Consider the following 121,896-nt stretch of genomic DNA (forward strand, 5'->3'; position numbering starts at 1 on the left):
CACAAATAGTTGGATTCCTAGTAAAGATTCTGCCCAGCTGAAAGTTGGCTTTGAAAATAATGCGACCAGGGTGGGTGGAGCCAAGATGGCCAAATAGGAGCAGCTCCGGTCTACAGCTCCCAGCCTGAGCGATACAGAAAATGGGTGATTTCTGCATTTCTGTTTGAGGTACCGATTTCATCTCACTAGGGAGTGCCAAACAGTGGGTGCAGGACAGTCGGTGAAGCGCACTGTGCATGAGCCGAAGCAGGGCAAGGCATTGCCTCACTCAGGAAGTGCAAGGGGTCAGGGAGTTCCCTTTCCTAGTCAAAGAAAGGGGTAACAGATGGCACCTGGAAAATCGGGTCAGTCCCACCCTAATACTGCGCTTTTCCAACGGGCCTGGAAAACGGCACACCAGGAGATTGTGTCCCGCACCTGGCTCAGAGGGTCCTATGCCCACGGAGTCTCACTGATTGATAGCACAGCACTCTGAGATCAAACTGCAAGGCCACAGCGAGGCTGGGGGAGGGGCGCCCGCCATTGCCAAGGCTTGCTTAGGTAAACAAAGCAGCCAGGAAGCACAAACTGGGTGGAGTCCACCACAGCTCAAGGAGGCCTGCCTGCCTCTGTAGGCTCCACCTCTGGGGGCAGGGCACAGACAAACAAAAATTCAGCAGGAATCTCTGCAGACTTAAATGTCCCTGTCTGACCAACAGCTTTGAAGAGAGTAGTGGTTCTCCCAGCACGCAGCTGGAGATCTGAGAATGGACAGACTGCCTCCTAAAGTGGGTCCCTCACCCCCAAGCAGCCTAACTGGGAGGCACCCCCCAGTAGAGACAGACCGACACCTCACTTGGCCAGGTACTCCTCTGAGACAAAACTTCCACAGGAACTATCAGACAGCTGAATTTGTGGTCTCACAAAAATCTGCTGTTCTGCAGCCACCACTGCTGACACCCAGCCAAACAGGGTCTGGAGTGGACCTCTAGTAAACCCCAACAGACATGCAGCTGAGGGTCCTGTCTGGTAGAAGGAAAACTAACAAACAGAAAGGACATCCACACCAAAAACCCATCTGTACATCACCATCATCAAAGACCAAAAGTAGATAAAACCACAAAGATGGGGAAAAAACAGAGCAGAAAAACTGGAAACTCTAAAAAGCAGAGCACCTCTCCTCCTCCAAAGGAATGCAGTTCCTCACCAGCAATGGAACAAAGCTGGATGGAGGATGACTTTGACGAGTTGAGAGAAGAAGGCTTCAGATGATCAAACTACTCCGAGCTACCGGAGGAAATTCAAAACAATAGCAAAGAAGTTAAAAACTTTGAAAAATAATTAGATGAATGGATAACTAGAATAACCAATGGAGAGAAGGGCTTAAAGGAGCTGATGGAGCTGAAAGCCAACTATCGAGAACTACGCGAAGATTGCAGAAGCCTCGGCAGCCGATGCGATCAACTGGAAGAAAGGGTATCAGTGATGGAAGATGAAATGAATGAAATGAAGCAAGAAGGGAAGTTTAGAGAAAAAAGAATAAAAAGAAATGAACAAAGCCTCCAAGAAATTTGGTACTATGTGAAAAGACCAAACCTACGTCTGAATGGTGTACCTGAAAATGACGGGGAGAATGGAACCAAGTTGGAAAACACTCTGCAAGATATTATCCAAGAGAACTTCCCCAATCTAGCAAGGCAGGCCAACATTCAGATTCAGGAAATACAGAGAACGCCACAAAGATACTCCTCGAGAAGAGCAACTCCAAGACACATAATTGTCAGATTCACCAAAGTTGAAATCAAGGAAAAAATGTTAAGGGCAGCCAGAGAGAAAGGTCGGGTCACCCACAAAGGGAAGCCCATCAGACTAACAGCTGATCTCTTGGCAGAAACTCTACAAGCCAGAAGAGAGTGGGGGCAAATATTCAACATTCTTAAAGAAAAGAATTTTCAACCCAGAATTTCATATCCAGCCAAACTAAGCTTCATAAGTGAAGGAGAAATAAAATACTTTACAGACAAGCAAATGCTGAGTGATTTTGTCACCACCAGGCCTGCCCTAAAAGAGCTCCTGAAGGAAGCACTAAACATGGAAAGGAACAACCAGTACCAGCCACTGCAAAAACATGCCAAATTGTAAGACCATCGAAGCTAGGAAGAAACTGCATCAACTAATGAGCAGAATAACCAACTAACATCATAATGACAGGATCAGATTCACACATAACAATATTAACTTTAAATGTAAATGGGCTAAATGCTCCAATTAAAAGACACAGACTGGAAAACTGGATAAGGAGTCAGGACCCATCAGTGTGCTGTATTCAGGAAACCCATCTTACATGCAGAGACACACATAGACTCAAAATAAAGGGATGGAGGAAGATCTATCAAGCAAATGGAAAACCAAAAAAGGCAGGGGTTGCAATCCTAGTCTCTGATAAAATAGACTTTAAACCAACAAAGATCAAAAGAGACAAAGAAGGCCATTACATAATGGTAAAGGGATCAATTCAACAAGAAGAGCTAACTATCCTAAATATATATGCACCCAACACAGGAGCACCCAGATTCATAAAGCAAGTCCTGAGTGACCTACAAAGGGACTTAAACTCCCACACAATAATAATGGGAGATTTTAACACCCCACTGTCAGCATTAGACAGATCAATGAGACAGAAAGTTAATAAGGATATCCAGGAATTGAACTCAGCTCTGCACAAAGTGGACCTAATAGACATCTACAGAACTCTCCACCCCAAATCAACAGAATATACATTTTTTTCAGCACCACACCACACTTATTCCAAAATTGACCACATACTTGGAAGTAAAGCTCTCCTCAGCAAATGTAAAAGAACAGAAATTATAACAAACTGTCTCTCAGACCACAGTGTAATCAAACTAGAACTCAGGATTAAGAAACTCACTCAAAACCACTCAACTACATGGAAACTGAACAACCTGCTCCTGAATGACTATTGGGTACATAATGAAATGAAGGCAGAAATAAAGATGTTCTTTGAAACCAACGAGAACAAAGACACAACATACCAGAATCTCTGGGACACATTCAAAGCAGTGTGTAGAGGGAAATTTATAGCACTAAATGCCCACAAGGGAAAGCAGGAAAGATCCAAAATTGACACCCTAACATCACAATTAAAAGAACTAGAAAAGCAAGAGCAAACACATTCAAAAGCTAGCAGAAGGCTAGAAATAACTAAAATCAGAGCAGAACTGAAGGAAATAGAGACACAAAAAACCCTTCAAAAAATTAATGAATCCAGGAGCTGGTTTTTTGAAAAGATCAACAAAATTGATAGACTGTTAGCAAGATTAATAAAGAAGAAAAGAGAGAAGAATCAAATAGATGCAATGAAAAAGGGGATATCACCACCGATCCCACAGAAATACAATCTACCATCAGAGAATACTACAAACACCTCTATGCAAATAAACTAGAAAATCTAGAAGAAATGGACAAATTCCTCGACAAATACACCCTCCCAAGACTAAACCAGGAAGAAGTTGAATCTCTGAATAGACCAATAACAGGTTCGGAAATTGTGGCAATAATCAATAGCTTACCAACCAAAAAGAGTCCAGGACCTGATTAATTCACAGCCAAATTCTACCAGAGGTACAAGGAGGAACTGGTACCATTCCTTCTGAAACTATTCCAATCAATAGAAAAAGCGGGAATCCTCCCTAACACATTCTATGAAGCCAGCATCGTCCTGATACCAAAGCCTGGCAGAAACATAACCAAAAAAGAGAATTTCAGACCAATATGCTTGATGAACATTGATGCAAAAATCCTCAATAAAATACTGGCAATCCAAATCCAGCAGCACATCAAAAAGCTTATCCACCATGATCAAGTGGGCTTCATCCCTGGGATGCAAGGCTGGTTCAACATACGCAAATCAATAAATGTAATCCAGCATATAAACAGAACCAAAGACAAAAACCACATGATTATCTCAATAGATGCAGAAAAGGCCTTTGACAAAATTCAACAACCCTTCATGCTAAAAACTCTCAATAAATTAGGTATTGATGGGACGTATCTCAAAATAATAAGAGCTATCTATGACAAACCCACAGCCAATATCATACTGAATGGGCAAAAACTGGAAGCATTCCCTTTGAAAACTGGCACAAAACAGGGATGCCCTCTCTCACCACTCCTATTCAACATAGTGCTGGAAGTTCTGGCCAGAGCAATCAGGCAGGAGAAGGAAATAAAGGGTATTCAATTAGGAAAAGAGGGAGTCAAAATTTCCCTGTTTGCAGATGACATGATTGTATATCTAGAAAACCCCATTATCTCAGCCCAAAATCTCCTTAAGCTGATTAGCAACTTCAGCAAAGTCTCAGGATACAAAATCAATGTACAAAAATCACAAGCATTCTTGTACACCAGTCGCAGACAAACAGAGAGCCAAATCATGAGTGAACTCCCATTCACAATTGCTTCAAAGAGAATAAAATACCTAGGAATCCAACTACAAGGCATGTGAAGGACCTCTTCAAGGAGAACTACAAACCACTGCTCAATGAAATCAGAGAGGATACAAACAAATGGAAGAATATTCCATGCTCATGGGTTGGAAGAATCAATATCATGAAAATGGCCATACTGCCCAAGGTCATTTATAGATTCAATGCCATCCCCATCAAGCTACCAATGACTTTCTTCACAGAATTGGTAAAAACTACTTTAAAGTTCATATGGAACCAAAAAAGAGCCCGCATCGCCAAGTCAATCCTAAGCCAAAAGAACGAAGCTGGAGGCATCACGCTACCTGACTTCAAACTATACTACAAGGCTACAGTAACCAAAACAGCATGGTACTGGTACCACAACAGAGACATAGATCAATGGAACAGAACTGAGTCCTCAGAAATGATGCCGCCTATCTACAACTATCTGATCCTTGACAAACCTGACAAAAACAAGAAATGGGGAAAGGATTCCCTATTTAATAAATGGTGCTGGGAAAACTGTCTAGACATATGTAGAAAGCTGAAACTGGATCCCTTCCTTACACCTTATACAAAAATTAATTCAAGATGGATTAAAGACTTAAATGTTAGACCTATAACCATTAAAATCCCACAAGAAAACCTAGGCAATACCATTCAGGACATAGGCGTGGGCAAGGACTTCATGTCTAAAACACCAAAAGCAATGGCAACAAAAGCCAAAATTGACAAATGGGATCTAATTAAACTAAAGAGCTTCTGCACAGCAAAAGAAACTACCATCAGAGTGAACAGGCAACCTACAAAATGGGAGGAAATTTTCACAACCTACTCATCTGACAAAGGGCTAATATCCAGAATCTACAATGAACTCAAACAAATTTACAAGAAACAAGCAAACAACCCCATCAAAAAGTGGGCGAAGGACATGAACAGACATTTCTCAAAAGAAGACATTTATGCAGCCAAAAAACACATGAGGAAATGCTCATCATCACTGGCCATCAGAGAAATGCAAATCAAAACCACAGTGAGATACCATCTCACACCAGTTAGAATGGCCATCATTAAAAAGTCAGGAAACAACAGGTGCTGGAGAGGATGTGGAGAAATAGGAACACTTTTACACTGTTGGTGGGACTGTAAACTAGTTCAACCATTGTGGAAGTCAGTGTGGCGATTCCTCAGGGATCTCAAACTAAAAATACCATTTGACCCAGCCATCCCATTACTAGGTATATACCCAAAGGACTATAAATCATGCTGCTATAAAGACACATGCACATGTATGTTTATTGCAGCACTATTCACAATAGCAAAGACTTAGAACCAACCCAAATGTCCAACAATGATTGACTGGATTAAGAAAATGTGGCACATACACACCATGGAATATTATGCAGCCATAAAAAATGATGAGTTCATGTCCTTTGTAGGGACATGGATGAAACTGGAAAACATCATTCTCAGTAAACTATCACAAGGACAAAAATCCAAACACTGCATGTTCTCACTCATAGGTGGGAATTGAACAATGAGAACTCATGGGCACAAGAAGGGGAACATCACACTCCGGGGACTGTTGTGGGGTGGGGGGAGGGGGGAGGGACAGCATTAGGAGATATACCTAATGCTAAATGACGAGTTAATGGGTGCAGCACACCAACATGGCACATGGATACATATGTAACAAACCTGCACATTGTGCACATGTACCCTAATACCTAAAGTATAATAATAAAAATAAAATAAAATAAAATAAATAGCTCAGACTCTCACAATTCAAGCACTATTTTTTTTTGGCAAATTATTTTCTCCAATTAATATACACCTCAAACATTTTTAAATGTTTTTTATATATAGGTGAATATTTATTTTGACATAAAGTAGAACTTATATTTGCAACTTACATTCATTTTTGCAATGAATAAGTGACCTAGATTTCTTTTTTAACTTGTACGAATTCAATCTTGACTCACATTTACCTTTACCTGAAGGATCTTATTTCACTATCTTGATTGTAAGTTGAGAAATTGAGACAAGAAATTTTTATGAAGTTTCATAACATGATTAAAAATTGTTTCAAGAACACTGTTTTTCGTGTGAATTATGTAAAAGATAATGTTCCCTTTTACAGAGATGGGTGGCATGACTACCTCTTAGTATAGCAATAAATGTAGGTTTACCCATAAAATATTAAACATTTGCATCCAGCTTTCCAGAATCAAGATACTTTATTACCTCAAAATTTTAGGTAGGTAATATGGTAGATAGTGTTGAAGAACTGTTTGTTCATTTTCTTCAATATGGCCCAACTGAATTAATAAAGTGACACTTTATTTGGAAGGTAAGCTGAATTCAGATATGATTATTCTTGTTTCTTTCATATTATAATTTTATGTATTCCAATGGGAAATCAAGCTTTGTTTGAATGAGTAAAAGTGAACTGAGGATTAAAAAAATAAAAATAAAAATAATGCGACCAGAAACTTTGGGAGAACAGAACTTTAAGTGGCTCAGATAGCCTTCTTAGAGTTTGGATTACCATTGATTGTTCTCCCAAAGTGATAAGAAGTTTCTAGAGGAACAGTGTGGAGATCAAAATGGCCTATGATCACCAGAATGCTATGTATCCAGCCCCTATGCCCCTTGTGCTGTGCTTGCCTATGTGGGTTATAAGGACCCAAGTCCTAGAGAGTCAGGAATCACCCTTCCCTTTAAAATCTTCCTTCTTTGACAAAGCCCCCTTCCTGCATGACTGCAGGAAATCCAGTTCTTTCCCAAAGTATTCCAGAGGATACGAAAGGTAGCTTACATTTTCAACCAACGTGGTGCCTCTCTGGTCTGCTTGTTTCCTATGGACCACCTCTGGTCCTAAGCCTCTTGTCTCCATAGCTACAAACCTTTTGGGTACCACAAACCATACTCCTCCTTTTATTCCCCAAGAACAGCTAATAACAAAGCTTGAAGATAACAAAAGGGGAGTATAAGACAACAACTTAAAGCTGGGAACTTAGACAGCAGCTTCTTTCTGCTCCTGGTGTCACCCAAGGCTCCCTTCTGGCTTTTCCCCTGCCGCCTCTGCCCTCCTGCCCCTGTGGTGGAGTCCATTCCCTTTTTTCAGTTGGCATCTCTGGCTGACATGTTCTCCACCCCTAGGCAGCAAAACCAGATTCCTTTATGGCTCTAAAATCTCTACAGAGGTGTTTGTTTCCTGAAGTCATCCTTTCTATCATTAAGCAAAATAACTGGATTGTGCACAGCCCCTGCTGGCTCATGTGTCACTAGTACTGGGCCTCCCTACCATTAAGGAACACAGCACTTGCAAGTTCTCTGATTCTCCATGTGACATGCCCAAGTGAATCAATACCACCACTGCCCCAATCACCCATCCATTCTCAAAAAGTGAAAAATAAGCACGCAAACAAGTGACTAATGTTTAACTAATCTCAGAAACATTTGCATTCTGAGTACTTTCCCTTAGAATCTTCTCCTCTCCACTCCATCAGGAGTGGGCATGTGCTTTATTATATCAACAAGACTAAGAAGCCACACCCGAGTGGTCCCACTCAAAGAAGAGGTTTCTGTTGCTACCTTAAAATGCAGAAACCACTACAGATTAAAAGAGAAACACACACACTTTAAGAAACTCTCCCCTCCTCGCCTTCAAAGTGTGGGGTATGCATTCCAGATCTCTCAGCCTGATGGAAAGCTTGGAAGTGGAAGGGACCAATGTCCAGCAAGTGGCCTTTGCCCCAGGTCCATTGTGCCTTGTGTCTTCCCAGTCGACTCAGGACTCCTCACACACCGCCCCCAGACTACTGCTTATGGGCTCAGGCAAAGGTGGGAGTAGCCAGGGTTTGGCACTTGGGAGACACTCAAAAATATTTTTTGGACAAACAAGTGAATACTGTCAGGCCTCTGGGCCCAAGCTAAGCCATCATATCCCCTGTGACCTGCACATACACATCCAGATGGCTGGTTTCTGCCTTAACTGATGACATTCCACCACAAAAGAAGTGAAAATGGCCTGTTCCTGCCTTAACTGATGACATTGTCTTGTGAAATTCCTTCTCCTGGCTCATCCTGGCTCAAAAGCTCCCCCACTGAGTACCTTGTGACCCCCGCTCTGCCCAGCAGAGAACAACCCCCCTTTGACTGTAATTTTCCTTTACCTACCCAAATCCTATAAAATGGCCCCACCCCTATCTCCCTTCGCTGACTCTTTTCGGACTCAGCCCACCTGCACCCAGGTGATTAAAAGCTTTATTGCTTACACAAAGCCTGTTTGGTGGTCTCTTCACACAGACGCGCATGAAATTTGGTGCGGTGACTCAGATCAGCGGGAGGGGACCTCCCTTGGGAGATCAATCCCCTGTCCTCCTGTTCTTTGCTCCATGAGAAAGACCCACCTACGACCTCAGGTCCTCAGACCGACCAGCCCAAGGAACATTTCACCAATTTTAAATCGGGTAAGCGGCCTCTTCTTACTCTCTTCTCCAACCTCTCTCACTGTCCCTCAACCACTTTCTCCTTTCCACTCTTCAATCTCTCCCTTCTCTTAATTTCACTTCCTTTCATTTTCTGGTAGAGACAAAGGAGACATGTTTTATCCGTGGACCCAAAACTCCGGTGCCAGTCACGGACTAGGGAAGGCAGCCTTCCCTTGGTGTTTAATCATTGCAGGGACACCTCTCTGATTATTCACCCAGGTTTCAGAGGTGTCAGACCATGCAGGGACGCCTGCCTTGGTCATTCACCCTTAGCGGCAAGTCCCACTTTTCTGGGGAAGGGGCAAGTACTCTAACCCCTTCTCTCCATGTCTCTACCCCTTCCCCGCCTTTCTGGGGAGCAAGAAATCCCCAACCCCTTCTCCTTCACCCTGAGCGGTAAGTTCCGCTTTTCTAGAGGAGGTGCAATTATGCCAACCTTGTATCTCTGCACCCCAATCTCTTATTTCCGTGCCCCAACCTCTTATATCTCTGTGCCCCAATCCTGTATTTCTGCACCCTGACCTCTTATCTCTGCGCCCCAATCCCTTATTTCCACACCCTGACCTCTTATCTCTGTGCCCCATCCCTTATTTCCATGCCCCGACCTCTTATCTCTGCGCCCCAACCCCTTATTTCCATGCCCCAACCCCTTTCCTGCTTTCCTGGAAGAACCCCTGAACCCCTTCCCTCTGTGTCTCTACTCTCTCTTTTCTCTAGGCTTGCTTCCTTCACTATGGGCAACATTCCACCCTCCATTCGTCTTTCTCCCTTAGCCTGTGTCCTCAAAAACTTAAAACCTCTTCAACACTCAGGTCTCTTAGACCTAAAATCTAAGCATCTTATTTTCTTCTGCAATGCCACTTGACCCCAATACAAACTCGACAGTAGTTCCAAATAGCCAGAAAATGGCACTTTCAATTTTTCCATCCTAAAAGATCGAAATAATTGTCGTCATAAAATGGGCAAATGGTCTGAGGTGCCTGACATCCAGGCATTCTTTTACACATAGGCCCCTCTCTAGTCTCTGTTCCCAATGCGATTCATCCCAAATCTTCCTTCTTTCCCTCCCACCATCCCCTCAGTCCCAACTCCAAGCGTCGCTGAGTCTTTCTAATCTTCCTTTTCTACAGACTCATCTGACCTCTCCCCTCCTCCGCAGGCTGCCCTTTGCCAGGCCGAGCTAGGTCCCAATTCTTCCTCAGCCTCCACTCCTCCACCCTATAATCCTTTTATCACCTCCCCTCCTCACACCTGGTCCGGCTTACCGTTTCGCTCCGTGACTAGCCCTCCCCCACCTGCCCAGCAATTTCCTCTTAAAAAGGTGGCTGGAGCTAAAGGCATAGTCAAGGTTAATGCTCCTTTTTCTTTATCCCAAATCAGATAGCATTTAGACTGTTTTTCATCAAATATAAAAATCCAGCCCAGCTCATGACTCCTTTGGCAGCAACCCTGAGACACTTTACAGCCCTAGGCCCTAAAAGGTCAAAAGGCCGTCTTATTCTCAAAATACATTTTATTACCCAATCTGCTCCCGACATTAAATAAAACTCCAAAAATTAAATTCTGGCCCTCAAACCCCACAACAGGATTTAATTAACCTTGCCTTCAAAGTGTACAATAATAGAAAAAAGTTGCAATTCCTTGCCTCCACTGTGAGACAAACCCCAGCCACATCTCCAGCACAAAAGAACTTCCAAATGCCTGAACTGCAGTGACCAGGCGTTCCTCCAGAACCTCCTCCCCCAGGAGCTTGCTACAAGTGCCAGAAATCTGGCCACCAGGCCAAGGAATGCCTGCAGCCCAGGATTCCTAAGCCACATCCCATCTATGCAGGACCCCACTAGAAATTGGACTGTCCAACTCACCTGGCAGCCACTCCCAGAGCCCCTGGAACTCTGGCCCAAGGCTGACTGCTTCCCAGATCTTCTTGGCTTAGCGGCTGAAGACTGACGCTGCCCGATCACCTCGGAAGCCCCGTAGACCATCACGGACGCCGAGCTTCACGTAACTCTCACAGTGGAAAGTAAGTCCGTCCCCTTCTTAATCAATACGGAGGCTACCCACTCCGCATTACCTTCTTTTCAAAGGCCTGTTTCCCTTGCCTCCATAACTGTTGGTATTGACAGCCAGGCTTCTAAACCTCTTAAAACTCCCCAACTCTAGTGGCCACTTAGACAATACCCTTTTAAGCACTCCTTTTAGTTATCCCCACCTGCCCAGTTCCCTTACTAGGCTGAGACACTTTAAATTATCTGCTTCCCTGACTATTCCTGGATTACAGCTATATCTCATTGCTGCCCTTCTTCCCAATCCAAAGCCTCCTTTGCATCCTCCTCTTGTATTCCCCCACCTTAACCCACAAGTATAAGATACCTCTACTCCCTCCTTGGTGACCGATCTTGCATCCCTTACCATCTCATTAAAACCTAATCACCCTTACCCCACTCAATGCCAATATCCCATCCCGCAGCGTGCTTTGAAAGGGTTAAAGCCTGTTATCACTCACCTGCTACAGCATGGCCTTTTAAAGCCTATAAACTCTCCTTACAATTCCCCCATTTTACCGGTCCTAAAACCAGGCAAGCCTTACAAGTTAGTTCAGGATCTATGCCTTAACCAAATTGTTTTGCCTATCCACCCCGTGGTGCCAAACCCATATACTCTCCTGTCCTCAATACCTCCCTCCACAATCCATTATTCTGTTTTGGATCTCAAACATGCTTTCTTTACTATTCCTTTGCACCCGTCATCCCAGCCTCTCTTCGCTTTCACTTGGACTAACCCTGACACCCATTAGGCTCAGCAAATTACCTGGGCTGTACTGCCGCAAGGCTTCACAGACAGCCCCCATTACTTCAGTCAAGCCCAAATTTCATCCTCATCTGTTACCTATCTCGGCATAATTCTCATAAAAACACACGTGCTTTCCCTGCTGATCATGTCCGATTAATCTCCCAAACCGCAATCCCTTACAAAACAACAACTCCTTTCCTTCCTAGGCATGGTTAGTGCAGTCAGAATTCTTACACAAGAGCCAGGACCACACCCTGTAGCCTTTCTGTGCAAACAACTTGACCTGTTTTAGCCTAGCCATCATGTCTCCGTGCAGTGGCTGCTGCCACCCTAATACTTTTAGAGGCCCTCAAAATCACAAACTATGCTCAACTTACTCTCTACATTTCTCATAACTTCCTCATACCTGATGCATATACTTTCTGCTCCCTGGCTCCTTCAGCTGTACTCACTCTTTGTTAAGTCCCACAATTACCATTGTTCCTGGCCCGGACTTCAATCCGGCCTCCCACATTATTCCTGATACCACACCTGAACCCCATGACTGTATCTCTCTGATCCACCTGACACTCACCCCATTTCCCCATATTTCCTTCTTTCCTGTTCCTCACCCTGATCACGCTTGATTTATTGATGGTGGTTCCACCAGGCCTAATCGCCACACACCAGCAAAGGCAGGGTATGCTATAGTAAAAGCCACTAGCCTGCCTCTTAGAACCTCTCACTTCCTTTCCATTGTGGAAATCTATCCTCAAGGAAATAACTTCTCAGTGTTCTATCTGCTATTCTACTACTCCTCAGGGATTATTCAGGCCCCCTCCCTTCCCTACACATCAAGCTTGAAGATTTGCCCCCACCCAGGACTGGCAAATTAGCTTTACTCAACATGCCCCGAGTCAGATAACTAAAATACCTTAGTCTAGGTAGACACTTTCACTGGATAGGTACAGGCCTTTCCTACAGGGTCTGAGAAGGCCACTGCAGTCATTTCTTCCCTTCTGTCAGACATAATTCCTCAGTTTAGCCTTCCCACCTCTATAGAGTCTGATAACAGACCAGCCTTCATTACTCAAATCAGCCAGGCAGTTTTTCAGGTTCTTAGTATTCAGTGAAACCTTTATATCCCTTACGGTCCTCTGTCTTCAGGAAAAGTAGAACGGACTAAAGGTCTTTTAAAAACACACCTCACCAAACTCAGCCACCAACTTTAAAAGGACTGGACAATACTTTTACCATTTTCCCTTCTCAGAAGTCAGACCTGTCCTCAGAATGCTACAAGGTACAGCCCATTTGAGCTCCTGTATAGATGCTCCTTTTTATTAGGCACCAGTCTCATTCCAGACACCAGACCAACTTAGACTATGCCCCCAAAAAACTTGTCATCCCTACTATCTTCTCTCTAGTCATACTCCTATTCACCATTCTCAACTACTCATACATGCCCTGCTCTTGTTTACACTGCCGGTTTACACTGTTTCTCCAAGCCATCGCAGCTGATATCTCCTGGTGCTATCCCCAAACTGCCACTCTTAACTCTTGAAGTAAATAAATAGTCTTTGCTGGCAGGACTGTGCTGAATCTCCTTAGGCACTCTCTAATCGGATGTCCTGAGTCGTCCCACTTCTTAGACTTTTTATACCTGTTTTTCTCCTCTTATTCCATTTAGTTTTTCAATTCATACAAAACTGTATCCAGGCCATCACCAATAATTCTAAATGACAAATGTTCCTTCTAACAACCCCACAAAATCTTCCTTCAGCTTAATCTCTCCCACTCTAGGTTCCCACGCCGCCCCTAGTCCTGCTCGAAGCAGCCCTGAGAAACATCACCCATTATCTCTCCATACCCCCTAAAATTTGCTCTGTCCCAACACTTTACCACTATTTCATTTTATTTTTCTTATTAATATAAGAAGACAGGAATGTCAGGCCTCTGAGCCCAAGCTAAGCCATCATATCCCCTGTGACCTGCACAGACACATCCAGATCACAGGTTCCTGCCTTAACTGATGACATTCCACCACAAAAGAAGTGAAAATGGCCTGTTCCTGCGTTAACTGATGACATTGTCTTGTGAAATTCCTTCTCCTGGCTCATCCTGGCTCAAAAGCTCCCCCACTGAGTACCTTGTGACCCCCACTCTGCCCAGCAGAGAACAACCCCCCTTTGACTGTAATTTTCCTTTACCTACCCAAATCCTATAAAACAGCTGCACTCTCTTTTCAGACTCAGCCCGCCTGCACCCAGGTGATTAAAAGCTTTATTGCTCACACAAAGCCTGTTTGGTGGTCTCTTCACACGGACGTGCATGAAAAACATGAGCCCTGAAACTTTCTAGAGAGTCTCTGTCCCATTGGGTTCAAGCCAGTAAAAAGCCAGAGAAGTGTCTTTCTGTCCCAAACATAAGCAAGAGATGGATGAGTCCTTTGTGCAGAAGTTACTAAACACTCCTTGGTGTGGAGGAGTTTTTTGTTAATCAAACAACATCCAGTTTGTTTGATGAAAGATGAATATGGTCGATGAGTTCAAAGTCATCTTCAGATTAAAGCATTCACAAAAACATGGCGGGTTAGTTTGCAGCTAAAAGGAATAAATACACTTTATAAAATATGAGTTTCTGGTACTCAGGTTCTGCTTCAAAGGAAGACTCAACCTAGACCATATAATGAATAGAGACTGAAGGAAGAGGTATTGGGAACTCAACTGATTCTCAGGCAGGGGAGTGTGAGAGGAAATGGGGAAGAGGAACTAGGGATATCAGCTTCATCCTGGTCATGATTCACAGAAATGAGTGCAGAGGGAAGACAAAGTCAGATGCCCAGACTGCAGTGATGGGGAACAGGAGGCCATTGAGTTTAGATTGCTAAGAAAAGGATGGAGGGTAAAAAAATTGAAGAGTTTTGATGAGAGTCTATTTTCTCCAAATAGGAGAAAAGCTTGTGGAGATCCCAACGGACCTTATCTGAAACAGAAACACTTTGAGGGTTCCATCTTGCTCTTTTCCACATTCTTCATATTTTCTAGGTATTTCTGGAGGCATAAGAGCATACTTCTCTAGCTTTTTTGGGTGGCTTCAGCTCCCAGCTGTCACTACAATCCCCAGCCATAATTTCAGAACTTCCATCCTGTCAACTGTCTTCAAAACAGAAAAATAACTCCTTTCTCTCCCTCACTCACACAGTAGAGTTCAATTGATGAAACTTATCAAATTATTTTAAATATTCATCTGAAAACAGTGAGACTAGAAACTTCACACTTTAGGGTAATTATGAGGTAGAAAAGCAAGATAAATTGTCTTATCGATGATACTTTTGATAGAAGATTTTTAAACAATAAGGAATAAAGTTGATGTACAATTTTTAAGAGAAAATATTTCTTGGGATATGTGTTTCTAGATTAAGGTACAGTGGGCCCTGAATAACGAATCTCAGTTTTTCTTAAGGTCCTTGTCCCCTGAGCTACACTGTGGGTCGAAAGGGCAGGATTATCATAAATAGAAAGAAGCTAGAGGCATTTTAGTTCAACAAAAAGAACATCTGGAAAAAGACATTTTCGTTATTGGAAATATTCAAGCAGAGGTTTCTGGGATGTTTCTGATGGCACTCAAGCATCAGAAACCAAGGTCAGCCTAAGAAACAAGCAAGGTCCCATCCTACAAAGAGTGAAATTAGATCCGTATATGAAATGCCTAGCACAGTGCCTGGCGCATAAGAGATACACACTAGATACCAGATCCTTCCCATCCTGAGAGTCTGTGGGTCTATGCCTGTATATATTGGATGTATTTCTGGAAGGGTAATTGGATACATTGTAGATTCTTCCAGAAGTTCACATTTTTCTTAATCAGAGCCATTGAGAGAAGGCAAGGGAAGGAAGCATGTTCTTTTTGCTTGTGTCAGTAGCTCTTCCTCTAGCTGGAGTTTTCATCACCTTCAGGCAGTTATTGGTTTGGGCTTTATGCTATCCACTACAGCTGAAATAACTGCTCCAGCAGCCTTCGCTCCTTCCATGAGGGCGTGCTCTACCTGCAAAGCACATCAGTTCACAGGAAAATCAGTACCAATCCTAGGCTAGCACCCTCCCCTACCTCCACCCCGCCATACCCATTCAGCAACCAGCCTGCCTGGAGTCTATTCCCAAGAGAAGAAGCAGTCTGTGCTATCTTATATTTTCAAAACTCCTAGAGCGACAAGAGACGAAGAAAAGCCAGGATTGTTGGAGACAGACGACCCCTTCCTCCCTCTGTGCCATTTGGCCCAGGGTCTGCTCCCAGCGTGGGGCTCAGAGGCAAAGGATCTCACAGCGCCACAGCCACTGAGGCCCTCATTCTGCAAACAGGGGATCCAAGAGCCAGGGAGTGGAACTCACTTGGACAGAGCCATACAGTGAATTCGTGTCCAAACTTAGCTCTTGGGTTCTTGGGCCTCATGACTTCTGGGCCCAAGCTTCTTCAGAGGACTTCTTGTAATGCCCTCAGTCCTTGGGGTCCTCATGTACAAATTCTCATGGGACGGGAGGTTTCTCACACCAGGGCCCACCAAGCCCCTGACACTAGAGCAAAGCCTCACAAGAATGGAGTGCAGGCTGGAGAGGATGCAGAGCAGAGAGGAGGAAGGTGCAGAAAGTAAAGGGCACAGCAGGGAGGCTGCCAATGCTCACTGAGGATGGGCTGGCAACAGCAGAGACCAACATGGGAATGTGAGCCCAATCTGCTTAGACAACAGAAGAAACATAGAAAGAAAATAGAACAATTATATTCTTTTAATCCTTAATTTTTTTTCATCTCTTTAAAGGGGGATAATAGGCCAGGTGTGGTGGCTCACGCCTGTAATCCCAGACCTTTGGAGGCTGAGGAGGGTGGATCATGAGGTCAAGAAATTGGGACCATCCTGGCCAACATGGTGAAACCCCATCTCTACTAAAAATACAAAAATTAGCTTGACATGGTGGTGTGTGCCTGTAGTCCCAGCTACTCGGGAGGCTGAGGCAGGAGAACCACTTGAACCTGGGAGGCAGAGAGGTTGCAGTGAGCCGAGATCACGCCATCACACTCCAATCTGGGTGACAGAGCGAGACTCTGCCTCAAAAAAAAAGGGGGGATGGTGATAATAAATACTTTCTCTGCTCATCTCATGGAGTTTTAGTAAGGATCACCTATTAACATGAACAGCCCAAGTTTTTACATATATTTAGGATTCAAAGTTCTTTCACATGCACTGAACTACATGAATTTATTTCTTCTCTATATGGGAGGAAGTGACAGAGCCAAATGCAGTATAGGCCAGGGAGGTAATGTGAGTGAGGCAGGTGGGTGACATACCTACCCCTTATCCCCTGCAAAGCCACAGCATGTCCCTACAGAGTGTCAGCAAGTAGGAATGCCAGCCCAGTGGCCCAATCAATTGTCTGTTAAAAAAAAAAAGCTGAAGGCCAGGCTCAGTGGCTCACGCCTATAATCTAGCATTTTGGGAGGCCAAGGTGGGTGGATCACCTGAGGTCAGGCATTCAAGACCAGCCTGGCCAACATGGCAAAACCCCGTTTCTACTAAAAATACAAAAATTAGCCAGACGTGGTGGCGCACACCTAGTAATCCCAGCTACTTGGGAGACTGAGGCAGAAGAATCGCTTGAACCCAGGAGGCAGAGGTTGCAGTGAGCCAAGATTGCGCTACTGCACTCCAGCTTGGGTGAGAGAGCAAAACTCTGTCTCAAAAAAGAGAGAGAGAGAGAGAAAGAGAGAAAAGCTGAGAACCTACATCTTTTTATATAAAATTTTATATAAAATTTCTATATTTTTAAATATTGGCAAGTAATTCAAACAAAAATTATGTGTGTGAGTGTGTGTGTGTGTATCCAAGATGTGGCCCGCAAGGTACTAGTTTGCAATTTTAGCAATAGAGTATCTGCTTCTGCTTATCCCTGCTTTGTTAAGGAAGAAATGGTCTTTGGCCAGGCACGGTGGCTCACACCTGTAATCCCAGCACTTTGGGAGGCCGAAGTGGAGGATCACTTGAGCCCAGGAGTTCAAGACCAGCCTGGGCAACATAGCAAAACCACCACTCTACAAAAAAAATTAAAATTAGCTGGGTGTGGTGATGCACACCTGAAGTCCCAGCTATTCAGAAGGCTAAGGCAGGAGGACTGCCTGAGCCCAGGAGGTTGTGGCTGCAATGAGCCATGATTACATCATTACACTCCAGCCTAGGTGACAGAGTGAGATCCTGTCTCCAAAGAAAGAGAGGGAAAAAAGAAAAGAAAGAAAAGCTTTCAGAAATATAGTAATTTGACCAAGGATACCCCTTTAGTTAATAGTTGAGCTGGGGCTCCAACCGCTGGTCTTACTATTAGCCCAGTTCCTTTTCTACTCCTCCCTGGGTTAATAAAGGTGAAAATACCTCCTGAACCATAAAGTCCTGCAGAAATAGAAGGCCCTACTAGTATAACGAATAACATAATGAAAGCACTGATTACCATTCTGATCACTAATGAAATGACAAACCCCAAGAAAGCTCTGGAAGAAGCCATCATCAGAGCAAATGGAGTCACACCTGCTGGCTCCGGGGTACGCCATATCTGAGGCCATTGACAAAGTGCTCACAGTTCCCTTCAATCAGGCTGTACTGCACGATCTTGTTGACCATCTTTTTTGTACGCTGGATGATCTTGTCCACCGGCAGGGGCAGGTACGTCCCATCTAGCTTGTTATTGACCTTCCAGGAGCAGCCATGCAGCACATCCTCCAGACGACTGTATTTCACCACGGCCCGATTGCTAAAGATGGAAGTAATGCTGCCCACCTCAAACTCGTCACCTGGAGACCAAACACAAACAAAGGCTGGGAAATGCAAGGAGTAGCAGAGCAGAGCACAGTCTAAGGCTATGAGTAAGCTGCTTCCCCTGGAGTCTCATTGGCACCATCAGTAGAAGGGTGGCAGAAGAGGGGGAGTTGGAGTCAAAGAACCGCAGAGAATCAACTTTCCTGAGAAGCCCTTTGCCCTGCGCCTCACTCCCTGCTCTCAACCCACACAGGAGTCTCTTTCTCATTAAACTCTTGGAGCACCTTCCCATGTGGTCCCAGACTGTGTTGCACTGACCTGCCCAAGTCCTAGGATTTGAGTCTCATTTCCTGAGAAGACTTCAGTAATCTTCACAAACATGTAAAGAGCACTCTCTATGTAAGTGTCAGCTCCTGGGTAAAGGGCTATCACATACATGATTATGGTGGTTCCATGTCACGCCTCCCTCTGGGGCTGCCACAGGGGCACAGGGGAAGCAGCCAAGCAGGGCTCTGAATGGCACCTGCTCCTGCCAGCTTCCACCTACAGCCACTTGACTGTTACCTCTACTCAAATACAGGGATTCTCATTAAGTGTATGTTTGAAAACAGAGTTCCACAACTTTGAAAAAAGAAATGTTTGAAAGCTGCTACATTATCATATTCAGCCCTGAGATGAGGCAGAGACTCAAAGAGGGTCAGGAACCTGCCCAAAGCCTGGTGGGTAGTCATTTAAAGTAGCACTGCTACAACCATGTTGATATGCAAATGTGTATACCCTTCCCTTTATAAGTTGTCCAAGGGCAAGAAATGCTCCATGATCTTTTCTTACAAATTTGAAGAAAATCTGCTGATTTTATAAAAGCTGGCAATAGATAATTCAGCATTTAGGAGCAGAAATGGCAGAATTCATTTTCAGAGAGCAAGATAGGGGTGGGGGAAGACATAACTGATAAGTATGTCTGTGGCTGTACAAGAGGGAAACTCCTGGACTTAGTCTGGAAAGAAGAAATGAATTTCTACATTCTTTGAGTAGGTTCGGAGACAAGAAGTGGGAAGGGTATGAGTGGATGGGGCAGAGAAGAGAGGCAATGAGAAGGGGCTCTGCTCCATGGGAACATCCCAGCATGGTGAGAGACTGGGCCAGAGGAAGAGGACAGGACACAGGGATGACAGCTGAGAACATGTTAGGACAAAAGGCCTTTGGTATAGTGCCCTTCTGTAATTCAACTTTGAACTGGCAATACCTGCACAGGAGACAGCATTCAAAGTGCATTCAAGGGTATGCAACAGGGTCCGCCCACCCCTTCCTCTCCCAAACCCCAACCCTTATCAGGCCTCATCTCCTGAGATAACCATTGTGACCAGCAGTTCTAGATACCCAGTTTTAAGTTGTTTCCCATTTTGCTGTAATCTTCCTCTACTATCATCACCTCCTCCCCCATCAAATCTCCACTAAGATTTAATTAACACAAATTGAATCTCAGCCATATGTTAAGGAGCTGTGAGAAATGAAAGGAGAGCTGTATCTACATTTAGGGTGAAACAGCATGGAGCATGTTGGAACAGCAGGGAGACAAGGTGAGGACGAAGGTGCCAAAGGTGATCAAGAAGCCAGATGCAGTGTTTGAGGACTATAGAAAACAAATGACGATCAGAACATGTGAGCATCTGCACCCTCCTTGGGGAATCCTCAGAAAGATGAGGATAGATGCTCAACTGTTGTCAATACAAAATGGAGCTCAAGTTCTAAAATGTGTATATTTAAACATAGGGGCCTCTAGGAGGTCAGGGAACTTGGGCCACGCTCTTTACACTTGTATCACTCTTAGACCTAGACACTCAGTGGTTTTCAGTGAACAGAGACCAAGCTCTGTCACACAGTAAACAAAGGTCCAGTCATGCTTCAAGGGGTCCCATTGCTAAAGAATGGCAGTAACTGAGGAACACAGTAATTAACTGTGCTTCTATTTACTTTGCTAACTTCAATATCAGTATTTCAATAGACTATTCACTCTTACTCGGGGGAGCCAGATGGACCACGCAATCATCTTCCACGTAGATGGCCCAGTGCTCATAGCCAATTCGAAAAATCTCAATCAGGTCTCCAGGTCTGGGTCTTGGTTTTCCCTATAATGGAAAAATAAAAGATAAATGGCACATGCCCAAGGAACTCCAGAGACCTTGTTTTAGGATCAGGTACAGCTCAGCCTAAAGATGCCCTCAGTGTGGTTCATCACTTCAGAAACCCAAGCTAAAGAAATTTCTCTTCACACTGAGGACCAAAGAAGTCCCTTCCTCTCCTACCACCACTCACATTACTAAAGCCATCAAGGATACCTGTGCCAGTTATCAATGTATTGCCTCTCAGCTGTGAATGTACCCTCCAATATATACCCTGTGATAGATGACTAAACTTCTTTAAGCATTTCTTCCTTAAAGCAAGTAAGATGTTAAACCTTCTCAGTAGAGGGTGCTGGAGGGACACTGCAAGAGAAAGGGGCTCTCCTGCAGTTTCTGGCTGGGGTGGGCAGGATGATGGTCAGTAGTGTGGGTGTGTGGGCATGTAGTAGAGTTCTACCTCAGACCCAGGACCCTCAAGGCCTCCTGCCCCTGCTGGCACCTTGATTCCCTCTACAGGGCCCCCACATGACCCATCTGAAGCCCAGAGGGTGCCCCCATCCTCTGCACACCCACACCACCAGTTGCTAATAGCCACTTCAGTCCTGTTTGCCCAGCAATTGCAAACTCCTCTCTTATCATGTGTGTGTGTGTGTGTGTGAGAGAGAGAGAGAGAGAGAGAGACAGGTAGAGAGAGAATGAGAATATACATGAATAGGTAGGCATTGAGTTGTAAATATGATGAGCATCCGTCTTTTTAAAAAATATTTGACCAGAGCTCCAGGTCTCACCTTCACTGCTGTGTTATCATCTCCTAGAGGCCCAGCTTCTGTGGCCCTGTGACCTGCAGGTCTTTGGAAATCCATAGCTAAGATGTTAGGACCCCGTGGAAGCCTAGAAATGGTATTGCTGTCTCTAAGCCAGACCTGATCACCTACCTGGAGCAAAGAAAAGAGCCCTGGAATATGGAGAGACACAAGATGGTAGCGAAACACCCAGTTACGTGTTCTCATTTCACCCAAGACCTTTGGCCAGAACAGGGTATAAAAGATTCATTCCCAAAAGTGATACTAAAAAGATATGGAAAATGTGAACATGAGAATTTGCAATTAAGGAAAGGCTGTAAAAGTGTGGGTGAGTGCAAAGTGCACAAAGGAGGTCATAATGGACTTTGTCATTAATGTCATTAATTTGTCAACTACTCAGAGCAAAATATTTTAATATAATACATATGTAAAAGTCTCTAGCAAATTTTCGAATTCAAATAGACATAAGACATGACATACTGGAAAGAAACCTTTCAAATGTAAAGAATATGGCAAATTGGCCAGGTGCGGTGGCTCACACCTGTAATACTAGCACTTTGGGAGGCCAAGGTGGGTGGATCACCTGAGGTCAGGAGTTCAAGACCAGCCTGACCAGCATGGTGAAACCCCATCTCCACTAAAAATACAAAAAAATTAGCCAGGCTTGGTGGAACCTACAGTTCCAGCTATTCAGGAGGCTGAGGCAGGAGAATAGCTTGAACTCGGGAGGTGGAAGTTGCAGTGCGCTGAGATCGCGCCATTGCACTTCAGCCTGGGTGACAGAGCAAGACTCCCATCTCAGAAAAAAAGAATGTGGCAAATTATTTCACATGCTTTCATACCTGTGACTGAATACGGCAAAGCATTTTAAAGGTCCTCAAACATAAGATAATTCATACCGGAGAGAAACTCTATAAATCTGAAAAATGTGGAAAAGCTTTTAACCACACCTCATACTTTTCTAAACAAAAAATAAAGTATACTGGTGAGAAATTACTAAAAGATACTTTTGCAGATGCAGTAAATGTGAAAAAAATATTTAATCAAACATTAAGTCTATATAAACATCAGAGGATTCACAGTAGAAAGAACTAAGGTACTGACACTTCATACATTACACCAAATCAGAGTGCTGAGTACAGAAAATAATTCAAAGCTAAAACTGTCAGATTTTTTTGTAGATAACTTTAAAAGAAACAGAAGACTTTTTTGAAGAGTTATAATTACAAAGTATTTGTTTTCCCTTGAAAAAATTATAGTTTATTGAAAGCAAATGTAATTAAATTCTCAAATTACTTCATGCTGTTCCTTCATTCCTATTGTTTATGTGAAAGCATGTGATCCACTATTGTTACATCAGATCTATGAGAGATTCTTTTTCATTAGGTGAGCATTATTTATGATCTTTTCCATGGAAGAGTAAGGACATTGAAATGTAAGGTGCACGATGAAAATCTCAGTAGAGAGGCTCTTTGTGGTTGACTTATAACATTGTTTGAGTGAAGCAAGAGGTAGGTGTTCAGAGTAATATTCTACATGATAGTGAGACGAAAACATTTTGAATTTTAGTAGTAAATCATTTTACCAATTGTACTTTTATGTAATAAAATGCAGTACATTTTGAAATTCTGATTTAAGATTACAGGTGAACTTAATTTTTTAAACAAAACTGTTTTTTAAAAATATTAATAGGCTGGATAAAGAAAATGTGGAATACTACACAGCCATAAAAAGGATGAGATCATGTCCTTTGCAGGTACATGGTTGAAGCTGGAAGCCATTATCCTAAGCAAACTAACACAGGAACAGAAAACCAAACACCGCATGTTCTCACTTATAAATGGGAGCTGAATGATGAGAACACATGGACACACAGGAAGGGGAATAACACACATTGGGGCCTGTCGGGGTGGGGGTTGGAGGAGGGAGAGCATCAGGAACAATAGTGAATGGATGCTGGACTTAATACTAAGGTGATGGGTTGATCTGTGTACAAACCACCATAGCACAATTTTACCTATGTAACAAATCTGCGCATCCTGCATATGTACCCCAGAACTTAAAAGTTGAAGAAAAAAAAAGGAAAGAAAAAAACAGCCCAAACAGCCATCAATAAGGACCAGTTAAGTAAATAATCCTACATCCACACACACAGAGGCATTAGAGAGAGCAAGTTGAATTTACACGAGCAGCGTAATCCTGCTGAGATTCATGCTTGCTGCAGCATGTGTCAGTTACTCCATTATATGGAGGCACCACATTTTGCTTAACCAACATTGTTCTTTTTCAGTATCACTTTGGCTATCCCAGGTCCTTTGTCTTTCCATGTAAATTTTAGGATCACTTCATCAATGGATATCAAAAAAAATATTTTGACAGGGATTGTGTTTAATCTGTAGACCGATTTGGTGAAGACTGCCACCTTAAGATTGCAGATATTTTACAATCCACAAACATGGAATTTTTTGTGTGTACTTAAATCTTCAATCTCCCTTACCAATGTTTTGTAGCCTAACATTTTTGTTAAAGTTATTCCTAAGTATTTTTATGCTATGATGAATGGAATTATTTTCTTAATTTCATTTTCAGGTAGTTCACTTGTAATATATAGAAATTCCATTGATTTTTGCACATTAGCCTTATATTCTGCAACTTTGTTGAACATATTTATTAATTCTAATGGTTTTGTGGCCCAGGCATGGTGGCTCATGCCTGTAATCCCAGCACTTTGGGAGGCCAAGGTGGGTGGATCACTTGAAGCAAGGAATTCAAGACCAGCCTGGGCAACATGGTGAAACCCCGTCTCTACTAAAAATACAAAAAAAAAAAAAAATAGCCAGGAGTGGTGGTGCACACCTGTAGTCCCAATTACTTGGGAGGCTGAGGCATGAGAATCGCTTGAATCTGGGAGGCAGAGGTGGCAGTGAGCTGAGATCGTGCCACTGCACCATGCACTCCAGCATAGGTGACAGAGCAAGACTCTGTCTCAAAAAAAGAAAAAAATTGTAATAGTTTTGTAAGTACAGGCATGTCTCATTTTATTGTGCTTTGCTTTATTGTGCTTCACAGATACTTCATTTTTTACAGATTAAAGGTTTGTGATAACCGTGCGTCAGCTAAGTCAATTGGCGCCTTTTTTCAAACAGCATGTGCTCACTTTGTTAGCATTTTTTAGCAATAAAGTATTTTTAATTAAAGAATGTACTTTTTTTTACATGTAATGCTATTGCAAACTTAATAGGCTACAGAATAATGTAAACATGACTTTTATATGCACTGGGAAACCAACAAATGTGTGCGACTCACTTTCTTGCAATATTCGTTTTATTGTGACGGTCTAGAACCAAACCCACGATATGTCTGAAGTATACCTCTATGTGACTGATTCCTTAGGATTTTCTACATACATTGAGTTTTTCATAGGTGCCCTTTTTCAGGTTGAGGAAACTCCCTTTGATTGAGTTCAAGAGAATTTTTTTTTATCATGAATGGCAGATTTTATCAAATGCTTTTTCCAGAGGTATTGAGATGATCATATGATTTTTGTCCTTTACTCTGTTAGCATGTTTCTTTTTGTTTTTTTTGTTTGTTTGTTTTGTTTTTCGTGGTTTTCTTTTTTGTTTTTTTTTTGTTTGTTTTTTTTGAGAGGAAGTCTCACTCTGTTGCCCAGGCTGGAGTGCAGTGGCGCGATCTCAGCTCACTGCAACCTCCACCTCCTGGGTTCAAGTGATTCTCATGCCTCAGCCTCCCAAGTAGCTGGGATTGCAGGCGTGCGTCACCCCTCCTAGGTAAGTTTTTTGGTTTGTTTCATCTTGTTAACCAGGCTGGTCTCAAACTCCTGACTTCAAGTAATCTGCCTGCCTCTACCTCCCAAAGGGCTAGGATTACAGGCATGCCCCACAGCGCCCAGCCCTGTTATATTACATTAATTGATTTGGAGATGTTACACCGAACTTGCATTTCTGGGATAAATCTTAGTCACTGTGTATAATCATTTTTATATACACGCTGGATTCCATTTGCTAGCATTTTTCTGAGGGTTTTTACATGTATATTCATAAAAGATATTAGTCTTGTAGTTTTCTTTTTTTGAGATATCTTGGCTTTGGTATCAGGATAATACTGGCCTCACAGAATGAGTTGGGAAGCATTTCTTCCTCTATTTTCAGAAAGAGTTTATGAAAGATTGGTAATTTTTCTTATTTAAATCCATGGTAGAATTCTTGAGCAAAGCCATCTGGGTATGAGATTTTCTTTGTGAAAAGATTTTTATTTACTAATTCAATTTAGATTTTCTAGCTTTTCTTGAGCCAGTTTTATAATTTGTGTCTTTCTAGGAACTTACCCAATTCATCTCAGTTGTCTAATTTGTTTGCTTAAAGTTTTTCACAGTATTCCCTTTTATGTCTATGAGATTGATAGTGAGCCCCCTCTTACATTCCCAGTTTCAGCAATTTGAGTGCTCTCTCTTTTTTTCTTGGTTAGTGTAGCTAAAAGTTTGTCTATTTTACCTTTTCGAAATACTATTTTTTGGCTTCATTCCTTTTCTTTATTGATTTCTGTTTTCTATTTCATTGATTTCTACTCCAGTCGTTATCATTTTCTTACTTCTGCTTGTTTTGGTTTTAGTTTGCTTTGTTCCCCTAGTTTCTTAAGGTAGGAGCTTAGATTATTGATTTGAGATTTTTTTCCTTTCTAATACAGGCATTTGCAGCTATAAATTTTCTTCTAAGCGCTTCAGCTGCATCTCATAAAATTGATATGTTCTGTTTTCATTTTCACTCAACTCAAAATATTTTCTAACTTCCTTGTTCCTTTTTTGACCACGGGTTATTTAGGTGTATGTTGTTTAATTTCCAAATACTTGTGAATTTCCCAAAATATCACTTGATTATTAATTTCTAATTTAATTTCATGTGATCAAATAAAATATTTTGTAGGATTTCAATCCCTTCAAATTTACTGAGACTTGCTTTATGGCCTAGAAGAGGGTCTATCCTGGAAAACATTCGCGTGTCCTAGAGAAGAATATGTATTCTGTTGTTGAGTGAAATGTTTTATAAATGTCAGTTAGATAACGTCAGTTAGTTGCTTACATCTTCTATCTGCTCACTGATTTTCTGTATAGTTGTTCTATCCACTACTGAGAGTGGGGTATTGAAGTCTCCCAACTATTATTTCTGAATTCCCAATTTATCCCTTTATTTCTATCAGTTTTTACTTCATACTTTTTGGGATTATTTTGTTGGATATGTATATGTTTATAGTTGTCATATCTTCCTGATGAATTAACCTTTTGTCATTATAGAATGACCCTATTTTTTTCTAATAATATCTCTTCTCTTAAAGTCTATTCTGACTGATACTAGTACAACCACTCCTGCTATGGCTACTATTTATATCAACCTATTTGTGACTTTAGATCTACAGTGTGTCTCCTGTGGATGGCATATAACTGGATCTTGTACTATCAAGTCATATGATCTCTGCCTTTTTTTGGTGTGTTTAATTCATTCACATTTAATGTTACTGTTAATAAAGTTGGATTTATTACTATAATTTTGCTGTCAATCTTCTGTACATCACGTCCTTTTTGTTCCTCTGTTCCTCTTTTGCCTTCTTTTTTGTATCAAATACATATTTTCTAATGATCATTTTACTTCCTCTGATAACTTTTTAATTACATTTTTAATTGTTTTCTTTGTGGTTGCTCTACGGATTACAATATGCATCTTGACTTATTGCTGTCTGCTTCAGATTAATGCTAACTTAATTCCTATAAAATACAGAAACTTAAAGTTAGCTCCATTCCTTCTTCCCTCCTTTATGTTATTATTGTCAGATATATTACATCCAAATATGTTATAAACCAAAGACAGTGTTACAAATATTGCTTTATACAAACTTTTGTCTTTTAAATGAGTTAAGAGAAAAAGGAAAAAATATACTTATGGTCATTTATATTAACTGCATTTTACCATTTCTGGTACTCTCCATTTCTTCCCGTTGATTAAGATACTTACTGTCTGGTGTCAATGATCTAATACAGCTTCATTTCAGTCCCTCTCCTTTGTGCTATTACTATTATATTTATTATATATTTGCATGTTATCAGACCAAGAATAGGCCGGGCGCGGTGGCTCACGCTTGTAATCCCAGCACTTTGGGAAGGCCGAGGCGGGCGGATCACGAGGTCAGGAGATCGAGACCACGATGAAACCCCGTCTCTACTAAAAATACAAAAAAAATTAGCCGGGCGTGGTGGTGGGCGCCTGTAGTCCCAGCTACTCGGGAGGCTGAGGCAGGAGAATGGCGTGAACCCGGGAGGCAGAGCTTGCAGTGAGCCGAGATCGCGCCACTGCACTCCAGCCTGGGTGACAGAGCGAGACTCCATCTCAAAAAAAAAAAAAAAAAAAAAAAGACCAAGAATAGGATTTATAACTAGTTTTATTCAATTACCTTTCAAATTGGTAAGCATAAATGATAAAATATATATTTATATTCTTCTATATAATTACCTTTACTGGTGCTTTGTATTTCATGTGGCTTAGAATGCTATCTGGTGTGTCTTTCTTTCCACCTGAAGAATTTTCTTTGCTATTTATTTTAAGGCAAGTGTGCTAGCCACAAATTCTCTCATTCTACATTCATCTGGGACTATCTTTATTTCACCTTCATTTTTGCAAGATATATTATTGGATATAAAATTATTGGTTAACAGGTTTTTTAAATATGTCATCCCACTGCCTTCTGGTCTCCATTGTTTCTGATGAAAAGTTGACTATTGTTTTTTATTGTGCGTCTCTAGTATACAACAAGTCTTTTTTTCTCTTGCTGTTTTCAAGATTCTCTCTTTGTGTTTGGCTTTCATCTGTTTGAATGATATGTCTAGGTATTCACAGAGCTTCTTGGGTGTATAGATAAATGTTTTACATCAAATTTGGAAAGTATTCAGTTATCTTTTATACAGGTATTTTTTCTGCCTTTTTATCGTCTCTCTTTCTGGGACTCCAATTATACATTTGTTGGTTTGCTCGATGGTGTCTCCTTGGCCTCTGAGGCTCTGTTCATTTTTCTTTTTCTTTTTCCTCCTACTCTTCATATTAGATAGTTGCTCTTGATCCATCTTCACGTTTGCTGATTCTTTTTTCTTTTTGGTAACTCAAATTTGCTGTTAAATCACTCTAGTGAATGTTTTATTTTGGCCATTGTATTTTTCAACCCCAGGATTTTCATTTGGTGCTTCTTTATCACTTCTACCTCCTTATTAATATTCTATATTTGATCAGTCATTGTCATTCCACTTTCCTTTAATTCTTTAAACTTGATTTTATTTACTTCTTTAAACATACTCATAATAGCAGTTTAGAAGTATTTGCTACATCCAACATGTAGGCCCACTAGGAAGGAGTCTCTACTGTTTTTGTGTGTATGGGTCACTCTTTCCTGTTTCTTTGCAGTCTCATAATTTGTTGTTGAAAAACTGGACATTCTAGGTGACATACCATAGCAACTGTGGGTTCCGATCTCCTTCACCACCCAACCAGGGCTGATGGTTGTTGCTGTTTGCTTGTTTGTTTGTTTAGTAACCCACCTGGACTGATTCTGTGATGTCGGTTTGTCTCATAGCATGTAAGCACTGAGATATCTACTTAGATTTTTTTTCTTGTTTTTATTTATTTTTTTTAATGTATTTTTTTGAGACAGAGTCTCGCCCTGTCGCCCAGGCTGGAGTGCAATGGTGTGGTCTCGGCCCACTGCAACCTCCACCTTCCAGGTTCAAATGATTCTCCTGCCTCAGCCTCCTGAGTAGCTGAGATTACAGGTGCCTGCCAGCATGCCCAGCTAATTTTTGTATTTTAGTAAAGATACAGTTTCACCATGTTGGCCAGGCTAGTTTCAAACTCCTGACCTCATGATCTGTCTGCCTCAGCCTCCCAAAGGGCTGGGATTACAGGCATGAGCCACAGCGCCCGGCTTCTTGTTTTTAAGCCTGGCTTCCTAGATCATCATAGCTTAATGGCCAGAAGTTGAGCCACACCTTGTGCTGGGAAGGCTTCATGTTTTGTCAGTGGATCTCTGTGTGGCTTGGAGAATTCATTCAAAGTTCCAAATTTTTATGAGTCTCTAGTCCATCCTGAATGTGAATGTGTATGCAGCCTTGTGCACACCTACTAGACCACCAGATACATGTGGCAGCTTTTCAAGACCCTCTTTAGTTGTATCATTACCTGGATTTCCATGTTAAATTTTTGGCTGGCCTGTTGACCTACTTCTTATCCTAACCAGTATGGCAACCTCAAGCTAGGTGCAATTTTGGTCTTCCATGATTGTCACTGAGATAACTATTGTTTTCAACATCCCTGGGCATGGAAGTAAAGTCAGTCACTCTCTGCTGCCACTGCCATTCCCTCCCACAAGCCCCACCCACCTGGATAGAACTTCCTTACCACAACCACAGAGCTGGAGGTGAAGGGGCAATGCTAAAACACTACAGACTTCCACTGTTCTTTCTGAAATTCTGAGAACCAGCAGACTTTCTTTTTTTTTTTTTTTTTTTTTTTAAGACAGAGTTTTGCTCTGTTACCCAGGCTGTAGTGCAGTGGCGCGATCTCAGCTCACCGCAACCTCCGCCTCCCTGGTTTCAAGGGATTCTCCTGCCTCAGCCACCCGAGTAGCTGGGACTACAGGCTTGCTCCACCACGCCCTGCTAATTTTTTGTATTTTTAGTAGAGATGGGGTTTTACCGTGTTAGCCAGGATGATCTCGATCTTCTGACCTGCCCCCCTTGGCCTCCCAAAGTGCTGGGATTACAGGCGTGAGCCCACACCCGGCCACAGATGGACTTTCTTAAATTAACCCTTCTCAATTTGTTGTATGCCTTTGGTCAAATTTCCAGTCTTTAAATGACTGTCTTTGGCAATTTTGTCTAGCTTTATAATTGTTTTGGGAAAAGAGGATTTGCTGAGATCTGCGCTCAGCCATTCCACAAGTCCTGTCCACTTGCAGGAATGAGTTTTTGTGGGCACAAAGCAAACAGTATACACAACATTTCATGGAAGGAACTGAGGCCAAGAGAGAGGAAGTGCTTTGTCTCAAGTCCCACAGCAAGTCGATGGTCGAGCTAGGACCAGAACCACTCCCTTCCCCTGCCAACAAACTCTTTCTTCTGCCTTAAAGGGAAAATGTAATGGCAGGCACATATCCACTAGAGGGCTCCCCAAACCAGGCTTCTCACCCAGAAAGCAGAATGATACTGCAGAAGACTTCAAACTGGACTTCATTTTCTTTTGCCATAAGCCCAGGGAAAGCAATAGGGATATCCCCCACCATAAAACCCGGAAGCTTGAGAAGTATAGTGTACAGAAGAGCTTGAGAGCTAAGAGTTGGGAAGACAGCATGTGAGTGATGTAGATGGATACAGAGGAGCAGAAAGCAGCCAAGAGAGTAAGTGAAGAAAGGGAAAGCGGAGGAGAGATCTTTCTCATCCTTCGAAGAAGACCAAAAAGGAAAAATAGCAAATAGTACTTTCTTTGTGATTCAGATAGTAATAAGAATATATTGCTTTAAGCAGACGCCTCTGTCTTCATAAATGGCAAAGGGATCAGAGAACAATGTTTTAAAATGGTCATAAGAAAGTCTGAAGTTTAAATATTCTGAAGCTCATTTTAAAAAGTCAAGTCATGTTCAACATTTGCATGTGCAGATGCAGGTAAACAGTTAAATTGCCTTTAATTTATAATTTAGGTATATACAGATTTTTGATTCATAGATTATCTAATTATTTTTTCCTTTCAGACATAGGTAAATGAGAGAGGAAGAGAAGTTATTTAGCCTAATTTCTTTATGTGAACATACATGCTAAGCTGAGGCCATTTCTGCTATTATACACACACGACACAGGAAAGCCCATAGGCCCATCCTCACTGTTACAGTAATCCAGGGCCCATTTCTATCTAAGTCCTGACACTGGTCAGGAAGAATAACAGAAATGCCCATGGACAAAAGATGAACAAGAAGTGAAGAACAGGTGCCAGAGCTGAAATCAATCCAACTCAGGCTATTATTTCTGGCATTGATCAGGGTGAAAGGAATGGCAGTAACAGTAAGACTATGGGACAGGTTTTTCTGAGTCAGTCCAGAGGAAAAGCCAGTTGACACGTTATGTTACTCTTGAACCAACCCCTGATTCCATCTCACTCTACCTGAGCACAGACCCCAATACCTTAGAGTCCTAACCAATGCCTTTCACCCACCATCCACAGTATCTAGTGGAGGGCAGGGCTCTCAGAGTCGGCCAAGCCAGCTGGACGGTCATGTCTGTTCTTCGTAGGAACATGCAGTCTGTTCTTCACCATCCCTCCACCTTGGACACACTTCCCCACCAACCAAATAGCCAGTTACTTCCCACCCAATATGGCTAGGTTATTCCCAATGACAACAAACAAGCAATCAAATCTTTGTTGTTGTTTCCTGGAAAACTGACAGCAAGAAGATAGCCCAATTCATTGTGAGGCCAGTCTAAGCCAGAAGAAAACCCAAGTTCTGTTCATCCAGGATGTCGAACAAGCTTTGTGGTACAGAAAACAGAAGGCTCAGGGATTGGAGAAGGAAAGAGGAGGGAATTTTGGAATTTTAGGTTATTTTCTTTTGCATTTTAATATCTCACCTGCAATATTGCCACTGGATGAGGTAGTAAGGTATAAAACTAAATGGGATTCACAGAGACTTAACAGTTATCCACTCTCTTGTTAAATTTCCTCCCACTGTAAATCGATTATATTGATTATTGATTCTCAGCCTTGGTTACAAATTGAAATCGCCTGTGGAGCTTTAAAAAGTTCAGATTGGTCTGGAGTACAGCCTAGGTGCCAGAGTTTTAAAAGCTCCTTAGGTGAGTTTAAGGTGCAGCCAAGGTTGCGGTTATACTGGGGGCTTCTCTACAGTCCCATCCTTCCCTTTTTCTTTTCTTTAACATCTCTCCAGCATTTCATGAAGTTCTGCTAACTTCATGAGCCACAGAGTAGCTGTCTGTATGCTCCAGAGCTGCCTCCAATCCCAGCTGATGCTGCCACTTTCAATTCTAGGTGAAGATTTTGCTGCCCTGTTTGTCTTTGTGTAATTGGATTAATTCGAAAGCCTTGTCTTCAAGCTCTTTCTTTTATTAATACTTGTTCAGTTCTATTTCCCGTGCATTTTGTATATCTCTAAGTGTGTCTTTCATTTCCATAAGTTGTGCTTATTTTTTATTTATAATATCTATTTTTGTGGAGCATTTTTCATCCATATCCTGTATTGTCTTAAAAAATTTCTTTAAGTTGGTTTTCACCTTTGTCTGGTATCTCCTTGAATAGCTTAATAATCAACCTTCTGGGCTGGGTGCGGTGGCTCACGCCTATAATTCCAGCACTGTGGGAGGCCGAGGCAGGTGGATCACCTGAGGTCAGGCTCAAGACCAGCCTGGCCAATATGGCAAAACCCCTCCTTTACTAAAAATACAAAAATTAGCAAGACATGGTGGCACACGCCTGTAATCCCAGCAACTGGGGAGGCTGAGGCAGGAGAATCACTTGAACCTGGGAGATGGAGGTTGCAGTGAGCCAAGATCGTGCCATTGCACTCCAGCCTGGGTGACAGAGCAAGACTCCATCTCAAAAATAATAATAATAATAATGAACCTTCTGAATTCTATTTGTCCCTTTAGAATAAGTGGTCATTTCAAAGCTCCCTGTACATCTGCACAGGCTGGCAACCCAGCTCTGGCCCTTCTCCCAGAAACAGGCACCCACTTAGAGAAACTCCTCTTTTCTAAGGCCTCCTATCTGACAAAGAAAAAAATAATCATAGCAAAGACTTGGAACAAACCCAAATGTCCAACAATGAGAGACTGGATTAAGAAAATGTGTCACATATACACCATGGAATACTATGCAGCCATAAAAAATGATGAGTTCATGTCCTTTATAGGGACATGGATTAAGCTGGAAACCATCATTCTCGGCAAACTATCGCAAGGACAAAAAACCAAACACCACATGTTCTCACTCATAGATGGGAATTGAACAATGAGAACACATGGACACAGGAAGGGGAACATCACACACCGGGGACTCTTGTGGGGTAGGGGGAGGGGGGAGGGATTGCATTAGGAGACATACCTAATGCTAAGTGACGAGTTAATGGGTGCAGCACACCAACATGGCACATGTACGCATATGTAACAAACCTGCATGTTGTGCACATGTACCCTAAAACTTAAAGTATAATTAAAAAAAAGAAAAAAATAATCAAAAGTATGAACAAAGCCTCCTAGAAATTTTGGATTATCTTAAATGACCAAAACTAAAAATAATTAGTGTTCCTGAGGAAGAAGAGGAATCTAAAAGTTTGGAAAACACATTTGAGGGAATAATTGAGAAAAATTTCCCTGGCCTTACCACAGATCTAGACATCCAAATACAGGAAACTCAACACCTGGGAAATTCATCACAAAAAGATCATCATCCAGGCACATAGTCATCATGTTATCTAAAATCAAGACAAAGAAAGAATCTTATGAGCTGTGAGGCAAAAGCGTCAGGTAACCTAGAAAGGAAACCCTAACAGATTAACAGCAGATTTCTCAGCAGAAACCCTACAAAACAGAAGGGATTGGGGTCCTATCTTTAGCCATCTCAAACAAAATAATGGTCAGCCAAGAATTTTGTATCCAGCAAAATTAAGCTTCATAAGTGAAGGAGAAATATATAAAGTCTTTTTCAGACAAAGAAATGCTGACAGAATTCACCACGACTAAGCCAGCACTACAAGAAATGATAAAAGGAGCTCTAAATCTTGAAAGAAAACTTGAAAATACACCAAAATAGAACCTCCTTAGATCTCACACAGCCTATAAAATAATAACACAATTTTTAAAAAAAGATATTAAGGCATCAACTAGCACAATGATTAAAACAGCACCTCACATCTCCATACTAAGATTGACTGTAAATGGCCTAAATGCTCCACTTAAAGGATGCAGAATGGCAGAATGGATTAAAATCCACCAACCAAGTATCTGCTGTCTCTAAGAGACTCACCTAATGCATAAGGACTCACATAAACTTAAAAGGGGAGGAAAAAAATATTCCAAGCAAATGGAAACCAAAAGTGAGCTGGAGTAGCTATTCTTATATAAGACAAAACAGACCTTAAAACAACAACAGTTTAAAAAGACCAAGAGGGACATTATGTAATAATACAAAGATCAGTCCAACAGGAAAATATCACAATCCTAAATATATATGCACCTAACACAAGAGCTCCTAAGTTTATAAACCAATTATTACTACACCTAAGAAATGAGATAGATGGCAACACAGTAGCAGTATTCCACTGACAGCACTAGACAGGTCATCAAGACAGAATGTCAACAAAGAAACAATGGACTTAAACTATACTCTAGAACAAATAAACAACAGATATTTACAGAACATTCCACCCAACAACTGCAAAATATACATTCTTTTCATCAGCACATGGAACATTCTCCAAGATAGACCATTTGACAGGCCACAAAACAAGTTTCAATAAATTTAAGAAAATCAAAAATATATCAAGTACCTGTCAGACCACAGTGGAATAAAATTAGAAATTACCTCTGAAAGGAACCCGCAAAACTATACAAATATAAGGAAATTAAGTCATCTACTCCTCAATGATATTTGGTCAACAATGAAATCAAGATGGAAATTTAAAAATTATTTGAACAGAACAATAATAGTGACACAACTTATCAAAAGCTCAGTGACACAGCAAAAGTGGTGCTAAGAGGAAAGCTAAATGCCTACATCAAAAAAAAAAAATCTAAGGTTACACCTCAAGAAACTAGAGAAACAAGAATAAACCAAACCTAAATCAGCAGAAGAAAAGAAATAACCAAGGTCAGAGCAGAAGTAAATGAAATTGAAGCCAAAACACACACACACACACACACACACACACAAAAATGAAACAAAAAGCTGGTTCTTTGAAAAGATAAACAAAATTGATAGACCATTAATGAGATTAACCAAGAAAAGAGAAGAGATCCAAATAAATTCAATTAGAAAAGACATGGGAGATATTAAAACTGATACCACAGAAATACAAAAGATCATTCACACACACAAACTAGAAAATCTAGAGGATATGGATAAATTCCTGTAAATATGCAACCCTCCTAGATTAAATCAAGAAGAAAGAGAAACTCTGAACAGACGATAACAAGTAGCAAGATTGAAACAGTAATTTTTTAAAATGCCAAAAACAGAAAAAAAAAAGTCCAGGACCAGACGGATTCACAGCTGAATTCTATCAGGCATTCAAAGCATTGATATCAATCTTACTGAAACTATTCCAAAAGACAGAGAAAGAGGGAATGCTCCCTAAATCCTTATATGAAGCCAGCATCACCTTAATACCAAAACCAGGAAAGGACATAATAAAAAAAGAAAACTACAGACCAATATCCCTGATGAACACGGATGCAAAAATCCTCAACAAAATACTAGTTAACTGAATCAAACAGCATATCAAAAAGATAATCCACTATGATCAAGTGGGTTTTATAGCAGGGATGCAGGGATGGTTTAATATATGCAAGTCAATAAATGTAATATATCACATAAACAGAATTAAAAACAAAAATCACATGATCATCTCAATAGACACAGAAATAGCATTTGACAAGATCCAGCATCGCTTTATGATTAAAAATCAGCATAAAAGGGACATACCTCAAGGCAATAAAAGCCATCTATGACAAACCCACAGCCAACATTATACTGATTGGAGAAAAGTTGAAAGCATTCTCCCTGATAACTGGAACAAGATAAGGATGCCCACTTTCACCACATTTATTTGATATAGTGCTAGAAGTCCTAGCCAGAGCAATCAGACAAGAGAAAGAAATAAAGGGCATCCAAATCAGTAAAAAGGAATTCAAATTCCTTTTTGTTGTTTGCTGATATGATCAGATACCTAGAAAACCCTAAAGCCTAATCCAAAAATTCCTAGAACTGGTAAATCAATTTAGCAAAGTTTCAGGATACAAAATTGTTGTACACAAATCAGTAGCCCTTCTGTACACCAACAATGACCAAGCTGAGAATCAAATCAAGAACTCAACCCCTTCTACAACAGCTGTAAAAAAAATAAAATACTTAGGAATATACCTAACCAAAGACATGAAAGATCTCTACAAGGAAAACAAAACACTGCTGAAAGAAATCACAGATGACACAAACAAATGGAAACCCATCTCATGCTCATGGATGGGTAGAATCAATATTGTGAAAATGACCATACTGCCAAAAGCAATCTACAAATTTAGTGTAATTCCCATCAAAATACCTATTCACAGAACTAGAACAAAACAATCCTAAAATTAGTGTGGAGCCAAAAAAGAGCCCACATAGCCAAAGCAAGACTAAGCAAAAAGAACAAATCTTGAGGCATCACATTACCTGACTTTGAACTATACTGCAAGGCTATAGTTACCAAAACAGCATGGTGCTGGTATAAAAACAGGCATGTAGACCAATGTAACAGAATAGGGAACCCAGAAATAAAGCAAAATACAGCCAACTGTCTTCAACAAAGCAAACAAAAACATAAAGTAGAAAAGGACAACCTATTCAACAAAAAATGCTGGGATAATTGGCAAGCCACATGTAGAAGAATAAAGCTGGATCCTCAACTCTCACCTTCTACAAAAATCAACTCAAGATGGATCAAAGATTTAAATCTAAGATATGAAACCATAAAAATTCTAGAAGATAACATCAGAAAAACCCTTCTAGACATTGGCTTAGGAAAAGAGTTCATGATCAAGAACCCAAAAGCAAATGCAACGTAAACAAAGATAAATAGATGGGACCTAATTAAACCAAAAAGCTTCTGCACAGCAAAAGAAACAATAAGCAGAGTAAATGGACAACCCACAGAGTGGGAGAGACTATGCACAAACTGCATCCAGCAAAGGACTAATATCCAGAATCTGCAAGGAACTCAAGCAAATAAATCAGCAAGGAAAAAAACAAACAATCCCATCAAAAAGTGGGCAAAGGACATGAACAGGCAATTCTCAAAAGAAGATATACAAATGGCCAACAAACATATTAAAAAACTGCTCAACATCACTAATTATCAGAGAAATGCAAATCAAAACCACAATACAATAATACCACCTTACTCCTGCAAGAATGGCCATAACTTAAAAATCAAAACAATAATATGTGTTGGCATAGATGTGGTGAAAAGGGAACACTTTTACACTGCTGGTGGGGATGTAAACTGGTACAATCACTATGGAAAACACTATGGAGACTCCTTAAAGAACTAGAAGTAGAACAACAATTTGATCCAGCAATCCCACTACTGGGTATCTAACCAGAGGAAAAGAAGTCATTGTATGAAAAAGACACTTGCACATGCATGTTTATAGCAGCACAATTCACAGCTGCAAAAATATGGAACCAGCCTAAATGACCATCAAGCAATGAGTGGACAAAGAAAATGTGGTGTATATATACACACACACACACACACACACACACCACGGAATACCACTCAGCCGTAAAAAGGAATGAAACAATGACATTCACAGCCACCTGGATAGAGCTGGAGACCATTATTCTAAGTGAAGTAACTCAGGAATGGAAAACCAAAAAATCATATGTTCTCACTTATAAGTGGGGGCTAGCTATGAGGGCACAAAGGCATAAGAATGACGTAATCAACTTTAGGGACTCAGAAGGGAAGGGGGAGAGTGGGGTGAGGGATAAAAGACTATACATTGGGTATAGTGTACACTGCTCAGGTGATGGATGCACTAAAATCTCAGAAATCATCACTAAGGAACTCTTCCATGCAACCAAACACCACCTGTTCCCCCAAAACTATTGAAATAAAAGTACAAATAAAGATGTATCAAATATGTAAATCTAAAAAATAAAACTATAAAATATCTAGAAGAAAAGAGGAAAAAATCTTTGTGACATTGGATTAGGCAAAGGTCTCTTAGATACAACACCAAAGGCACTATTCATAAATAGAGATTTATATGAAATCATATTGTATGTCCACTTCTTTGTCAGTCTCCTTCATATAACTATTTTGAGTGACATCCATGTTGTTGCTTTTTATCAATAGTTCATTCCTTTTTATAACTGAGCAGTATTTCATTACATTTCCTTTTTATAAAAGGAAAAGCTGATACATTGGACTTCATCAGAATTTAAGAACCTGTTCTGAAGAGACAAGCCACAGATGGAGAGAAAATATTATAAAGTATACATCTGATGACGTACTTGTATACAGAACTTCTGAAGAACTCTCAAAACATACAAACCAATAGGAAAAAATGGGCGAAAGATTTGAACACTTCACCAAAGATTATATATATGGATGGCAAATATATGCATGAAAAGACGTGCAACATTATCAGTCATTAGGAAAATGCAAATGAAAGCCACAATGAGATACCTACACATCTATTAAAATAGCTAAAATTTAGAAGATTTTGACCATGCCAAATGCTGATGAATTGAACTCTTATAGACTGCTGGTAGGAATGTAAAATGATACAACCACTGTGGAAAACAGTAAGTTAAGGTTGGAGCTCTTTTAGAATTTGTCTAGCAGGCTTGGAAAGCCCCAAAAAAGAAAAAAAAATGTTAAGGAAAACAGTAAGTTAAATATACATCTACCACATGACCTAGCCATTTCATCCCTACATATTCACCCAAGAGGAAAAAATATACAGTCTGCACAAAGACTTGTACATAAATGTTCAAGCAGATTTGTGATAGTCAAAAACTAGTAACAACTCAAATGCTCAATCAACAGGTGAACAGATAAACAAGAGTGGTATATCCATGCAATGAAATACTGCTCAGTAATAAAAAGGAATGAACTGTTGATAAAAAGCAACAACATGGATGTCACTCAAAATAGTTATATGGGCTGGGCACAGTGGCTCATGCCTATAATCCCAACACTTTGGGAAGCTGAGGCGGGAAGATCATGAGGTCAGGAGATCGAGACCATCTTAGCTAACACAGTGTAATCCCGTCTCTACCAAAAATACAAAAAATTAGCCAGGCGTGGTGGCGGGTGCCTGCAGTCCCAGCTACTCGGGAGGCTGAGGCAGGAGAATGGCGTGAACCCAGGAGGCAGAGCTTGCAGTGAGCCGAGATCGCGCCACTGCACTACAGCCTGGGTGACAGAGCGAGACTCCGTCTCAAAAAAAAAAAAAATAGTTATATGAAGGAGACAAAGAAGTGCACATACAATATGATTTCATATAAATCTCTAAAAATGTAAACAAATCTATGGTGACAAAAAGCATATCAGTTGTTGCCTGGGGATGGGAGTGGTATGGGAAGAGAGAGAGATTACAAAAGGCACAAAGAAACTTTTGTAAATGATAGAGATTATTCATTATCTTGATTGTGGTGAAAGTTTCACAGGATATATATATAGATGTCAAAATGTATCAAACTGTATACTTCACTGGCATATACATATGCCAAATGTATCAAATTGTATATTTTAGATATGTGGAGTTTACTGTATGTCAATTACACCTCAATAAAACTGCTTTAAAACAAAGCATAACCAACATCCCAAATCAGTGTATTTATTAGACCGTCTAAACCAAGCTTGTCCAACCCATAGCCCACAGGCCACATACAGCCCAGGACACCTTTGAACATGGCCCAACACAAATTTGTAAACTTTATTAAAACATTATGAGATCTTTTGTGGGTTTTTTTTTTTTTTTAAGCTCAACAGCTATCGTCAGTGTTAGTGTATTTTATGTGTGGCCCAAGACGTTTCTTCTTCTTCCAATGTGGCCCAGGGAAGCCAAAAGATTAGACACCCCTGGAAACAAAGTAAAATACAGTATGTAGAGAAGTTGCCAGGAGTTTAAAGACAGTCACTTTGAGAATTCTTGTTATACCTACCTCAGCTGCTTGCTTTATTAACTTGCCTTCATCCTCAGGCTTTGGAATTGAACTCCAGTCTGCTTTCTGGCTGGGTGTGGTCTCCAAGCTAACTACAGGCTTCTCCCTAAATGATTTTGCAATCACAGAGTTAACAAATATCACTATTTCGTAATTATTGGAAAATCTGTATTACAGATTTGTGATTTTTAAGATGCCTTTCGGTTTGGAGACTGTAGGGAACATTTCCCCCAAAGTTTGTGTCTGTGAACCCATTAGCTTTCATACAAAAGAATTGCTGTTTGCTGGTTTTCTGACAACTGTTCAAATGCTAATGACAGCAAGAAGCAGTTTTGGGGATTTTTGTTTTTTAATTTGCTAATAATCTCTTTTTAATGTTTATGAAAGTGATACTTGCACATGGTTTTCTTTTGTTTTTTTTTTAAGGAACCAGTACATAAGAATTTATGATGAAATGCAAGGAGACCTCCTCCTTTCCCTTCTCATCCCAGCCCTACTACCCAGAAGCAAACCCCTTGAACTCTAGAGCTCTTTCTTCCAATAATTAGCTCCAGATTTCTAAGAAAGCTTGATAAGCCACAACACTGTAACTGCAAGTAATATGAATGAAATCAGTATATTTCTCCCTTGAAACAAAATGTTACAGGACAGGACAGAAATGAAAGGCAAGAATATGCTTTTAAGCATATTAAATTAAGGTAGTGTAGTAGAGTAAAACACTTCGAAGCCAAAAGATCTAGGTTTGAATCTTAGCTCTCATGATTGCTGTCCCACCTTGAGCTAGTAAATGAATGTCTGACCCTCAGCTTGATTATCTTTAAAATAGAGATGAAAATGTGTCTCACAGAGGTCAAGAAGGTGAAAAGAGACAGCACATGTAAACATCTGGTATACCACCAACTCAGAAATGACTTTTTCTTTACCTTTTCCCATGCTTTAAACTCTTCTCCAGAAAAAAATAGTGTATGGGGCGGATGGGACACCCCTAATTTTCAATATAGCTCCTCTCCAAAATTTCAGCCCCTCGGAATTTTTTAAAGCAGCAACCATCATGTTGTTAATGAAAGTGAATTCAGGAAATCTGCCAAAGGCCAACTCGTTGTTCATTGATTAGTGAGATCAACGACAATATTGTAAGCCTCCTGCTAAAGCCATTCATTTCTCTGGGGTCTAGAGAATGGCCTTGTGGCTAGAAACAGCTGCAAGGCATGCCTGTGGCCAACAGGTCCCAAGCCCAGTACCATCTGTTATCACCCAGGATCACACCAGCCTTCCCCTTGCTGGGTACCGGCTGGCTGGTTCACACAAAAACCACTTCTGGGTTTGTTTTACAGAACTGCATTCCAAGTCAATTCTCCAAAAGACTTCTTCCACCCAAAGACCCCATCCTTACAATCTTCTTACCCTTGCTGGATGCTTCTGCCCTGTTCTAATGTGCCCGGCGGAGGCTGCTTGGCTGGGAGCTGGACCAACGCTGCGGATCCCACGGATTCTTCTAATTCAAGGGGGGAAACGCTATTTAGACCTGTGAAAGGAGAGTTCGAGCAAGCACCTTGACCGCTACGGAGAGTGGGCTCAGAGCTCTAGTCTAGCATCGTGCCTGGCCCCTGGTTAGGCCTCAGAAAATCTTGGGATGAATGGAGAGGGTTGTGGAACTAGGTGCTGGAGCGGGTTCAGTTCCTCTGCCAAAGAGAGACTTTGGAATTCCTGGGGACGGAATCGGGGAGAGGATGAAGAAGGGCGCCTCGCCTCTGTCCTAAGCCCGATGGGAGGAACGTCTGCCGATCTAGAGCAGGTCTTAACGCCACCCTCCGGAGTTGCCACCACTGCCTCACTTCCGTATGAGATATAGCAGGAAGGAGGGAGTGGCTACCTGGCTCGCTTTGATTAGCTTTATAACAAGCGGTCGTTCTGAAATATTCGCTCATGATGGCTAACAGACAACACAATCACCAAATGTCTAAGAAAAGGAGCTTTGAGGGTAACGGCCTGCTGGGACCTGAAGGACAATTGCGGAAAGGGCCCGCATTCTTGGGGCTGACCCGAGTGGGGCACAGTTGAACGTCTGAGCGCAGGCTGCCGGTCCTTGGGCCCGGTACCGGCGGTTCGCGAGGCGGGTTTGGGGCGCGGTGGGGGAATCCTAGCGAGGCGGAGCGCGTACTCCCCCTCGGGGCCCGGGCTCAGGCCCATCCCGCCTCTGCGGCCTCGCCGGCCCCCAGGCCTTGCAAGGGACCACGCGCCTGGCGAGTTCCCAGTCGGCGCGGCCCCTGGTCGGCGGAGCCGCGGAATCGTGGGCACTGGGGGCGGAGGGGAAGCGCCGCGGGCGGCAAACGGCAGAGGCGCGCGGGGCGGCGACAGTGGCGCGGCCGCAGTGAGCGCGTCCGAGAAAAGAATAAGACGAAACGGGGCGCTTAGAGGCCCGGGAATCTGTGGGTCTTTTAGGGGGAGAGGGGCGAAAGAGGTTATTCGTTTTGGGGAAGATCATGGAAACAGCAAAGGCTCAGAGGTGGTGCCTAAAGTGGCTGGAGAAGCTGAACGGTTTGGAACAGAGGCGTGACGTGGAGGGGTAAATGGAGACCAGATTAGGAAGCCTTGGGAGGCACAATCAGGAGTTAAAATCTTGAACAATTCAGAGTTGTTTTATTTTTTAAAAGATATAGAAAATGAAATCCACACTTACGTAATAGATAACTTATGAAAAAGTACATGGAATACACATGTTGCAGTCTTGCCAATGTACCTTAATGTAGCAGTTTCTCCTTGTCTGGACTAATACCCGGGATTCTTTGTCCTACTCCAAGAAAATTAAGGAACGGGACACAGGGTGAGGTGGGAGCGAAAGTTTAATAAGCGAAAGAAGAAAGCTCTCCACAGTGAGCTGAGTATGCAAGTGGATTGCCCTGTTACAGCTGAATTCAAAAGCTTTTGCAGGAAAACCTCTTATCTCTGTAGTAGTTTGAGTAACTTCTCTTATCAGTAAAGCTGTCTTATCTTATGCAGCTGTGGGTATGTATCTATACAAGCACAAAGCACCGCCTTTTTTGTTTGCATAACTGTGAGTTTGTTTTAGGTAAGCCCTCCTCCTCCCTGTGAAAGTTCCCACCATGTATATGCCTGAAAAGGGGAGGACACTTTCCTGGGAGCTCCCTGATTATACAAAGAACAAAAGGCTTCTGTACTGGACCCTGTCTGCTTATCTGTGTGCAGGTGCAGCCTGAGTTTTTTACCAGGTTGTTTTATTTTTGCCTGTTGCTGTGACTTTTCAGGCAGGCCGCTTCTGCACTGAGCCTTCCCCAACTGATTTTCTCTTTCCTTCTCCCTCACACATAGTTAGGAAACATAATATAATTACTACCCATGACAAAACCATCCTACTTAAGAAATGGAACATTCCTAGTACAGATGCTCCCACCTGTGGGTTCCTTCCTTATCCCTTCTCCCTCTGCACGCCCAACTTCTATCCTGACCTTTGTGTCTGTCACACCCTCACTTTTTAAAATAGTTTTTTAAATCGCTTCTCTGTATCCCTAATACATCACTTCGTTTTGCTTCTCTGAAACTTTATAAAAATGGTGCTATGATGTGAGGGCTGGACGTGGTGGCTCACGCCTGTAGTCCCAGCACTCTGGGAGGCTGAGGCGGGTTGATCACTTCAGGCTAGGAGTTCGAGACCAGCCTGGCCAACATGGCGAAACATATGAAAAATACAACAGACAAACCAACCAACCAACCCAGCGACAACGAAACAGGTCTATCCTGGAGTCATACTCTAATTTTTTCTATTTTCCTCCCTTTCTGATCCTTTATCCCACTTTCTTTTTCTTCCTCTTCCTTCTCCTTCTTCTTTGTCAAATAGAGGATTGAGTTATTATCATTGATCCATACAAAGTCCCTCTCTCATTCATTTTCTTTAATTCCCACTCCCCATTTCTATTCCCCGTCTTCCCATGTGCAACCTTCCTAATATGTTTGATACGCATCTTTTTGTTTGTATATATTTTTAGAAAATGTTTATTGTTTTGTGTGCAAAAAAAAATTAATAAAAAAAAAAGAAAAAAAATGGTGCTATGGTCTGGGTGTTTGTGACGCCATAAAATTCATGTGCTGGAATCCTAACCCCCAAAGTGATGGTATCAGGAGATGGGCCCTTTGGTCATGAGTGGGATTCATAAGAGCCCTTATAAAGGAGGTCCTGCAGAGCCACCTAGCCACTTCCACCATGTGAGAACACAGCAGTTGCCATCCACCTAATAACTGAGACCAGTCCCTCGCAAGACAGGAATCTGCTGGTGCCTTAATCTTGGACTTCCCAGCCTCCAGAACTGCGAGAAATAAATTGTTGTTGTTTATAAGCCACCCAGCCTATGGTATTTTGCTATAGCAGCCCAAATGGACTAAGACAAATGGTATCATGCTGTTAAGTTCTCTTCCGCAATTTTCTTCTTTCAAAGTTGTTTCTATAATACATACACAGTGCTGTATAGTCCTGTAATTCATTTTCACTGCAGTAAAATATTCTACTATGTGGCTATACCACAATTTATTGACCTACTGACAAAGCCACTTGGTGGTGGTTTGTTGGTTCTTTTTTTTTTTTTTTTTTTCAATTTGGGGTTGGAAACAATTGAAAAGAACCCAATTCGTATCCTGGTGTATGCATGCAGACATCCCACAAGGTGTAATACCTAGGAGTATATGCAAATATCCAACTTTACAATAAAACACTAGAACTATTTCCCCAATTGGTGGTCCCAATTTCCCTTGTACCAGCAATGGGTAAGAATTATTAATTTACATCCTCACCAACACTTAGTATTGTCACACTTTTTGATTTTTCCAGGTGAATGAATGTAAAATAGTATTTCACCAGAGTTTTAATTTGCATTTCCCTGATCACTAATAAAGTTGAGACCTTTACATATATTTATCATATTCCCTCTTTTAAAAGTGTCTGTTCATGTCCTTTGCCCATTTTTCTTTGGAGTTGTGTTCTTTTTGATTTGTAGGAGCTCTTTGTATATTCTTGATATTCATCTTTAGTCAGTTATACTTGTTTACACATATTTTCTTGCAGTTCATGGCTTGTCTTTTCACTTTCTTCATGGTGCCTTCTGACAAGTAGAATTCATGTCTTTTCTTTTGTGATCAGCTCCCTATCTTTTCGTAAAGTCTTTCTTGCCCTGAATTCAGAAAATATTCTTCTATATTTTCTTTTTTTTTTTTTTTTGGAGATGGAGTCTCGCTCTGTCACCCAGGCTGGAGTGCAGTGGCACTATCTCGGCTCACTGCAAGCTCCACCTCCCAGGTTCATGCCATTCTCTTGCCTCAGCCTCCTGAGTAGCTGGGGTTACAGATGCCCACCACCATGCCTGGCTAATTTTTTTTTTTTTTTTTTTTTTGTATTTTTAGTAGTGACAGCGTTTCACCGTGTTAGCCAGGATGGTCTCCATCTCCTGACCTCGTGATCTGCCTGCCTCGGCTTCCCAAGTACTGGGATTACAGGCATGAGCCACTGTGCCTGGCCAGATATTCTCCTGTATTTTCTTGAAAATGTTTTTAAAGTTTGCCTTTTTCGCTAATCCATTTGGAATTGATTTTTGTATATGTGGGAGGCAGGGATCCAACTTCATTTTTCCTCATATGAATAACTGTTTATCTCAGCATCACTTGTTGATAGTTTCCACTTCCTCATAGATGAAAAAGGCCACCTCTGTCCTACATAATGCTTTGAATAAGCAAGAATACTGCTGACTCTATTCAGTTTCACTGATAAATGTATCTGTCTTTGTGCTATCATGTGGTTTTAATTGTTACATCTTTATGATAAATCTTGATGTACAAATATCTCAAGATCCCTCCTTACTTATTCTTCCTCAGGAACTTCTCAACCATGCTTGAGCTTTTGCCTTTCATTATAAATTGCAAAACTAGTTTGTCAAGTTGCTCAAAATACCCTATTGGCATTTTGCTTGGAATTACAGTAAATCAATAAATCAGCCTGGCAATTTTGGTATCTTTACAAAATTGTTTCTTTCAGTTAATAATGTATTCTATCTCTCTATTTGTTAGGTTTTAAAACCTTTCAATGAATTCTTCTAATAGTCTTCATAAATATCTAATCTTAGTATATTGCATTTTTCCCTCTACTTATTTGGAAGTTTACACTGTATTCTTTTACTTATTGCCCTTGAAATTTTAACATGTATGCTTAAGTCTAAAATTAATATCCTAAACAATCCTCTGAAACAATGTAAGGACCTTGGAACACTTTCACTCTAATCTTTCCTGCCCACGCTATTTTAGTCTGCCCCCTTTTTAATCCCCAATTCACATTATTATTACCATTATTATATTAGGCAGACATTCATTTAGATTTGCCTATATGTTTGCCACCACCTTTGCTCATCATTCCTTCTTGCATCACAAACCTGTCTAAGGTCACCTTTCTTCCCAAAATACAGATGGGCCTTGAAGTTCCTATAGTAAAGTTCTATTGGTGATTAACTCCTGGTTCTAATGGTGCTGAGATGAGGACCTCAGTGCTTCCTGTGACACCATGTGGAGGAGCTGAGATGGAGAAGCAGAAGGACTTCTAATTCTGGAAGGGCCTGTTAAATTAAGCTTAGCCTAAACCTGCCTCCTTACGTATTTAAGTTCAGCTTAAAGGTTTCTCTGTACATAGTGAAATGTAACTTAACTGGATGTGTAAACAGACTATAACCTATTCTTGTGCCAACCACCAAGTTTCAGCCAACTGTTCAAATCATGTTCAAATAAGGCAAAAGCCAATCTGTAACCCATCCAGCTGTTGCTGTACCTCACTTGTTTCTGTATATCACTTTCCTTTTTCTGTCCATAAATCATCTTCGACCATGCAATATCACTGGAGTGTCTCTGAATCTCCTGTGATTTGACAGGTTGCCTGATTCATAAATTGTTCTTTGCTCATTTAAACTCTGTTAAATTTACTTTGTCTTTCTTTTAACATGCCCAAAGGGAGACCCAGGTGCCTCTCTGGCAGTAGGGGGTGAGAGTCCTCAGTGGAAGAGAGTGTTGGAATGAAAGAACTTTGCCTGCACACTGTCTCTATGGAGACCACATATGCAAAGGACCCCAGCACAAGAGCTAGAACTACACAGAGCTGGAGGGAGTCCACGGACTGTCCCACGGCACACTAGAATCCATCACCTCTGTCCCTTCTCCCTGCTCCCAACTGCAGAGGGAGGAAGAGGTGGTGTCTTTGAGGTGGACATAGTAGCTCCTGCCATCCTTCTATTCCCTTCTATTCCAGGGTACTGCAGTGGGAGGGAGGGTGCCCAAAGGAGCAAACCGTGCTCCCCACATCCAGGCCCTTAGCCATGCATCTCACCTGCCATTAGTAGGATACGGAATCAAAAGCTTAACATTAACTGTGGCTTTGGTTTTGAATTTCTACTTTTTACTATGGACATTTTCACATACATATGAAAGTAAGAAAGAAAAGAAGTATTTTGTTTGAGAAATGCAAGCCTCCTTTAAACTATCAGACCCAGAGAGACACTGGAATGAGAAGCAGTCGTGTCCCACTGCCCCCTTAAGCTTAGTAATGATTTGGAAGCTGCCTGCTATGCAGGCTCCAGACTGAGAACCCACATAGCCTGCCACCCTCTGGATTATACCCATGGAGTCTTTTTTTGGGGGGGGGTTGGGGGGATATTCGTCCCTTCAAGGATTTATCCATTGTGTTACAAACAATCCAATTATATTCTTTTAGTTATTTTTAAATGTATAATTAAATTATTGACTATAGTCTCCCAGTTGTGATATCAATACTAGGTCTTATTCATTCTATTTTTTGTACCCATTAACAATCCCTCCTCCCTCCCACCTCCACACTACCCTTCCCAACATCTGGTAAACATCGTTCTACTCTCTATATCCATGAGTTGAATTGTTTTGATTTTTAAATCCCACCAATAAATGAGAATATGTGATGTTTGTCTCTCTGTGCCCGGCTTATTTCACTTAGCATAATGACCTCCAGTTCCATCCATGTTGTTGCCAATGAGAGGATCTCATTCTTTCTTGTGGCTGAATATTACTCCCTTGTGTATATGTACCACATTTTCTTTATCCATTCATCCATTGATAGACACTTACTTTGCTTCCAAATCTTGGCTATTGTGAACAGTGCTACAGTAAACACGGGCATGCAGATATCTCTCTGATATACTGACTTCCTTTCTTTTGGGCATATACCTAGCAGTGGGATTGCTGGATCATATGGTGGCTTTATTTTTAATTTTTAGGAACCGCCAAACTATTCTCTATAGTGGTTGTACTAATTTACATCCCCACCAACATTGTACAGCAGTTCCCTTTTCTCCACATCCTCCAGCATTTGTTATTGCCTGTCTTTTGGATAAAAGCCATTTAATTGCCAGATCATTGTAATTTTGATTTCCATTTCTCTGATGATCAGTGATGTTGAGCACTTTTTCATTTGCCTGTTTGCCATTTGTACGTCTTCTTTTGAGAAAATGTCTATTCAGATCATTTTTCTTTTTAAAAATCAGATTATTAGATTTTTTTCCTACAGAGTTATTTGAGCTTGTTATATATTCTGGTTATTCATCCCTTGTCAGATAGGTAGTTTGCATAGGTTTTCTCCCATTCAATGGGTTGGCTTGGCACTTTGTTCATTGTTTCCCTTGCTGTTCAGAAGATTTTAACTTGGTGTGATCCCATTTGTCCATTTTTGCTTTGGTTTTCTATGCTTGTGAGGTATTCCTCAAGAAACTTTTGCCAAGACCAACGTGAAAGTTACCCCAATGTTTTCTTGAAGTAGTTTCATGGTTTGAGGTCTTAGATTGAAGTCTTTAATCCATTTGACTTGGTTTTTATATATGGCAAGAGTAGGCATCAAGTTTCATTCTTCTGCATGTGGATATCCAATTCTCCCAACACCATTTATTGAAGAGATTGTCTTTTCCTCCAATATATGTTCTTGGCACCTTTGTCAAAAATGAGTTCACTGTGGGTCTATGGATTCATTTCTGGGTTCTGTATTCTGTTCCATTGGTCTATGTGTCTTTTTATGGCAGTAGCATGCTGTTTTGGTTACTGTAACTCTGTAGTATAATTTGTAGTCAAATAATGTGATTCCTCCAGTTTTGTTCCTTCTACTTAGGATAACTTTGGCTACTTTTGTGATTCCACATAAATTTTAGGATTTTTTTTCTATTTCTGTGAAGAATTACATTGGTATTTTGATAGAGGTTGCACGGAATCTGTAGATTGCTTTGGGTAGTATGGACATTTTAACAATATTGATTCTTCCAATCCATGAACGTGAAATATCTTTCCATTTTTCGTGTGTCCTCTTCAACTTCTTTCATCATTGTTTCACAGTTTCATTGTAGAGATATTTCACTTCTTTGGTTAATTCCTAGGTATTAGATTTTATTTGTGGATATTGTAAATGGGATTACTTTTTAAATTTCTTTTTCAGATTGTTCACTGTTGACACAGAGAAATGCTACTGATCTTTGCATGTTGATTTTGTATCCTGCAACATTACTGAGTTGGTTTATCAGTTCTAATAGTTTTTCAGTGGACTCTTTAGGTTTTTCCAAATATAAGATCATATAATCTACAAACAAGGATAATTTTACTTCTTCCATTCCAGTCTGGATGCCCTTTATTTCCTTCTCTTGTCTAATTGTTCTAACGAGAACTTCCAGTACTATGTTGAATAACAATGGTGACAGTAGGCATTCTTGTCATGTCCCAAATCTTAGAGGAAAGGCTTTCAGATTTTCCCCACTCAGTATGATACTAGCCATGCCAGCTGGTATCTCCCTAGGCCATGTGCCACCCTAATTGATTGGCTGTATACCCAACCTGGCACTAGAAGTTGCCTAGGAATTGCAGTTCTTGGGTCCTAGACTGCCTTTCAAGTTTACCTAGGACCCCAGAGCACTTCACCCCGTGGTGGCTAGGCTTGCCAAGAAACTCAAGTTCTGACCACGGCCTAGGGCTGGTTCAAATGCTCCCTCCATGCCTGGGCACTGGCTGAGCCCAGCATGGCTTTATTCTCTGCTGTGACAGAGCAGCACTGAGTTCCACGTAAAGTCCTCCAGTCACCATGCTCTCCCTCCCCAGAGTACACAGATTCTCTTCTCTATGGTGCATGGCCACTGCTAGGGGGTGGGGTAGGGGTGTTGTCAGCAATTCAAGACTGTCTCTCTTGCCTTCCTCAATGTCTCTTTCCACAATATGAAGTTAAAACCAGGTACCACAGTTGCTCACCTGATTTTTGGTCCTTGTGATGATGCTTTTCTGTGTGCAGATAGTTGATAAAATCTGGTGTTCCTGTGGTGGGGGGCGGGTGGTACAGGCTTCTATTCCACATCTCGCTCTGCCTCTTCTCTGTTTTTCATCCAGGACACTAGAATCTTCCCAGTCATCAGGTTCAAGATACTGGAGTCACTCATCCATCCCCTTTCCCTCAACTCCCTTATTCAGCTGGCTGTCAGGTTCTGTCAATTCTTCTTGCCTAGTATTTCTCCTAAATATCCTACCCTCTGTTCCAGAATGATTTGAAACTGACCTCTAGAGAAAGAGGATCCGTGGAAGAGTTTTCCAGTGATCTAGAAGGCTATCAGATAGAAGAGGTAGTCAGAGATATAGACCAAAGTAGGTGAATGTACGTATTAGTCCCTCCTCTAGGCCCTGAGAGTTACACCCATTCAGAAGCAGGGATTGTGAAAGAGGCTGCTGGAACAAAGAAGGGGACAGAGGGGGCCACCTCAAGATCCCTGACAACAAATTGTTTTTCCTAGGCTGTTAATTGATAATTGATTAATAATAGTTGTAATTGGGGTATTATAATTAGTAAATTATAATTTTATAATTTTAAATTTATATATAATTTTAAAATTATAATTTACTAATTGTAATGCCCCAATTATAATCCGTGGCCAGTTAGAAGAAGAGTATGGGACTAGTTTGTGCTTGAGCCACAATTCCAGGTCTACTGGGATAAATTGAGGAGCAGAGGCTGGACAAGAGCCATAAATCATCAGTGGTTATGAAACCACCTTTGCAAATTTATGATGGTGAGAAAATTATGACAGGGAAAGAGATCTGATCCAACTAACATCCATCTTGCTCTTGACCTCCAAACTGCCCTTGATCATTCCTGAGCTTAGGCCAAGCTAACTTTGGGAGACATTTATGAAAAAGTAAAGTAGAGGTTCCTCTTCAAAGACTTTCCTCCCCATCTAATTAGGAATAAACAGTAGCTTCTCTTAGAAGGAAAATTTCAAAGACCTGTGCTAACATTCTTAAGTATCTGCTAGCCATAATAGAGAAATCAATGAACTTTATGTTCTTAGCTCCCACAATTTAGCCTAAATATTTGCCCTGGCATGCTTATACTGGTCCAAGCAAGCATTAGGTTATAGGCTGTTCCTCTTCCTTATTTGAAGGTATTTTTACCTTTCTCAGCATTCCACAAGTTACTTCCTCCTTCCTTTGTTCTCCTCTGCCTTTGCCTCTCTTAAAAAGTTCTAAGTTGCTAGCCAACCGGGAAAAATACAGAATGTGAGGTCCCGTTCCAACCAACGGAAACTGGACACAGCAGTAGGGTGAACACATCAGGTTATAAATGACCCTGTCTCCTTTGTTCAGTGTACTCTCATGGCAAAACTGCTGGTGAGTGTACCCTTTCTGCAGAAAGTATAAAAATGGCCTTGCTGAGAAAATTAAATTTACCTTCAAGTGCTATTTCATTACGGTACTGGAGAACAAGTATTTCAAGCATTTAGTTTATGGTTTAAATGATAATAGCCCTTCCCTAAAACTAACCCACCTTTGTAAAGCTAATGAAAGGCCCCCAGGTTAGGAGGATGAGAGGAGCCGAAATTCTGCTAAGGTGTAGAGGTAAACAATTACCAGCCATTATTCCAGAGATCATAAGATTTGCAACTCCCCCAATTACTCCTACAGATAATATCATGATTGTAGAACCTAAGATTGACAATTTGAGATGTATTTTCAGGTTTTTGCATTTCTGACAATCAACCGATGGCTCCACCTGGAAATGCCAACCCCGTCAAGCAGTTGTGGACCCAGAAGCAGACTCCCTGGCCTGCCAAACTATCCTTACAAAACCCTAGCCTCCAACTTTTCAGGGAGATTGATTTGAGTAATAACTCCATTTCCCACGTGGCATGGCTGGCCTCATGTTAATTAAACTCTATTGCAATGCTCTGGTCTCAGTGAATTGGTTTTGTCTGTGCAATGGGCAGGAAGAACCCATGGGGCGGTTACAGTTACATTCACTCATTCCATAAATATATTTGAACACTGTGTCAGGCACTTTGCTCAGTACTGAGGGTATAGGAATAAGTCTGCCATCATGAAACATAGTCTGGGAGTAGAGCGAATGGGGAGAAAAATTAAACAGTTCTTCAAATATATAACGATGAGTGATGGTAGGCACTGTAAGGGAAAAAGGGAGTAGGGAGCTGAGCTGGCCATGGGGGATACCAGGTTTGGGGAGAAAGGTGTGAGGACTAAACTCTAATTTTTTTATCTTGCCCAAATTCCTTATCTAAGGGGTCTGGGGAGTCATGCCCTACAAATCATAAATTCTCATCAGATGGGTTTTATTTAACCCTATATATTGTGACTGACTTTCCAACCTAGCTCTGGCATAACATTAGAAGACAAGGAAGAAAATCAAAATATTTTACCCCAAAACATTTGGGAGCTAAGAACATAAAGCACATTGATTTCTCTATTACGGCTAGCAGATATTTAAGAATGTTAGCGCAGGTCTTTGCCATATTTTGAAATGACCCTGCAAAGTTGTGCTTTGTGGGGGAAAACTTGCAACTGTAAAGAATCTCTGTTAACATAGCTAAGTCTTTTTCTTCCAGACTCTCCCAATCTCCTAAAGAGATTAACTAAGATCTGAATAGGAAACATTTGTCATCCATTGTCTCTAAGGGCAGCCACGATCAGACTTCAAAAGAACTTTGGTCTCCACAATCTTTATCTTAATCTGAACTTTCCCTTTCTATGAATTCCAGGTCTTTAGACAAACTCAACCAATTGTCAACCAGAAAATGTTTAAATTCACCTAGAGCCTGGAAGCCCCCTGCCCCGCTCCTTCCTGCTTTGAGTTGTCCCACCTTTCTGGACTAAACAACCTATGTATATCTTTTTTTTTTTTTTTTTTTTTTTGAGACGGATGGAGTTTTGCTCTGTCACCTAGGCTGAAGTGCAGTGGTGTGATCTCAGCTTACTGCAACTTCTGCTTCCTGGGTTCAAGTGATTCTTGTGCCTCAGCCTCCTGAGTAGCTGGGATCACAGGTGTGCACCACTATGCCTGGCTAATTTTTTTGTATTTTTAGTAGAGATGGGAGTTTCACCATGTTGGCCAGGCCTGTCTCAAACTTCTGACCTCAAGTGATCCACCCACCTCGGCCTCCCAAAGTGCTGGGATTACATGCGTGAGCCACTATGCCCAACCCCAAACCTATGTATTTCTTCAATGTATTTGATTGGTGTCTCTTGCCTCTCTAAAATGTATAAAACCAAGCTGCACCCCAACCACCTTGCACACATGTTCTCAGGACCTCCTGAGGGCTGTCATGGGCCATGGTCACTCATATTTGGCTCAGAATAAATCTCTTCAAATATTTTAGAGTTTGACTCTTTTTGTCAACAGGTGGGAACAGATGATCCCCTGCCAGTGTCAGGGTCACCCTAGGCCGTTGGCCCTGGGAGGTCATCAGCACTTTCCTGGATTTCTCTCACAAGTTCTCCCTCATTCTGGCTCAGGATGAAAGACTTGCCCTCCCTCACCCCCAAACACTCACAGACACTGAGGCCCTTTCTTACTCTGGAGCAAGCACAAGCTCTTGACAAGCCCAATAAAGTCCCTCCCAGCTATCAAAAAGCAGTTACCTAAAAAGAGAAAGGAAATGCACCATCCTCTTCCTGCTACTGCCTCCCCGGAACAGGCCTCGTCAGCCCCACCTCTGGCTGTGGCAATAGCCTTGGGGTTTCAGGAAGATAACAGCTACAGCTACTCCTCTCTTAGGGGCTGAATTGGGTCCTTCCAAAAAGCCTGTGTTGAAGCCCCAGACCCTTAGAGTGTGACTGTATCTGTAGGCAAGGCATTTTAAGAGGTGATTAAGGTAAAATGAGGTCATGTGGTTGGGCCCTAATCCAATATGACTGGAGTCCTCAGAAGACGAGAAGATTAAGACACAAACGCAGAGACCTGGGGAAGGTGGCTATCTGCAAGCCAAAGAGAGAGGCCTCAGAAGAAACCAAACCCTCTGACATATTGATCTTGGACTTCTGGCCTCCAGAACAGTAAGAAAATAAGTTTCTGTTGTTCAAGCCACCTGGTCTGTGGGTTTTGTTATGGCAGTGAGGACTAAACTCTGACGTTTTTCTTCTCTTGCCTAAATTCCTATTTAAGGGGCCTGGAGAGTCACAACCTACAAACCATAAAGTCTCAACAGAGGGGTTTTGTTTAACCTTACATAATGTGGCTCACTTTCCATACTGACTCTGACATAACATCACATGACAGATAAGAAGGAAGTCAAATATTTTACCACCAAATATGTTTCTTTGCCGTATTTTAAAATGGCCTGCAGAGACATTCTTGTGGGGGGAAATTGCATTTGTAAAAAATCTCTGCTAACATAACTAGATCTTTCCCCCTTCCAGGCCCTCCCAAGCCTGAAGAAATTAATTGAGTCTAGCACCTTTTTGGTGTCTGAATAGAAAACATTTGCCATCTATTATCTCTAAGGGTGGCCACCCATGAGGCTTCACCTACATAATGAGAACCCTGGCCTCCACAACCTCTTATCTTGACCCAGACACTCCTTTCTATTGATTCCAGGTCTTTAGATAATAACTCTTTCAACCAATAGCCAATCAGAAAGTCTTGGAGTCCCCGTATGACCTGTAACCCCCACCCCGACTCCCTCTTTGAGTTGTACCTCCTTTCGAACCTGAACCAATCATAAAACCTGGCTGCAGCCCAACCACCTTAGGCACACATTCTCAGGACCTCTTGGGACTGTGCCTCAGGCCTTGGTCACTCATATTTGGTTCAGAATAAACCTCTTTAAATATTTTACAGAGTTGGACTTTTTTCATCCACAGCAGCCCAAGCAAACTAACGTATACTCCTTCCTCATCTCACCCAGGAAGGAAGTGAGGCTGGATGGGGAAAGTGCACCATAGGCCTCAAGCCACAAGATCTGCACAGGTTCCAGGGGCTGGGACTAGGACCCAGATCTGATTCCAATGCAGAGTCCCATGTCCAGACCCATTCAACTTGTAAACCAAAAGTAAAATTCTAGGCCCCACAACCAACTGAATGGACCCCTCCTCTCAGCCAAAGGTGTTCCAAAGTTAACCTGAAAAACAGTTCAGACTGTGTTGGGAAGTGGGGGTTGGATATGCCTTATTATGCCCTCTCCCCACTTTGGAATTCAGGCACAACTGACCAGCATTAACATTCAAACAAAGATCTGAAGACTGACTAGACAGACTCATTGTGGCAATAAGACACCAAGTTCTATCCTGGCTCTAGTATACCATCACATGACAGTGGGCCCTGAAAGAAATTAAAGTATTTTACCCCAAAATATTAATATACGCATTTGACATATTTTGAAATGGCCCTGCAAACCTCACTCTTGTGGGAAAAATCTGCTCTGCAGAGAATCCCCTTCCTTTTCCAAGTCTTTTCCCTGAGCCAGGCATCTTTTTAGGTCTGATAAGAGCTCTGAAGCCTGCTTCCTGGAGGCTTCATCTGCATGATAAAACCTTGGTCTCCACACCCCTTAACAACCCAGACACTCCCTTCTATTGAGTCCAGGTCTGTAGGTACTTACTTAACTCTTTCAACCAATAACCAATCAGGAAGTCTTTGAATCCACCTACGACCTGGAAGCCCACCTCTTTGAGTTGTCCCACCTTTCTGGACCAAACCAATGTACATATTACATGTATTGCTTGATGTCTCATGTCTCCCTAAAATGTATAAAACCAAAATGTAACTCAATAACCTTGAGCACACGTTCTCGGGATCTCCTGGGGCTGTGTCACAGGCCATTGGTCACTCATATTTGGCTCAGAATAAATCTCTTCAACTATTTTGGAATTTGACTCTTTTCTTCAACAAACTGGCCCCTCCATCCTTGACTTCCTCTCACTGTGTATACAGAGCACCCTTCCTGAGCACATCTGATTGAATTTCTCCAAATAAGCACCTTCAGTAACCCAGCTCCACCTACTTGGCAACATCTGAACAAACTCAGCTCCACACCCAAAGCCCTTCCAGTTCCATCCTCTGTCAATGCTTCTCAAACTTTAAAGTGCATCAGAATCATATGGAGGGCCTGTTAAAATGCATATTCCTGGGCCCAGCTTCCAGAGAGTGCTCCTCAGTTGGTCTGGGGTGGGGACCCCAAACTTGCATTTTTAACAAGTTTCCAGGTGAGGCTGATGCTGGTGGCTTGTGGACCACAGCTTAGGTAGCACTGGCTAAGATACCTTATTCCAGGACCCTTCATGCACTCTCCCTCCATCCAGGGAGCTGCTTACTCTGCCCTCAGCACCCCATGCGCTTGAGCCTTTGCCCAGCCTGGTCCTGGTCCAGGAATTCCCTGCTGCCAAGTCTGATGCAGTGGGTCAGATCCTGCAACCTCCTAACTCAGGATAAAGTTGAGAGGTTGTGCTGCTTTTTAAAGGGAAAGCCTTATTGGGATTTGAACCAGAACTGGAAGAACTAGTAAAATGCAGATATTTGGGCCCACCCGCAGATACAGGTCTCGCTGTGGGACATGCTGCTATGGTCACTTTCTCCATGTACAGATGAACAAAGGGTGGCCCAGACATGGGAAGTGACTTTCCCAAAGGCACACAGCACATTAGACAAGAGGCTGAAGAAGTCTCAAGTCTCTTTCCTGTGCAGTTCTGTGCTTCTTGTGCTGTCTTTTCTGAGCTTAAGGGGCTCTGCTTTTTCCCCTTCCCTCATTCTACTTTCTTGTGACCCCAGCTGGGCCCCAGCATTTCCAGCTGATGCTGAAATGGAGCCTCAGTGAGCTGTAAAACTTGGAAAAGGAAGAAGAGTAGAGGAAGGGGCAAGAAAATGAAAGGAACAGAGCCAGGTGTGGTGGCTCACGCCTGTAATCCCAGCACTTTGGGAGGCAAAGGCGGGTGGATCACGAGGTCAGGAGATCGAGACCATCCTGGCCAACATGGTGAAACTCAGTCTTTACTAAAAATACAAAAATTAGCTGGGGCGTGGTGGCACATGCCTGTAGTCCCAGGGAGGATGAGGCAGGAGAATCACTTGAACCCAGGAGGCGGAGGCTGCAGTGAGCTGAGATCGCGCCACTGCACTGCAGCCTGGCAACAGAGCAAGACTCCATCTCAAAAAAAAAAAGAAAATGAGGGGAAGAGATAAAAACCCTTTGTGGTGAAGGGAGGAAGGAATGGGAAGTCACCCAAGGCTGTCCAGGGAGCTGGGGGTGGGGCTGTTTCTGGAACCTAAACACACTTACCACCCCCCCTTCCTCTGACCCAATGAGGGCTCCGACTGGAAACCGCAAACCCTCGTTGGCCCCACAGGAGCCAGCCTCTGGCTTCCCTCTGCAATGACCATGTGCTGCAGACCCAGAGTGCGTAGTTAGTTGGTTAATGCCAGTCGTCCTCCCCTGGACAGAGGTCTGCTGACAGCTCCCGCCCAGCCAGAGCTCTGCTGTATACCGCTGGGAGTGGGGCTGGTGTGGAGCCTGGAGGTTGCCCACTGCCCTCCCAGGGCTGCTCCAGACAGCATTAAGACCCTGCAGGTCGCAGGTGAGACTAACAGCTGGAGAGCTGCTCCAGGCATTTAGGACCCTGGCTGGGGCAGGTGAGTCAGCCCAGTGGGGGCAGGGCTCCTGGAACGAGGATCTACAGTTGGAGTTCCCCCACTCTCATGTCACCTGGAGAAAAACTGGACCCAATTCCTGACAGCTTCATTCTGCAACCGCCAGTCTTCCACCCAGTGAGTTGTCGCTCTAATGTGGAACCTCCTCGGTCTCTGGGCTCTTCCCTTCCAACTGGGCCCAGACTCCTGAGTGGTGGGGTGGAGAGGACCTCAGTCTTTCTGCTTCTCCCAGCACCTGCCCTGGGTTCTGGAAGGCCCTCCTGAGCTTAGTAAAGTGGCTGACTGCTAATTCCCACTTGGGCGTAAATGACTGCTAGGCTTCCAGGGTCGCTGCATTTTGAAAGTGGTGAAGCCTGGAGCCGCAGTGCTCTGCCCCTACTGTAATGGATGCTAGGAGGATGAGAGTGTGGGTAGGATTGTTGGGGGAATGCTGATTACTTAGTAAGGACAGTCTCATCCCCAGCCTGGAAAGAAGGGTCGGGTGGGAATTTCCACTCAGGGATGGCGGTTGGGGGGGTTTCTGTCTTCCTCCTCCTGCTCGGTGAGTGCCCAAGAGGTTTTCTGAAGCCAGGCAATGATTTACAGAAGGCTGAATTCCCAGCAGACACCCCCTACTAATGAGCATTAATTATCACTTTCCCTTACTTGGCCCTCCCCTCCCATGAGAGCTGCGTCCACTCAGTTAATTACAGGCCTGGAGGGAGCCTGGGAATGGGAAGTGATCAACTGCTGAATCAACCAGCTGAGCTTGCCAGGCTGGCATCCCAAGCCTCCCTCCCGTGCTTCTCAGGTGCCTGAGGAATGGGCAGAAGCAGCTGCCCAGGTTACGGCAGCTCCTTGCTTTAGAGGATGCGAGCTCGCACCTGGAGGGCCATCCTGGTGGGTTTCAGTTTTTTCTAGGTGGTTTGGGTTCCTAAAGGTTGCTGGGAGTTAGAGAGCAACACAGGAAGGCCAATCCTGTGATACCACTGGTATGTACCTGCCATCCTGCTCACACTCATTCCAAACACATCTATGCAGAGCCCTCACAGCGTCAGGTGAGTCACTGAGCCTACAGGAGGGAAAGACAAGGCTTCAGTTTTGAGGGGCTTGTAAACTCCTAGGGAAAACAGCCAACCAGTCACTCTAAGCCAAGAGCTAAGCCAGTCACATGAGCAAAATGCCCTGGGACCTCAGGGGAAGAAAGGAATAATCCAGGCACCCAGGTGGATGATGCTTGGAAAAAGAGTCAGGGTGGAAAGAGACAGGAGGAACAGCCCAGAAAAGGCAGGAAGTTGTAAAAGTGTATGACGTATTTTAGGAAGGTCAGGTAACTTCCTTTTTTTTTTTTTTTTTTTGAGACCAAGTCTTGCTTTTTCGCCCAGGCTGGAGTACAGTGGCGTGATCTCAGCTCACTGCAACCTCTACCTCCCAGGCTCAAGCAATTCTCCTGCCTCAGCCTCCTGAGTAGCTGGGATTAGAGGTGCCTGCCACCACGCCCAGCTAATTTTTGTATTTTTAGTAGAGATAGGGTTTCACCATGTTGGCCAGGCTGGTCTCGAACTCCTGACCTCAAGTTGATCCACCTGCCTCAGCTTCCCAGAGTGCTGAGATTACAGGCATGAGCCACAGAGCCCAGCCCAGGTAACTTCTACATGGGGAAAGGTGAGCCTGGGAAGGCCATTGTTAAGTGTCTCTCCAGAGGTCCATTTCAGAGTTAGCTGTCAGTTCCTAACTTGTCCATTCTTCTTGCCTCCCAGTTCATAGTCTCCAGCCACTAAACAGTCCTCAGAAAGCCCCAGTACCAGGCTTCTGGGGACCAGGGTGGCATCTAGTGGATGGCAAGCCTCCCTGGGGTCACTGCAGCCTGTTGTGCCCTAGGAGCTAGGGAAAGGCAGCTGGCTGGTGCTGAATTTGGCAAGGGAGCTGAATTTGACTTCTCTGGTGTAATGTGGCTTTGCTGTATGAAGGTCCAGGAAAGGGGATTAGGTGGAAGAAATATTTCAGTGAACACTGATTTTTACCTGTAAGGAATTTTCTGTTTGGGGAGGAAAAGTTGAGTTTTATTCTGCTCCTTTCCTCCCACTCCCCTGACATAGAGGTCCCTAAGCCCTTTCTCCAACCCTGCATGGATGAGTTTCTCTTCTTGTTCAGGTGGTTCCTTATGTCACGACAATTTTTGGAGGCCTGCATGCAGGCAAGATGGTCATGCTGCAAGGAGTGGTCCCTCTAGATGCGCACAGGTAAGGCGTGGGAGGTGGCCCAGGGGGTGCTGGAACTCAGCCCTAGAGGCATCGAGCTGGAGGGCTCCTCCCTGCCACCGGAATCTCTGTGGGTCTCCGGTCAGAACTGCACTTTGAGAGCCTCACCTCCCAGTAGGTTTCAGGTGGACTTCCAGTGTGGCTGCAGCCTGTGTCCCCGGCCAGATATCGCCTTCCACTTCAACCCTCGCTTCCATACCACCAAGCCCCACGTCATCTGCAACACCCTGCATGGTGGACGCTGGCAAAGGGAGGCCCGGTGGCCCCACCTGGCCCTGTGGAGAGGCTCCAGCTTCCTCATCCTCTTTCTGTTTGGGAATGAGGAAGTGAAGGTGAAGGAAGGGATGGGCATTGGGTGGTCTAGAATTTGTGTCCTTGCGCCCTTCCTGCCTTCAGCCAGACTCCCCACGACGCGGTGTTGAGTGACATTGGTAGTGATCAGGTACCAAGAGGACCAAGGAGCTGCCATGCCCTGTTCCAGGCTGCCCTGGGCCCACATGGCAGCAAGAAAGCTCTACAGTGCCTGGCTCCAAAGAGGGCACTGCTGCCATAGTCATGGCAAGCACTTAGAGAGCACCTGCTGTATACCAGGAACTGTTCTAAGCCCTTTAAAGGTATCTGCTCATTGAATCCTCACAGTAACCCCATTAGGTAGGTACTTTCATTATCCCCACCTTACAGCCACAGTGGCAGGGGAGAGGGAGAGAGAACTTGACCTCAAGGTTTAGACCCCTAATGTGAGCTCCTGCCAGAAACATGATGGGATCTTCAGACTTCTCCAGGAGACAGGGAAGCTGGCAGGAGGGGAGCCTCTTGAGCCTCAGTTTCCTCACGTAAATGGAGCAAGGATGACTCTTTGGGCTACTGAGAAAGCACAATGAGGGGCCTCTGTTGGGGCTGAGGGAGCGTTGAAGGTGCCTTGGTCTCCAGGCCAGCTCTGCAACCTTTGGAAGATTACTTAAGCCGCCCAAGGCTCTGTAAAATGTACCTACCTCATAGAGTTGATGTGAAGTTAAGTGAGGAAAAATTGAGGAAAAAGTGCTTGGCAATGCCTGGGACGTTGTTACGAACTCAATGAACATTAGCTGCTGATAAGCCAGCCTCTGTCTGTCTCTCCAGGTGAGTGTGAATGGACAGCACTTTCTCCACTTCCGCTACCGGCTCCCACTGTCTCATGTGGACACGCTGGGCATATTTGGTGACATCCTGGTAGAGGCTGTTGGATTCCTGAACATCAATGTAAGTTTCCTTGGGACCAAGGCCTGGGCAGTGGCAGCCTCTAATTTCCCCTGACTCCTGGACGGGCCTGGGACCCCTTCCTCCACCCTAGACTGAGAGAGAGGAGGCCCTGTGCACCAGTAATAGCCAAGAGGGAGGGAGTCCACTGAGGTTTCGGGTGTGAGTGGACTGAGGGGGAAGAGAAGGTGATGGCAGAAAGGGGGTCCAGGAGCCGCAGGAAGGAGTCTGTACCCAGTGTGGGTCTGGTTAACACTGAGAAGCAATGGCCAGGAATGATTTGGCACACTAGGGCTGAAACGGGCAGCAGCTGGCTTTATCATTCCCACCTGATGGGCTTATCAAAGCCCAGATTTCTGGGGCTTGCCACCACAGATTCTGATTTGGTAAGTCCAAGGTGGGGCCTAGGAATTGGGATGTTCAAAATGCCAGCAAGAAGCTACCACTGACCAGCCAAATGGGAACATGAGGAGCTCTAAAGGCCAAAGCCAGGGCTCTGCCCACCTCCCACGCATGGGTAGGGGATTGCAGTGGTCCTAAATGCTGCTGATTCTTTTCTCTCTTTCTGAACAGCCATTTGTGGAGGGCAGCAGAGAGTATCCAGTTGGACATGTGAGTCTCTTGGGAGCAAGGTCTGAGCAGCCACACCAGCTGACCCGCCCTTCTGGACTGCTGCTCCCATTACGCAAGGCCCAGCTGCCCCTTCCCTCACTGCTGTGGTTGCCATGGACATGGCTGGCTCTGCTTCAGTCTCTGGAGGGCCTGGATTTGTCTCTTCCAGCCCCTCTCCAGGCCCAGCTTGGGAAGATGAAGGGAGGTGGGCTGCATGCAGAGGGGGCAAGACCCCATATTCCTAGCAGGAGAGGCCTTAGTTGAAATGCTCATTTCTCAAACCACCCCTGCAAGGTGGCTGGGTTGGCCTTGCAGGACAGAAGGGGAGATGAGGCCCGTGTACTGCCCAAGACCACACAGGGAGTGGATGACAAATCCTCCACCCCGTTCTTCCCTATTATTCCAGAGCTGGAGAACCTCTGAAGTCCAGAAAATCCCACTGGGGCTCCAATGACTCACCTACTGCTGTGAGAGAGACATGCCCCAAATATTCCCAATTTGTCAGAATAACAAGAGGTTCCCTTTTCCTGAGCAAACACCACATGGCCTTGTGTCCTCTCCTTCTTTCCCTGACAGCCCTTCCTGCTGATGAGCCCCAGGCTGGTGAGTGAACCTCCCTCCTGTTCCGTCACGGCTGGGGTGAGCGGCTAATGAGCTCCGCCTGGTGGGACATGCCCCCAGCCTCAGGATTTCCCCTTCCTTTATAGAAAATTGCAGGCTGTGGGTGGGCCAGCAGCTTATGCCCCCAGCCCCACGATTTCCCCTTCCTTTACAGCAAGCTGCAGGCTGCGGGTGGGCTGGGCAGCTTCAGGCTGAAGCTCCAGCTTCATTTTACCTTTTCTCCACTTATTCTGAACATCATCACTTGATACTTCTCTGTGCCAGGCCCAGTGCCAGGCTCTAGGATAGAGGAACAAGCTGGTCCCAGCCGTCCAGTTGCTCACAGGCTGGTGGAGGACAGACCACTAGACGGCCATTACAGTTAAGGATGCAGTGAAGGGAGAAGGACATGGTGGTCGGGACACAGAGAGGCCAAGCTCAGCCTGGAGGAGCCAGGGAAAGTGGCAGGAACAGAGTACAGGAGGCCAGGTGCTTAACAAATAAGCAGCATGTCCTGGCTGCAGGCCTGGACAGAACATGCCTGCCCCCGTGCTCCCCTGGCCCCCGGGGGTGGGTGGTCCTCCCCAACACCCCCTGGGAATCAACTTCTCAATACCTCCCTTGTTCCTTCAGGAGGTGCCCTGCTCACATGCTCTTCCCCAGGGTCTCTGGCCTGGGCAGGTCATCATAGTGCGGGGACTGGTCTTGCAAGAACCGAAGCAGTAAGTATCCAGCATCTAAGTGGAGGGGAGGGAGCAGCCTCTCTGTGACAGTCACATGCTATAAAACATCATCTCTTTTAATCTCCTAGCACCACCATTTAATCCCCATTTTACAGATGGGGAAACAGAGGAGCAGCAAGGAGAAGTGGCCCAATTTGGCAGAGCTTATGAAGGTCAGGCTGGGTCTGGGACCAATAGCCCCACTGCTGGGAGCATCATTCCTGCTGGTACATCTAGTCAGGCCTAGCCTCTTATCCCAGGTCCTAGGAAAGCGGCCCCAGGAAAGGCCCTTTGTAGGTGTAGGCTGAGGCCCAGAGCAAACATGTAGCTTCCCATGGTAACACAATGTGTGGTTCAAAAGATACAGCCAGACTGCCCCAGAGAGGAGGGCTGGTATTTGGAAGCCAGGACTTGGAGGGACACAATGACTAAGTGGACACTACCAAACTTCTGCTACATGGTACTTTCAAACCCAGACCTGTGGCTCCAATCCAGTTAGACAAGAGCCACTGGCCGGCCTGCCTTGAGGAAATGCATTAGAGTTTATGACTTCTCTGGGCCAGAATGCCTGGGTTGGCATGTGCTCAGGACACCTACCTGTGCAACCTTAGGGCAGATACTTTTCCTCTCTGTGCCTCTGTTTTCCTGTCTGTAAGAAGGGGATGATAGGCCTGACGTGGTGGCTCACACCTGTAATCCCAGCACTTTGGGAGGCCAAGGCGGGTGGATCACGAGGTCAGGAGTTGGAGACCAGCCTGACCAACATGGTGAAATCCTGACTCTACTGAAAATAGAAAAATTAGCTGGGCATGGTGACGCATGCCTGTAATCCCAGCTACTCAGGAGGCTGAGGCAGGAGAATCGCTTGAACCTGGGAGGCAGAGGTTGCAGTGATCCGAGATCGCGCCACTGCACTCCAGCCTGGGCAACACAGCGAGACTCCATCTCAAAAAAAAAAAAAAAAAAAAGATAGAGGGGGTTGATAATAATGCCGACTTTAGGAGTGGTGCTTAGAATAGTGCCTGGCACGTGGTAAGTGTCCACAAATGTGGGTACTACTGCAATCATCTCAGTGGAGGCAGGGGAGAGCAGAGTAAGGAAAGCACCCTATGTTCTCCTTGCTTAATTTTGTTTTTATTTTTAAGTCACTGACCTCACTAAACCCTTGCCCTGCACACTCCCAATCATGCCTGTGAATTCCAGGACAGTCATGAAGCCCAGCACTCGATGGCCTGGGCCTCCAAAGACAGGCACGACTGAGTTGGATTCCTGGTTTTGTCTCTTATAAACGGTGTGGTTGTGGGCCAGTCACTAAACCTCTCTGAGTCTGAGTTTCCCTACCGGAAAAAGGCGAACGATAATTCCAACCTGCTAGGGAAAATGAAAAGTGCTCAGTGACGGAACGAACACTTCTTCCCACAAAACTTGGAGGCATGAGACCAGGTTCATATTGTAGCTCAAAGTCACAAGGTTACTAGTGACATTGTCAGCAAGTAACTGCTCTTTCCCAAGGGCCATGAATGCATGTGTCTTCAGAGGCCAGACAGGCCTCATAAATAGTGAGGAACCCAGTTGGGAAGGTGGTGAAGGGAAAGGAGTATTTCCATACACCCAGTCATGCCAGATCTTCTGACTATCTTTAAAGCAAAAATAGAAGCTATCTTTTATACAAATTCTCTCAATTCTTGAATATTATATTAAAGCTGAAGAATACCATGGACCAGACAAAACATTCCTATACACCAGTTCAGCGGAGATCCACCAACATGAAGATTTAGCACAGCACCTGGTACTTAGCGAGGCTGCAACAAATGCAGCTGCTGCTATTTTGTGAAAGCAACTGATGGCTTGAATGGGACAGAGAGAGTAAGAGATGGAGGGCACAGGATTCATCTGCAGTGAAAATCTATCCCTCCTTCTCCACCTCATCCCTTCCCTCCACCTTCAACAGAGCTTCACTGGGCATCTGGTGATTTGTGATTATTCAGTGATCTAGTGGGTATCTAGTGATTCGTGATGATCCAGTGATCTGGCGGGCTGAGCTGCATTAAGGTGAGGTAGGGAGACACTGAGGCCTCCTCACCAGGAGTTCACAGGCCAGGGGAAGATAAAGTGTTGTCTGGCAGGATGGGGTAGGGGGAGCCATAGTGGGGCTGGAAGCTACACACAGTCCACTCTCCAGGGTTCCTGCCTTCCAAGCTTCTTCCCAACATTGGGCCCTGGCCACCTCCTTCCCAAAGTTGGAAACTTATGGGGCCTCCTCCTGTAAGGATCTACCAATAGCCCTTGAAAGGCCTGTCCAGGGCGGCCTTTTCCCCTACCTTACCTGCCCTCTGCATCCCATCAGGATGCAGCCTTCTCCAGCATAGCGCTTCAAAGAAGGAGACTTGGGAAGTTCCCAAGACATAAAATAATCTGGGCCGGGCGCGGTGGCTCACAAGTGTAATCCCAGCACTTTGGGAGGCCGAGGCAGGTGGATCATGAGGTCAAGAGGTCGAGACCACCCTGGCCAACATAGTGAAACCCCATCTCTACTAAAAATACAAAAATTAGCTGGGCGGTGGGGGCATGTGTCTGTAGTCCCAGCTACTCTGGAGGCTGAGGCAGGAGAACTGCTTGAACCTGGGAGGAAGAGGTTGCAGCGAGCCAAGATCGCGCCACTGCACTCCAGCTTGGTGACAGAGCGAGACTCTGTCTCAAAAAAATTAAAATAAAATAAAATAAAGAAAAATAATATAATCCGTTTGCCCTATTTGAGAGGCAGGTGCCAGATCCCCCCACTCCCAAATCTGGAGTCATGAATCCTAGTTCACATCCTAACCTGAGGCCCTACCACTATTACTAGTAACAGAGAAGTCATTTAACTTCTTGTCCTCGTCACTTAAATGGGCTGACAAACCTCACAGCACAGAATTTGTGAGGATTAAGGAAAAGCAAACTAGCTTCTGTAAAACACCTACTGTGTGCTAGGAATCGCTAGTTTTCACATACATTATCTCCTTTGTTCCTTTTTTTGTGGCTCTATAAGATATTGTATTATATAGCAATATTTTTAAACAATAGGTATCATCTGAATGCTTATTACGTTCCAGGTGCTGTTCTAAATAAGCATTTTTTTTATGTACTCATTTAATTATTACAACAATACCACAGGCAGGTACAGGGCAGTTATGTTATCTCCACATTACAGATGAGGAAACTGAGGCACAGAGCGATTAAGAGTCTTGCCCAAGGTCACAGGACTAGAAAGTAGCAGAGCCAGGGTTGAATCGGGACTGCCTGACTCTAACCACTATGCTATTTGGAAAACATTTAAGATAATACCTGGCACTTAGTTAGCATTCAATAAATGTTAGCTGTAGCTATCATCATCCTCATCATCCCCATTTTCAGGAGGAGAAACTGAAGCTCAGGCTAGGCAATTTTCACACACTTCCCTCCCATCCCCATCCTCCCGTAGTCGGTAGATGGCAACAACTGAATTGAGATGGTCAATATCAAGTTCATCTAGAACTCATGTTCTTTCCACTGTTCTGAGCATTCAGTCATGAGGCTGTCATAGGCCCTCAGTGCTTGTTTCTGGAGGCTGAAGCAGCTCAACCTTCCATCCACTCCCTGACCTCCATCCTTCCCCTGGGGGCTGAGCAGCGGCCTACAGGCAATGGGCGCTGATCCCTTCTCCTTCCTCCTGCTTCCTGCAGTTTTACTGTGAGCCTGAGGGACCAGGCTGCCCATGCTCCTGTGACATTCAGGGCTTCCTTCGCAGACGGAACTCTGGCCTGGATTTCCCGCTGGGGGCAGAAGAAACTGATCTCAGCCCCCTTCCTCTTTTACCCCCAGAGATTCTTTGAGGTGGGTCAGAGCCAAGTGATTACATCCCTTCAGGCTGGAGCACAGAGCTGAAGTCCCATAATGACCTGGGAGACTCTGGGGCAGGTGTGCAGGACAGATGTTATGGGGTGGTAGGCCAGAGCCAGCAGAGCACAGCGAATGTCTGTACAGCGGTCCTCAATGCTCCACTCTGATGCCAGGGATCCCATGGCCAGAAACTCAGCTGGTGCAGGTGGGGACCCAGGCATCAGCTTTATTAAAAATCTCCCCTAATCATTCCAACGTGCAGAACCACTCCTCTACAGGAAGCAGCCCCAGTTACAGGTGGTGAAACTGAGGCCCAGGGCTGGGACGATCCTTGTCAAAGGCCACAGTGGGCTGGTGACAAGCCGGGCCCCTTGTCCAGTTCTTTTCCAGCACTGTACTGGGTGCCCCCTGGGTCCAGTCTTTGTGTCCTCTGAGAGGAAGAGGGTCTCACTGCAGACAGCGTCAGGCAGACAAGGGAAAGTCTGGCTGGAAGCTGCAACCACCTCATGTCCTCCTTTCCCAGGTGCTGCTCCTGTGCCAGGAGGGAGGGCTGAAGCTGGCGCTCAATGGGCAGGGGCTGGGGGCCACCACCGTGAACCAGCAGGCCCTGGAGCAGCTGCGGGAGCTCCGGATCAGTGGAAGTGTCCAGCTCTACTGTGTCCACTCCTGAGGACGGTTCCAGGGAAACCCCACCAGAAAACAAGAAGGTCAGCCCACTCCCAGCACCCCACTCTCCTCCCCTCTTAAACCGTCCACCTGACACCGGCACATCAGGCCTGGTTCACCTCTGGGGTCACGAGACTGAGTCTACAGGAGCTTTGGGCCTGAGGGAAGGCACAAGAGTGCAAAGGTTCCTCGAACTCTGCACCTTCCTCCACCAGGAGCCTGGGATTTGGCTCCATCTGCCTTCAGGGCCTGGACTGCACTCACAGAGGCAAGTGTTGTAGACTAACAAAGATACTCCAAAATACAGTGGCTTAAAGAATGTGGTCATTTATCCTTTATTATTTATTTATTTGTGGTCAAATAAATAAATAAGATTATTTATTTATTTCATTCTCATTTAGCAATTGTAGAGACAATGGTCCAGGTTAGCGGGGCAGCTCTGCTCCCCGGAGACATTCAGAGTCTGTCCTAGCCATTGTTCCACCACCCCCAGGGCATCATCATTGTCTCTGTGGCCGAAGCTCAGCTGCCACCCTATCTTGGTCTCAGCCACTGAGAAGGCTAGTAATGGCTGTGGACAAGACCCACCTGATCTCATAAGCCCCAGGCCTGGGTCTGACACACACCAGCTACAGTCACATTTCGTCTGCAGGCACTCAGTCTCGGTCACACTGCCTGCAAGGGAGGCGGGAAATGTTCTCCAGTGGGACACATAAGACCAGCCACATAAAATAGAGTAGTCATAAAATAACAGAATAGTTTTATTCTTTTACTATAAAAAACAGGGAGAATGGATTTTGGTGGATAGCCACAGTCTCTGAGACAAGTAGATGCTGTTAATATCCTCATTTTATAACATAGGAAACTGACGCACAGAAAGGCTAATTTGCCAAGATCACACAGTGAGTAAGTCATGGGATTAGAACCCAGGGATTCTGTCTGCAGAGTTTGCGGCTCTTAACCATAAACCATTATCTAGTGTACACAGGCACAATAGAGCTTCCAGATAAAGATGGACATCGGAGCTGGAGGCTTGAGAGGAATCAAAGAACCTTGCAAATCGAAAAGTACAGACAAGACAAAGGAAGGACCACCACCAAGGAAAGAGCAAGATTAAAGGAGAAATAATTTAAGAATTATATATAACTGTATATAATATATACCATATCTACATATATATATATAGCATAGTATACATTATACAGTAATATATGTGCCGTGGTCTGAATGTTTGTGTCCCCCCAACTAAAATTCATATGTTGAAATCCTAGCACCCAAGGAAACAGTATTTGGAGGTGGGGCCTTTGGGAGGTGATTAGGTCATGAAGGTGGAACCCTCATGAATGGGATTAGTGCCCTTATAAAAGAGACTCCAGGCCGGGTGAGGTGGCTCACGCCTGTAATCCAGCACTTTGGGAGGCCGAGGCAGGCAGATCACCTGAAGTCAGGAGTTCGAGACCAGCCTGGCCAACATGGCAAAACCCCGTTTTTACTAAAAACACAAAAATTAGCTGCACATGGTGGCACACGCCTGTAATCCCTGCTACTCAGGAGGCTGAGGCAGGAGAATCGCTCGAACCCAGGAGGCAGAGATTGCAGCGAGCCAACATCATGCCGCTGCACTCCAGCCTGTGTGACAGAGCCAGACTCCGTCTGAAAAAAAAAATACGTATAAATAAAATAAAAGAGACTCCAGAGAGCTCCCTCACCCCTACCACCATGTGAGATTACAGCAAGAAAACAGGCGTTTATGAAATGGGAGACAGACCTTCACCAGAAACAAAATCTGCCAGTGCTTTGCTTTTGAATTTTCCAGCCTCCAGAACTGCCAGCAATAAATTTGTTGTTTATAAGTTACCCAGTCTAAGACATTTTAAGGCTTAGCATTTACAAAAGCTTAGACATTTAAGGCTTACCATTCACCATATACAAAAGTTAACACAAGATGGATTAAAGATTTAAAGTAAGACCTTGAACTGTAAGAATCCTAGAAGAAAACCTAGGAAACACCATTCTGGACCCTGACCTTGGAAAAGAATTTGTGACTAAGTCTTCAGAAGCAATCACAACAAAAACAAAAATTGGCAAGTGAGACCTAATTAAAGAGCTTCTGAGCAGCAAAAGAAACTATCCACAGAATAAACAGACACCACACAGAATGAGAGAAAAATAGTATATTCACAAAGTGTGCATCCCACAAAGGTCTAATATCCAGAATCTATAAGGAACTTAACAAGAAAAAACCCCAACAAAAAGTGGACAAAAGGCGTGACAGACACGTCTCAAAAGAAGACATACAAGCGGCCAATAAACACATGAAAAAATGCTCATCATCACTAATCGTCAGAGAAATGCAACTCAAAACCACAAGATGATATCATCTCATACCAGTCAGGATGTTTGTTATTAAAAGGTCAAAAAACAGCAGATGCTGGTGAGGCTGCAGAGAAAAAAAAATGCTTATGCACTGTTGGTGGGAATGTACCTTAGTTCAGCCACTGTGAAAAGCAGTTTGGAGATTTCTTAAAGAACTTAAAACAGAACTACCATTCGATCCAGCAATCCCATTACTGGGTATATATCCAAAAGAAAATCATTCTACCAAAAAGACACTTGGACTTGTATGTTCATTGCAGCACTATTCACAATAGCAAAGACATGGAATCAACCTAGGTGCCTGTCAACAGTGGATTGGATGAAGAAAATGTGGTGCATATACACCATGGAATACTACGCAGCCATAAAAAGAATGAAACTATGTCCTTTGCAGCAACATAGATGCAGCTGGAGGCCATTATCCTTAGTGAATTAACAGAAGAACAGAAAACCAAATGCCATATATTCTCGCTTATAAGTAGGAGCTAAACATTGGGTGGTCATGGACAGAAAGATGGCAATAGACTCTGGGGACTACTAGACTGACGGGAGAAAAGAAGGAGGGAATGGGAGAAAGGGTTGAAAAACCATTGGGTATTATGCTTACTACCTGAGTGATGGGATAATTCACACCCCAAACCTCAGCTTCACACAATATACAAACCTGCACAGGTACTCTCTGAATCTAAAATAAAAGCTGAAATTATTTTTTAAAGGAAGATAAACCTCAATTTCCACAAATGTTTTATAGGATATTTTTATTAAAACATATTCTGTGTATAGACTTTTAGGGGCACAGGGGAGCTTGCATCTCTACATTGCTTCTTCCCAATCATATATACAGTATATCCCTCAATTTATTTTGGTCATCCTTTATTTCCTTCTGTCACTGGGAAACCAAGTTCTTTCCTTACTTTGTATTGATGGCCAAGAAAGAATATCCAATTGGAAAAAAAGGCAGGCAGGTTTTATTGCTGGTCAGGAATGGAGGAGTGAGCTCTTTTTCTAAAGAACCCCTTCTGAAGGTGATGGAATCCAGGGAACTTTAAGGAATTAGATGTGGGGTGGGGAGGTATGTATGTAAGCATGTACAGGGAGGAACTCCAGATGTGCAGTTGCAGATCATAAACATGCTTCTTCATATGAGGTATGTTCAGAAAATGGCAGCAATTTTCTTCTAGGGATGGGGATTTGATATGGTTTGGCTGTGTCCCCATCCAAATCTCATCTTGAATTCCCACGTGTCATGGGAGGGACCTGGTGGGAGATAATTGAATCATGGGGGCAAGCCTTTCCCGGGCTGTTCTCATGATAATGAATAAGTCTCCTGAGATCTGATGGTTTTAAAAAGAGGAGTTCCCCCCCCTTTTTTTTTTAAGTTTTAAAACTTTCTATTTGCATATTTTTGAAAATTTTGCATTCCAATACTTAAAATCATTTGAACAAAAAAAATGGCACTCTGATTAAACCGTATTATAGGCTGCATAACACCTTGGGCCAGCTTGGTTTTACTCTAGATTTCATTGTTGTCCCACCCCACTTTTTCCACCCCACTTCTTCCTTCACCAACATGCACGTTCTTTCCTTTTCTGCCAGCCAGAAAGTCCGATGGGAGTGGCAGGCTTGGCCTTCATTGTCAGTAGTTCTTTGATGTGAAAGGGGCAGCGGAGTCATTTAAACTTGATCCAACCTCTATGCATCTTACAAAGTTAAACAGCTAAAATAAGTAAAATAAGAAAGCAATGCTTGTGGAATGCACACTGCATATTGGCAGCACATGCCTCATTACAATTCACCGGCTTGCTTCTCCTGTTCAATCATTTCTTTGGAAGGCGGTGGATTTTCTCTTGCACTTCTGTCTTCTTCAGTTTCGACTTATCTCTTTGCCTGCTGCCATCCATGTAAGATGTGACTTGTTCCTCTTTGCCTTCCACCGTGATTGTGAGGCTTCCCCAGCCATGTGGAATTATTAGTCCAATTAAACCTCTTTATTTTGTAAATTGCCTAGTTTCAGATATGTCTTTATCAGCAGCGTGGCCTAATACAGGACTTTAGCATTATAATGATACACTAATGATCTGAAGGTAACAAGGCATCACCAGCTCTGGTTTGCTGGGGTCTTGCTCTGAACTTATCTTCCTCCAGTAATTGCCAAAGAGTCCTGAGGCTCCAGCGGCCTCCTGGGCCATCTGAAGTTCTCTTAAGCAAACATACCTGTAGGTAAAATGATTTAAAAACCTATTTAAGAAAGAATAATGAACTTTCTTAGTTATCTACTGTTTAAGAAAATAATGAGCTTTCTCAGCTATGTCTCCAGGGTTGCCCTGGTAACAGAAGACATGTGTTTGTTTTTACCAGGGCCTTGCACAACTTTTGTTAGAGTTATACTTAGGTACTTTATAGCTTTGTGTGCGATTTGTAAATGCTATCTTTTTAAAAAATTGTACTTACTTGATACTGGTACAAAAATGCATCTGATTTATGTATGTTAATCTTGTTCCTAGCAAACTTACTAAATTCTTTTATTAATGCTTCCTTTATTATATCACATTGGCCAAGAATTCTTGCACACTGTTGAGTAGCAGTGTGGTTAGCAGGCATTCTTGACCTGTTCCTGACCACAGGGAAATGCAATTAAGATTTCACTATTAAATATGATGATTGTCATAGGTTGGGAATAGATACTATTTTTAGGTAAAGAGATTTTTATTTTTTCTTAGTTTGCTAAGATATATTTTCATTTTTTATGAGTGAGTGTCAAGTCTGTCTTCTGCATTTAGTGATATGATCGTATTTTTTCTACTCTGTTAATGAGGTAAATTACATTAATAGGCTCTCTAATGTCATGCTGTAAGTATCTTTAAATTCCTTAAATTCCTGGAGTAAGTGAATTTTTAATGAATACATTGCTGCATTTCATTTACTGATATTACTGTTTTTGCATTAAGTTCATAAATTAGCTTATAATTTTACTTATCCGTCCATCAATACTATCTTAGCCTTAGATTCTGGATTGTCTCTTTTCTGTGCAAGGTCATCAATTGTTTATAGGTACTCTAGGTCTTTATTTAATCCATAGATTCTATCTTTCTTTCTTTTTTTCTTACATTTCATTGTTGGGGATAAAACTGATAACTTTTCCTTATAGAGCTTCCCAGAGTTTGAATTCTGCTGATTAATCCCTAGGGCATTGTTTAAAATACTCCACTGTCTCCTGTACTTCTTTTCATCTAGAGTTTTGATCAGATTCAGTTTCAATTTTTCAGCAAGAAAAGCAAAACTACCATCTTATTCCCTAAATGTTTCTTTTTAAATTTAATTGTATTTTATTTATATATATTTTCTTGAGAGATTCTCAACTCTGTCACACAGGCTGGAGTGCAGTGGCACAATCTCAGCTCACTGCAGCCTCCACCTCCCAGGTTCAAGCGATTTTTATGCCTCAGCCTCCTGAGTAGCTGGAATTACAGGTGCTCCACCACTCCTGGCTAATTTTTGTATTTTTAGTAGAGATGAGGTATCACTATGTTAGCCGGGCTGGTCTCAAACTCCTGACCTCAAGTGATCCACCTGCCTCAGGCTCCAACAGTGCTAAGATTCTAGTCATGAGCCACCATGCCAAGCTAAATATTTCTTTTTTATAGCCTCCTGTTCTTGTTTCCTGAATATATTTTCTCTTATCTCTTCCATGATATAAATTGTAGGGAGCCGAAGGCCCGTGGGACGTGACCAACTCAGCATTCCACTGGAGGCTATATGATCAAACAGCAAACTGTTTATCATGAATGCAGGATGGGAGCAAACTCACGACTGCTCCTGCCGACAGAAGGTTTGCTGAGGGCAATCACGTCCTGGCACCGAGCATCTTGAGGTTATCTACTGGGACATCTAGGGAATGCAGTCTTGCAAGCCTACTCTGGACCAAGCGGCTGACCCCTTCTTCCATCCCCCTTCTCACTATCTCTTTTGCCTAATAAATACGGAGGGCTGTGTAAAGCTCAGGGCCCTTGTCCACTAGAGGCAAGGTGCCCCCGACCCCTTCTTCGAAATATACTCTTTTGTCTCTTGTCTCTTATTCCCACATTTGCCCCTCTTTCTTCAGTCCCCCTAGGTCCATGCAGGCTACATAGTGGCACACCAAACATCAACAGAATCGGGTGCTCTACAAGTGGTATCCAAACACAGGGACTTTGAGGATATGAATGAAGAAGGTCTGCTGGAGCAGAGGAACTGAAATTGACAAGGCAAATGGGGACCCCGGGTCAAGTCTGCTGGCAGCGGATATAAGGACAGTGTCCTAAGGAGGTACTGGGAGCAGTGCTCTGAAGAAGTACTGAGAACGGGAAGTTTTTGCACTCAGGGTAACATGGGGCAGAATTTGTCTATTGAAGAAAAACATGATGTGCAGTTGCTTAAAGTTTTGTTGAAACAAACTGATGCTCAGGTTAGTTCTCAGACACTAACTAAGCTGCTGCAGGAGGTTATTATGCATAACCCATGCTTTCCACAGGCAGGCACTCTTGATATGGAAAACGGGGACAGAACAGCAGAAGGATTAAAATGGGCTCATCAAAAAGGTCTTAAAGTTGATTCTTCTGTTCCCTCCACTTGGAGTTTAGTTCATACTGTACTTCTGCCATTATCTCCTTATTATTCTGCGGGACAGCAGGCTGAATCGAAAAATCTGAAAGAATCTGTTGTCCCACTCTCAGCTCCAGCTGAAAATAAAAAAAACAGGAAAGGGAGGATAAAAACTGGCCTATACCACCTCCTCCAGTTGCAGAAACGTCTGTACTGCCTCCTTCGGTAGCAGAAACAGAAACCCCAATACAAAGAATTTTATGCTTTGCTGCCATAGCTGGAGAGCCCTTAGGAGCTTGTGCTTTTCCTCTTTCCCTAAGGCCTGATCCAAATAATCCACAGCAGGTTATTCATGAACACACTGCACTAGAGTTTAAGTTGTTGAAGGAATTAAAAACGAGTGTGGTAAATAATGGCATACAGAGCCCATTCACTTTAGGATTGCTAGAATCTGTGTTTGGTGCTATGCATCTTTTACCCTTTGATGTGAAACACTTGGCATGAACTTGCTTGTCCACTAGTGAATATCTGACATGGAAATTAAATTGGCAAGAAATGTGTGCAGACCAGGCTAAACAGAACCGTGCTGCTGGACACAGAGACATTACAGGGGATATGCTGTTAGGTGATGGCCCTTATTCAGACCTGGAACATCAAATGGCACTCCCAGACGCTGCTTATCAGCAGTGTGCACAGGCCTAAATGTACCTGGGCCACAATTGCTGAAGAGGGAGTCCCAGTACAATCCTTTTTACATATCATGCAAGGGTCACAGGAGCCCTATGTGCAAATTCTTGCAAGATTACAAGAGGTAGTAAAGCGTTAGATTCCTCATACCGCAGCTGCAGAAATGCTAACCTTAACTCTAGATTTTGAGAATGCAAATGCGGATTATAAACATGCGCTGGCAGCAGTGAGGTGTACAAAAAACTTGGGAAATTTTCCCTGAGCTTGTCAGGATGTCGGAATTGAGCTTCATCGATCTGCAATGTTAGTTCAAGCAATGGCTGATTCAGCAGTTGACAAATCTAAAAGGAGCCAAAGGTCAGACCCTAAAATGGGAAAATGTTATAACTGTGGAAAAACTGGACATTTTAGAAAAGGAATGCCACCAGCTCTCAGGACAGAAAGGACCTTACAATGCAGTGCCCCACCCAGCAGAAAAAATGCCAGGACTTTGTCCTCACTGTAACAAAGGAAATCACTGGGCTAATCAGTTCCACTCAAAATTTCATCAGAACAGCACCCCCCTGTTGGAAAATGAGACAGGGGCCTGGACCCGGGCCCCTCAAACAATGAGGGCATTCCCAGTCCAGACCTCAACCCCCTTTCAGGGATGGGTTCCCAGAGGCACATTAGATCTCCCAGTCAGAGAACGGATAATGCTACTTGGGGGAGACAAACCCACCAAGATTCCCACTGGCATTTGGGGACATTTACCAACAGGATATATGGGACTAATTTTAGGCAAAAGCCATCTTAACTTGCAAGGCATCACTGTAGTCCCAGGAGTAATTGACTCCGATTATGAAGGAGAAATTGAAGTTTTTTTAATGTCACAAGATCTTTGGGTTTTTGAACGGGGAGAATATATTGCTCAATTATTGCTTATTCCCTGCAAATCACACCCTCCTCCACAAAAGGAGAAACAAGGAAATAAAGGGTTTAGGAGCACAGCTACATGGGAAATCTATCACAACCAATAGCCTCTAATAGACCCACCTGTGTAGTACAAATTAAAGGAAAGAAATGGTATGGGCTTATGGATACAGGAGCTGATGTGTCAGTAATATCTAAAGACAATTGGCCCCTATCCTGGCCCTTGCAGTTAACTTCTACATCCTAGTAGGAGCAGGAACAGCTCAAAGTGTTCAACAGAGCACCGAGATTTTACCTTGTCTTGGTCCGGATGGACAGTCGTGTACTTTTCAGCCTTATGTTGCAAATACAGCTATCAATTTATGGGGTTGAGACTTACTTACATCATGGGATATGAGACTTACAAATGAAAAGTTTGATAACCCAGGATTTAAAATGTTGAAGAACATGGGATATCAGAGTGAAAAAGGTTTAAGGAAAATTCTGACAAGGAAACTCTAACCTGATATCAATAACTGGAAAGACAGGTCAAACCCTGCAAGGAGATTCTTCTTTGGATACCCAGCAGTGGCTGACCAGGGAGGCAGGGGCAGAGTTGCAACTTGTGGGGCAGATGCTTCAGCAGCGGCGTGCCTCCCAGCTACAGCCAAAAAAATCTTTGCTTTTACTACCCTCAGACAAAATTTTGCAGTTTTATAAAATCCATTCTTTCATTCTTCCTGTGATTACTCATCAGAAGCCTATTGCAGGTGGACAGACTCATTTTACTGATGGCTCTTCCGAAGGTCCTGCCGCTATCTATGGACCTAAACCTACTCAAACAATAATGACCTCTGGGGCTTCAGCTCAATGCTCAGAGCTAATTGCAGTCATTCAGGTTTACAGCTCACAGCTTCAGATCCTATCAACATTGTCTGTGATTCAGCTTATGTTGTAAATGTAGCCAGTAGCATAGAAACCGCTACAATTAAAAGTACACAAGACCTAGAACTGCTTAATTTATTTTTAAGACTTCAACAAGTTATTCGTTCTCATGCAGCTCCTTTTCATATTCCTCATATTCGTTCTCATACATAACTTCCTGGACCATTATCCCTAGGGAATGATAAAGCAGATAAATTGATTGGTTCTGTGTTTCAGCAAGCTCAAGCATCTCACGCACTTCTGCACCAAAATACTTCCACCCTTACTCGCATGTTCCATTTATCTTGCAGCCAAGTTAGGGCTATAATACAAGCCTGTCCTACTTGCCAGCATGTCCCTGGAGCCACACCTGTAGAAGGTGTTTTGGGGTTTCTGTTTCTGCTACCGAAGGAGGCAGTACAGACGTTTCTGCAACTGGAGGAGTTGGTATAGGCCACTTTTTATCCTCCCTCTCCTGTTTTTTATTTTCAATTGAAGCTGTGGGTGAGACAACAGATTCTTTCAGATTTTTAGATTCAGCCTGCTGTCCCACAGAATAATGAGATAATGGCAGAAGTACAGTATGAACTAAACTCCAAGTGGAGAAAACAGAAGAATCAACTTTAAGACCTTTTTGATGAGCCCATTTTAATCCTTCTGCTCTGTCCCAATTTTCCACATCAAGAGTGCCTGCCTGTGGAAAGCATGGGTTATGCATAATAACCTACTGCAGCAGTTTAGTTAGTGTCTGAGAACTAACCTGAGCACCAGTTTGTTTCAACAAAACTTTAAGCAACTGCACATCATGTTTTTCTTCAATAAACAAATTCTGCCCCATGTTACCCTGATTGCAAAAACTTCCTGTTCCCAGGACTTCTTTAAAGCACTGCTCCCAGTACCTCTTTAGGACACTGATCAGTACCTCTTTAGCGCACTGAGCTTATATCTGCTGCCAGCAGACTCATCCCAGCGTCCCCGTTTGTCTTGTCAATTTCAGTTCCTCTGCTCCAGCAGACCTTCATTCATGTCCTCGAGGTCCCTGTGTTCGGATACCACTTGTGGAGCACCCGATTCTGTCACTGTTCAGGGCGCCACTATGTAACCTGCCACGATCCTTGGTGGACTGAATAAAGGGGGGCAAACACAGGCATAAAAGACAGGAGACAAAAGAGTATATTTGGTAGAAGGGGTCAGGGGGCACCTTGCCTCTAGTGGACAAGGGCCCTGAGCTTTACACAGCCCTCCGTATTTATTAGGCAAAAGGGATAGTGAGAAGCGGGGTGGAAGAAGGGGTCAGCTGCTCAGTCCAGAGTGGGCTTGCAAGACTGCATTCCTCGAACAACAGGCTCTAGATGTCACAGTAGATAACCTCGGCACCAGGGAGTGATTGCCTCCAGCAAACCTTCTGTTGGCAGGAGTAGTGGTGAGTTTGCTCACATCCTGCATTCATGATAAACAGTTTGCTGTTTGATCATACAGCCTCTAGTGGAATGCTGAGCTGGTCACATCCCACAGGCCTTCGGCTCCCTGCAGCTTCCAGTGGGCACTTTCCTTTCCTTTTTGGACTGTGAGCCTGGCCTCTAGGAATCATCACTTCAGCCCCTGATTGGTCCTGGGCCAAGGTCCCGGGCTAAGCTGAGTTACACATTCTCCAAGACAGCCACAAACTAAGCACGTTCCTTCCCCTCTCCAGTCCATAAGAACCCTGGACCCCAGCCTCACAGGTGGCACCCCATTCAGGCTCCCCTCTCTGCTGGCAAAGAGCTTTCTTCTTTTGCTTATTAAACCTTCACTCCAGCCGGGTGTGGTGGCTCACTCCTGTAATTCCAGCATTTTGGGAGGCCGAGGTGGGCAGATCACGAGGTCAGGAGTTTGAGACCAGCCTGACCAACATGGTGAAACCCATCTCTACTAGAAACACAAAAAAATTAGCCAAGCACTGTGGCACGCGCCTGTAATCCCAGCTACTCAGGAGGCTGAGGCAGGAGAATGGCTTGAACCTGGGAGACAGAGGTTACAGTGAGCCAAGATCACACCATTGATGGGACAGAGTGAGACTGTCTCAAAAACAGAAAAAAAAATGTGCATCCAGTCATGTGATCATGCCCTCCCTCCTTCCCCTCCAACCCACTTACCCTCTTTATATTTAAGAGCCCTCAAAATCACCTTTGGAAAGCAGTATGGACCACAGATTGTTCCTGTGGATTTTATGATCCTTTTCTCTGGCCATGTCCTTAACTTTGGCAAAAATAAACTTTTAAATTGAGTGAGACCTGTCTCAGATACTTTTTGGTTTACAGTCATGAATCAATAATAAACAGAAGGAAAAACCCAAATGACCTATAAATGTATAAAATAATACTCAGGCCAGGTGCAGTGGCTCATGCCTGTAATCTGGTTACATAGGATGGTGCACCCAGAGAGGCCATGGAACCTTTGCACCCCTTCCCGCATGTCTTACCCCATGCATCTCTTTGTTTGTATCCTTTAAAATAGCCTTTGTAATAAACTGGTAAGTGTAAGTAAGTGTTTCCCTGAGTTCTGTGAGCTGCCCTAGCAAATTAACCAAACCCAATGAGGAGGTCCTGGGAACCCCAGTTTATACACAGCTAATCAGAAACACAAATAAAACAACCTGAAGCTGGCAATTCACATCAGAAGTTGGGGAGAATCTTGTGCAACTGAGCCCTCAACCTGTGGGATCTGACATTATCTCCAGTTAGTGTCAAAATTGAACAGAATGAGAGGACACACAGCTGATGTCTGCTGCAGAACTGATGAATTAGTAGTTGGTGGGGACAAATCTCCATACATCTCTTGGTGAGCAGAGGTCACAGAAGACGTTTTGTTGATTATTGTTGAATGAGAGAATAGAAAAAGCACTTTGTTTTTTATTCCTACAGTCTCAGAGGAATATAGCTTAAAATGTGTTTACAGAGAAATATATAGTATTAGCTTATATTAGAAAAGGCCAGGCACGGTGGCTCATGCTTGTAATCTCAGCACTTTGGGAGGCCGAGGCGGGCGGATCACGAGGTCAGGAGATCGAGACCACGGTGAAACCCCGTCTCTACTAAAAATACAAAAAATTAGCCGGGCGTGGTGGTGGGCGCCTGTAGTCCCAGCTACTCAGAGAGGCTGAGGCAGGGGAATGGCGTGAACCCAGGAGGCGGAGCTTGCAGTGAGCCGAGATTGCGCCACTGCACTCCAGCCTGGGCGACAGAGTGAGACTCCGTCTCAAAAAAAAAAAAAAAAAAAAAGAAAAGAAGATATGTCTCAAATCAATGATCTAAGCTTTTACCTCAAGGAGCTAGGGGAGCCAGGTTTTCAGCAATTGGCCAGAAAAGAGAAAAAAAAAGAAGGGGGAGGAAGCATATGAAAACCAAAACAAGCAAAGAAAGAAAATGTAATAAAGATAGAAGAAGTAATAAATAAAGTAGAAAAAGAAAAAAATCAATCAATCTAAAGCTGGTTCTTTGAGAAGATCAATAAAATTGATAAACCTCTAGCCCAGGGGGTCAGCAGGGACCCAAGTAATAAATATGTTAGGCCTCGCCTGCCAGGAGGCCACACAATCTGCCACTGCAGCACAAAAGCAGCCATAGACAATACAAAAATAAATGAGAATAGCTGTATTCATGGGTCTTGTAAGACAGGCAGTGGGCCCAATTTGGACTGGTTTGGATCTGTGTCCCATGTTTGGGCCCCAAATTGGGGCTTAGCCCATGAAAGAATTCAAAGGTGAGCCTGTGGTGAGAGAAGGCAACTTTTTTGAACCAGTACTCCTCCTTGGAGAGCAGGACTAACCCATAGGCAGCGGGCTGAGTTGGCAACATATGGGCTGTTGGCAGCTGTACTTATACCCACTTTTAATTATATGCTAATTAAGAGACGGGTTATTCAGAACTTTCTGGAAAAGGGTGGAGAGTTTCCAGAACCATCTAAGGTAACTTCCAGGCCATTACCATGGCCTATTGCAATGCTATTTGTAAACTGTCATGGCACTGGTGGGAGTGTCTTATGCTAATGAGCAGTGAGGGCAAATAGAGATCACTTCCATCACCATCTGCTAGTTTCAGCTGGCTTCTTCACTGCATACTGTTCTGACCACATCCTGCTCTGATCAACATGATCAACAGGGCTGCAACCAGAAAGCAAGTCCTGCCAGCCTCCTACCTCGCTATCATAGTAGGTTAGTGGAGGGGGAACATTTCCTTGTCCCAAATTCTAGCCAGAGTCTTTCCCAACATCTAAATACTGAATGCTGCCATGGCTTCAAATAAATTTGCAATGAAAAAATATATTTTTAAATGGCTTTTTATTTTGCTGCAGGAAAGGAAAACAAAATCTCAGGACCCAAACTCACTAAGCCAAAGGGAAAATTCAAGCTAGGAACTGGGTCACCCAAACTTGCCTCCCATTTTGTTCCTAAATAGATAGCTACAGAAATAAAAAGCTATATAACTCTCTCACAATTTGCTCACAAGGGAATTCTTTGTGAGCCCCAAGATCTTCACCCTAAAACAGTTCTGCTGAATGACACCCTGATGATGTAAATTGACAGCTTATCATCACAGGTATGGGACAAAGGACAGAACTATAAGTCATCCCTCCGTTCACCTGAGACAAATACATATTTGACTGCTTATATAAAAATGCAGATGCACTGAGCACGAAATGAATGCATAATTAACTATTCCTCTACCCCCTCCTTTCACGTGTAAAATGCAGATTCAGTGAATGCTGATCAAAGACTCAAAGAAATGCAACCACTTGCCTCTTTTATCTACCCTCCCTTGTTTTCCCTTTTCTGTTTCCCCTAATGCCCACACTTTTCCCTTTAAATAATGATGTCCCCAGACGCACTTTGGAAAAACCACGAATCACAGATGTTTCCTATGGTTTTCTGTTCCTTTTTTCCTGGATGTGTCCTTAACCTTAGCTAAATAAATCTCTAAATTTTTGACTGAGAGCTGTCTCAAATACTTTTTGGGTTACAGCAGCTATTGCATCTAGATATACAATATAAATTAATGTAAAATACCATATGCTTGTAATTTCATAAATGCTAGAGGGATCATCCCAATCAGGGAAAGCTGCAAGAAGAAAGTGTTGGTGGTGAAGCACAACTTCCTAGATTTTTGCTGTCAGTGGGCTGGTTGGAACTTAAATTCTTTGAGTATTAAAAACAAATCAGTCTTCATAAGTGATTATTTCTGCTATTATTGTTACCTATTGGAGCCTCTAGGGAAAAAAAAGAGGCAATAGAGAAAGACAGGCAGTCTCCAGATGGAGATATGCTTCTGGAATTTTTCAAAGAAGGTTTTAGGTTGCTAATGCGTTCTTGTGGGATTAAATGTCTAATCCTTAGGAGAAGATCATCCATCCTGATGTGGGTCAGTTTGGACTCCAAGTCTGACAAAGCAGAACAGGCTTCAGAAAGCCTTGCTTGTCACTTGGAATACAGCCATCACTCCTGCAGCATCTAAGCTTTGGTGCTGCTGAAGAAAGGCCACTGGCTGTTTTGGAATCCTGAATTCACAGACCCCAACTGCCTGGAACTGACTCTAAGCTAAAACCTGACACTATCTACCACAAGCGGTTTCAACCTCAGCACAAGCCGTGATGAACTGGAAGTGTGAGCAGACAGCAAGGGTTTCCAGGGATTATAGGAATTTAATCAACTGAGCAATCAGCCTTTTACAGCCTACCATCCTGCAGCCTGTTTCTTCCTAAACCTTGCATGGAATGCAGTCATGTGATTGGTTAAAACCAGCTCCTAACAGATCCCAGCAACTTACAGATGAACCTGAGTGAACTTTCCTCATTACTGTGCTAAATAAAGTCTCCACCCCAGAGGAGCTACAGCTTCATTACCATAACATGCAACCTCTGTGTTGGCATGATGACTCACTGCATCTATGCAACTGGGACCCCTCCTCTGCACGTGCCGATACACCCTCTCCCCTCCCCATCACCTATAAAACCCTCCTGTCACTTTCCCTAGGGAAGACTGCTTTGGAGAATCCTCCCACTGTCCTCCTTACTTGTGCCAAGTAATAAAACTCCTATTGATCCACACCTGTGTTCTCATGAAAAGTTGTTTGTTACTAAACGAATGATCCCCGGTTTTTTTCGAGTAACAGAAGTGGGTATGTATGGTTTCTTCTGATAGCAACCAAATACATGTCATTTGTCCACATCAATCAATCCTGCAATTCTCCAACACTGACTGCGTGTTCTACAATCTGACTCAATTCCGACGCTAACTATCCAGAGTTAGGCTCAGCCTCCACAGGTAGAGGCTCCAGGCTCAGCAACAAATGGAGTTCCTTGGCTACTCACATTTCTACCTGGCTGACTACAAATGGTGGAGACCCCCTAAAGCCCCTTTAAATGTGATAATTCCCTAGAACAACTTCCAAAATTTAGAAAACTGCTTTACTTATGATTGTCAGTTTATTATAAAGGACACAACTCAGCAACAGCTACATGGAAGAAACTAATAAGAAACTAATATGGGGGGCAGTGATTGTGCATGGCTTCCTTTGTTAAAGAAAAAATTATCTAATGATACAAGCTTGATATCCACTGCACTGGGATTTTGCAGCAAGAGAGAGAGATGGGGCTCAAACTGGAACACAACACGGGCAAGTGGGAATTCATAGGCAAGAAGCATACAGGTCAGTGGATGCAAAATTACAAAGAGGAAACCTCAGGGGCAAGAGAGATTCTGGTTAAACCACACTAACAGGATTCTTGCTGAAGACAGGCCGGGGTGATCAGACATAACCTGGAGGACAGTGAGAAGGATGAACCCGGTTAGATATTGAGGGTTGGAAGTTCCTGCTAAACTGACTTGGAAGGGTCCTTTGCTAAAATTAGATTTTACAAGGAAGTACAGATGTGCCTAGGAAGAGGTTTGGGAACCCGACTAAAATGTGGTCACGCAGAGAATCTTTGCCACCATGCCCTGTCCAGCCAGGCCAGTCTCCCACCACATCTGTGTTCACCCGCCGCAAAGCTCTCCCAACCCCATCATATAGGGGTTTCTATGGAGGCTTCATAACGTAGACATTACTGATTAAATAATGGTGATCAGTCCCCATTCTGAAGTTATCCAGCTCTCCCTCCTCAACCAAGAGCCACCTCATTAGCATAAACTCAGGTTTGTTTGACACAGACTCCTTCTGAATAACATGACATCCTATCACTCAGGAAATTCCAAGGGTCTTAGGACCTCTGTGTCTGGAACTGGGGTCAAAGACCAAAAATATATATTTTTATCATGCCACATAAGGCATAAATAAACTTTTATTATGCTACAAGGCATAAATTTATTTAAAAATAAAAATTTTTATTATGCCACAAGGCAAAAACCCAGACTCCGGGATTGTTGAATGCAGACTCTTGTGGGGGCCCCCTTAAAGAGTTTTGTGATCCTAAATATTTCAAAATGGAGTCATTTATGACAAGTGACTCAGCCCACAGTGAAACTGCTGAACCCTCAAAATGATAAACATAGGTATAATGGACTGAGGTAGTGAGATAACATCTGCTATGGCCAGACACCCCCAAGACCTGACGAGAAACTGAAACCAAAAGGTGGCTGAGATAATGACCGTGGACACTCCTGCAGAGGGCCACAAAAACAGCAAAGAAACTGACCATGGCAAGACACCTGCAGAAGCTCTGCCCAAGAAAGCTCTGAGGCCTCTTCATGATATCCACAGAGGTCCCTGGACGCTCTGCCCAAAAACAGCAACATCATTCAACAGTGTTTTGAGGGAAACCCAGAGGCATGCTAACCTAAACAACAGAAATGGGGGTTTTTTGTTTTGTTTTGCTTTGAGACAGGGTCTCACTCCAGTTGCCCAGGCTAGACTGCAGTGGAGCAATCTCAGCTGACTGCAGCCTGACTTCCTGGGCTCAGGCAATCCTCCCATCTCCGCCTCCCAAGTAGCTGAGAGTACAGGCACGTGCCACCATGCCCAGCTAATTTTTTTTTCTGTATTGTTAGTAGAGACGGGGTCTCGCCATGTTGGCCAGGCTGGTCTTGAACTCCTGGGCTCAAGTGATCCACCTGTCTAGGCCTCTGGTTGGGTGTGAAAATATGGCCCAGTTCTGGCCAATGGAGAAGGGAACAGGTCATCTGGGGGACTGTGGGAAAGACTTTACTCCCTGAAAAAAAGACAAATGATGAGAATCATCCTTCCCTCCATCTTTTGGGCATAGCCAGGTAAAAATGGGCCATTCAAGGCTGCTACAGCCATGGGAGTTCTTGCAGGGCAACAGTGCAGACCCAGGACCAGTGCAATGGAGACAGCCTGCTGAGTCCTTGGTGACCTTGGTGAGCCACTAGACCCAACCTGAGTCACCCTCTTCCTGCCTTTCTGTTACTGAGACAATGGGTGTCCAGGCTGTTGAAGCCCCTTTGAGTTTAGTTCTGCTTCTTGCACCCAAATGCATTTTAATGGGGCCATGAGCTCCTGGGCTCCACATGGTCTAAGGTACTCCTCACCTCCAGGGCATCCCCATGGAATGAAGCACCCCCTCTGACCTTCCCCCAAGACTTCTGGCCCAATATTTTCTGGGAGTCATTACAAGACAATGTCCTATGGGGTGCACTGGGGATTGACATCTCCCTGCCTCCAAATGCCTCCCCTTCCTGGAGTAGGAAGAGCTGCCCAGGGTTATTTTTAGAAGAGACCTTTATTTTGGCCAGGTGCGGTGGCTCACACCTGTAATCCCAGCACTTTGGGAGACCGATGGGGAGGCAGATCACAAGGTCAGGAGATCAAGACCATCCTGGCCAACGTGGTGAAACCCCATCTCTACTAAAAACAGAAAAATGAGCCGGGCATGGTGGCAGGTGCCTGTAATCCCAGCTACCCGGGAGGCTGAGGCAGGAGAATCGCTTGAACCCAGGAGGCAGAGGTTGCAATGAGCTGAGATCGCACCATTGCACTCCAGTCTGGGTGACAAGAGTGAAACTCTGTCTCAAAAAAAAAAAAAAAAAAAAAACAGGAAGAGACCTTTATTTCTCAAGCAAGGGCAGAAATTCAGGGCTCTCCTTTGACTCTGGCTGCTCCCAAGGTGGCTTTAAAGCACCAATGTGTAAGAAATGATTAGTCCTTCCATCTAGAGAAATAGCTCCTTTTTAAACAGTTGTCTCTCTTAAACAGTGTTTAGTATTTAAGTGAGGTTGAAACAGTGTCAAAAGGAAAGTGAAATTGAAATTCTCTCCTTCAGTATAAAAGCTGATCCACAAACAGCAGAGCACCAGACCTCCTCTTGGCTTCGAGATGGCTTTGGTAAGTTTCCCGTGACTTTGCATTACTGACTCTACAGCAGTTGGGCAGCTCCCCCTAAGAAAGGCCTCAGTCCGGGCTCCTGGCCCTGGGCACACAGCTCCAGAGCTCGTCCTTAGAAGGCTGTCATGGAAAAGTGTATTTGTCTTTTAAAAGTGCATCTGCCCAGCTGGACAGGGAGTCCTCTGGGCAGAGTCCACCTCCTCTGCGTAACTGGCACAGTGCGAGGAGCCTGGGACTGCCGTGTAGTAGAGAGCTGTGGGGTGCCAGGTGTCAAGTCTACCTCAGCCAGAGGAGAAGCCACAGTGTGGGCAGGTGGGGGACTCTGGGTTGTGGGAAGCAAGCAAATCCCAACATCGTCTGCTTCTGCTGTGACTGGGGCTCAGTCCCTTCTCAACCCTAAACGATGCTTTCTCTCTCGTCGTTCCTCTGTGGCATCATCTGGCCTTATAGGGTGCATTCTAATCTCAGCAGCTTTCTGAATACTGAAATTTCTCCTCCTATCAGCCCAGATGTACCGATTGGCAGAAGCTCTAGGGAGAGTAGGCTGAGCTCAGTGGTGTGCGACTGAAAAAGAACAGCGGGGCCGGGCGCGGTGGCTCACGCCTGTAATCCCAGCACTTTGGGAGGCCGAGGCGGGTGGATCACGAGGTCAGGAGATCGAGACCACGGTGAAACCCCGTCTCTACTAAAAATACAAAAAAATTAGCTGGGCGTGGTGGCGGGCGCATGTAGTCCCAGCTACTCGGGAGGCTGAGGCAGGAGAATGGCGTGAACCCGGGAGGTGGAGCTTGCAGTGAGCCGAGATCGCGCCACTGCACTCCAGCCTGGTCAACAGCAAGACTCCGTCTCAAAAAAAAAAAAAACAAAAAAGAGGAACAGCGGGGCTCAGGCTATTACTAGAAACAAAACCATTCCAGGAAGGGGTCCTGCAAATTCTGGAGGGCGGCCCACTCCAACAGCACCACCCGATTCCGGGGAAGGACTTTGCTGCTGCCAAAACAAATCAGGGCTTTTAACAGGGAGCACAGGCCAAAGTTCATATCTCACTGGCCACCAGCTGAGGCTGCCAGTACCTTGACTGTGGTTCTAGACATTCAGCATTGCAGTTAAAAGCCCCTCTCTCTCCCCATATGGAGACCATCTCTGGGTCCTGCGGTGCCCTGACATAACAGAGGAGGAGCTGGGCGGGAGTCCTGGCCCTGTTCCTTTCCCCTCCCTCTTCCTTGTCTATTTCCTTTGCCCCATTCTATGCCAGGCCCTTCACTGGATCCTGGAGGTGCAGGGAGGGAGGAGCACACAGGATCCTGCCTGCCTGGAGCTCACAGCCCAGAGGGGCACAGGCAGGCACAGGGAATTGCAGCTCAACTTGACCCTTGCAGAGAGCAGGAGAGGCCCCCGGGGACCCAGGTCCTGGGAATGGAGTGGGGGGTCAGCTGAGCCAGGCTGGTGCCATCAGGGCAGCTTCACAGATGAGGGGGTTTGAGGGAGGGGAAGAGGAAGAGAGGCTGCAGGGAAGTGATGGAGGCAGGGAGAACCAGATGTGCAGAGCAGCAGAGGCCAGAGCCAGGGCAGTAGTGAGGGGCTGGAATGTCACTCAGTGGGCCTGTGGGTGCAGAGCCCAGGGAGGGAGAGGAGGGTGAGGAAGGGCCAGTCAGGAAGGGCCTGGGCGCTGCCCACAGGGTGTGTCCTGGGCCCTGAGATCAGAGGAAGGTCATGGCCAGATGTGCCCTTGGGAAGGCCACCATGGGTTCTGAGGGGTTGGATATGGAGCAGCAGGGACAGGAGGCAGGGGCTGGTCAGGTGGCTGTGGGGGTCACAGAGGCAGGCATGGGGCTGCCTGAACCAAGTCAGTGGATGGGATATTGACAAGCACACCAACCAGGAGAAGCTTCTGGAGTCCACATTGATTGGTTTTAGTGACTGAATATTGGCATGAGGAAGAAGGCAAAGGAGAGCAGACCCCAGGTCTATGATGGGACATCCTGGGATAAGGGAGGAGGAGGCTGTCACCCACTGAGGACAGGTACAGAGAGGGTGAAAATGGAAAAATCCTCCAATCATGAGGCTGCTATGCCCTCGGGCAGGACATGGAGAAGTGGGAAGGAGGTGAGGAAGGGGAAGAAGGTGGCCAAGACAGGAACCAGGGTGAGGGGTGCGCAGGGAAGAACCAGCTCGGCCTCCTTCCAGCTGAGTGTTTCCAGGAAAGCCCTGCCACCTCTCTGATCCTCAGTTTCCCCATCTATGCAATGGGATGATCATGCCTTCCCCTGGGGCTGTGGAGATGGTGCAGTTATTGTAGGACAAGTTCCCACAGGGGCCTGTTCTGTGAGTGCAGAGCCCGCTTAGTGCTGAGAGCTGGGGGGCCCCAAAAGACCCCACTCAGGTCCCAGCAGGATGCTGTGAGCTCTTGTCTCCCAGGGCATCATCTCCAAGAGATAGGTGTCCTGAGACTGGATGGGGCAGGGTCTGAGGAGGAGGTGGTTCTTGGGGCCATGGAGAGGCACAAGGCAGGAGGAGTGATGAGGAACTGAGGGTCAGTCTGCAGAGGGCGGAGAGCTCAAGACTCGCCTTCCCAGCCTTGCTCCTGGCCTCAGTGAAGGTGCTGGTTCATGCAGGCTCTTGAGTCGGCCTACTGAGGAGCACATGTACAATGCACCCATGCACACACATCTGCATCCTCAGCATGCACACACACAGCACACACATGTCACACACGCACCCAGACAGTCCTTCTCTCTCCCATCCCACAAGATCATTCTCCAGGCTTCCAGCCCCCAGTGCCCCCACTGAGGAGAGCCTCTGAAAGTGACAGCAGGGCTGAGGATCTCATGGGGGCTAGAAGCTGATGAACATCAGCAAGGCATCTCCAGGATGAGCTGCAGCTCCCCCAGCCAGGGTCTCTGCTCTTGCCTAGAAGGCCGTATACTCCATCTCTGGCTTTTCTGTTGCAGCCACACCACGAGCCCAAACCTGGAGACCTGATTGAGATTTTCCGCCTTGGCTATGAGCACTGGGCCCTGTATATAGGAGATGGCTACGTGATCCATCTGGCTCCTCCAAGTAAGAACTTATGAATATATAATTTTCAACATATTTGTTAAAAGGATAATGAGAGGGCCGGGCGCGGTGGCTCATGCCTATAATCCCAGCACTTTGGGAGGCTGAGGCAGGCAGATCACCTGAGGTCAGGAGTTGAAGACCAGCCTGACCAACATGGTGAAACCCCGTCTCTACTAAAAATACAAAATTAGCCAGGCGTGGTAGCACATGGCTGTAATCCCAGCTACTCAGGAGGCTGAGGCAGGAGAATCACTTGATCCCGGGAGGCAGAGGTCGCAGTGAGCCGAGATCATGCCATTGCACTCTAGCCTGGGCAACAAAGCAAAACTTGACCTCAAAAAATAAAAAAAAATAAGATAATGAGAGCCACTGAAAGACAGTTAAGCAAGGGAAACTTGAGTTAGGAGACACATTCTTCTTAGAGGATGCTTGATGAGATTGTACACACATATGGCCCATGAAGTGGACACAGTGCATTCCATAGGTCCTGGCAGAACAGGAGAAGAAACCGTTGCCTCCCGCAGCGAAGCTGGGCTGCTTCAGCATTGGGAGCTTGGCATGCAGAATCTCACAGGACTTAAACCAGCCAGGTTTCTTAGGTCTTAAAGAAGAAAGTTTCTCAAAAGGAACAGTGTTTCTCCGTGCCAGATCCTTTGCCTCATATGTTTTTACAGAACGAGGTGTCTTGATATTATATACTCAAGATTCCTTACTGGGAGCAATTCTCACAGGTTTATACATTTTTTTAAAATTCTCATACAAATGCACAGTGAGCAATACCAATTTTTTATTTACCTCATTAATAACAGAAGCAGAAACATGACATACCCAGTTAAAAGCAGAATGAAGGAAACGTATGTATGGATAGCCAATGAAAGGGGAAAAAACAAATGCAGAGGCCAGGCACAGTGGCTCACTCCTATAATCCCAGCACTTTGGGAGGCCAAGGCAGGCGGATCACTTGAGGTCAGGAGGTCAAGACCAGCCTGGCCAACATGGTGAAACCCCGTCTCTATTAAAAATACAAAAATTAGTTGGGGATGGTGGCAGTCATCTGTAATCCCAGCTACTCAGGAGGCTGAGGCAGGAGAATTGCTTGAACCCAGGAGATGGAGGTTGCAGTGAGCTGAGATCCTGAGACAGTGCCACTGCACTCCAGCCTAGGAGACAGAGGAAGACATTGTCTCAAAAAACAACAACAAAAATGCAGAAATGAGACAACGAGACTGCCAAATTAGGCAGGTGCAGGCAAGTTCATATCCTCTAGGGCAATGCCACTACATAACTCTTGATGTTCTCTTTTCGCCAAGCATTTACATTGTCACTGGATAAAAACCATTCCCATCACTATCAGAGCAAGACATTTGCATCTTATCAGTTTTCTCCAAGCCATCATCTCCCAGGCAGGGTTGTAAAAATGTCTGAATTGATGGAAAATAGTAAACCAAGCCCACTTAATCCAGATGACCCTCAGGGACCTTGTAAGACAAAGCATGGCAATGAAGACACATGGTCCTTTTTGTGCCTAACTTGCAGGGTGTAAAGAAGCTTTTTTTTTTTTTTTTTTTTTAGACAGAGTCTTGCTCTGTCACCGGCATGGAGTACAGTGGCACGATCTCAGCTCACTGCAACCTCCACCTCCCAAGTTCAAGCGATTCCCCTGCTTCAGCCTCCCGAATAGCTGGGACTACAGGCACAAGCCACCACGCCCAGCTAATTATTTGTATTTTAGTAGAGATGGGGTTTCACCATGTTGGCCAAGATAGTCTCGATCTCCTGACCTTGTGATCCGCCTGCCTCGGCATCCCAAAGTGCTGGGATTATAGGCATGAGCCACCACGCTCAGCCGTAAAGAGGCTTTTTAAGACAATTTTTCTTTCTTTCCTTTTTTTTTTTTCCTCTGAGACAGGGTCTTACTCTGTCATCCAGGCTGGTGTGCAGTGATGTGATTAAGGCTCGCTGCAGTCTTTTTTTTTTTTTGTATAAATATTCTGATTTAATAAATGGTATGAATATATATTTTGCATACTTTACAATAAAGAAAATTTTGAAAGAAAATTGATCTAAAACTTTGTTTCCCTCCAATTTACATGGTAAAGTCAACTGCATACAGTTATTTCCATATATAAGTTTTACATTTGTATTTTCTACAATTAAATAAATCTAAATGTTAAATTTTAGCACATATATTCAATTATGTACACAATTACAATGTCAATTTATAGGTCAAGCTTACTTAAAAATCATAAATTACAAAAAACACATTATGAATAATTTTGTTCTAGAAGTATCATACCAACTCATGATCTAGGTGAACCCAAAAGTAAAAAACAATGATTATAAATTATGGTAGTGTCTGTAAAACCCTGTTATAAAGGAGGTATTCTTTTAAATATGTACCTTGTATATAAAAGCTCCTGACTCCTTTTAAGGACCAAAATTATTTTCAGTTTAACCATTTTCATTAAAATGCTTATTTAAAAAGTATCGCCTTATAAAACTGAGTATATAAAATACAATGCAGCCCTTGATAACTAAGAATCTTTATAAATGCCAATTATTTAGTGACCTGTTTATCAAACTATTTCTATGGATGGGGTGATTTTTTTTCTTCCTCTAAATTAAGTGGCCCTAGACTAATATATTTGTATAGTTATTCTGTTTTCTTCCTTACTGTCATTTCACATCTCTATCAGTGAGTTCCTCAGGATTTGCCTTTATTTTACAACTATGAAAGTCTTCAATCCAATTCCCTGCTTCCACACATAGGACACAGAAAACCTAAACTTTCCTTTTTTCTGGGCTCCAATACGAAGCAGCATTTATGTGTCTGGCTTGGTGGGAGGAAGGTTGTCAATTGGGATATCATGTGTGTTCACCTGCCTATCTTGCCCTATTTCTTTAGTTGCTATAAATGTCCTGCTTCTCAAATATCTGGATTTTTGGCTACCTATTTGGCTTCTGTCTTTGTGTTTATATCTGTCTGGTTTTAACAGGTCTCTCTGATTCCTGACCCACAGCTCCTCTCCTCTAATATTCAAGTGTGCTGCTTGCCTAACTCCTCATTCCTTCTCCTAGAATTTCACTTTACAATTGCACTAGGTTCTATCATCGTTGGCCACAGATTACCACAAAACATAATTTCTTAAATTCTGCAAATTTCTAATCTTGGTTTCCTACAAGATCTAACACTAAGCTTGTGTTATCCTGATTACAGTGTATATAAAACAATGCTTGTGGAAAACTAACCTAGGAGAAAGCTTATAGGAGAAACCTGATAATGAATTTTATTAAATTAATAAGCCTTATAAAAATTTCAAATGTAATACTATCTGGATTTAAACTTCAATACTTTTCTTAAGTAAAATTCTTTTTTTTTTTTTTTTTTGAGACGGAGTCTCGCTCTGTCACCCAGGCTGGAGTGCAGTGGCGCAATCTCGGCTCACTGCTAGCTCCGCCTCCCGGGTTCACGCCATTCTCCTGCCTCAGCCTCTCCAAGTAGCTGGGACTACAGGCGCTCGCCACCACGCCCGGCTAATTTTTTTGTATTTTTAGTAGAGACAGGATTTCACCGTGGTCTCAATCTCCTGACCTCGTGATCCGCCCGCCTCGGCCTCCCAAAGTGCTGGGATTACCAGCATGAGCCACCGCGCCCAGCCAAGTAAAATTCTTAACCATGGTAGAAGTTAACGTTTGTTGATGTTCACTCATCTATACCCTCCATATTCTCAGCAAAGTTGACCTGAATAAATAGGGTTACAACATTATCAGGCTTGTAAAATACTTTATCAAATCAATGCATCAGTTAAAGCAGGGGTCCCCAACCCTGGGCTGTGTGTGGCCTGTTAGGAATCGGGCCACACAATAGGTGAGCTGAGAGGCAGGTGAGCGAGCATTACTGCCTGAGCTCTGCCTCTTGTCAGATCAGTAATAGCATTAGATTCTCATAGGAGTGCAAACCCCATTGGGAACTGCACATGCAAGGGATCGGGCTCACTGCAGTCTTGACCTCCCCGAGCTCAGGCCAGGTGATCCTCCCACATCAGCCTTCTGAATAGCTGAGACGACAGGCATGCACCACCACGCGCAGCTAATTTTTGTATTCTTTGTAGAGACAGATCTCGCCATGTTGTCCAGGCTGGTCTCGAACTCCTGAGCTCACGTGGTCCACCTGTTCAGGCCTCCCAAAGTGCTGGGATTACAGGCACGAGCCACTGTGCCCAGCCAACAGGATTTTCTTAAGAGAGTTCTAAGTGCAAACATCAGCCTTGAGATTAGAAACGGGGCAAGAGAGGTTAACACCTAATTATTGTGCGCATTAGGTACTACCCATTTTAATAAAAATAAGATAACACCTGGAGTGACTATGTAATGGAATTGGGGCTCCACTGGTTGACAGCTCTTCTGTGTACCTCTCTATGTGCCTAGAACTGTAGCCAGATTGTAGGACAGAAGACACTTTACAAAGGATTCCCTCAGGGTCAGCCCAGTGCAGTGGAAGGAGCCTTCCCTTTGGGGCTTAAGAGAAGCAGTTTCACATCCTGATTCTAGGACTTTTCATAGCACAGAAAAGTCTCATGATGTCTCTGTCAGCCCAATATTGGTTTTTAAATTGAGATGATAATATTTTCCTTGAAAGTTAAAAAGGAGATTAAATTAGGAAGTATGTGTAACAGCACAGCATGGTAACTGAAACAGTGGGTACTAAACGAATTGGATCTTTTTCTGAAACACAAGTGTACAAAGCTGAACAGGTAATAAATAAGCTTTAACATCATTGTTTATAATGATGAAAATGTTTCCAGTACCTAAATGACTGATAACAGGGGATTGGCCACATAAGTGATGTACATGCATAGCATGGAATATGGTAGCAGCCACTGGCAATCATGACATTCACTGACTTGGACAAACATTCACACCTTATTTGGTTAAAAAAAGAGAGCAAAATCTATTAGCCCGGCGTGGTGGCGGGCGCCTGTAGTCCCAGCTACTCAGGAGGCTGAGGCAGGAGAATGGCGTGAACCTGGGAGATGGAGCTTGCAGTGAGCTGAGATCGCGCCACTGCACTCCAGCCTGGGCGACAGAGTGAGACTCCGTCAAAATTTAAAAAAGCAAAATCTGTGAATCCTCCAATCACATTTGTGAAAGGATAAACACCAGTAGTTCCCTAGTGGAGATTTCAAGCCCTTTTCTCCCTACTTCACCTTCCCCTGCCAGTGAGAGTGCCTCTGATTGCAGGTGAGTACCCCGGGGCTGGCTCCTCCAGCGTCTTCTCAGTCCTGAGCAGCGGTGCAGTGGTAAAACAGGAGCTCCTAGAAGATGTGTTAGAAGGCTGTCGCTATCAGGTCAACAACAGCTTGGACCATAAGTATGAACCACAGCCCGTGGAGGTGATCATCAGTTCTGCGAAGAAGATGGTTGGTCAGAAGATGAAGTACAGTATTGTGAGCGGGAACTGTGAGCACTTTGTCACCCAGCTGAGATATGGCAAGGCCTACTCTAAACAGGTAAGGACCTCTCTGGATAATCCATCTCCCCCTGCTTGGGGCTGGACTCACTGGGCTGTGCAGCCAGGGGATCACTGTGAATGATGCAAACGCAGCCTCTTAGAGACCCGCTGGCTGAGAGTCAGGACCTCTGAGCTCCAATGCCAGATCTGCTTCTAATCCACAGAGGGTCTTTGGACAGGTCCCTTCCCCTCAAGTCCTCTCCATGTGCAGAGGACGGGATGGATGGAGGACCTCTGAGGATCCTTCCCCTCTAAAACCTATCCTGAAAATGGCTCCTGAAGTTCTGGGGGTCATCAGGAGAATCTGGGCCAACCCCGGACCGTGACAGGTCCCTCAACCCCCCAAAGAGTACTCAGGCAGGGGACACTCAGGGTCCGTGGACCTGTGTAAGAGCTCAAGGACATTCGTGTGTAAGATCTGGGCACAGCCTCCATCCCTTGCCCCTTCACAGTCTTTCACATTTGTTGCCCCAAAACACAAAATAAGTAGCAGAACCAGGATTCAAACCCCAGTTGTCCCTTTCTAGAGTCTCTGCCTGTGATGCCTGCTCTGCAGCAGCTCAGGGCCCCTGGCCTGCGAGACTGAATGGTTGGGGGCCCTTGATGAGAGGGGGATAGTGGCAGGAGTAGAGGCTTTGCGGAGGGAAATCGAGAGTTTGCCGTGGCATGTGATGTCTGAGGTGCCCCATTAGAGGCCCGGGTGGAGATAAGGCATGGAGTTGGAGTTTAGGCTGAAGCAGAGCTGGAGGTGGAAGTTTCCAGGCTGCGGTTGGGAACAGTACACAGTGACCCCGGGGCACGCATATGGCCATGGCCTCCCTAAGTCTCCCCTCAGCTTCTGCCACAGCCCTCCCTGTGCAAAGGTGTAGCTCAGGGAGGACCCAGACTGCAAAATAGTCCCCAGTCTGGCCCCTGGAGCTTGGACCCTAGGAAGCGAGGCACAAACCTTCTTCCTTACCCCAAATCAGAACGAATGTCCTCACCTGGAAGCTCTCTCAAAAGGATCTCATGGGCCCATTCTCAGGACAAGCCCAGACAAGTCGAACACCAAGAAGTGGTCACATCCCAGAAAATGGAGTCCCTGGGGATACAGCCAATGGCTTCTGTCGGAGAGGATTCTGAGCCAGCCAGCTGGGAGAGAAGAGAGGAGATGCCAGGCCATAGGGGAGGTGGGAGAGAGGGGAGAGGGAGAGGAGTTCCAGGCCCTTGGGAGGGAGAAAGTGCCAGCCTGGCTTGCTGTGAACGCTCAACAAAAGCTGCTTGCTTTGTAGGTGGAAAAGGCCAAGGTTGAAGTCAGTGTGGCCACAGTGTTTGGAATCCTGGGTATTGTTGGATACTCTTTTGTGACTAGGAGACACCAAAACAAGTGACAGCCTGAAGCAGCCACAAAATCCTGTGTTAGAAGCAGCTGTGGGGGTCCCAGTGGAGATGGGCCGCCCCCATGCCTCCAGCAGCCTGACCCTCGTGCCCTGCCTCAGGCTCTCTCTAGATCCTTTCCTCTGTTTCCCTCTCTCGCTGGCAAAAGTATGATCTAATTGAAACAAGACTGAAGGATCAATAAACAGCCATCTGCCCCTTCAGAAAGGACTTCTACCATGTTTTTATAGACTTCTGAATCACAAAGGAGGAAAGTAACATTGAGTGAACACTCACTGGGTAGTTCCAGCAATTTCTAGCTGGGTGACTTTAGAGAAGGCTCTTGATTCTCAGAACCTCAGTTCTTCCATGTCAGGTGATGTCAGGAGGATCACCTAAGATAATGCATACACGACACCCAGCGCTAGGTCTGACACGTAACAGATGTTCAATGAATTGTTTTCATCATTCTTCACAGACATAATATCGACATAATTGCATGTCATTAATTTTACTCTCAGGGAGGTGAAAAAAACTAAATTACCTTCCGGTATAGTCTCATGTGGTGCTTAAATCCCCTCACAACACCTACACATCTACCAGCATCTTCCCAGTTACCTTCCTCAATTGGCCCTCGTTTTAGAAAGTTTTTTATATTTTTAGCTCAAAGGTCTGAGTTCTCACCCACCTGTGACTACTAGATGGAGTAATATTCTTTCCATGCCCAAATTGCCATGGCTCAAGCTGGTCCTGGGTGGAATGCTGAGAATTAGCTACCTCTAAATCTCCCTCCACTACTTCCAGCATGCCCTGGGTGTGGCTCCAGAAGTGCCCAGGTCCCCATGTTTCTGTGCTTCCTCACTCCAGTCTCTGCCACCAGTAACCCTACTCACTGGCCACTTCCATGGTGGTCACTGCAGCCACCACCACTCTGGCTTCAGGACTGAGGACATCACCCTCCCCTGGGTTGTACTTTTTCATGCGTGAGCAAGCTGGTTGGTCCCTTAGTTCCCCAACACAGCGGAGACCAGGCTGTAATGATTAACAAGACTCCGCTGGAAGCTCAGGGCTATTGGAAGGTTGAAGAACAAAGAGAATAACTTATCATTGCTACAACTAGAGGGGGCTCTGCTCAGATTCCTGGCTGAAATACCAGGCTCCATTTGGGGATTGCAGAAGCATCCATGCCTGCCTTGCTCCAGGGCTACCTGCACATCAGAGGGCCCAGCTGCTCTACCCAGAGTGCAGGCCTAAAAAGCAGAAGGCCCAGCAAGAGAAGAAGGCTTTCTCACTTCTTGTGACCTGCGGCTCACCTCCCCAGACTTCATTACCTGTCCAGGATCAGTTGTTCCAGGGTGATGGACAATGGGAGCATCCAGGCCCTTCCAAGGTATGCTCTACCTCCATGACTAGGTCAGATCCCCATTAGGAGTCTCAGGTGTCCATGTGTCTGCACTTCATGTGATTCTCACAGTTGCAATGAACACTGATCCATGTGGTTATTTTACTAATGTGCCTTTCCCTGACAGTATTTTGGGGACAGTCCAAGTTTGGTACCATTGGGACTCTAGCATCAAGCACAATGCTTAACTTACTATAATCACTCGATAGATGACGGATTACAAGCATGCACCTGTAATCCCAGCTACTTGGGAGGCTGTGTCAGGAGGATTACTTGAGCCCAAGAGTTTGAGATCAGCTTGGGCAACATAGTGAGACCCCATCTCTCAAAAAGGAAAAAAAGATAGTAGTTTACTTAATTAATAAATGTATTAACTAATAGGTAGAAAAACAGGGCCGGGCACAGGGGCACACACCTGTAATCCCAGTACTTTGGGAGACCAAAGGAGGATCTCTTGAGCCCAGGAGTTTAAGACCAGCCTAGGCAACATAGTAAGACCCTGTCTCTACAAAAAAATAAAAATAAAAAATAAAAAAAGATTAGCCAGGTGTGGTGGTGCATGACAGAGCAGGAGCATCGCCATCTTGGACAAATATCAACATTCTATGTTCCTCTTGATCAAAAACTGCCTAAATCCAGCCCCAGAACATCAGGGCATTTCCCTATGCTGGGAAACCAATGCCCAGCATAACCAGAAACATTCCAACCCTAAGATAAAACCCTTTCCAACCAGAAACATGCCAACCCCAAGATAGCCTCCCCTCTGACAAGAGACATTCTAACCCTACAATAAACTTTCCATCACATAGAAACATTCCGAACCTACAATGATCTTCCCACTTCCTAAACTCTTAAATATCCTTAGTCTGTTAGAACACTCCTGACCAAAAAAATCAACCAGAAGCCCCTCTCAGGTTTATTCTCTAAATAAACCTGTCTTTGACTGTTGAGCCCCTTTTTGTGTTTCTTTCCTCTTTCTTTAATTCTTACAGCATGTGCCTGTAGTCCCTGCTACTCAGGAGGCTGAGGCAGGAGGATCATTTGAGCCCAGGAGTTCAAGTCTGCAGTGAGCTATGATCAAAAAGAGTACAAGTAAAAAATAAAAATATAAAACATGACCACTCTTCTCAAAAAAATAAAAATAAAAAATAAAAAATATGACCACTCAAAAAAATGTTGTGGCCACCACAGTAAAGGTTAATGCACATCAGAATTATGTTGCTGTGAAGTTGAGAAATACACTGAACCAGTTCCAGACCTCTCTGGACTGACTTCCATGAACTAGATTTCACTAAATGTGGAATATATATATATATGTAATATATACACACACACATATAATACATATTTTATATGTATTTTATATATATATGTAACAAAAGTATACTTCATTTTTTCATAAGTTCATTAAATGTTTGTACCACCTCTGGACAGTCCTTGGTCTCAGCAAATCTTTTTGCTAAGATTAAAAGTAGCTGAAGCCCAGGCGTGGTGGCTCACACCTGTAATATCAGCACTTTGGGAGGCCCAGGTGGGCAGATCACCTGAGGTCAGGAGTTTGAGACCACCCTGGCCAACATGGCAAAACCCCATCTCTAGTAAAAATACAAAAATTAGCCAGACATGGTCGCGGGCGCCTGTAGTCCCAGCTACTCAGGAGGCTGAGATATAACAATTACTTGCACCCGGTGATGGAGGTTGCAGTGAGCCAAGGTCACGCCACGGCACTCCAGCCTGGACAACAGAGAGAGACGTTGTCTCAAAAAATAAATAAAAATGAATAAATAAAAGTGGCTGAAGAGAGCATGCACATATTCCTTCCACAGGCTGTTTTTCAGCTCAGGAAATTTTTAAGAAAACTGATTGGTGCTGGAGAAACAGGAATCCTGGGCTGTGTGTGGTAGGACTCGATTGTCCTTTGTCGTTTATGTCACTCTCAAAGACAGCATCCCTTTTCCCACCCAGGAGTGACAGGACAGCTGGCAGGGCACAGAGAAGCCCTAGTGCTGCCCTCCTGCCTCATGGACAACGAAATGTTTTGCTTATGTTCATCCACCAGAAAGTGCTCTGAAGGTGGTTGGGAACTGAGACAAGCAGGACACAGGAGGAGCAGGAGCAGGGGAGCTCTCAGTGCCACCTGCCCTATTGTCCTCTTTCCTGGGTGGCTTAAAGTCTCCTTTTGGGGTAAGAGAAAATAATTTAAGACATTAGTAGGGAGGGTCTTAGTTCCTGCAAAGATCTACTCAAACCATCAGGAGGTCCCATGGTTGGCCTTGGCCCTTCCTGCAGAGCCCTGACCCTTGGCACTCAAGACACAGGAGAAGAAGGAAGCCATCATGAAAGCACAATGTGGAGGGGCAAGGACCAGGGATAGGGCCCTGGGCTCTGGCTCCATCTCATCAAAGAAAGGGATGTTAAACACAGTTTCTCCTGCCATCTCTGTTTTGGAAAACGTGCCCCAATTGACCACAACAGCTGTTCTGTGTTTACACACTCTGAAGTCAAAATCACTAGCCACATCCTCAGGCTACATGATCTCCATAGTTCCCGGGAGGTGGGCAGTTTTAATACTGTGTGGACGGAAACTAGACTCAGAGTCTAAGCCACTGACCCAAGGTCGCACAGCCACTAAGCGAAGGCTCTGGATTCCCTTCAAGTCAATTTGACCCAAAAGTCAGTTGTTTGGGCCAGGCCACTGGAATGTTCTCTGATGAGACCTGCATGGGCAGTCTCACTCGCTGCCTTGCTTGATATCCCAGGACAGCTCCTGTCTGCCCACTGCAGATTTCATAGGCTCAGGCCTTGGAGCAGCAGCACTCAGTGCAAGCTTGAAGCTGTGGGCAGAAAGGTCAGGAGCTGCTCAGCCCCCCATTCTCTCACTTCCTGTGAAGAAATTGGTGTGACCAAAGATGGCGGATGCACCCCGGAAGCATCCTCCAGGGGGAGACCTGTGCTTCCCTGGGGAGGTGGAGGGAGGCAGGGAGTAAGTGCTCAGGGCAGCCACTTGTCAGGGTGACAGCTATGCTGAGAGCACCTGGAGAATCTACCTGGCTTGCAGACAGCCACCTTCTCACTAGGTCCTCACGTGGTGGAGAGAGCGTGAGCTCTGGTCTCTTCCTTTTCTTTTTTTTTTTCTGAGACAGGGTCTCATTCTGTCGCCCAGGCTGGAGTACAATGGCGTGATCTTGGCTCACTGCAACCTCTGCCTCCTGGGTTCAAGCAATTCTTGTGCCTCAGCCTCCCCAGTAGCTGAGATTACAGGCACCTGCCTCCATGCCTGGCCAATTTTTGTATTTTTAGTAGAGATGGAGTTTCACCACATTGGCCAGGCTTGTCTCGAACTACTGACCTCAGGTGATCCTCTCGCCTTGGCCTCCCAAAGTGCTGAGGTTACAGGCATGAGCCACTGTAGCCGGTCTAGTCTCTTCCTTTTCATATAAGAACACTAATTCCATCCTAGAGGCTGTACCCTCACAACCTAATTACCTCCCAGTGACCCCACCTCCGACACCATCCCACAGGTGAGTTAGAGTTCAACATATGAATTTGGGGTGTGAAAGAAACACAAGCATTCAGTCCATAGCAGAGCCCAATTGTGTCTTTAATGGAATTCATACTAATCTGCATTTCCAAATACATTTTCCTATGCTTTTAACTCCATTAAAATAAAGATTCATGAACACAAAGCAGTAAAATCAGTAAACCAAACTCCACTCCTGCTGGCTAAATAATATTCCTCCGTAAGAATTGGTTGTTATTGGGACAATTTCTTGGATTTATTGCCTTTCCCGCTTGCTTCTGGCCAGCAGGATCCCCACAAGGCTTGCGGCAGCCAGCACGCCTGCTGCCACACCTACTGTCGTGACTGCACCAGTGACCTGCAGCAGAAGAGAAAGGAGAGCACACTCAGCATCAGGGTGGGACCACGATACCTACACCAGGAAACTACAGCTCAGGAAAGACTCATCTGGCCCAGTCCTCTTCATCTGAATCACAGAGGGAACAAATATTGCCTGGGAGAGGGGATGCCAAGAGGTCAGACCACCCAGGAAAGAGAAGTGAAGATGTCTGGTGGGCACAGAATGAATGGAAGAACGAAGCCATAGGCGTGATATACATAGAGTCAAAGGAGGAAAACCAGATGCACCCTGTGGGTATTAAAAGCATAATAGGTCGGGCGCAGTGGCTCACACCTGCAATCCTCACACCTTGGGAGGCTGAGATGGGCCGATGGCTTGAGCCCAGGAGTTCAAGACCAGCCTAGGCAACATGGTGAGACCCCATCTCTACAAAAAAATACAAAAAAAAAAAAAAAAAAAAATAGCTGAGTCCAGGTGGTGCACACCTGTAGTCCCAGCTACTCAGGAGGCTGAGGCAGGAAGATCACTTGAGCCCAGGAGGCGGAGGTTGCAGTGAACCAAGATTGCACCACTGCATTCCAGCTTGGGTGACAGAGTGGGTCCCTGTCTTAAAAAATAATAATAATAATTTAAGCAAAAAGCATAATAAACCCCCAGCAAGGACAGAGGGGCAGTGCCCCAATGTTCTAGGTCAGGGCTGGCTGACTGGGGCCCTTGAGGCAGATATAAAGTTGGGAAATCACCCCTGGGAACTCTCACTACACAGGCTTGAGGGCAGGGAGCTCGCCTGGATTGGTCTCAATGTCCCAGGTGCTGATCCCACTGCCAGGCACAGAGTCGGCACTCATAATTCATCTGCGGAACGAATGCTGGCCCGTGAGGAGCATTGAGGGTGTGCTTTAATGAGTAAGATTGTCTCACTTATGTGCTGGCAGGAAATGGTTCTGCGAAAGGAAGAGGATACTCTGAAAAAAACCACAGAGATGTGAGGCCGACCCCCGAGGGTTGGTGTGCTCGGCACAGCTTTTGGGAGCTAGCCGAGACAGCCTGCTGCGATCCTGTGGGTCCGCCCCTGCCTGGGCCACTGTCTCTGAGAGATCGGCACTGGAGCGACTGGGGGAAACAACACGGGGTTGGGGGTGGGAGTGAAGACTGTGAGAATGGCTGCTTTCTAGATATCAGCACTGTGCTGGGAACTTTCCAGGCCCAGTATTTTTTTAATCTGCCTGCCAACTCTAGGAGGTAGTGATTCTAATTGCTACTTTCCAGAGGAGAAGACTGAGGATGGACAGTGTAAAGAACTCACGCAAAGGCCGGGTGCAGTGGCTCATGCCTGTAATCTCAGCACTTTGGGAGGCTGTGGTGGGCAGATCATCTGAGGTCAGGAGTTCGAGACCGGCCTGGCCAACATGGTGAGACCCCGTCTCTACTAAAAAAACAAAAATTAGCCAGGCATGGTGGCGGGTGCCTATAATCCCAGCCACCTGGGAGGCTGAGGCAGGAGAATTGCTTGAACCCTGGAGGCAGAAGTTGCAGTGAGCCAAGATCACGCCACTGCACTCCAGCGTTGGTGACAGAGTGAGACTATGTCTCAAAAAAAAAAAAAAAGAAAAAGAAAAAGAAAAGAAAAAAAGAACTCACACAAAGCCACACAGCTGACAAGTGACAAGGCTCAGATCTGCCTGACTTCCCAACAGGGGCACTTAAGCCCTTCACAGACAGAGAAGCAAATATTTAAACCAGCGACCAAACAGCAGATTTCTGTGGAGTATCAGTGAATTTGAAGCATGTGAGTGACTGGGGAAAAGAAAGGGAAAAAAAGAACCATTTTATTCAAATACACTCAGAATCGTTTCCAAGTGTCAAAGATAAACAAAGCCAGACATAACTTAAAACAGCAAAAACAGATTTGATTCAGTCTCTACTGACAGCAGGGAAAGAGCTGAGCTCCATTCCAATTTGTGCAGAGGTGACTGACATTTTAAAGGGAGACGGGTGAGGGAGGGCTCAGTAGACTCAGGGAGGTGAAATATTACAAAGGGTTAGTCCCTGAATATGCGATGAGGCCAGCTGTGTCTGCTAGCTGGCAATTATCAAAGTTAGGATTCTACCCTCCCACAGAGACTGGGGACAGAGGCTCTATCCTTCCTGATGATTATATTTCAAAGGACTGGCTCTCAGGTCCTTGAGGAAGACACTTCAGAGTGGTAAGAGATATACAGTCAGCCCTCCATATCCATGGATTCCACATCCATGGATCCAATCAATTGTGGATTGAAAACATTTGGAAAAAAAAATTTTTAAAGAACAATAAAAAATAATACACATTTTAAAAATACAGTATAACTACTTACATAGCATTTACATTGCATTGAGTATTGTGAGTAATTATGAGTGGCTCATGCCTGTAATCCTAGCAGTTTGGGAGGCCAAGGCAGGTGGATCACTTGAGCCCAGGAGTTTGAGACCCGTCTGGGCAATATGGTGAAACCCCATTGCTACAAAAAAGAAATACAAAAATTAGCTGGGTGTGGTGGCGTGTGCCTGTAGTCCCATCTACTCAGGAAGCTGAGGTGGGAGGATCCCCTGAGCCCAGGAAGGTCGAGGCTGCAATGAGCTGAGATCACATTTCAGTGAAGCACCTCTGCACTCCAGCCTGGGTGACAGAGTGAGATGCCGTCTCTAAAATAAAATAAGTACATGGGAGGATGTGCACAGGTTGTATGCAAATATCACACCATTTTATCCAAGGGACTTGAGCATCCATGGATTTTGGTGTCCTCAGGGGCTCCTGGAATCAATCCCTCCCCCACCCATGGATACCAAGAGATGGCTGTATCTATGTTTCAAAGGGACAGAGGAAGGATTCATAATTATAAGTCCTTTTTAATAAACAGTCTAAGAAAGGGTCAGGGTCTTTGTCAGGTGTTGGTTAGAACAAATGGTAAATTCTCCTGGCAGCAGACAGCTTTCTTAGGCAGGCATTTATCGGGGGGCTGGGGTCATCCTACGGACACAGCCTTATTTTGCTAGAAGCAGTGCTAGAGCTTGGTCATCCATTAGAGCAGGGGCTGGATGGCGTTGTTGTGTGCCAAGAGTCCTTCAGCTTTCACAAGTCCGCTTTCTTATAGAGCGAGAGCTAGAGACAGAGAGAGGAGGGTCTTTCCAGACAGAGAGTCAGAAGAAAAGGAAGGAGGGAGAGGAAGAAAGAAAAGCAAGTTAATGGGAGACCTGCAGGAGATGAAGTTCAACAAGAGAGGCTCCAGGACAAGGGACAAACTAAATAAAAGAAAACTGCCTCCCCTGAGTCTTCCCCGTTGGCTTGAGTTCTGACCCCTCAGAAGCACAGCAGAGGGCCAACCACTTCCTAAAATTGAGGTCTTCCAGATTGATTTTGTGGCTTCTGCACAGCCTATAGAAGAGCTTTTAGATGCTAAGGCAGCTCACCCCCAACCCCCTTCCGACACCCCTCCCATCCAGAGATAGGTCTACCCTCCTCAGCTCAACAGAGGGGGGACCCTGTCAACAGGGTCTGAGTACCAGAGCATGTCCCACCATGCCCCAGTGCCCAGCGTGGCCTGGCAGGCTCTCAGTTAATAGTGTGGGCTCTCTCCTGGGGTACTTGTTTCCAGAAGGTGTGGATTTTCCTTGCCCATCTCCCCTTTTTATCACCTGTCCTTCTCCTATCATACAACAGAACAGCTAAATCCTCCCACACCCTGAATCTATGGTGCACAGGCTAAGGTGTAAACACTCCTAGTCACCAGTAAGGGAGGATTCAAGAATGCATTGCTCCTAAACAGAGAGGGCTTCAGAAATGAATAGGCAACCATGTCGAGGCTCCTGCCTCATCTGTCTGCCGCTTTAGAATGAGAATTCTAAAGTGAGATGGTTATCATGCAACTGTGCATTAACACACTCATTTGAATTGAAAAATTGTCAGTTTTTTTCTGAACGTCAAAATAAGCCTGATTAGGCTGATTGGTTTGACAATAACACCTGGCTTGGCTATTTAAACTACACGGAAGACATTTTTCCCTAACTGAATGTGCTAAATGTGCAACTCCAAGATTGTGAAGAAAAGATGTACACAAATATGTAATATGCAATATACCAAAATCCATCCTTTCCTTTACAAATTTTTTACATTTATGATTTTTTTAAAGTGTTTGATGTCATCTAAGAATGTATGAGGGGATATGTGGTTTTTTAAGTTATCTTGGACTGGATGTGGTGGCTCACGCCTGTAATCCCAAGGGAGGCCAAGTCAAGCAGATGGCTTGAGCCCAGGAGTTCGAGACCCGCCTGGACAACATGGCAAAACCTCGTCTCTACAGAAAAATACAAAAATTAGCCAGGCATAGTGGCACATTCCTGTAGTCCCAGCCGCTCAGGAGACTGAGATGGGAGGATTGCTTGAGCCCAGGAGGTCAACGCTGCAGTGAGCCATGATCAAACTCCACGTGATATACTGCAGTCTGGGTGACAGAGTGAGACTCTGTATCAAAAAAAAAAAAGTTTATGAGACCCTGTATCCAAAAGTTGGCCAACTATGGCCCATGGGTCAAATCCAACCTGTGAACTATTTTTGTAAAAAATAAATAATACACTTATAGGAAGACAGTCTCGCCTGTTCATTTATATATTTTCTGTGGCTGCTTTTGTGGTGCAAAGCTATGGCAGCAGGGTAATAAGACAGAGACCACCTGGCCCACAAAATCTAAGATATTTACTATCTGGCCCTTTACAGAAAAAAATTGCCCAACATGACCTGGGCTTTTCCCCTTCCTGGTTCACGCTGTTCCCTCTGCCTACACTCCTTATTGCCCCCGTTCCCTGGTAATCTCCAGCTCATTTTCTTTCAGATTAATCAAAATAATTAAATCAGGCTGGGCTCGGGTGTTACCTCTTCTACAAAGCCTTCCTTGATCAGGGCCCTTGGAGAGAACACATGTAGGTTTAACTCCCCTGCTCTTCACCATGGCTGACATGGACTAGAGACTCAATAACTAGGAGTTTAATGAATTTGGACAAGTTACTTAAGCACGGTGAGCCTCAGTTTCCCCATCTGTAAAGTGGGAATCATAAAGCCTGCCTCTAGGGCTGTGGAGGGCTGTTTCAGGCTGTGACTCCCTTCTGTGGCCACCCCCCAACCCACTGCACTGGTCTACATTGCCAACTTGCCTATCTCCCCACCCTTGTCCCCACCCCAAATGTGACACCCTCAAGGACAAGGGTTTCATATCTGCTATTTTGTCTTGCTCATGTCTATTTCCATCCCACCCTGGCCCCAGCAGGGACCCAGCCTCTGGCAGCTGAGGGAGTGGCCTGGCTCCTGGGAAGGAAACGCAGGCTGAGGACGCACCTGGTCACTGCGGGAGACGCCATAGCGCAGATGGTTCACGAAGTGCTCGCAGTTGTCACTGGTCAGCGAATAAGGCAACTCCTGCCCCACCAACTCCTCTGCCCGCTTGACGATTTTGTTGGAAGGCAGTGGTGTGTATCTGCCATCATGTTTGTTATTGACCCTGTAGTTGTCTCTCCCAGCCACCACAGACAGCAGTTCCTTCTTCACTATGGCTTTGTTGGTCAGGGCAGACAGTACACTGGCCGCACCAGCTCCAGCAATTTCACCTGTGCAAACAGTGAGTTCAGTCCTGGGCAGGGCCTGGGGGGGCTCAGAGCTGGAAGCCAAGCAGCCTCAGGGCCCCGAGCACCGTCAAGAAGGAGGAGCTGTGGAAGGACTTGTCCATCCTACCTGGCCTCAAACTTGAAAACAGGGAAGACTGGATGACTTTGGAGAAGGTCCCTAGGCTCTGGTTTCCTCATTTCTAAAGTAAATAACCTGAGCTCTAAAGGACCACGTGAGTTCAGATATACCTGAAAGAGTCAACAGTCAAGGCAGAGTGGTACAGGGCAAAGAGAGGAGGCCGAAGAGCCCCAGGCCATAGTCCCAACTGCCTCTCACTAGCTTGTGGCTTAGAAAAAGTCACTCCAGGCCAGGTGCCTGTAATCTCAGCACTTTTGAAGGCCAAGGCAGGAGGAACACGTGAGGCCAGGAGTTGCAGACCAGCTTGCACAATATGCTAAAACTCCTGTCTCTAAAAATAAAAATTAAAAAATTAGCTGGGCAGCACATACCTGTAATTCTAGCTACTCCAGGGGTGAGGCTGGAGGATTGCTTTAGCGCAGAAATTACAGGCTGCAGTGAGCTGTGATTGTGCCGCTACGCTCCAGCCTGGGCAGCAGAGTGACACCTTGTCTCCAAAAAGGTAAAGAAAAGAAAATGTCACTCCATTGCCCTGAGCCAGTGCTGTGAGAGCTCCAGCAGGTGAGGGTGGCATTTTGAAGCAGTAGGAAAGGAAACAGCTGAACAAGACAGAAGCCTGTCCCGGGAATCCAGGGTCCCCAGGTCCTGGCCGTGGCTCTCTTGCCGTGTGTCTTCAGAAAAAGCCCTTCTCATCTTGGGACCCTGGTTTCATCATTTTCAAATTAGAGGAACTAGGCCAGGGGATGTCCATGCCCTCCAGCTTTAAATTCTCCAATTGGCCTCTAAAGGGGACCCCAGACTCCCGGGAAGCTGAAATGAAACAGTGGCCAAGTGACAGTACCCAGAACCCTCAGGGAGGGCCTGATGGACCCAGGAGTCTACAATGGACCCTGCTAGAAGCAGCCCAGCTTAGAGAAAGCCTGTTGTAATGTCAGTTTCTGAACAGCCAGTTTATCTAATGGCCAGCTTCTAAACTTACGTGTGCATTCACACTTTCCTTTCCTGATTTTTATTTTATTTTCCAAAGGACATTTAAACAAATGTCTTGGTCCCAGCTCACTCCAGCTACAGGAGCAGGAATGGGAACCAGAGAGACCCTCTGCCAAGGAGAAAAACAGAGGAGTCAGCACCCAGTCTTGCCTGGATGGACTGCAGATCCTAAAAAGAAGGGGAGCTGAGGAAACAAGATTAATACAGGTATAAAAATATGTCACCAATAATTTATTCTTTTTCATGAGAAAAATACACTGTCTCCTCCATCTCCACCCCTTTGTATCCCCTAACCTGATGTCTCCCCTTCTTGGCTTCTAAGATTCTGTTTTCTGCCCCATAGTTTTCCTATCTCTGCCCCTAGTCTTCCAACATCTCACCTCCTATTTCCACCCGTCGGTCTCCCCCATGCCCCTCTCTTTCCCCTCTTCCTCTCACTCTCCTATTCCTGCCCCTCAGTCTCTCAGTTCTGGGATGGGGTTCTTCCTTCTCCCTAATAGATAGCGCCCTTTCCTGTATTGCTGGTGAAGTACTTTGGACAACAATTCACCAGTTTCTTATTAAACTAAATATTCACTTACCGTATGACCCTACAATCCCACTCCTAGGTATATACCCAGAAGAAATAAAAATCTGTGTTCACACATACGAAAAAAAACCCTGCATGGGAATATTTATAGTGGCTCTAATGATTATTGTAAAGAACTGAAAATCACCCAAATGTCATTCAACTGGTGGATGAATAAATAAATGGCAGTAAATCCATACAATGGAATACTATTTAGCAATAAAAAGGAACAAAGTACTAACACATGCTACAACACACATCAACCTCAAATGCATTAAGTTAAAGTAACTGGACACAAAAGGCTACATTCTGTATGGTTTCAGTTATATGACATTCTGGAAAAGGCAAAACTATAGGGACAGAGAAAAGACCATAGCCTGCCAGGAGCTGGAGCTGTGAGCATATATATGGGGGTTGACAACAAAGGGGCATGGGAGAATTTTAGGGGGATGAGGTGTAGTGTCCCCCAATTTTCCCCCACTTTCTTTGTTTGTCCTGACTGAGTAATACAGAATGCCTTGACACTCTGTGACCCAGCTAGCTGCGTGTTGCCCTCTGCAGGCTTGAACCCAAGCTGGAGCCTTTAACATTCATTCCCAGGCACTGATAAAGTTGTTGAGGTTGTTGCATGAAACACTGAAAGAGCAAATGTGTTGCTAAGCACATAGAAACTAGCCCCAGCTTTGAACCAAATTCTTTAAACCCTCGTGTAAACCACATAACCCAACCACCTTGTTCCAGACATTCCTGGGAAGAACATCTACTGTCTTGCTGTCCAATGAGAGGACACTTCAGCCCTCTGCATATAAGTTACCCTAATAAATGCTTTGGACTGATCAGCCTGGCATTTAGTGCTTCTTTCTTTGGAATCCGAACTGGCCCCATCTCAGGATTTCTGGGGACAGTCCCCTGAAGAAACTCCCCTGACACCACTTTTGGGGCCACTCCAACCATGGGTTCAGCTAAACAGAGAATATTAGGGAATTATTCTATAACTAGATTATGGTGATTATGGTGATGGTTACATAGTCATGTGCATTTGTCAAAACTCATAGAATTGCATACTAAAAAGGATAAATTTTACTATTTGTAAATTATTCTTAAATAAGTCTAATTTTTTTAAAACTAAACACATGCACACAGTTAAAGAGAAAATTTCCCCAAAATGCTAGCTGTAACCATAAACAAAACTCAAGCTATCCTTATGTCAACATTGTGGACTTATGCTCTGCTTTCTTTAGCATCCCAGTAGACAGAGAAAGTCAGTATTTTTTTAATTTTACTTGGAGAAGTCAACAGTGTACTTGGATAGTATTACTGAGGCTCCCATATACTTTTCACAAGTTTTACATAAAAATTTAAAACCCCTGAAATTTCCCAGAAATGCAATATGTAGATGATTTGTTTCTGTGTTCCTCATCTAAAGAGGACTCAGAAATTTACTCAATATATCTCTTATAACAACTAGCTCATAAGGGGTATAAGATCTTTCAAGATAAGCTTCAACTTTCATAAGAGATGGTTCATTATCTAGGTCATAATTTAGCTAAAAAAGGAATATTTCTGTGCCCAAAAAGAATAAATAATATCCAAAATTATCCTTGACCTGTAACAGAAAGACAACTTAGAGATTCCTCAGGCTTGCAGGATATTGCAAGTCCTGGGGCCCAAATTATTCTCTATTGGCCTCTCCACTCTCTTTTTTTGTGTGTATGCCAGAAGGCTTGTGGAGAGTATTAACAGTAGGCTGTTCAGTAATAGTGACACACTGGGAACACCCCTGATATGGTTTGGCGTGTCCCCACCCAAAATCTTATCTTCAATTGTAATCCCCATATGTTAAGGGCGGGACCAGGTAGAGGTAATAGGATCATGTGGGTGGTTTCCCTCATGCTGTTCTAATGATAGTAAGTGAATCTCATGAGATCTGATGGTTTGTTTTGTTTTGTTTGAGACAGAGTCTCACTCTGTCACCCAGGCTGGAGTGCAGTGGTTCAATCTTGGCTTACTGCAACCTCTGCCTCCCAGGTTCAAGTGATTCTCATGACTCAGCCTCCCAAGTAGCTGGGATTACAGGCATGCACCACCACACCGAGCTAATTTTTGAATTTTTTTTTAGTAGAGATGGGGTTTTGCCATGTTGGCCAGGCTGGTCCTGAACTCCTGACCTCAAGTGATCCACCCACCTCAGTCTCCCAAAGTGCTGAGATTATAGGCATGAACCACTCTGCCCAGCCATCTTCACTCTATTAACTAACCAAAAATAGCACTGAGGAACTTCTTCCATGGAAAATAAAACATGAGAAGACCTTTACTGAACTTAAACGGGCTTTACAGAATCCTTTCACACTAGGACTCCCCAACTATTCTAAGCCCTCTACATGTTTGTCTGTGAATGGAACAATCAGGCTTTTCTCACCCAAAAACATAGAGCAAAAAGTAGACCTATAGCCTATTATAGCCTGTAATTGGACCTAGTAACCAGGGCATATCCAAATTGTTTAAAGGCACATGTCAACATGACCTCACAGTTTCACCACTCAGATACAAATAAGTAAGCTTATGCAGCACTGCTACCTTAAAAGTATGTAAGTCTCTAGTCAATTACAACAGAAAACAATGTACTTCTTCATTTATATAACTATAAACTGAGCTATCATTGCTGTGAGCCAAGCTTCTTGTTATTTTAGTTCAAAGTCTCTGGATTCAAGAACTGTTCTTTTGTATATGCAACAAGCCTTTAAAATTTCTCTAGCTTGATTTGATTTCATTTATATACACATCTATACATAGACATATATGTGTATATATACATATATAAGTATCAGTATTTCTACAACTCTTGAAAAGAGTCGCATATATATCTACATATATACATGCTCTGAGTTTCACTTCCCCTGTGACTCAGCCCAAGTCTGTATGTGTACATATACATATCTTCCTATTAGTCATATTGATAATACGTGTTATGCACTGTATTCTCTCAAGAGTCTTAAATGTTTGTCAGCAGCCACTGACTCATCATGACAATCTCTATAAGAATTATATCTGGGCCGGACGCAGAGGTTCACACCTGTAATCCCCACACTTTGGGAGGCTGAGGTGGGTGGATCACAAGGTCAAGAGATGGAGACCATGCTGGCCAAAATGGTGAAACCCCGTCTCTACTAAAAATACAAAAAATTAGCTGGGAGTGGTGGCGGGCACCTGGAGTCCCAGCTACTCGGGAGGCTGAGGCAGGAGAATCACTTGAATCCAGGAGGCAGAGGTTGCAGTGAGCCGAGATTGCACCACTGCACTCTAGCCTGGTGACAGAGCAAGACTCTGTCTCAAAAAGAAAAAAAAAAAAAAAGAGTTAAATCTGTATGTGTACATATACACACACAAACTTGGGCTGGATCACAGGGAAAGTGAAACTCAGAACATCTATATATGTAGATATATATACATCTATACACATGTATATATATACATCTATATATGTAGATAGATATACATCTATGTGTGTATATATAGATGTGTATATATACATCTGCTGTACAACTATTTTAATGGCTGTATAGCATTCCATTATATACAGGTATATCTATTTTACTTGACCAACCCCCTGCTGTCTTGCACTTGAGTAGTTTCCAGTATTTTGGCATTTTCTTTGATGCCATGATGCTTCAGATGGAAAGGGAGGTTGCTTTAGTCCCTGGCCAGGCCTTGCACCAGTGCTTTCCTGTACCTTCCTTCATTTCATCCCTCCATGAGGTAGGATATAGGGATTCTCATCCCCACTCTGTAGAAGGTACAGCTGAACTTAGTGATGTGAAGCCGCATGCTCAAGGCACACAGTCTGTAAGCAGAGGAGCCACGATTCCAAACTGGTTCTGTTGAGTTGGGAGGCCTACGCACTCCTTCCATTATACTATGTGCTCAGTTGTACGCTATCTGAAGGAAGCAACTGCTTCTTACTCTTGCTTGTACCTCCAGAACAACAAATACATAGGAGATCCCATGGAGGGATGCTCACCAAGTACAATGAGTTGGTTCAGACTGAACCCCACTCTATAATGGAATAAAAGTCAATAGTCTCTCCACCAATCTACTGCAAAAGAAGAATAGCAGTTGCTACATCTAGCAGGAAAAAGCACAATTCATTCAGCATTATGTATTGAGTGCCTACTCTGCTAGACCCTGAAGTGAGGACAAGCACGTAATTGTGCATCTCTTCACATTCTTGATCTCAACGCTTGTGCTTAAAAAGAGAACCCATCCTTACTTGGGGGAGCCAGATGGACCACATAGCCATCTCCCACGTAGATGGCCCAGTGCTCATAGCCAAAGCGAGAAATCTCAATCAGGTCTCCAAGTCTCAGTCTTGGTCCGGCCTGCAACAGAAAAACCAGAAACAGGCAGAGGTGAGCCATCTGCAGGAAACATTCTAGGGCCTGACCTGCAAGGAGCCCCAGCTCAGCCTGCAGATTCCCTGTGCTCATCACCTGCAGGAAACAGGAAAGAGGGAGCCCTCCTCACATGTGTAGGAAGCACTTCCATTTCCTGGGGCTGCAGGACTGAAAAGGTGCTCTTCAGGGGACAAGGAGGAGATGAAGAGAGTATCTTTGAGGGAGATTTTCATGAATGTGCAGCACAGGAGTGTGATGGAGTGATGTGCCCCGGCTGAGTGTGAGTGCATTTTATGCACGGAGTATGTTTTTGTCAGCTAGTGACTGCATGATTCCGAAGGAAGCCTAAAATGCCTCTTTAAGGGCTGCCATGAGCCTGAGCCCAAGTGATTCCTACAAGTTCTAGAGCTCTGACTTGCAACGCCTAACATGTCAGAGGCAGGCGGACACTTGACCCACATTACACACCACTCCTTTGGGTGAAAACTATCATTACCCCCACTTGACAATGAGCACATGGAGTCTCAGGAAGGTTAGGTAACTTGCCTAATAAGTAGAAGAGCAGGAATGAAGGGTAGGGCTGAATGTTTCCAACATTAATGCCTTTAACCATCCCAGAATGTCCTAGGCAAGCCCAGGGCAGCTGAAGTCTGAGCTCAGGCTAAAATTAAAGCAAGGGATGGCAGGGTGTGGTTGGAGTTGGTGGTAGGGCAGTGCCCCTCTGGAGGGTGCATGGGTGTGAGGAATGTTGCCCTGGCCACACCCAGAATGGGAGACAGCCCTTGCCACATAAGTGCTGTTTCCGGTATGCTCTGGTGCCACCCCTCCTCCCCCTATCTCAGCTAAGCCAGGCCACAAAGGAGTTGAACTGCTGCTGAGGGTGGTGAGAGTGCCAACCAACTCAAAGTCTGGTGGGGAGCTATAGTTAAAAGTAAAGCCTTTTATTTGAAGTAACTTGGATGGAATTGGAGATCATTATTCTAAGTGAAGTAACTCAGGAATGGAAAACCAAACATCCCATGTTCTCACTCGTAAGTGGGAGCTAAGCTATGAGGATGCAAAGGCATAAGAATCATACAACGGACTCTGGGGACTCAGGGAAAAGGGTGGGAGTGGGTGAGGAATAAAAGACTACACACTGGGGCTGGGTATGGTGGCTCACACCTATAATCCCAGCACTTTGGGAGGCCGAGGTGGGTGGATCGTCTGAGGTCAGAAGTTCGAGACCAGCCTGGCCAACATGGGGAAACCCCATCTCTACTAAAAATACTAAAATTAGCTGGGTATAGTGGCAGGCGCCTGTAATCCCACCCACTTGGGAGGCCGAGGCATGAGAATTGCTTGAACCCGGGAGGCAGGTGTTGCAGTGAACAGAGATTGTGCCACTGCACTCCAGCGTGGGCGACAGAGTGAGACTCCATCTCAAAAAAAAAAAAAAAAAAAGACTACACATTGGGTACCGAGTACACTGCTGAGATGATAGGTGCACCAAAATCTCAGAAATCACCACTAAAAACTCATTTATGTAACCAAATACCACATGTTCCCCCCACCCAGAACCTTGAAATTTAAAAAAAAGTAAAGTCTTTGACTAGAGGGGTCAAGAGTCAACTTGACCAAATAAGGGACAATTTGAGCATCAAAACATAATAATAATAATAACTGTACACAAACTGAAACACATCAAATATGTTAAAACCCACGTGTTCATAAGGATATTTTTTAAAAACACTAGGCATCTTTGGAGGATGGAAAATAATTACCATATTATTCCAAAAGCTGGTAAATAAAGGAAAAGATTCAAGCATTTCCTAACTGAATTGTCCTCAGGGAATGCAATTTAAAACTACAACAAACCCCAAAGCTACAAACCTATACTTGTAAGGTAGCCATGATGTATGCAAAAACAGAAAAATATTTGGAAGAATACCCACCAGGCTGTACAGAGGGGAAAGGCTGTACAGATGGGAAGGATGGTCAAAGGGGACATTAGTTTTTATGCTAATAGTTTTGGTTTTTGGCTTTTGACTCTTTTTGAGACATGATCTCACTTTGTCACCCAGGCTGGTGTGCAGTGGCATTATCACAGCTCACTGCAGGAAGCCTCAACCTCCCCAGCTCAAGTGATCCTCCCACCTCAGCCTCCCGAGAAGCTAGGACTATAAGCACATACCATTATCCCTGGCTAATTTTACTGTTTTTTGTAGAGATGGGATCTCAATATGTTGCCCAGGCTAGAGTTTTGGTTTTTCAAACAAAGTGAATGTGTTCACATATTCCTCATGGAATTAAATACATTCTTTCTTTTTTAAGTTGAAGCTTTAGAGTCAGACCCTCCTAAGTTCGAATTCCCTCTCTGACTTTTGGGTAGACCCCTCTCTAATACTTACCAGAATATCATTCCTCCTATCTGTGAAGTTGGCAGTAATTATGCCTACTTCATAGGATTGCTTATTAACTACCTGGTGTGGATTAAATAAAAGTGTTTAGCATGGTGTCTGGACCACTGAGCACTTGGGAAATGTGGCTGCTATTGGGCCTGAAGGAAGAAGGAACCTAAGAAGGAATTGGAGGCAAGAAGGGAAAGTAGAGGGACTGGCCCTGCCTGGAGGCGAGGGAGACAGAGCCCTTTCTGACAGCCCCCATTTCCACCCACACAGCTGGAGCCCTTTCCCTGGACCCTCCCTCGCCAGCTCATCCCACCCACTGAGGATGATGTGACAGAGGAGGTGGCCTGTGCGGTAAACCAAGTGCTGCTCTCCCTGAACCCACCATTCCTGCCTTCAGGAGGCTTAGCAGAGCCACTGGGAGTGTGGCCACAGGAGGGCTTGGAAAAGCATAAACCCAAACTTTGGCCGCAGTGGAACCAGACCCCATGCAGCAGCTGAGGCTGGGGAGCCTCCAGGGTCATAACCCAGCGCCATGGTTCCTTCCCACAGTGTCTGAGAGAGCCAGACCCCCAGAACTCAGCATGTGCCCATGTGCCCTCCATGCCAGAGCTGTAGACCAACAAGGAGAACACACATAATCACCACTAACAGAGTGGTTGTTCCTCAAATCAAAGCTTTAAAATGCTTTCTGGGGACTTACCAAAGCCATCCTTCCTTCAAGATGATGTCTTGTGTGTTGCTGACTCTGTGTCCAGCCTTAAATTAGCTCTGAGTTTCACTTTCCCTGTGACCCAGCCCATATACAACTATTTCAGAACGTAGGCCAGGTGCGGTGGCTCACACCTGTAATCCCAGCACTTTGGCCGAGGCGGGAGGATCACAAGGTCAGGAGATCGAGACCATCCTGACTAACACGGTGAAACACCATCTCTCCTAAAAAATAGAAAAAATTAGCCGGGCGTGGTGGTGGGTGCCTGTAGTCCCAGCTACTCGGGAGGCTGAGGCAGGAGAATGGCATGAACCTGGGAGGCAGACCTTGCAGTGAGCAGAGATCGTGCCACTGCACTCTAGCCTGGGTGACAGGGTGAGACTCAGTCAAAAAAATAAGACAAAAAACAAAAAACAAACAGAACATAGATCAAGGTTCATGTAAAATTTTCCCTGTCTTCAAACAGGGGCAGAGCACATATCAAGTAGGCAAGGCGGCATGAAAATCAGCCAGACAGAAGAGGAATCAGAGCTCAGGATATAGATTGAGAAGGACTTAGCGGCAGTGTGGTCAGGGGCACAGCTGACAATCACCAAGTTTCAGGTGGAACAAGCAAGATCCAGTGGTTGTGGGGGCAAGGGAGGATATAGAGATGGAGACCATGGGGGAAAATTTCAAAAAGGAAAGAGGAGCCCCAGAGAGACTGAGATTCACACCTCCAAATTGGGAATGATGGTTGCCAGGACAGGCAAACATTTCCACCAACCTCAAATCCCATGGCCCTAGACAAATTGTATTATTGGAGGCACATTCATCTACCTGGAAACAGAGTGAGCCTGCTTGGACAGCAGTATAGAAACCACTCTCCCCTTTCTGCCTCTCACCCACAGTTCAGAAACACTCATTCCACACCAAATGGAAACCAAAACCCAGTACTGGGTGTGTAGAGGTTGCTTCTTTGAGGCACCTGCATGCTTATCTCACCCAAGCTCCAAATAAGTATCTCTTCTGTCATCTACATATAGTTGTCCGGTCCTGAGCAAACTGGACAGGAAGGGGTGGGTGGGGCTGGGGGGAGCTGAGCATCCTCACTGTGAGGCATGGGGGCAAGGACCAATAACTTACTCTCTTCAGGCTATAAACAAACAAACAAAGCACTTTAGTGTGGGGATGCAGATGGACTGGAGCCAGAACTGGAAATCTTTTTGGGAGCCACAGCACCTCTGCATGACCAGCTACTCCCTCAGCTCACGTGGTCACGTGGTCTTGCTCCATGGAGACGGCCTCTCTCAGCACCTCCACTCCATTCTCCTCTGGGTTGCAGTGGGACAATCTTCAAAGTATTCCTTCTGGAGGGAGACAGTGGGGTTGGCTTGGCTAATTATCTCCTGCCCCATTGTCCAGAGCCCTCTGGGCCAGTCCCACCCAGGCTTGCTGATCATCTTTTTAGGGGCTGAGCTCCAGTCCGGCAATCTCAGTTCGTCCTATGCCTGCCCTCCCCTTGCAACCACATCACACCCCTGTTTCCCTGGGCAGGAGGACTTCCACCTGCTGTCCGCTGAAGGGATCTCAGGTGGGTTGGCACAATGACCAACCAGACCATGCAGGGCGGAGCTGGGGAGGAACATCACTGTACTCATGCTGGGGCTTGTGGCTTTTCACCGAATCCAAGCTGTTCAGAGTGTCAGGAAATTATGTCCAGGAGCTATAGGAAAGGAGAGTCTGCAAATCAAGGGCCGGTGGACTGAGAATTCTCTGTCTCCCTACTGTTCATGCTGAGCAGGAAAGGTGACAAAGTTCTACTGACACAGAACAGGGTAGGGCAGGCCACACCCAACCTGCTGGTGAGCTCTAGGCCTACAGCCTGGAATACTTACATTTTTGTTCACAATACGCTCTCTATATTTGTTTAATTGTATAAAAGGCTATAAAAGGAAAGATAAGCCTCCATTCTCCCCACCTCCAGCCTCCAGCCTCCAGCAACCCAGTTCCCCTTTCTAGAGGCAATGTTATCTTTCTATGTATATGCCAGGAATATCTTGGGCTACATATAATTTTAATGGGCTTTGGCCGGGCACAGTGGCTGATGCCTGTAATCTCAGCACTTTTGGAGGCCAAGGTGCGTGAATCACTTGAGGTCAGAAGTTCAAGATCAGCCTAGCCAACGTGGCAAACCCCATCTCTACTAAAAATACAAAAAATTAGCCGGGCTTGGTGGCACGCACCTGTAGTCCCAGCTGCTCGGGAAGCTGAGGCACGAGAATCACTTGAACCTGGGAGGCAGAGGTTGCAGTGAGCCAAGATCATGCCACTGCCCTCCAGCCTGGGTTACAGAGAGAGACTATGTCTCATAAATAAATAAATAAATAAATAAAGGATTTTATTAAATCTTATATCCATATAGAAGAATAATTGCAACGTAAGTATAAAACACTAGAAATAATAACAAAACAAGTACCAATAAACCTAGTTGAAGAAATAGAAAATAACCAGTTTCTTAAATAAGCCCTGTGTCCCACAAAAACCTGTCCACAGATGTTCATAGCAGCCGTGGTGGTTAATTTGACGTGTCAATCTGACAGGGCCATGGGGTGCCCAGATGCTGTGTGATTTCTGGGCATGTCTGTGAGGTGCTTCCAGATGAGATCAGCATTTGAATTGGTGGAATGGGTAAAGCAGATGACCCTCCCTTATGTGAGTGGGGAGCATCAATCTGTTGAGGGCCTGAATAGAACAAAGCTAGAGGAATGAGGAATTCATCCCCTTTTTGTCTGCCTCACTGCTTGTGTTGAGACAGCTCACTTCATCTTCTGCCCTCATACTGGGATTTGCACTATCGGCTCCCTGGATTCCCAGGTCTTTTGACGCAGACGGAATGATACCACTGCCTTTCCTGAGTCTCCAGGGTCTCTAGCCTGCAAACAGCAGATGGTGGGACTTCTCAGCCTCCGTGATTGCTGCAGGAGCTAATTTTTTGTAAGAAATCTTGATGAGGCCGGGCATGGTGGCTCACGCCTGTAATCCCAGCACTTTGGGAGGCCGAGGCGGGCGGATCACGAGGTCAGGAGATTGAGGCCATCCTGGCTAACTCGGTGAAACCCCGTCTCTACTAAAAAATACAAAAAAAAAGAAAATTAGCCGAGCGTGGTGGCCGGCACCTGTAGTTCCACCTACTCCGGAGGCTGAGGCAGGAGAATGGCGTGAACCCGGGAGGCGGGGCTTGAAGTGAGCAAAGATGGCGCCACTGCACTCCAGCCTGGGCAGCAGAGCGAGACTCCATCTCAAAAAAAAAAAAAAAAAAAAAAAAAGAAATCTTGATAGATAGATAACCTCCCATTTGTTCTGTTTCTCTGAAGAACCCTGACTAATACTCAGCATTATTCATAATTGCCAAAAGGTGACACACCCAAATGTTCATCAACTGACGAATAACAAAATATGGTATATTTGTATGATGTAATATTATTCAGCCATAAAAAAGAAGTACTGATACATGCTAAAATATAGAGGAAGCTTGAAAACATGATAAGTGAAAGAAGCTGGTCACAAAAGCCATATAGTATATGATTCCATTTATTTGAACTGTCAAGAATGGGAAAACACACAGAGACATAAAGTAAATTCATGATTGTAATGATTATTTAGGGATGGAAGGGCTAGGGGATTCAGGTTCAGTATTTCTTTTTAGGTGATGAGAAGGTTTTAAAGTTGATTGTGGTAATGGTTTCATAACTGTGAATATGCTAAAGGGCATTGAATTATATACTTTAGTAAGTGAACTATATGGTACTGAGGCAGGATAGATAGTCAAGGAGATGACCACGTCCTTGGGACATGGCAACCACACTGTCAACAGCACAATGAGCCCTGTAACCATGTTTATTGGGACACAGCAACCGCACCAACAACACAACAAACCTCAGCACTCACATTGTAATCAAGCTCATCCAAGCAGAACTACCTTCACTGGGGACTTTCCCCTGTAGAGAACATGTGCATTTTCACTTTGCTTGTCCTCAGAATGACCCTTTGCTCATTATAATAGTAAAAAACACACCCCTGGGTAGAGATTTAAGACGGTAATGAGACATGAAATGTATGAACAAGCATGTACAGCAACTGCTCATGTGCACCCAGAGGACCACCCAGAACATGCTTACTAGGAACACACCTCTTCCCACCCCCTATGAATAATCATGTAAGACTCTCATAAAGAGAGTTCCCTTCAGAGCCAGTCTTTGCTGACTCACTCTTGATTAGCCCACTCTGACTTATCTTTCAGAGTGTACCTTTCAGAGTGTATCTTTCAGAGTTTTATCTTTGCACTACTTTCAGCTGTTTCTTTTTACACTCACCTTTCAGAGTGTTCTTTCTCTTTTGCAATAAATTGCTTTCTGTTGTTCCTCTACAATTGTGTCTCTTGTTAAAATTATTTTAACCAAGAAGACAAGAACAGAGGTGTCACAATCACCGTCAACAGTCTATAAATTATACCTCAATGAAGCTATTAGCAAAAAAATTAACCCTGTGTTCCTCTTCCTCCTAATGCAGTTGTAGCCACTCTCCTGAATTTTGTCTCTATTGTCCTATTGATTTTTAAATTTTTATATAAACACATCCCTTAATAATATATAAATGTAATCCTTAACAATATACATTTAGTTTATAATTTTTAAAGTTTGTAAACGTAGAATCAAACATCAAGCATTCCATAACAATTTTTTTGGTTCAATATTAGGTTTCATACCCATGTTGATTGGCCATAGCTATTCAT

General features: G+C 44.3%; 4 protein-coding genes and 1 pseudogene across 9 annotated transcripts; 3 read left to right on the forward strand and 2 right to left on the reverse strand.

Moving 5' to 3' along the window:
• Nucleotides 1-15,152: 15,152 nt before the first annotated feature.
• Nucleotides 15,153-42,773, reverse strand: PLAAT5 (phospholipase A and acyltransferase 5). 3 transcript variants are annotated; one of them, XM_003274127.2, is made up of 6 exons: nt 42,491-42,764; nt 41,853-41,973; nt 40,449-40,554; nt 20,554-20,662; nt 18,356-18,568; nt 15,153-15,782 (listed from the first exon to the last, which is right to left on the reverse strand). In XM_003274127.2, exons 1-6 carry the CDS (start codon nt 42,636-42,638, stop codon nt 15,718-15,720), a joined length of 762 nt encoding a protein of 253 aa, XP_003274175.2. In that variant the 5' UTR covers nt 42,639-42,764; the 3' UTR covers nt 15,153-15,717. The 3 variants fall into 3 exon arrangements, with proteins under 3 accessions (XP_003274175.2, XP_003274174.2, XP_003274173.2); XM_003274126.3 differs by having other exon boundaries at nt 18,306-18,568; nt 41,853-41,943; nt 42,491-42,638; XM_003274125.3 differs by having other exon boundaries at nt 15,526-15,782; nt 18,306-18,568; nt 42,491-42,773.
• Nucleotides 39,090-39,138, forward strand: LOC115834928 (annotated as a pseudogene).
• A 15,278-nt stretch (nt 42,774-58,051) lies between the features above and the next one.
• LGALS12 (galectin 12) lies at nt 58,052-68,660 on the forward strand. 4 transcript variants are annotated; one of them, XM_012511612.2, is made up of 9 exons: nt 58,052-58,524; nt 60,541-60,629; nt 60,763-60,979; nt 61,767-61,886; nt 62,457-62,495; nt 63,072-63,098; nt 63,729-63,817; nt 67,519-67,669; nt 68,199-68,660. In XM_012511612.2, the coding sequence occupies exons 1-9, from the start codon at nt 58,456-58,458 to the stop codon at nt 68,343-68,345; spliced, it is 948 nt and encodes a 315-aa protein (XP_012367066.2). In that variant the 5' UTR covers nt 58,052-58,455; the 3' UTR covers nt 68,346-68,660. The 4 variants fall into 4 exon arrangements, with proteins under 4 accessions (XP_012367066.2, XP_003274176.2, XP_003274177.2 ...); XM_003274128.3 differs by having other exon boundaries at nt 60,766-60,979; XM_003274129.3 differs by lacking the exon at nt 63,072-63,098 and having other exon boundaries at nt 60,766-60,979.
• Nucleotides 68,661-86,920: 18,260 nt separating this feature from the next.
• On the forward strand, nt 86,921-97,266 carry PLAAT4 (phospholipase A and acyltransferase 4). The gene is made up of 4 exons (XM_003273981.4): nt 86,921-87,114; nt 90,066-90,174; nt 95,416-95,684; nt 96,958-97,266. Exons 1-4 carry the CDS (start codon nt 87,106-87,108, stop codon nt 97,054-97,056), a joined length of 486 nt encoding a protein of 161 aa, XP_003274029.2. The 5' UTR covers nt 86,921-87,105; the 3' UTR covers nt 97,057-97,266.
• Nucleotides 97,267-102,024: 4,758 nt separating this feature from the next.
• On the reverse strand, nt 102,025-118,762 carry PLAAT2 (phospholipase A and acyltransferase 2). The gene is made up of 5 exons (XM_003274130.4): nt 118,718-118,762; nt 118,375-118,494; nt 113,900-114,008; nt 107,670-107,938; nt 102,025-102,322 (listed from the first exon to the last, which is right to left on the reverse strand). Exons 1-5 carry the CDS (start codon nt 118,760-118,762, stop codon nt 102,221-102,223), a joined length of 645 nt encoding a protein of 214 aa, XP_003274178.3. The 3' UTR covers nt 102,025-102,220.
• Between the last annotated feature and the right edge of the window lie 3,134 nt (nt 118,763-121,896).

This window comes from Nomascus leucogenys, chromosome 4, assembly GCF_006542625.1.
Source record: "Nomascus leucogenys isolate Asia chromosome 4, Asia_NLE_v1, whole genome shotgun sequence".
Lineage (NCBI taxonomy): Eukaryota > Metazoa > Chordata > Mammalia > Primates > Hylobatidae > Nomascus > Nomascus leucogenys.

What these genes read in the sequence shown, in the direction of transcription:
- PLAAT5 (XM_003274125.3), bottom strand. Translation starts at nt 42,638, where the DNA reads ATGGGCCTGAGCCCGGGCCCCGAGGGGGAGTACGCGCTCCGCCTCGCT. An exon ending in TTCAACTGTGCCCCACTCGG is followed by an intron (nt 41,974 to 42,490) that starts GTCAGCCCCAAG and finishes CTCCTTTCACAG; the next exon opens with GTCTAAATAGCGTTTCCCCC. An exon ending in GGCAGAAGCATCCAGCAAGG is followed by an intron (nt 40,555 to 41,852) that starts GTAAGAAGATTG and finishes AAAATCATTTAG; the next exon opens with GGAGAAGCCTGTAGTTAGCT.
- LGALS12 (XM_012511612.2), top strand. Translation starts at nt 58,456, where the DNA reads ATGTCACCTGGAGAAAAACTGGACCCAATTCCTGACAGCTTCATTCTG. An exon ending in AACCGCCAGTCTTCCACCCA is followed by an intron (nt 58,525 to 60,540) that starts GTGAGTTGTCGC and finishes CTTCTTGTTCAG; the next exon opens with GTGGTTCCTTATGTCACGAC. An exon ending in GTCCCTCTAGATGCGCACAG is followed by an intron (nt 60,630 to 60,762) that starts GTAAGGCGTGGG and finishes CTCACCTCCCAG; the next exon opens with TAGGTTTCAGGTGGACTTCC.
- PLAAT4 (XM_003273981.4), top strand. An exon ending in GATCCATCTGGCTCCTCCAA is followed by an intron (nt 90,175 to 95,415) that starts GTAAGAACTTAT and finishes CTCTGATTGCAG; the next exon opens with GTGAGTACCCCGGGGCTGGC. An exon ending in GCAAGGCCTACTCTAAACAG is followed by an intron (nt 95,685 to 96,957) that starts GTAAGGACCTCT and finishes CTTGCTTTGTAG; the next exon opens with GTGGAAAAGGCCAAGGTTGA.
- PLAAT2 (XM_003274130.4), bottom strand. Translation starts at nt 118,762, where the DNA reads ATGAGTACAGTGATGTTCCTCCCCAGCTCCGCCCTGCATGGTCTG. An exon ending in GGTCCATCTGGCTCCCCCAA is followed by an intron (nt 107,939 to 113,899) that starts GTAAGGATGGGT and finishes CTGTTTGCACAG; the next exon opens with GTGAAATTGCTGGAGCTGGT. An exon ending in GCGTCTCCCGCAGTGACCAG is followed by an intron (nt 102,323 to 107,669) that starts GTGCGTCCTCAG and finishes CTTCTGCTGCAG; the next exon opens with GTCACTGGTGCAGTCACGAC.